Source organism: Myodes glareolus, chromosome 18, assembly GCF_982192425.1.
Source record: "Myodes glareolus chromosome 18, mMyoGla1.1, whole genome shotgun sequence".
NCBI lineage: Eukaryota > Metazoa > Chordata > Mammalia > Rodentia > Cricetidae > Myodes > Myodes glareolus.
Genome location: NC_142043.1, coordinates 48846062 through 48989853, shown reverse-complemented (window position 1 = coordinate 48989853; position 143792 = coordinate 48846062). Strand labels below are relative to the sequence as shown.

The window sequence follows — 143792 nt, the reverse complement described above, 5'->3', positions numbered from 1 at the left end:
CCACCGCGGACATTGGGGGAGCAGCTGCCCACCCCGGGTGTTTGGGCCCTGACCGAGCCAGATGGTAAGTGTTCATCCTAGGCCCGCAATCCCCGGCACACGCCGGAGCCCTAGACTCCGAAGTTGTGCGGACGGAGACCAACTGGAAAGTTTGCCCAAGGGCTAGTGCAGGCTGGGAGCAGGGGAGACCCGCGCTGTCCTAGGATCCAGAGGCCGCCTAGGGTGAGCTGGGGCGGCCGCAGAGGGCGTGGGTGCGGGGAGAGGGCGCTAAAACTCTGGCGGGACTGGAGTTTGGGGGGCGGACCTCTTCCAGGCTGGGACTCCGCATCCATTGATGCCGGGTGATGACTCGTGGGCCAGCTCCTCGCCGCGACCTCCTACCCCGGGCCGCTCCGGGTGTTTTGTGGCGGGTAGCTAACAATGCTCCCGGCGGGGGACCTTACAGCGCTCCCCAGAAGCTTAGCCGCGGTTCCAGCGGGTTCTCATGGGGATTCCCCCCCAGTCTCGGGATTAGCCAGAAATCGTGTAGAGGAAGCGCAACTGTGGCCTCCGGGAGGTCCCCGAACTGGTGTTCTCAGAGCCAGGCACTTTGAGAAAGTCCGGGTGTCTCAGCTCGCGGGGAGGCGAGAGTTTTCCCAAGTAGGGACGAGTAGGAGCTGTCGCGTGCAGAAGTGTCCCGCGTTCGAGATCGTTCCCCTTCCGCGGGGGGCGGCGGTGGGAAACACTGGGGATTGGGGATTGGGGACTGTGCAGGGGCGCCACTGTGGGAGTGCTAGGGACCACAAGGTTCGGGGGAGGTTGGCGGGGAGACGGGAGGGTGAGAAGCAAGTACTGGGGAGGGAGGGTGTAATGGCAGGGAGTGAGTGCCAAAGACAGGTCCGTGTTGCACGTGAGAGCTTCGGGTCCTGCCCCCTGGGCTGTAGGACCACCGCCTACTCCGCGGAGTAGGGTAGAAAATCTCCGATTCCCCTGAGTGGTGCTCACGCCTTTGATCTCAGCACTTGAGAGGGAAGGCAAGCGGATGCCCCTGAATTTCAGGCCAGCCTGGTGTATGAGTTCTAGGCAAACCTGGGCTATATAGTAGACCCAGTTTCAAACAAACGATAAGGCAGTTCTTGAGAACTGGGAGGCCATTTCTGACCCAGTAAAAGTTAAATGTGTCTCTGAGAAGACAGATAATGCTGGAATAAGGATTCCCATCACTGGAATAAAACCCCACCACCACCCACCCACCCTAGCGCTCCCAACCGTTCTATCCAAGTGAACCAACTAACCTTAAGCTTCTCGTTATAGCCCCCTGGAGGCTTTAAGTTAGTTACATTTCTTCAATTCCCTGATGACAGGTTAGTAAAGAAATGTTTGCAGCTGAGCGCTCACCCGATGGATGGGGGGCGCTGGAGAGCAGCCCTCACCCCACAATGGCTTTAGTTTCTTTAGGGCCAAAACAAAAGGATGCCTAACCCGATAGAGAGCAAGAATTATAGCTAATTAAGCGGCCTCATAAAGTTTAATGTTGGTAGATCAGCCAATATTATTTAATTAAAACAAACTCAGATACAGATTATGGTGTCGGTTTTAAAGAATTTATTCGAGAGACAGTTTTACTCTACTCCAGGCTGGCTTGAACCTCACTGGCAGAAGCTGGCCTCGAACCTGTGACTTTAGCCTCTTGACTCATCCACCTGGTGTCTCTGTCTTGGCGTTTAGATAGGATTTCAGCCTGCTGCTGCCCCTCCACCTCAACCTCCCAGTGATATAGCTGCCTCACTTATCCTTCTCGCGACTGCAGGTTTTCCCCAATTAAAGGTTTTTAATTAGGGTCTTATTTTCTGTCTTAATTATAATTTCAATTTTAATACATTTGGAGGAATAGGATACAGTCTTTTCAGACTAGTGCTTCAAATTTTAATGAGTGAACTATTGCTCTCAGGCCTGCTTCCCCAGAAGGGGTGGGTCAGAGGTTTGGAGACAACCTCTTTTCCCTTTGTCTCCCTTCCTTCTGCAATCTTCCTTATCTAGTTTGTTTGCCCTCCCCCACCTCTTGGACACATCCTTCCTGTCTCCTTCATTTCTTCTCGCTTGTCTTTTTTTTTTTTTTTTTTTAACCTCTAGGTCATTTGAATCTCCTTGTCTCCTCCTACCCTACCTCCCATTCTCTTCTGCGAACTTCTCACGTTATTCCTGTGAATTCTTGGCATTTGGATTTCTTCGCTTTCTTTGGTAATTCGAGACAGGGTTTCTCTGTGTAGCCCTGACTGTCCTGGAACTCACTCTGCAGATGAGGCTGGCCTCTAACTCACAGAGATTCTCCTGCTTCTGCCGCCCGAGTGCTGGGACTAAAGGCCTGTGCAGTGACCATTTGGATACTTTTTTAGTTTTCTGTCCCTTCATCCTTTATCATAAAATACTGATCCTTGGTTTTTACTCACCATCTTTCTTACTTTTGGATGGGTCTTTCTACCTCCATTTTCCCCCTTCCCTTTTGGCTCTGTTTGCCTCTGTGGGGTGTCAGGGTGTTTTACATATGGAAAGAGGCTGCATCTGCTGGCTTTCTGCTGCGTCCCCCTGAGCAGCGTGTCCGAGTGTGCCATGCTTTCACATTTCCTGTGGTAGTGCACTGCCTGGGAACAGTCAGCAACTACTGGCCCCTCCTTCGATTCTGTGTAGAACTTAGTTGTGGGGAAAACCGAACCCAGTGACAACTTTTTTTCAAAAAAATGTTTTAAGTCTATTCTATTTTGGTTAAGCGAAGATGCCTTTAAGTTCTGGGACAGAAATCAGCTTGCAAGTAGCCCTAGGCATGCAAATGATGCTTTGGACCACTGCTGGTAGCAGGAAGGACTGCAGTGTAATTAATTTCAAATTGACATCTGGGCTCAGTGGTTACATCCGTGCTGCAGCCACTGCCTGCCCAGGGGACTTCCAGAGAATCTGAAGGAGGAGGGATGGACAGCGAGAGGAGCTTTTTTTTTTTTTTTTTTTTTTTTTTTTTGATTCAGAAGGGGTTTCTCTGTGTAACAGTCCTGACAGTCCTGGAACTAGCTCTGTAGACCAGGCTGGTCATAGAGAACTACCAGTGTCTGCCTCCCAAGTGCTGGGATTAAAGGTGTACAACACCACTGACCCTCAAATACTTTTATTAAAAAAAAAAAAAAACCCAAAACAACTGTTAAGGCATGCAGTGCCACCCCTGGCAAATACTTTAATTTTTTAAAAAAGTATTATATTGTGTGTGTGCGTGCACATGCGCATGTGCACACTGAGTGTACTGTGTTTGGACTGTGTGCACAGGTGCTTGTGGAGGACAGGGCAGCCTTTTCTAGAGACTTTACCCTGCTGAACCCTCCTTGCTGCCTGCCCTGATTATTTTAATAATTGCGAAACAAAATTATAAGAGTTCTTAGGGAAAAATTTGGAAAATCCACATCATATTGAGGCAATTTTTTTGTTTTGTTTGTTGAGACGGTGTTTCTCTAACAGCCGTGGCTGTCCTGGAACTAGCTCTTGTAGACCCGGCTGGCCTCAAACTCATATCTTCCTGTTGAGGCAATGTTTTAATCTGTTAAGCTATTGACTAATTAGGCTAGATAAATTTATTATGGTGGCATATACCCATAATCCCAGGACTTGAGTGAGGTTTTGAGAGAACGATTTTAAGTTCTTGACCGAGTTTGCCACTTAGTGAGCCCTGTGTTGGGTGGGGAGACTTGGTGGGCATGATTTGCCTAGCGTGTTCCAGATCTTGGATTCTACCCCAGACTCCATGTTTCATGTCTCAGATCTGTTGGTTGGTGACTCCTGGAACTCCCTCTGTAGACCAGGTTAGTCATCAAACTCAGAGATCCACTTGCCTCTGAGTACTGAGATTAAAAGTGAGTGCCACCACCCCCCAGCAGGCTTTTTTTTTTTTAATATGCATTGGTATTTGCCATGGGTGTCAGGTCCCCTGAAACTAGAGTTATAGTTGTGAGCTGCCATGTAGTTGCTGGGAATTGAACCCAGGTCCTGGAAGAACAGCCAGTCAGGGCCATTTCTCCAGCCCAAGGCTGATGGTTTCCTCCCAGGACAATTGGAACTTTTGTCCCATATTAATTGTATTAATGACACATGGCTCTCCCTGGGTCTGCTCTGTATTTTTATTAAAGGTATTACCAGGTGTATTTTCTTAGACATTACTATATTGCATTGATATACTTGGATAAATCTGGAGGTTAGGATAAAACATTCAGAAATACCGAAACTTCTTTTAAGGATTAAACCTAGGACTTTGGACATGATAGGTAAAGCGCTCACCACTGAGCTGTATTCCTAGCTCCTTTTCCTTTCATTGTGAGAGGGTCTTAGTTGGACAGGCCGGTGGAGCTCACTCTGGGTCATGAATTTTCTAACCTGGTTACCCACTCAAGTAGCTGGGATCACAGGCCTATATTACCCAACCTGAATGATACTCAGTATCCTTTATTTTATGTCTGAGGACCCTGCACGTTGTCTGCATCCCAGAGAGGGCATCAGATGTTAGTCATCAAACATGTGGTTGCTAGGAATTGAACTCGGGACCTTTGATCTTAACCACTGAGCCCCTGAAAAAAAAAAAAAACTCACGCCAAGTATCTGAAGACATCCTTGAATTTGAATCTCCATGAGTACTGAGATTGGTGACATACCACCCAACGTGGCATGTTTTTGGTTTTGTACTCTCCTAAAAGTGACTGAACAATTCCACTACTCCCCAGTGTTTGCAGACAGGCTTTCAATGCTCATGAGTCTGGTCTTCTACATCTAGTGTAATATAGGTTGACTTTGTTGATCCTCCTGTCTCTGATTGGCAGAGGGATTATAGACATCCACTTTTGGCTTTTTGTTGTATTTTGTTTGGAGATAGATAGTCCTGCCTGGCCTGGAACTTGCCTTGTAGCCCAAGTTTCTATGGAACTCAACAATCTGTTGGTTTGTACATTTTTTTTTTTCTGAGACAGGGTTTCTCTATGTTGTTTTGGAGTCAGTCCTGGAACTAGCCCTGGTAGACCAGGCTGGCCTTAACCGCACAGAGAGCTCCTGCCTCTGCCTCCCCAGTGCTGGGATTAAAGGCCTGTGCTACCCTCTCCCAGATGAGTTTTTAATGTCCTTGTTAAAAAGGTAATGGTTTGTTGGTGTTACCTTGACTGTCACTTGATTGACTTCACTTTCTCTGTAGACCAGGCTGGCATAGGAGCCTTACTCTGCCTACAAGCACTGGGGTTAATAAAGACCATATGCCACAATACCTGGCATATTTATAAAATTAAAAGTTAAATTTTAGGGCATATCTTGTAATATTATAGTCTTATGGCTTCATTACTTCTTTTTTTTTTTTTCCTCCCTCAGATTTTGCAAAGAATCCTCCCCTAGTTTATCACAAGGTTACATTGCATGAGTGGCTTCATGGTGATCAGGTTCCAGGGGCTCTTGTTGTCTCCTGGTTGTCTCTGAAGCTTTCCTGCCTGGCACTGCTTTCTTCCTCTCTGCTTGGAACTTTAGGGGTCATTGACCTCATCTTTGAATCCTTCGCACCTCGTTTCTTTGGCGTTTCTGTTTTCTTTTTTCTGGATTATTTATTTATTTATTTATTTTTTTAAATATTTAACTTTATTTTATGTGTATTTGGTATGAAGGTGCCAGATCCCCTGGAACTGGAGTTACAGACAGTTGTGAACTGCCTTGTGGGTGCTGGGGGTTGAACCCAGGTCATGTGGGAGAGCAGCCAGTGCTCTTAACTGCTGCTCTCTCCAGCCCCGGATTTTTTTTTTTTTTTGATAAAACTTGAATAGTAATTTAACTACGCTCTGAGTTTCTTAAGTACTTCAATTAAAAATAGAATTGATCAATTTGTAAACGGCTTCCAAAAGCAGATCAGGGACACCCTCTGGAGTATCCAGACTGCTGGCCCACATAAGATAAATTTGAATTTTCTTTTCAGTACCTAGATTATATGCTTCTCTGTTTTTTAGTCCTGCCGTCTTGGTGGGAGATTAAAAACCATACCTTGACCCTGCTAAATTTGAGACTGGAATGGATGTTATTTCATAATGGAAACAGTTCTTAGGATAATTCTTGGCTCACATTGTGTCTGAGGATGTGTGCACATGTGAGTACGGGTGGCCTCGGATCATGGAGGTGTTGTAACTCTGGAGCTATAGCGCCCCCTATGTGTGTAGGTGCACAGGTTACCTGCAGGATAAGCACACTGGAAAGATCGCTTGGCTCCCTATGTTAGCATGCACAGGCAAACACTCATGCACATAAAAATTCAGTAAATTATTTTTTTAAAGAACAAATGATAGAGCTGGGCGATGGTGCAAACCTTTAATTCCTAGCACTAGGGAGGCAGATGCAGGCAGATCTGAGTTAGAGGCCAGCCTGGTATAAAGGACAGATGAGATTATGCGGAGAAACTTTGTCTCGAAAAATAAACAAAATATGAGTGTCCTCTTTATGTACATCAAAGTGACTGCACCTAGGTGCATGCCTAGTACCCAGATGCCAGAAGATGGCATGAGATGCCCTGGGACTGAAGTCACAGACAGTTGTGAGCTTAATGTGGGCCCTGAAAATTGAACCCAGGTCCCGAGCAAGCCATCCTTTTTTTATTTTATTTTTTTTTTCTTGACAAGATCTTGTCATCCAGACTGAACTCAAATTCACTGTAGCTGTGAACGGTCTTAAACTCCTGATCTTCCAGCTGTGCCTCAACTTCTAGTATTGCTGGCGGGAGCCACTGAAACAGGTTTTTGACTCTACCCAGGATATCCCACAATTCAGTCTCCCAAATGCTGGGAATAGAAATTTGAGCCCTTCTGCCCAGTTAAATCTACTATCTGTATATTCTTTGACAGTACACATTCTATTGCTTAATTTTAGCAAATACCTTTCTAGTTGAGTACAAAGGACTAACAACAATGTTTTTGTTTTTAGACCAAAAACCTCACGTGACTGGACGTGGCAACAGCCCAGTTTCTCCCCAGAAGGAAGGCTTCTGTAAAGGACCAATGATTCTGGGCCCTGCATCCTTGTATCTCTTCCCGCTGTGCAGCCATGTCTCGGTCCCGCCATGCGAAGCCTTCCAAAGCAGTCAGGACAGGTCTACAGAAGAAGAAAACGACATCAAAACAGGCTGCCAAACATGGGGAATCAGGGAAGCTGAACCCTGGAAAGCTGAACCAACTAACTCAAAGAGATGGTAAGAAAGAAGCAGAAGACAAACCCCCCACACCACCCAGAAGCCTTCTGACCAGAGCTGGGGCAGCCAGAATGAATCAGGATAGGATTCAAGTTGAGAGTCCAGAGTCCTTAGCTTCCAGTGGGTTTACAATGGCTCTACGAAGAAGCTCTCTGAGCAGGAGACTCTCCCAGAGCCCGGTAGTTACACCCAGACCTAAGAAAGTGTCACCTGCTAAGAGTGCTTCAAAGCAGCAGTGTCATGGTACTCAGGATGGCGATACCCAGGATGGCGACGATACCCAGGATGATGTGGTGACGCAGCACTCAGAAAATGATTGCATCCCCAGCCAAGATCCCACCGTGTCCCCGGATCCAGAGAACCTAATTGGTGAAGAGAGCTTGTGTTTAGTTGAAGGTGAGATCCAAGAGATAACCCAGTCTTGGCCTCAAACAATAGAAGGTTCCCAAAGCTGCCCTGCAACAGATACTCCTTCTGGGCCACTGGAAGGGACACACTGTGAAGGACCACTCGCTCTTCAGACATCAGATGATGTCAGCACATCCCCTCAGGAGTGTGCGCCTTTGTCCCAAAGATCAACTCCCGAAGTCACCTCTCAGAAAGACATTAGCAATCAGTTTGAAGCCTTGGGGTCACAAGTAAACTCTCTTAAGCGATCAGATCCTCCCCTGAATCCTATGGGAAGTGAATCTAATTGCTTTCCCACCTCCAGTTTTAAGATTCTACCTGAATTGGACCTTAAAAACTGCTTGTCTCTTGATGGGTCCATGTATCCCACGGCTCTGATAAGATTCCTCTTGGCAGGCTCACAGCCAGACACACTTGGTGCTAAACTCCAAGAAGAAACTCTCAAAACTAACCCAGACCAAGGTGGATGCTATCCAGGTCAATATATATTTGGTGCTAAACCCCAAGAGGGAATCCTTAAAACTAACCCTAATCAAGGTGGATGCTACCGAAATCAAGATACACTTGGTGCTAAACCCCAAGAAGAAACCCTCAAAACTAACCCAGACCAAGGTGGATGCTATCCAGATCAATATGTATTTGGTGCTAAACCTCAAGAAGGAATCCTCAAAACTAACCCAGACCAAGGTGGATGCTATCCAGGTCAATATATATTTGGTGCTAAACCCCAAGAGGGAATCCTTAAAACTAACCCTAATCAAGGTGGATGCTACCCAAATCAAGATACACTTGGTGCTAAACCCCAAGAAGAAGCCCTCAAAACTAACCCAGACCAAGGTGGATGCTATCCAGATCAATATGTATTTGGTGCTAAACCCCAACAGGGAATCCTCAAAACTAACCCAGATCAAGATACGCTTGGTGCTAAACCCCAAGAAGGAATCCTCAAAGCTAACCCAGATCAAGGTGGTTGCTACACAGATCAAGATACACTTGGTGCTAAACCCCAAGAAGGAATCCTCAAAACTAACCCAGATCAAGGTGGATGCTACACAGATCAAGATACACTTGGTGCTAAACCCCAAGAAGGAATCCTCAAAACTAACCCAGATCAAGGTGGATGTTACCCAGATCAAGATACGCTTGGTGCTAAACCCCAAGAAGGAACCCTCAAAACTGACCCAGATCAAGGAGGTTGCTACCCATATCAGCTTCTGGATGCCATTTCTGTCCTTGGACAGGCTTTCAGTGCGCTCCCACCTCAGTGGGTATTTCCTGGTGCTAACTTAGTTCCTGGGGAGGCCCTGGGCAAGGTTTCAGGCCCACCAGAGGATCTTGGTGCTATAACTATGCTAACCCCACAAGGAACGATGAACATGAATATGGCTGCTTCCCCAGGTCTGCCTGTCTTCCTTCCAAACCCTTCACTCCCATTTGTTACCTACAGCATTCCTCCCGGGCCCGAGCCCCACAGCTATGCCTCCTGTGGGCTTGAGGTCCAAGGTGCTATCCCTTTAACTTTGGACTCAGGACATGCTCCCCAACCTCCAGCAAGCTCTGAGATAAGTTCAATACCTCCAGCAGTAGCTGCAACCAGTGTCCAAGATGAGAAGCAGTTTTGTGCCAACCCTTCTCCAGCGAACACGCAAGGGTTTACCATTGACCCTGAGAGTGGACTCCAGCATGCTCCCCTGGATCTTACCCAGGGCTCTCAGGCTACCTCCAGCAAATTGGAAGGGGGGATTTCTCAGGTCAATACGGCCAGCTCAGCTGATGTCAAAACCACTGGGATGTCGACGCCAGTGTCACAGGCCAGTACCTCTTCTTCACAAAAATCTACCCCGTCAACTGTGGAGAGGAAGAAACGGAAGCCGTGCGGGGTCTGTGAGCCCTGCCGACAGAAGACCAACTGCGGTGAATGTACCTACTGCATGAACAGAAAGAACAGCCACCAGATCTGCAAGAAGAGGAAATGTGAGGTGCTCAAAAAGAAGCCGGATGCCACTTTGGTACAGGTGAGGGAGCAGCCATGTGGGTGGGTGTATCTTCAGGGTTTGGAGACCCTGCCCCCTCATACATAAAATGTTCATCTCCATGAACATCTCCAAGAACTTGTGAGTGATGTCTTATGGAGGAGCCATGCTGGGAATTGAACTGAGGGCTTCCAGCAAGCTCAGCCTTTTCATCTTGATTGGTATAGCCAAGGTTATATGGAGCTAGGCTAGGATTGCCATAGTCTCCAGCCTTGCATCAGGTGGCTCAGGACTGCCTGACACCCGTGCTTCAGGTCCTGAGCATACCTGCATGAATGGCTCAGTAGGGCAATGTACATGCCATGCCCCTCTCCCCTCGGCCCCCAGTCTGGTTACCCGAGTTTGCAACCTGGGACCTGCTTCGTGGAAGGAAAGAACCAACTGCCAACTCCATCATGTGTGTGGCAGCCATGGGGCCACATGCAATGAAGGGTACTGTAAATTTAAGGCCAACCTGGGCTATACTGTGACCCCCACCTTCCAAAAAGAGGTATTGTGTAAATTTTTAATTGCTTTAGTATTTTAACGTAGTTGTTGAGACAGGGTATCTCTGTATAACAGCCCTGACTTGTCTTGGAACTCCATTTATAGACTAGGCTGGCCTTGAACTGAGATCTACCTGAACTCGGTTGCACTGCTGCGCCCAGCTGAGAATTTTTATTTATTTTGAGACAGAATTGTACTGGCTGAACTCCTGGACTTTTATTGTATCAGATGGGCCAGTCGCTTGTTAGTATTATTGAAAACATATCATGGCTGTTAGCATATTAAATGTGGATTCTTCCAATGATTGATGTACCCAGGTACCCTCTATTTGATTTCCAGATTATCTCGAAATTAACTAGTACCTACAACCAGTGTATTTCTGGCACTGTCTGCACTCTGCGGCTCCAGATCCCTGGGGAGTTGCTTTTAGTAGAGAACTGAAGCTGGGCATCACTACCTTGATGATAGAATATTGCAACATTAGAAAGTCCTGGGGACCAAAGAGGGACAGATCAGTGGTTAATGTGCTTGCCTTCAGGTCTGACAACTTAGTAGAGGTAGAGAACAGAGGTCCTGCTCTCGGCGTTGCACCGGGATTTTTTTTTTTTCCCTTTCTCACCAAGATTTTTTCTTTTTGCAACAGTGTTGCCATGTGTTGCCATTGGCAGTCCTGGAACTAACTCTAGACCAGGCAGCCCTATAACTCAGCCCCACCCGCCTCTGCCTTTTCAAGTGCTGGAATGAAAAGCGTGGGCCACAGCACCTCTGGGCTCTAGTAAATGTAAATTTAAAGAAGTTATTTTGAGACAAGAGCTGGCCTCGAAGTTACTATGTAGCTAAAGCTGGCCTTTCTTTAATTGCTGATCTTCCTACATCAGATTTCCAAGTGCTGGGATAGGTCATACCCTCTTGGCTTGGTTTTAGGAGACAATGTACCACGAGGCTGCACAGGTTGGCTTGCAACTGATAGCATTCCCCTTGCCTCAAGGTGTCCTGATGTGGTGGGCACACCTTTTAATCCCAACACTCCCGAGGCAGAGGCAATTCTAGAACAGCCAGGGCTACGCAGAAACACCCTGTCTTGGAAAACCAAGAAAAAGACAACTAGGCCAGTAAGCCGTGTTCCTCCTCCAGGACCTCTGTTTTAGTTCTTGCCTGATGCTCCGACTTTAAGGATGGGTGGTGATTGGAGCATTGCAAACCCAAACCCTTTCCTCCCCTGGTCGGTTTGGTCAGCATGTGGCCAGGCTAGCCAAATGTGTGAACTCCTAGTTCACTGAGACCCTGTTTCAAAAAACAAGGTTGATGGCTCCTGAGGAGCAGGTTAGGTTGACATGACCTCTGGCCTCCATGCATGCTCACATTCACACACAGTAACTGGTCCTCAGGGGCAGCCAGAGCTCACCAGTTCTTCCTGTCTGTGCAGAAGAATTTTTTTTTCCGTGTCAGGGTGTTGTAAATAAGCTGGTTTGTACCCTTGTGAAACAATTCTCTTGGTTTCCGTTGAGATAGCCATGACGCAGCCATTTTCTTGTCCCCCTGTATTAAGAGGCTTTTGCTCTCTGCATTTATCTATTTACACTCTGCAGCTTGTTTTTATATCATTTCCTATGTGAACCTATTTCATGATCAACTTTTCTGTTAAAGAGCAATGGTGGGGTCAAGACAGGAGGAAATGGGAGGGTGGGACAGGGCAAGGCTACAGCTGAGCCAAGCCATGGGATGTTGCCTAGCCTGCATATAGGAGAAATACAGCAAAAAATTGTCTGCCTTTGTATGTGAATCTCTTAGGTAATTTGCAAGCTTTTTTTTTTAACGAAGTGCCAGAAATTAAGACCATTTACAAAACACTTATTTTTTGCATACGAGTGTGGGTGCCCATAATGGAAGCCAGGTCCTCTCTGCAAGTGGAGCAGGTGCTCCGAAATGTCGAGCCATCTCCAGCTCCTTAAATTCAATTTAAAAGAAAAAATAGTTTATTTTTACTTTATGTGCATTGATGTTTTCTGCATATGTCTGAAGGTGTCAGGTCCCCCAGAACTGAACTGCCATGTGGATGTTAGGAATCGAACCTGGGTTCCCTGGAAGAATAGCCAGTATTAGCCACTGAAACATCTCTGTAGCCCCTTTTTAAAATTTTATTTTTGACAGTTTCTCTGTGAAACCCTGGCCTGGAACTCAATTGGTTATATGTCCTTTTGTCAAAACATCAATATTCCATATTGAATCAAGTTGACTTCTCAGGCATAGGCTTTTGTCTCCTTTTATATAATACCAGGCTGGCCTCCATCTAGTTCCGACTGCCTCTGCTTCCCAAGAGCCACACCACCAACGTGTAGGAAGCGGAGGCAGGAGTTCCCTGGCTACAGAAAGCTAGTCTGGGTTATAGGAGTCCCTGCCAAGTCAAGGAAGAACAAAAATGAACCCATACCTGGACTATGTCTTCATTACTAGCTACCCGTACAACTTTTAATTAGATTTTGGCTTGCAGCACTCTAACCTGGAAAAGGGATGAGAGGGGAACAAACTACATGATGAGGTAGGTCACTTTGGGTCAGATACAGGTTCAAGACAGGGTTTCAAAGAGCCCAGGCTGGCCTCAAACTTGCCGTGTAGCTGAGGGCCACGAACTTCACATCCTCCTGTCTCTTCCCCCTCTGTATTATTGGGATTACAGGTGTGTACCAACATGTGTTGCTGCAGCTGGAACCTAAGGATGTGGCAGAGTTAAACGAGCGCCCTGTCGTCTGCTACACCTGCAGCTCACTTCTTGGTAGTGGGGAAAGAAAGTGTCTGGCATTTTTCTAGGGCGAAAGAACTGAAACCAACAAATACTAAATACAGCAAAATACTTACAGAGAGATTTATGAAGAGTTCACAGGATAGACAAGGACGGTTTTAATTTTTTAGTCTTGTTAACGAATGATAATGTTTTTCAAGACAGGGTTTCTATGTGTAACCACTTTGGCTATTCTGGAATCCACTTTGTAGACCAGGCTGGCCTCGAACTCAGTGCTTCCCAAGTGCTGGGATTAAGCCATCACTGGCCTTCAAAAGAAAAAAGTATGCCTGGGGGGAAGGAAGAGACAGATAGACATGAGACAGAGAGACAGACACTGAACATGAACCCGGCAGAGGTTCCATATAGATATTGGGTACTATTACAGATATTGGTTGAATTCTGTGATCACAGTATGGAACTGTACATATATAGTAACATTGGTATCTTCGCTTGATCTTTTTGTATTCATTGTTTTGTTCATCTTAAAAAGGGTCTCACTGTATCCTTGACTGACAGGCAACTTGCTTTCATCTTCTGGGATGATGGGTATGTCCTGTCCAGCAAGGCAACATCGGTATCTTGAAACGGGTTAATTTGTGTATTGAGTGTTGGGTCTTTCCAATGTTGCATTAACTCTTGACACACAAGCTGTCCTGCAAAGACGTTCTGCCTCCAGCTATTGGAAGTAATCGTGGGGGCTCCAAGAGGCCAGATGACTTGCCTGAGGCTGTAATTGGTGTGGAATCAGGATGTGGTGTGGGAGGTCTGTTCATCTCCTTGAGCCTGGAGATAAGTAGAATATGAGGGCTGGAGGGGCAGAGCCCAGCCACAGCCTGGTTGGGAAGAAAATGTGTTGGAATCCTAAATTCCTTTTCAGATATGTCTTCCTCGCTATTCCTTAGAATGGCTGTCAGGCAAGTCTAAGGGATCCTCTTAATGTCTGCCACCCCAGTGCCAAGATTACAGCCACTTGCTTTCTTTAAGAATCCTATATGGGGTGGGGTGATGCTCAGGGTTCACTCTGGAGCCTTGAGCAGACTAAATGGACATTCCATCACCAGACCTCAGCAGTTTGTCTCCACCCCCCCTTTTTTATTGACAAGGTTTCTCAGTGTTGTAGCCTTGACTTTCATGGAACTTGCTCTGTAGACCAGGCTAGCCTCTAACTTGCAGAAATCCACCTGCCTCTGTCTCCCGAGTGCTGGAGTTAAAAAGCGTGTGCCACCACACCCAGCACCTCAACAGGTTTTTTTTTTTATTATTTGTATTTTATGTACAATGGTGTTTAGCCCACATGCATGTCTAGGTGAGGGTGTGAGATCTAGAACAGGAGTTACAGACAGTTGTGAGTTACCATGTGCCTGGGAATTGAACTAGGGTCCTGGAAGAGGAGCCAGCGTTCTTAACCACTGAGCCATCTCTCCAGTCCCGCCTTTTAATTTTTTATTATATTGTTCACTTGTACTTGGTTTTATAAATTTTGGACAGTCATAATTCTCCAATGACATAATTACACTGGCTGCAAGTCGGGAGCACTCAATTTAATCATGGCACCAGTGGGGTGTATATGACTGTATTATACATGAGGAGATCAGGGTGGGGATCAGCAGTGCTGGGAGTTCTCCTTGACCCCTGATGCCAGACCCCAATGCTCTACCAATTATCTTTCAAGGTGACCTGTGGCAAAATAGCCCTGGTTTTCTAGCTGGGGCTAACCCTTTAGCTCCTGACACCTGCAAGCTATCCCTAAAGGGATAATGCAAAATGCTAAACATCACCCTTCCGGGTCCAGAAATGGAGCAAGGAGTAAGAATGTCAAAGGCCTTTTTTCAAAACTGTGTTCAAGCTGTGTAGCCCTGACTGACAACTAGCCTCGGGTTCATGAGTGCTTTTATTTTATTTCAATATATATTACTCGTGTGTGTGTGTGTGTGTGTGTGTGTGTGTGTGTGTGTGTGTGTGTGTAGACCACATGTGTTTGGGTGCCTGGAGGCCAGAAAAGGAGGGAGAGGCCAGATCCCCTGGAGCCGAGTAACAGGCCAGTGATTGAGAGCAGTCTGGAGTAGATACAGGGAACCAAACTCAGGTCCAAGAGCAGCAAGCCTTCTCTCCAGTTGCTATTTGTTTGAGGACTTGGACCATATAGCATTTCTAGACCTGGGGTAAGAGTTGGTGGGGAGGTTCCAATATAAATAGGCTCAACATTCTTAAAGGCATGGGCCACCACTGCCTGCTAAATCTGCAATTCTTTACCTGGATCACACATTATCAAAAAATTCACCAACAGAGATCGGCCAGGTAGCAAGCTAGTTTCAGTGTCCTGCAATTGCGTCTGGGGCAGGCGGGGGCTGTGTGAAGCTCACAAAAGGAGGCTTGGGCAGTGGCTAGACTGTAGAGAGGACTACCAAGGTTTTCCTAGAACCACTGTCAGTGGACAAAATCAATCCCATCTATTGATAAAGATTCTGGGTTTTTCTCTTTCTTCCGGAGACCAGCCTTGCACTCCCGATGTGCTGAACTCACACCAGCACCACCGCACCTGGCTTCTACAGCAAGTGTCGGACCCATTTACCTTTCTGCAGGATGCACTTGATATGGGGGTGGTTCTCCGAAATCTTTGTGTATGTGACTGTGCCGTGGAACTCATACGTGCCATCAGGCTTGGCAGCAAGATGGTCATGGAGCCTTTTCCCCACCCTGGAACGGCTCTCAGGGTTAAACAATTTTTAACTGTGCATGTGTGCTTGCCTGCCTCTGTGTGTGTGTGTGTACAGGTGAGCGCAGAGTTGGAGTTAGATTGTAAGCCCCCTGGCATGGGTACTGGGAACTGAACCCATAGCCTGTAAAGAACATGCACTCCCTAAACACGGAGCCGCGTCTCTTCCCCCTGAACCTTTACTGAACCTTTGAATACCTCCATTGATTGCTGATTTAACCTATTAAACTCCCAGCTCTGAACTGAGCCCCAGATCTTCACGGGGCTGGCAACGGAACAGACTGCTTTGGGGATAGACACACCTGCACCCTCAACTACCCCAGTAGCTGGGAGTGGACTTCGTGTAGCCCTGGGCACTTGTATGAACTACTTATTTGGCTCAGATGAACTTTGCCTTCATTAACTAATTTTTCAGAACAGGTACTGGGATAGCTTTCTTTGAGGTTTTGGTTTTTTGACACAGGGTTTCTCTGTAGCTTTGGAGTCTGTCCTGGAACCAGCTCTGTAGACCAGACTGACCTCAAACTCAAAGAAGAGATCTGTCTGCCTCTCTGGGATTAAAGGCGTGCACCATTACCACCCAGCCCTTTTGGTTTTTTTGTTTGTTTGTTTGTTTTGTTTTTGTTTGGGCGACAATCCTGTTTTATAAAGCTACCACTGGTTTTATAAAAAACCACTGGTGTTTGCTACATTCCAAGCTGACCTTGAATTCAAGGTAGTGCTCCTACCTCAGTTTCCCCAGGGTGCTTCAATTGCAAGTATGATTATTTATTTGAGGGTATGAAAGCTCCCGCCTCAGCCTCCAGAGGGGTAGAGTCAGTCTAAAGTGCTGTCACCTTGTCTAGCTTCTTTTTCTCCCCATTTGAGAATTAGAAACTTTTTGGGTGGCTGGGCATTTTTGGGAATGGTGTAGAGTGGGAAATCTGGGAACAGGGGAGTATCTAGCTCATTAGAACATTTCCTTAGCACGCATGAGTCCCTGGGTTCAAGCCACCGTGCTAATAAATAACTAAATAAATGGGAAATCAATGCACGCTGTACGAGGAAAGTGTGCTTTCGTGGCAGCCTCCGAGCCTCGGAAGGGAGGGTGACGGAACGCAGGCCTTCCGGCCCGCACTCAATTCCGAGTTTCTGGTTGTGGGAATCTGTTCTGAATCCAACTGCAAGTGGAAAACCCATTTTTGGCCTCGCAGGCAGGAAAACCATCCTGCCAATCCTGCAAATGTACTGCAGAAACTTTGGCCCCAGGAGGCAGGAGTGGGCTTGCTTCCCAAGATCTGTGCAGCTGTCAAGGTGGCTGGGATGGGACTGGGATCTGTCACTGTGCAGCTTTTTGGCAATGACCTTGGGACCAGCCCAACTTGACACAGCCACTCTGGTCCTCTGCCACTAGAGTCTTTGCGGCTGTTTGCAGAAGTGCAAGCGAGCTAGCTGAAGAGAGACTGCTCTTCTTGGTCCTGCCTTTTCTGGTGTCTGGCAGGTGTCATGTGGTGCCAGCTCCCAATGGCTACCACCCACTGAGCATGGGTGAAGTCCAGGTGTGTGTGTGTGTCTGTCAGTCGGTTGGTTGCAGAGGGCTGAGGTGGCATGCTTACCCCTGGGTGGTTTGGACTATTAAAAGGTGGTGTGCAGGCAGGCTTGGTTGCATGCATGGGTGGAGAGGAGCCAGAAACACCCCTTTCTCCCAAAGGTTCGGGTTGGAGTCTGCCGCGAATTTCTTGGCACTGAAGGTCACCAGTTTACACACAGCCTCCCATCTCTAGTTACCGAGAGTGGCAAGTGTATTTTGAAAAACCGCCACCCTCCTCTCCTATCCATCCCGTCCTGTTTCTCTTCGGAGTGCCTGATTGCTTTTTATTTATTTATTTTTTTAGTCTGACTTTATCGTTGGACATTTATTGACAGAAATCAAATCGTTGTTATCTGGGCCAAGCGCCGGCTACTCCGCCGGCTGCACCGAGGTGTGGTTCCCAGGAATGAGACAGGCAGCCCCACTACAGCTGAGCCTGTGCTGTCCTCACGTAACCTCCCTTCCTTCAATATCGCCAATATTTAGTCTTGCCTTATAAAGTCAAAATGCACAATACCTTCCCGGATTGCTGTGAGCTCCGATGCCCCCTTAGGCTCAGGGCTATCTGCTGCCGGGTGGTACAGAGCAGCGCGCCCCTCCCTGCGCCAACCTGCCCTGGTGCCACCCAGAGGTTCCTGCTCAGGGAGACTCCGCCATCGATCCGATGGTGACGACCTGGGGGATTTGCGAACATTGTCTCTTGCTGAAGCCTCCTGTGATTTCGGTGGCGGCGACCAGATCCTCTGTAGAGAACTCCATGTCGCAGCTTGTGGCTGCCTGTGTCCTGTGGTGAGAGCCCAGCCTCACAGAGATCCTTTGTCTGGGATAGTGCTAGGCTGCGAAGATCACTTTGGAGTCTCTAAGCTCTGCCTTGCCATTGGCTGCACTCTTTGTGGGGCTGTTTTTGCAAAAGGCATGCCCAGCACGTCTACAGTGCTGGCAGGCCAGGGCTGCCTTTAAACACCATGATAATGATACCAAAAGCAGTTTGCAGAACTGCTCTCTGTGGAGGCTTCCTCTGCAGAAGCAGGCAAGATGGCTACCTCGTGGGCTTCGCCGTGAAGAATGCAGAGTCTAATTAAGAAAGACTTTTAGGGGGAAAGGGGGCATTTCCCTCCATCTTTATTTATGCAAGGTTGTTGATTGTTTTTCTTTCCATTGACTTTTAAAGTACATTTTTACATGAGCTCTTCAGGAACTGACTGACAAATATGTTGGTGGTATTAAAAATTGAGATATAAGTAGTTTTTACAGAGAAGCAGCAAAAAAAATTTGGGGGGGAAGGGTGGGAACTGATATTTATATATATATTATATATATATATATATATCATTTTAATGGAGGCTCATAATTCAATTTTAATTTTTTTAAATTTTAGGTTACAAAAGAGAACAAGAGGCCCCAGAGGGAAAAGAAGCCCAAAGTTTTAAAGGTAATCAGCTGTTGGTTAAATGATATTATCTTTTTCCATTTCATTAGTATTTTTCTGTCACCCGAGGGTGAATTTGCAGTACAGTGGATGCATGGGTTTTCACTCAAGTCTCTCCTCCCTTCCCCCTTATGTCCACATTAGCATCCTTTATTTTCAGCTTTCTAACACATCTTACACGACGGGAAGTTTATATGCAAAGTGTTGAGTAATCTCTTCTCGAGCTCCCTGGGTGCCACCTGCATCTGTCATTGCATCCAGTGGGCTTCAGCTCCATGGCAGAGAAGTTCACAGCTATGATTTATTGTGACATTTTTAAAAAAAAAAAAAAAAAAGCACCCAGAAAATACTATGGTAAAATCTGATCATTTTTTTTCCTCAGAGTGGGGGAAGGGAAATGTTCTTAGGTTGTAGCTGAACTTCAGCTAAACTCTCAAGGCTCAATATGAAGTGTTCAATGTGTCAACCTTAGTTCCAGCTGTCACAGCTTGGAAGGAATCAGTTGCTGTATAGATTGCATGCCGGTGCAGATTGCATGCTGAGAGTTCAGCTGTAACCTGATTTGGACGTTAGCTCAGAATCTGCCGCTTGGTTATTATGGTATTCGCAAGAGTTAATTTAAAAGCCTATGGGCTCACTAAAAGTTCAAAGCTAGGGTAAGCCTAAGCCTAGCAAATTGCTTGCAGGTTTAAGCTTTCAGTACAACACAGCAATGCCATTAATGCTAGCAAGCCTTTTAAATGTGGAGGAAATATTAAGCAGTAAGACCATTGATCTTTAGAATTGTATGTTTAATGTAAAGGGACTTAAGTAATCATAGCTTTGCGTCTGCAAAGTTTTAGGGCTCCAGCATGCTGAACTGAGGCGGATTCTGATCTCACTTGCTGCCCTGTTGTGTCAATTAGAAATGCTGGCACCGAGAGCCAGACATTGCCTTGCTTGCTGGTTTCTTTGACCACCTTGTTGAGGTTTCTGTTTCCTGTGTGCACACAGAAAAGGCATGAACATCAGTCGTCAAGACCTGCTTACTAGAAATTGACCACAGTCAGCAAACTAACCGGTAGGATCTGAGAAAAGAGTGTAACTCATGGCATGCGGCCTGGACATAGCAAGTAGGGAATGTTTGTAGGTACATTAAACCATCTTCTTATGATCTGTCCACCCGCAACCTATTAGACCTACCTCCCAGCTATAGACCAGACTATCACTGATGTTAAATCCCTCTGTTGAATGATATTGGGTTGTGGTGGTGCACCTGTATTCCTAGCCCTTGGAGAAAACAGAAGGGCCAGCCTCACCTGGCTAGTGAGTTTGAGGCTAGCCTGGATTTCTTGATTGTTTTGTTTTTGTTTTCAATACAGAAGGTTTCCTTACCTTTCCTGGAACTTTAGCCAGGCTGACCTCGATCTCAGATCTGCCTGCCTCTGTCTCCTGACAGACCTTTTTCTAAAAACCACAAAGAAGCAAGTTTCGTGTACATAAATGACTCATAAATGATGTGTGTGTGTGTGTGTGTGTGTGTGTGTGTGTGTGTGTGTGTGTGCGTGCACAAGGAGCACACCACGTGCAGCTCATTCTGGCCCCTGAGTTCCATGCTTGGGGTGTGTGTCATTTAATTCTATGTTTTGTTCTTCCGTGCATGTCTGTCACCTGTTACCTGTCAGACGTACATGAAGCCTGTCTGTGAATGTCCCAATTCCTTCTGGCTCAGGGAGGACGGAATTCTTGCTTACTAGCCATCCACAGTTGGTGTCTGAATAGTAGAGGATTGCCATAAATACCGCTTAATTTTTTTTAAAGTCTCGCATGAAAATCTTTGGGGTTGTGGGGACTTATCTCAGACCAGGTTGGCTTCAGATCTGCCTGCCCCTGCCTCCCAAGTGCTGGGACTAAAGGTGTGCACTGTTACCACCTGGCTAAAAATGTTACTTTGAATTTTTTGTATTTCTGTTTTTGTTCTGTGCAAATGAGTGAAGGTAACCATGGAATCCAGAAGAGGGCATCAGATCTCCAAGCACGGAGTGACAGGTGGTTCTGAGTCACTTGGCATGGGTGTAACTAAGTGCCCTGAATTGCTGAACTTCAGTACTTCTACTATTTTTACTGTTGGTTTGTATTTTTCCCTTTATTTTTATTTTATTATTATTATTATTGCTTTAAGCTAGAATCTCACATAGCACAGGAGGCATGGAAGTTGCTATGTTGCCCACCTCAAAACCCAAACCCCTCAAATCACCTCAAACCCCAGATCTTGTCTCAGACTTCTGAATTTCCAACATGAACCAATATTTCTGGCTAACCTGAATGTGCTTAATGTTGGGGTTTAAAAAGTTTTTTTCCTTTGGATTTTCTGTTCTTTCTGGAGAACTTTCTCAGCCCTAGTGGCCCTGTAACCAGTGGCATGTATAGACCAGGATCTTCCTGCCTCTGCTTCCTGAGTGTTGGGACTTTTTTTATATTTTATTTTAAAAATGTCTTATACAGTGAATTTTGATCTTACTCACTTTAGTGTCCTGTCACGTATGCACAAAGATGGAAATAAAATCCTCAACTCACGTGTTCAACTCACATGTTCTTTGCATGAGATGCAGGATTTAGGGGTGGTGTATCTATTCAGGGGCTCAGTGATGGGGCTCTGCAGATGGGATTGGTTGCCCCTCAAAGACCTGTTTCCCTGGGGTTCACTCTGAGCCCTTAGTCCTTCATATGGCCAGGTCACCCACCATAATGGATGGGGCTAATGACTGATTTTCTGATTTTTTTTCCCCACATATGTTTTTTCTATTTCTTTTTTTCTTTTGAGACAAGGCCTCACTATGTAGATTGGATTTCCTGACTCTGTCTCCCCAGTGCTGGGATTAAAGGTGTGCACCACCAATGCCTGGCTATAACTTTTTTTTCCTTTTGGACCAAAACCAGGATTATGGAAGTAGTAACATTGGTGAGTTTGGCTGAAGTCAAGCCTATGCAAGGGTACTCATCTGTAAGTCTAAAGCCATCTCAAACCTTCATTACCAAGGGACATTTTCCTAGTATCTGGTTATAAAATATTATTGAAGTACTCCCATTATTTGAAATGTCAGTGGATATTAAAACCAGAAAATTGTCTGTAGAAGCAGCTTCTAAAGTGATCTTGTACCAACCCTCCTTAGTGTTTCCTTCCTTGATGCTGATAAAGGAGACATGACTGGGGTCTGGGATGGAGGGAACACTGGGCCCGTGTCACACTAGAGTGTATCATGTATCTGTGCATGCATGAAAGCATGGTTTCATGGCCCAATTTTCAGAATATTGCCTCATTTGGATGTTCCATAAAAGTTTCTTTCTGAATAATGAGTATATAGAAGACTGGGGCTATAGTGGTATGTTTGTAGTGTATACACACACACACACACACACACACACACACACACAGTCCAATGTGTTTCCTGCCACATCTTGGAGATGAAAGGCTAACAAGGAATGGCAAGTCAAAAGCTTAAGCAAGTGAGTTATAAGTTGTGCTCACTATTTGGAAGGAAAGGAAAGTGAGGCTTGGTGCTTTTAGGTTTTTGTTACCAGAACATTTAGTTGTAACTGTGAGATACTATTTCCTCCACTTGTCCACTGTCACCATGTATTCTAGGGATATTACATAGATTTGGTACATTTTCATTTTGAAACGGTCTATATATTAATTTTGATACCTTTTAATCTACTATAAATTAGAATAGCAAAGGATTTCCCAAAACTCTTTTTTGCATTTTTTTTTTTTTTTGCATTTTTCCAGACAGGGATTCTTTTGTGTAGCCTTGGCTGTCCTGGAACTAACTCTGTAGACCAGAAAGGCCTTGAGCTTCACAGAGATCTGCCTGCCTCTGCCACCTAAGTACTGGGATTAAAGGTGTGTGCCACCATCGTGAGGTTCTTTTTTTTTTTTTAATTTTAATTTTCTGTTTGTTTTGCCTGCATGTATGTCTGTGGATCCTCTGTTACTGGAGTTACAGTCAGTTGCGAATTCCAATAGGTGCTGGAAATTGAACCTAGTGCTCATAAGCATTGAGCCATCTCTGCAGCCCATTGTTGTTAAACGAGACAGGGTCTCTGAAACAGTTCTAGCTGTCTTGGAATTAGCTCTTGTAGACCAGGCTGACTTCGAACTCACAGAGATCCATCTGCTTCTGGAGTTCTGGGATTAAAAGTGTGTGCCACCACTGCCTGGCTCATTATTTACATTTTCAAAAGAAATAAGGATGGCAGAGTAAAGGGGGTATTGGGAAATGGGGATTTGGAGGTACGGGATGAGGGGTGATGGTTGTTGACACTGTCCTTCAGTCCTAGCACTCAGTGGGTAGAAGCAGGCAGATCACTGTGTGAGGCCAACCTGCTCTATCCAGTTAGTGATAGGACAGCCAGGGCTGCTAAATAGAAATCCTGCCTTAAAAACAAACAAACAAACAAAAACAAAAAACAAAAACCAGTAACAATTAGCCAGCCTGCTCTACATAGTTGAGACCTTAGTGACCTTAGAGTTGCCTAGGGATGTAATTCAGTTTCAAGAATGCTTATTACATTCCCAGTACCTCACAACCTGCAATACTAGCACTTACATCCACCACGCAGAAGGTGGAGGCAGAAGGCAGAAACAGCAGGTTCCAGGTCTAGGCTGGTCTGGATTATAAGAGACTCCTGTGACACACACACACACACACACACACACACACACACACACACACGGTACAAGGCAAGGAGAGAATACTTTCAACACAGAAAGGGCGTGTGTGTGTGTGTGTGTGTGAGAGAGAGAGAGAGAGAGAGAGAGAGAGAGAGAGAGAGAGAGAGATTTCAGTGTGGTCAGCCTGGCGCAGACAAAGCCTTTGCTATGCAGGAAGATTTATTCACAGGTACACACGGGGCTTCTGGTTTGCGTACCTAGAACTGCAGCAAACCATTTTGCCTAGAAATGATCAGACCAGTTTTAGGACTAAATTCTCACTAAGCCTGCCCATGTGTAACCATTTGTTCATTGCTGTGATGTGAGCGTTTCTGACACCTGTAACCCAGCATTGGAGAGGCTAGGAACATGTGGTCGCCCTAAGGTGCAGACCAGCCTGGCAAGCTGAGACTATGGCTAGGCAGGCTCTGAACCACTCTTGTGTCCATCCTGTGATTTCTAGGAATCTTGGCAGATTTGGAGTAGATACAAAGCAAGTGGGGTAAATGAGCTGCGGGAAATCTTCATTCAGACTCTTCCAAAACAACAAAAGAGCTGTCATTTCTTTCTGGTTCACAAAAGTGTGTGTGTGTGTGTGTGTGTGTGTGTGTGTGTGCAAGCAAGCAAGTGTGGTGTGAGTGTGTGCCAGCAAGTGTGGTGTGTGTGTGTGTGCGCGCGCAAGCAAGTGTGGTGTGTGTGTGTGTGTGTGTGTGTGTGTGTGTGTGTAGCCCAGAAGTCAGTTCAGTGCCTTATCCCTCCCCAATCCCCCCCTCCACTTTTTGTGGCATTGAACCTGGAGCTCCCAGATTGGCTAGGCTGGCCAGCCAGTGAGCTCGAAGAGTCAGGCTGTCTCCAAGCCACATGTCTCCTGGAGCTATTGTTTCAGACATGCTTGCACAACAAGCACCTTAGGATCCCAGCCGTCTCCCAGCCGCTGTATGGTTCGGATAATTCATGATACCTGAGGTCACCTTCCTTAGCATACCCCACATATTTATCATAATAATTCAACTGTGAGACATAATTTCATTAAATATTTGCTAAGCACTTACTCTATTGGCTTTAATTCATTTTCAAATGGTAATATCTATAGTATTTAAACTTTTTAAAATTGCATTTATTTGTGGGGATTGGCTGTGTGCCACCTTGTAGGTATCGGTTTCTGAAGCATCCGTGTTGTCTCTTAGGACAGACAGTTTTCTTTATAGTCCAGCCAGGCCTAGTAGCTGAGGCTCCTTTTGCACCCACAATCCTTCTGCCTTGGCCACTCCATTGCTAAGATTAGAAGTATGCACCAACACACACACACATACACACACACACACACACACACACACACACACAGAGCTTGGAATGCTCTTCAGTGATGGAATTATTATTGTCTTTTGGTTTCTCTGTAATAATCCTGGCTGTCCTGGAACTCACTCTGTTGTCCAGGCTGCCTCTGCCTCCCGAGGGTTGGGATTAAAGGTGTGTGCCACCACTGCCTAGCTCAGTGAAATTATTTTCATTGCTGCCACCAGGTGATAAAGGACCAAGGCTACTGTCTTGTCATCCTTGCTAACTGGGACATTCCAGTATTTCTCTCCTCAATCCCAGTAACTCTTGTGCCTGCCCTCTCCGAGACTGAACTTGTGTTCACATGGACACAAGAGGGTTACTTGAGTCCTCTATTATGTAGGGCCCAGGGACTAAACTTTAGCTGACTGTAGCATCAGGAACCCTGATTCACTAAACCATCACACTAGATTTATTTTAATCTTTAATGTCATGTTATTTCTGATTGAAAGTATGCTTGTGGGTAAGGTCTTTCTGAGCTGTAAGGCAATTCCAACAGCCATACCAGGGGGCAGGAGGCAAGATACAAGTCATAAAAATGGCAAAAACCTTCAGTTTTTAAGAGTAGCTCCTGGTATGGTTTTAGCTCAGTGATAGAATGACAGCTAGAAAACTCAAGGCCCTAGGTTTGCACCTTCGCATTATCTGTTTGGGACAAGAACTCAGAACCAGAACCAGAGATCTGCCTGGATTTGGAGGGATGTGCCACCATACCTGGCAACATTTATTTTTGAGACGGGGTCAGAGGCCATGCTGGCCTCCATCTGCTCACACTTCTCCTGCTACATCCTCTAAACCTGGAATTAGCAGGCATGAGTCACCCACTCAGCTTGCGGCTCTAGTTAATTTCCAGATGACTGTAAGGCAAACAGTGAAGCTTCAGTTGGGTCAGCACAGTGACAACCTAGACATTCTTCCTTTATCTGCCTCTGGTAACTGCTCCTTACTCTCACCTTCCTTATCTTACTGGCAATCCCATCTTGGAAAATGGAACTTCAAACCCTCCAGGCTGACCAGCCACTTCTCCAGACCTTCCTGGTGGCAGCTCTGAGTGAGAAAGATTTGCCTCTGGTCAAGATAACAAAGTGTGTCAAGCCTTCCTCAGGCAGACAAAGGAAACAAACACCATGAAATACCTTAGGACCCCTCTGAGAACTGTGTTGGTTTGCTAAGGGGTTGGCTGGCTAATTAGCTTAGTGGTAGCACTGGCAAGGCCTTGGGTTCTACCGAAAAAGGAAAGTTTCCTCAGATAATGGCACTCAGTGTAGTCAACTATATCCAGGGTCTCACTACATAGCTCTGGCTCTTCTGGAACTCACGATGTGCCCAACCGCTGGGAGGGATTAAAGGTGTGCACAAACACACAATTAAATATCTAAATATCTCAGGCCCACACCCCCACATCTGGGCATTGTGTTTTCTTCTTTGGTAAGAATTTGTGCCTTTGGTCTTGGATCTAGAGGAAAAGGTCCTTTTTTCTTTGGTTCCTTTGTGTGTCTTCATGAAATCCACACTGGTCCTGGGGCCTGGAATTTCTGATTCTCCTGTCTCAGCCTCTGAGTCTTGAATTTATGACCATCCTGCTTCCCCTCATTCAGGGATGACATGCCAGGCTAAAGGAACACCTGGCATGGTGTGGTTGCATGTTCTTGTAATTCTAGATTTTTTTCTTCTTTTTTGAGCCTGCCCTGGAGCTCTGTAGAACAGGTTGGCCTTGAACTCAACAGAGTATGGCAATTTTCAAAAAGATGTATCTGTTTTATACATCTGTATGTATGCATTCATTTTAATGCCATTCCTATTTGAATTTTAATTGTCAAAAATTACAGCTGGATATATTCTTTTTTCTTGACCATTATTACATGTAGTCAACACCAGGTTGTAAATAATGTGCAATCAGTTTTAACACCAGGCATCTTCGTCATCCCAACGTGATTTTGTACGCCAAAGCACTGGACCAGTAAATTGACAGAAATAATTTTAGAGGTGTTTTTGATGTTCCAACATGTTCTTTCTAGCCCACACAGCCTAGGCTGTCCCTCAAACTTGGCAATCATCGTGGCCGTCGACTCCCAGGTAGTGAGATTATAGGTCTTAGCCAGGATACCCGAAGTACCAGTGTTCTTGGTTTTGAGGTAGGGTCTCAGGTAACCTAGGTGGACCCCTTTTCCTCGCCTCCTGGTGGCTGACATTACAGGCACGCACAGGCTTTCTTTTTCTTAAGCTCCTCCCACCAGTTGGAAGGATGGGACAGAAGGAAAAATCGACCAGCTTGAGGTATATGGCAAGACTCAAAAAGAAACCACACAGGGGACTAGAAAGATGTGGTTACGAGCACTTCCTGCTGCATTCTCGGTACCTGTAATGTCAGCCGGCTCACAGCCACCTTTAATTCCAGTTCCTGGGGATCCAGTGCCTTCCGAATTCTGAGGGGAATACAGGTGTTCACCCCCACCCCTTACATCTAAATCAGGTTTTTAAATTGCATTTTATGCCATTTACTTTCGGTGTGTGTTTGTGGGGGCGGGGGCAGGACGTTGTTAGACCTGGCTGGTCTCAAACTCAGAGCTGCCTGCCTCTGCCTTCAGTGGGCTGAGACTGAAAACATGTGCCGACATGCCTGGCTGTTGCCTTCAGTCTGTGTGTGCCACATGTGTGTTTGGTGCCTTTAGGGGTCTAAAGGTGATGTCTCTTGGACTGCAGTTACAGATGGCTGTCAGCCATCTCTCCAGCCCTGGGTGTCATATTTTTTTAAAAATTTATTTATTAATTATTCAGTGTTCAGTCTGCATGCCAGAAGAGAGAACCAGATCAAATTACAGATGGTTGTGAGCCACCATATGGTTGCTGGGAATTGAACTCAGGACCTCTGGAAGAGTAGCCAGTGCTCTTAACCTCTGAGCCATCTCTCCAGCCCCCTGGGTGTCATATTTTAAAAAATACTTCTTCTTGACGTCTTTTTCTCATTGAAGTGGGGCCCTTACAGTTTCTGCAATTCACTATGTTACTTTGTTCCTGAGCAGTGTTGCATTGTTCTGTATACTATGTTGTGTTTGTCCATTATGTTCTTTCTGATTGGCATTTGAATTGTCTCTTTCCCTACTATGAAGAAACCCATTGTGAAGATTTTTATTCAAGGTTTTATGTGCAGAGGGATGGAGCAAGTGCTCTCATTTTCCTGGGTAAATGGCAGTAGAGGTGCTGAGTCATGGCACTATTACGACTTTCCCCCAGCTTCAGTTGCTGGGCAGCCTAAGTGGGACCTGGCAGATTTTGCCTTTGGTCATTCTAAGCACAGCTACATCATTTTAATTCTTAACCCAATGTGTGCTTGGATTTCTTGAGGCAGGGTTTTCTGTAACACTCCTGGCCAGATCACAGGCAGACCACAACATCCTGAGTCTTCTAGCTCTTAGCTGTTTTTGAGATGAATTCTTGATGTTTGGTTGGCCTGGGAATAATCTCCATAGACCTGGTGGTCTCTTACTGGAGGCTGCCTTTATCTCTGTCTCCAAACTGTTCTGGCTACAGGTGCAGGCCACCACGCTGGGATTAGGCTACAGAAAGGATTTCAAGTCTGGCACCACCTTTATCCTGGGAAGGGGAGAGATGGTGGGTCTCTGAGTTGAAGGTCAACCCGATGCCAGTTCCAGGACAGCCAGAGGGAGGGGATTTTACCCACAACCTTGATTGCACCAGCCTCCTGCTTCACCTTCCAGAAAGCCAGTATTGGAGGTGAGAGCTGTCACCTCTGCCTCACGGTGTAGTTATAGACTACCACCTTAAGACTTTATGTTCTTGAATCTACTTAGCTATTTTAAAATTCTGAGGTCTGTTTGTAGCTTATAAATGAGGGATAGGATTTTGCATGTTTCTCCCTTGGAATCCCTTCCAATAAAGGGAGTTTTTTTCTCACATTTTTCCACCCTCAGCTTAAATTTTTCTTTTCTTTTCTTTTTTTTTTGTATTATTGTTTGTCTTTTTTAAAATTTTTCTTTATTTTACATTCCAACCATTGTTCTCCCTCCCATCCTTCTCCTTGCCCCCCTCCTCCCCTCCAACCCACCCCATCCTTAAATTTTTCTTAAAGTAAACTGTCACTACGTACCCTAGGTTGGCCTTGAGTTGCCTTCCTCCTGGTACAGACTCCTGGGCTTGCTGATAGAGCCATGCTTTGCTAAGAAAGACAGCTGCATTTGTTTGAATAGAGGTGGAGCCTATATGTGGTTTCAGGTTGGCCTGAAATTCACTAAGTGTGTAGCAGAGCGGTCCCCACCCTCCCCAATGCGTTTATAGGCGGGAACCGCTGCACTAGACCTTAGGAAAGAAACCAGAGAAGGCAGATAATATATCTTCTCTGAAATTAGTTACTCTGCCTGTGGTCTGCACGGAAAGTTCCAGCTCTTAAGGTAGCAACATGATCAGTGGTCTTCATCGCTGGCAGACAAGGGGTTCAGAACAAGTCTGGTCTCTGAAAAAGGCAACTGCTTCTGCTTCTCAGTTACTAATATTCAAGGTCTGGAACACCATACCTGACTGTGCTGTTAATTTTTGATGGAACTAGGAAATAATCCCAAGGTCTCTGTGCTGTACAGAGATTTCATTAACTAAAGAGGTTTGTCATTAGATTGCACAGAAGGTGTGGATCAGAGTACCAGGATGGTGTAGTTTGAGAGCCTTCCTCTGCCTCACGGTTGGAATATATGTGATCTTCTCAGCTGGCTCCCTGCTAACTTACTCAACCTCAAAGCTTGCCAAATAATGCTTCTGCATGTGACATTCTTCTACATGTCACCTAATTAGTAAGGAATAGGATGGGCCACAGGCACACGGTAGTAATAAATGTGGGTTAGACCCGAAGCTTCCCACTGTTTTGGTTTAAGGTGACTTTGTAGATTTATAGATGCACTGGACTTGTTGAACACCTGAAGTGCTGGGGTATGCACCAACACCCCCCTGGATATCTAGTGTGGTTTTGTGTGTGTGTGTGTGTGTGTGTGTGTGTGTGTGTGTGTGTGTGTGTGACTTTGTTGTACACACAGAAGACAGAAGAGGGCATCAGATCTCCCAGAACTGTGAGTTGTAGGCAGTTGGAAGCTTCCAGGTCTGAATGTTAGGAACCAAACCCAGATCAGCAATGAAACGAGCACTGAGCCAGCCCCTGGTGGTATTTTATAAAAGTGCATACTTGGCTTATTTAATTTTTTTAAGTGCTTGCTGTTGTGAGATGTGGGTGAGCAACTATACCAGGGTGATAATCATTTCCGGGCATGTAATTCAGGGCCTGAGAGAGTAGAAGAAAAATTGCCAGGCAATTGCTTCCTATGATATATTGTATGAAGCCATGACTTATTTCTCCCCTTTCGTACTGTGTGTGTATTAGAAGGTAGGTGAGAGAGAAAGAAAAACTTATGCATATGATGACAGTCCCATCTTTCAACAGATTTGGACAAATTGTTCATGCCTGTGATGTGGTTACAGGGAAAATTCAATAAGAATCACAACCCCCGCCCCCATCCTTTGTGATGCTGGATATTGAATTCAACCACACATCCGAAGGAACATATTACTTTTGATTGGCTGAGTCACTCTCTACAGCCCTGGCCAGCCTACAAGTCATAGACCAAACACAGGCTTACGTGCCTCTGCTTCCCCCGGGGTTACAGGAGTGAACTGTTCCGTGTGGTTTACATGGGACAGGGATGGGTGTGTGGAGGCAGACTAGTACGTAATGCACACTATTGAAGCCATGTCTCTAAGCTCATTTTAAGTGCCCTCCCCGGTAGTCCCTGTACTGACACTGAGCCTGCTTGGATGCATAGCAAGAGTCTGAACCAAAGAGTAAAGTAGTTGTCTTATTTCAGCAGGTAATGGGAGAAATGTCTGTGCTTACTTTGCAGAGAGACACTAACAACAAACCAGTAAATGGCCCCAAATCAGAGTCCATGGAAGACAGTCAATGTGGCCATGGGGAAGAGCAGAGATTGGATTTGAATTCACAACCCCTTGACAATGTAGGGAAGAATGCAGAAAGCATGACAGGAATCGAGGTGGAGAATTGGACACCAAACAAGAAATCAAGCCCAGCAAGTCAAGTCAAGGGAGACCTTGATACAAATTTAACTGAGGTTGGAAAGCCCCAGCCCTCTGAAGATGACAAGCAAGAAAGCCAACCTTCCCCGATGTTTCCTCAGGCCATAAGAAACGGCATGAAAAATGTGTACTGTTTACCTATGGACACAAACCTCCCGATCAACAAATTGGATCTTGAAGAAATTAGCAAGGTGCTGGGAAATAGTTCCTCGAAATTGCTACCTGGCCCCTCAAATGGCAATGATGCCATGAACTCCCTCACTTCCGATAGGAGCTGCGATCATCTCAAGGGGACAAGTGACACTTTGCTCTTCCTGAAGCCTGGCTTGAACTGCCAATCTGCTGCAGACTCCACCATCCCTAAGAATCATCCTAATACACACAGTACTGGCTGTCAACCCGAAAGCCCCGAGGAGGTACCTAGTAAAGAGCCAAAAGATGACTCTCCAGTTCAGCCAAGTCTTTTATCACTAATGAAAGACAGGAGACTCACCCTGGAACAAGTGGTAGCCATTGAAGCCCTTACGCAGCTTTCAGAAGCTCCATCTGAGAATTCCTCGCCATCAAAGCCGGAGAAGGGTGAAGACACAGATCAGAGGACAGCTAGTCTGCTTGACAATTGCAAGGCTATCCTTAATTCTGTGAGAAAAGACCTCCAAGACCCAAATGTAAAGTGTCTTCAGCATCAGAACCCAGAGTTCAAGTTGCCGGAGAGTTCAGCGACTAACCAAACACTTGAAGATTTGACCTCACTTACAGCTGGAGACAAACCTACCCTTGATAGTTCATATCCATTGCCAGTAGAAAGTCATAATCCAGAAGACTGCAGTCAGGCACTAAACGGCGACCAAAAGCTGAATTCCCAGCATGAGCCACCATGCCAGGATGTGCCCTACAGTCAAATTGAAGAAGATGTTGCAGCACAATTAACCCAGCTTGCATCCACAATTAATTACAATCACATAAACCCAGACGTCAAGAATGCCGGAAGTATACCAGGGAGCCTTGCTGCAAAGAATTCACAGCAGAAACCTAATCAGGAGAAAGGCATGGCACAAGAGAAACCAGCGTCGAGTATACAAAACAAACCCAGTGTACCACCAGTAAAGCCAAAGAACAAGACCCAGAAGAAAGCAAAACAGACCCCCAAAACAGACAAGCGGAAAAAGGAGCCTCCACTCCCTAGCTCTCAAGAAAACGATCAGAAGCAAGAACAACTTGCAACGCAGTATAGTAAGATGCATGACATTTGGATATCATCCAAATTTCAAAGATTTGGCCAGTCTGGTCCACACAATGTTCCTGACATGTTTGGAAACCTTCCTATCTTTTACCAGAAATTAAAACCAATAGCTCAGAATAACATACCCTTACAACCCAGTATGACGTTTCTTCCTCTCCGTCAGATAAAATTCACAAGACAATCTGAATTGGCAAAGGAGAATGTTAAAGTCGAGCCACCAGATGCTCTACCAACATGCCAAATCAAGACAGAATCCAGCGGGCAGGCGTTTGCAGAGCCGGTAGACAATTCTCAGGTACAACCCTCAGTGAATATCAGTGAGAAAGCTCACCCTCTGCCTCAGCCCTCCCTTCAATCTAACCAGTGTGCTAACACGATGCCTGGTGCTGCTCAAACACAGTTACAACTAGGCGCTCAAGAGAACCTGGTGCACCCGATACCACCGACGTTGCCTGGTACCTCTCCTGAGACACCCTTGCCAGACCCAGCATCCATCCTCAGGAAAGGGAACGTGTCAAGTTCCAACGGAATGGCAGGTGTGAATGCGAAGTCGGAAGCGCAAGCACCAAGCCATGGACCACGGGGTGACTCCGCCACACACAGTGTCCAGACGGAGTTTTTTGAGCGCATCAAGAAATACCTTAGAGACCCTGCAAAATTCCTGCAACCTGAAGCGAATGAGACGGACGAGCCAACCTGTGACTGCAATGGTACGTGTTCATTAGTGTGCATGCTTTCTAATTCATCTTCTGGGTGGGGCATCTTTGTAGTTTAGCTAAGATGCTCTAAGTAATTCTGCTCCTGTTTTTCTATTATTCTTAGAGAAAAGGAAGTTTCAACTGGGAAAAGTAAACTTTTTCAAGTGGAGAACAGGACTAAAGTAGTTCATTCATTTTCATGACAAAGAATGGATTTCAATGTTTAAATATATAAACTTCAACCTGCAAGTATTTAATTTGATAGCTTTTTCTTGTGAAAAACCGAATGTGTATACATAGACTGTAAAAACATGTAAGGTTGTAGATAGCCAAAAATATCCACAGCTTCTGCCTGTGTTGTCTCGGCACCTGCACAAGCCTGGACCCCGAGTTCTGTGCCCAGAAGCCATGATGGATGTTCTCTGACTTCCACACACTTAAATAGTTGGTGCTGAGGAAACTGGCTTTTACATAGGAAGCATTTTTGGGGGCGGGGGTGGTTTCGAATAGGGCTTCTCTCCATTCTATAGACCACGCTCGCTTCAAACTCAGATCTGCCTGCCTCTGCCTCCTGAGTGCTGGTATTAAGGGCCATCACTGCCCTCCAGACAGAAGCCTGGGCTGTCTAATAGGAGGCTGTCACAACAAAACAAAGCAAATAGGGCTAAAGAAATGAGTCAGCCAGGCAGCCAGTGGTTCCCACACCTTCTGTGACTCTGCCTTTAGGAGATCCTGACTGCATCCTCTACTGGGCACTGCAGTCACATGCGCAGACGAAAAGATTTTAAAAGCTGGAAGAGCTGGAAGAAAAGTTTCAGATGTTAAGACCAACATCTGTCTTGCAGACAACCCGGGTTCAGTCCCCAGCGCAGATGTGGTGGGTCACAAACCCACAACTGTTTCCAGGAAGCCCAATGCCCTCTTCTGACCTCCAGGAGTAATTGCCATACACTTACTACATGCATATGCATATATACATACAGGGAAAACATTCACGTACATAAACTTGAAGGGAAAAAGAAAGCTTTTCCTCAAGCTTAGGATACGCAAGCCTCTGCTTCCTGGACGTTTGCAGTTCAAGGTGTTTACTGGCGCAGATGGATTTTTTTTTCCTCTGAAACAAAATGGCTCTACATTTCTAAGACATCAGTCTCTGCTGGTGTCACAATTACTGATCATTCTTTTTTGAAAAATTGTCTCATGTATGAGACATGAAAGTTTAGCTTGTACCTTGGCTAGTCACTGGCCATCCAGGAGGCAGTGTTGGGAGAATCATCTTTGGCTTCTTAGCAAGTTCAAGGCAAGCATCGGACTGCACTAGAGAGTGATAGTGTGAATCAGGACTGTTTGGACGAGAGCATCCACCTGCCATGAAATGCTTTTATGGGTATCTCTGCAAAGGGAAAAAATATTTTTGGACTTGTCTAGGTTTCCTGAGTTCATGGTTATCAGGTCACTGGTGACCACTTGGCAGGCCTGACAGCCCATTGATGAACACTGAGTGCTATGTCAGTGATTCTCAACTTCTCTGCATCAAGACCCCCTTGATGGGGTGACGTCACTCACCACAGCAGCATGTACATGAGGACCTATAAGGGCCTCAGCTTTAGGAATGTTGAGAGGCGCTGTTCTAAGTGATGTCATGTTCTTAAACACACCGTCATCCCAGTAGCGTCATTGTAGGTGAGGATCTGGTTTTCAGGATAGGATTAAACAGTCACAGTAGGCCGTTTTCAGATCAGTGTTTGTCCCCGTTAGCAGTTTTGACATGTTAGACCTAAACAGGGACTGTCCTGACATGCTTGATTTCACATTATTCCAAGTCCCTTTATATTAGATGGAAGCCATAGTGCATACACATGCCACAGATACTGCCAAATGTCACTATGGGCAGAATCACCCCTGCTCTTCCAGAGGACCCAGGTTCAATTCCCAGCACCCACATGGAGGCTCATAACCTTCATTGTTCACGGGCTTTTGCATGCGTGTGCACAAACCCACACGCAAACATGGAGATCCACCCGCCTCTGCCCCGCCTACCCCTCCAGGATAAAGGAGGTGGTGAAGCCAGAAATAGAGTCTGGGTGTATCTTATTTTCTGCCTTACCCTGTTTTCTTATGTTTTTTTTTTTTAATTGCAAATATTCCCTTGCTTGGTATACTGGTTCCCACCCCCACCCCCCATTACCAGCGAATCTACCTACAGTGTTCTATGTGCCACGGAAGCCCCCCCATGGCTGAGATACATCCTCAAACCAGAATAATGACTTGTAAAAATACCATGGCTAGAAAGACAGTTACCAGTCTTTGGAGAGGACTGATAATTGTAACAAGTAACTTTCTTGTACACCTGCATTGTAAATCCCGAAGCTAACCTTCAGATTCTCGCTCTCTGTTAGCAGTGACTACAGATAGGGAGCCAGGTGTAATTGTCAGTAGAGTTCAAGGTCATCCTTGACTGCTTAGTGAGTTGAGGCTCTACTGAGACCCCATCTTAATAACTGCTAATCATTAATAAAAAGGTAGATGAGAAGAATAAATACAGTCCCCTTAAATTTTTTTGGTCTTCTCTCCTTTGACGCCTAGAAGAATTAGGAGCCAGAAGATGGCAACAGGGGCAAGTCCAATGTCAGGACCTGTTGTCTAATCCTTTCAAAAAGAAAGAAAAAGCCCCTGTGCTTTTTATTTTTTGCAAAACTGGGTCTAATAATCTTATTCCTTCCACAGATGGAGGTACACAAAAAGACAAAGGCCCATATTATACACACCTGGGGGCAGGACCAAGTGTTGCTGCTATCAGGGAGCTCATGGAGACTAGGTGAGGAGATGTGTTTCCCTGCTAAAACCATTCTTCCCTGCGACCCTGGGTCAGTGCAGGGGAGTGACCCTGAGGTGAATGAAGACTGGTCCTCCTTAGTCCCTCCTCCCAGGAGCTCGGGGCCCTGGAGACACGCCCCCACACTGCAAAGCCTATTATTACTGTGCAGTGGTAGAAATAGGTCAGATGACCACCACCAATGCTGTAACCCTCACCTCCCGACGCTTGTGTTGAGGTCAGGCTCTCGTTAGAACTGGGTGACGATCTGCCACACAGCCGCTGGCTTTTAGCCAATGGAATTGACAACGGTTTCGTTTGAACTCGTGTTCATTTGGAGCTTCGCTGATTTTAAGAACAGATTGTCATTAATTAGCCCCGCCTCCTCTTGTGTTCTGTACTCAGGTATGGCCAGAAAGGAAAGGCAGTTCGAATTGAGAAGGTAGAGTACACGGGGAAAGAAGGCAAGAGCTCGCAGGGCTGCCCAGTCGCCAAGCGTGTGAGTACCGCTAGCATACTGTTCCTGGTTCTTGGGAGAATAGATTTTTCACATAGGATTTTTCACACAAGGTTTTGTTTTGGCCAGAGTGGAGGCTAGCAAACTAGTGTCCCTAGTGGTCATGCACATCAAGGGGCACCAAGAAATTCCACCTAACACTGCATGGCAATAACCAAATAGGAGACTAAGAGAAAGGTTTAGGAGGAAGGGATTGTGGAGTAGAACTGCGTGTCAACATTTCCCCGGGTTGCTGTTGGAGCTCTGGGTGTTCTTCCAGAGGACCCAGGTCCAACTCCCAGAGTTGCATGCACTCTATAATTGTCATCACTGCGTTCGTGTGTGGCAGAGAAACATGCAGGCAAAACACCCATAGGCATAAGAGTAAAGTTTTTGTTTCACGTGTTTTTGTAGCTCAGACTGTATGTGTGAATCTCCTGTCTTAGCCTCCCAGATACCATAGCTATAAACATGGCCACTGTGAACACATATAAGAAATGGGTTTTGGTGTGGTCTTAATTTTTAAATTAATTTTTCTTTTCTGATGGCCATATTTAATTTAATTGTGTTAGTATGTGTGCACATGTAGACTGCAGAGGAAATTCCCATGGGTTCTAGGGATCCACTGACTTACCCATCTCCCTGACTCTTACTGATGAGTGCCTTCACTAAATTTGAACTTTCTTAGAAACTGTAACTTCTTTATCCACTGTTAATGGGAATGGTTGAACCTACCTGACTCAACATCATCTCAAAGGAAATAGATTTACACAAAGACATGTATGTGGCCATCTAACAGAAGTCAAAGGGTGGAGAATCAATGGCCATCGACAAAGGAATGCAGCAACAAAACTATTAATCATTGAAAATGGATTAGGCTCCCCCAAATTCATACAGATGCCTGTATACAAGCACCCATCACTATCAAGCACAGAGAATTTTAAAATTACCCATTTGTATTTGGTTGTGGTTGAATATTGGATCCAAGACTTGGCACACGCAAGATATGGTATGTTATTGAGTCTCCCCCTCCACCCCACGCATGTTTATTGTGTTGCTAGAGGTAGGGCTTGTGCATCAAGCATGCTTCACTGGGCTGTAGCTGCATCCCTCAGGCTGTAGGCTGGAACAGCTGGGGAAAAGACATGAATATGCTCAGCAGACCCCTTCTGTGTGCAGAGAAACTCTCTGGTACTGATGACTGAGGATATCACTAGGTATGGAGGTCTTGTGCTTACTGTCTTCTCCAAGACAATAACCAGAAGCTCCCTGTTTCCTCCACCCGCTGGTAAGAGGAGTACTAGATCATGTCCAACTTTTTAGTGCTTGGTGGGGCTTTGAACTCCAAGTCCTTGTGCACAGAAAACAGGCTTGCTTGGTAAGCCCTGAGATGCGGGACTCCCTGGGCCCTCACAGCATAGCAAATGAATGACAGAAAGTGCTTATGGAGCAACACAATATTGGTGAAGAGATGAGACTTGGGGGAAACATTTTCTTTTTTCTTCTTTTTTTTAATTAATTAATCTATTATGTATACAGTGTTCTGCCTGCATGTGTGCCTGCACGCCAGAAGAGGGCACTAGATCTCATTATAGATGGGTGTGAGTCACTATGTGGGTGCTGGGAATTGAACTCAGGACCTCTGGAAGAGCAGTCATTGCTCTTAACCACTGAGCCATCTCTCCAGTCCGGGGGAAACATTTTCAAGTGACATTGCGCTTTGACTCCCAAATTTTACAAGCTGACACATCCTGATTTTCATTCATTATTTCTTTAGCTTGTAATATGTATGTACTGAAATGGTCACTCAATTAATAGCGCGTGTTCATACACACACACACACACACACAGAGAGAGAGAGAGAGAGAGAGAGAGAGAGAGAGAGATGAATCTTTATCTGAAGAGATGTCTCAATGACTGAGTGTACGTGCTGTTCTTGAACAGGATTCAAGTTCAGTTCCCAGCACCCATGTCAGGTGTCATGCATGCATGTCATACATATAAATTCATACATACATATGACATACATATGTCATACATAGAAAATCAGGTTCAAAACTTGGGCACTGTCGTAAGAATGTTATTACGAGGAGCTGATTTTTTTCAATGAACCCATTTGTGCAAAAAGCCCCATCTTTATATATGAATGTACAAGTTATTCCTAGAATAATCCTGTCAATGGTTTTGTGAGATAGGTCCCTCTTCACCCTAGATACAATCCCCACTTCTAAGAGAAGGGGAGAGGGGAAAGTGCATGGAACTGGCCTTTGACCTTGAGTTCATGCTAGAGTTTTCCTGGCACTGAAGGCTCAGTTCCACGTTTTAATGTTTTCTATCTGAAGTTGGAATTTGTTTCACCTTTGTAATTGCGGGGGTGGAGTGGTGTATATGGGATGGGGGCTTTTATTCAAACCCGAGGCCTTTTGCATGCCAAGCAAGCATTCTACGGTTGTGATAGGCCTCCATATTTTAATAGCTTTTCTGATTGGCTGGCCAGGAACTATGTAGACCAGGAGTTCTTGGATTAAATGTGTATGCCACATTTAACTATGTTGGTTCTCGGGAATCTAACTCAGGTCACTTAGGTCCGGTACATGTTGAACCTTCGTGCTGGCCCTACCTCCAGGAGCACGCACACACACACACACACACACACACACACACGTGCGTGCGCACACACATGGTTAAAAGTTATATAATGTATGTTTAAAATACACGTGTCATACATATCTATCATTAGTGTGTATTATCAATGGTATTGGCATACATCTTTCATGACACATGTTGGCCGACGAATTTTTTTTTTTTTTTACCATGTGAGTTTCATGCCTCACACTGTCTAATGCTTGCTAGCTCGGGATGCCTGCAAGCACTATGAAGTACAGACTGGCCTCCTGCCTTCCAGAGGCTGTAATTAAAGCACTTCTGTCAGTTCAGAGTGCTCCGTGATTCCCACCTCATGAACACAGCTAATTGGTAGCATTCATTGAAAAGACTATTAATGTTGTTTGTTTGAGACAGGGTCTCATATCCCAGGTTGGTTTCAAATTAGATGTTTAGCCAGGTATCCTCACAAAGTTAGGCTCTTGCCCCCACCCCAGGAATGCTGGGATTGCAGGCATCCTTCACTTTTTGCTGGGTGTATGTGGTGTTGGAACTGCAAGCCAGGCAAACATTCCATCATTTGGAGCTGTATCCCAGCCAAAGAGTCTACTGTTTACATTGCGGGTCGTGTTCTCCTTAGGTAATTTAATTGCTCTATTAACATGGTAGAAATAGGATTTTGTTTGGGATTGCATGAAATTCAGACAAGTGTTCCTCTGCCATGGAAGCTCCATTTCTTGGATCTTCCACAGTCTGGCAACTGGGCAATAGTCAGTTCAGCCAACCAAGGCATTTGAGGGCAGCCCCAGTGACGACGGAGGGCTCTGTCTCAGCGATAGGCAAGAACTCTGTTTCCAGGGCGAAGAGTTGATTATGTTTCCAGGGGGCAAAGAGATTCCTCAGTTAATAGTAATTCCTGCTCTTACAGAGGTCCCAGGTTCAGTTTCCAGCACGCACATGGTCTTGACTACATGTAACTGACACTCTTTTGACGCCCCCATGCACCAAGCTCTTCACATGCCACATATACATAAATCACAGGTAAACACTATACACCTGAAAATTTTTATGGTGATTTTTTTGGCTATATGAAGCTCTTCTCAAAAAGGGTGGGAAAACTGTTGACAGTTTCTGTCTTGCCCGGTTCCAAAGAAACACACAGGCCTACATTAATTATAAACTGGTTGGCCTATTAGCTCAGCCTTCTTATTAAGTAACTCTTACCTCCCAAATTAACCCATAATTCTTGTCTGTGTTAGACACATGACATTCTCATCTCTGGCTGATGACTGACTCTCTGCCTTTCCTCTTCCCAGAGTTCTCCTATTTTGGTTGCCCCGCCTATACTTCCTGCCTAGCTACTGGCCAATCAGCATCTTATTAAACCTATCCAAGCGACAAATCTTTCCAGGGTACAGGATCATTTTCCTACAGTAGGAAACTACTCTGACCGGCGAATGTATGGTGTAGTATGACTCCATTCTGCTTTCCAGATACTTAGAAGATCCGGTTCCGAAGAGAAGATTCTTTGTTTGGCCCGGGTGCGTCCTGGTCACTACTGCACGACGGCGGTGATGGTTGTGGTTATCATGCTCTGGGAAGGCATCCCTCGCCTGATGGCCGACTATCTGTATGATGAGCTTACAGTGAACTTGAGGTCCTACAGCGGGCATCCCACTGACCGCAGATGTACCCTCAACGAAAAGTAATGAGATTTGCTTTTAGCGGTTTTGACACTCCTATCTCTATTAAATAGCAACTGTTAAGAGAGTAGTGGGGGCTTTTAAACAGCCTGTCTCCGGGTGTGGCTGCACACACCTTCTATACCTCGAGGCTGCTGGACCTCCACAGAGTGAAGAGCAGCTAAGACTGCACAGTGAGACCTTGTCTTTTTTCCTTTTCTTCTGTAAATAATTTTGCTTTAGAATTTGTGAGGCTGGGGGACCAGTGATTGAACCTCAGCCTTATTCATCTTGATGTGCACACACCTACCATCCAAAAAACTGAGAATATTAATTTCCCTATTGTATCTTACCCAACCCACTGTATACTGAGGAAATGATCTTCAACGGAACATTCTTTCATTCTTTTTTTTTTTTTTAAGATTTATTTATTAAGTATGCAGTGTTCTGTCTGCATGTTTGCCTGCAGGCCAGAAGAGGGCACCAGATCTCATTACAGAAGGCTGTGAGCCGCCATACGGTTGCTGAGAATTGAACTCAGGACCTTTAGAAGAGCAGGCACTGCTCTTAGCCACTGAGCCATCTCTCCAGCCCCCGGAACATTCTTCATCAGAACCTGAGGCCTCTTCCCAATAAATTTAATGCAGAAATCCCATCAGTGGAGTTATGCTCTGGCTTCCAGTATTTGTGGTCTCCCCCTACCCCATGTGCCCCCCCTTTAGAAGTCTAGCTGATCTGTATGGAACTCTGGCTTTATAATGAGATCTGTGCATGACCGGTCAACCTTCCTGAGTAAATTTTCTAATGGATTACGTTTCCTTTTTCCCTTTTCGAGATCCTTAATAGATTACCAATTCACAATTTTCCTGCCTCTTTTTAACAATGTCTTTTTTAAAAGATGTATGAGCATGTATCTGTAAGCACATTATTCCAGAAGAGGGCATTAGATCCCACTATAGATGGTTGTGAGCCACCATGTGGTTCCTGGGAATTGAACTCAGAATCTCTAGAAGAGAATTCAGTGCTCTTAACCACTGAGCCTTCTCACCTGCCTATAATCACCAGCATATAGCCATTTCTTAAGTATTATGTGCTGTCCATTTGTTTGTTTCCCAGTGGTAGATTTAAACTGAACATATACGTTGGGCAGTAGTGGCGCACCACTTTAATCCCAGCAGAGGCGAATCTCTGAGTTCGAGGCTAGCTTGGTCTACAAGACCTAGTTCCAGGACAGCCAGGGCTACACAGAGAAACCCTGTCTCAAAAAAAAAAATAGTTATTTGTCTACCAAGTTTTTATTCCTTCTGTTTGTTATTTGACCCTTTGGGTCTCACATCCATCCTGTCGTTCCTTTTCCAAGTTTTTGAACCTTGTGCCCAGTCATGTCTGAAAAAGGTTTTTGAGGCATGGTTCATTGTGTAGCTAACATCACAGTTATCTTTTGTAGTCATTGTCTCGCCTTTCACATCTATAAATTTTTGTTTCTTGTTTTGTTTTGTTTTTTGAGACAACATTTCTCAAAATGTTGCTCAAACCATCCTTGCTGTCCTGGAACTAGCTCTTGTAGACAGCCTGCTCACACCCAAATTTGGTAGCATCTTAAATTCAGAGCTGAGGAGTATCTCTTCCCCAGTATCACAGAAGATAAGGAAGTAAATCAATAAAATTCAGATGTATAGAGGTTTCCCGCCCTCTGCTCTCCTCTTACCTTTTTATTTGTTTTTCATTGGGACAGGCCTGGCTATCCTGCAACATACTCTGTAGACCAGGATGGCCTTGCACTCAGGTTAAAGGCATGTGCCCCCACTGCCCAGCTAGCTACCTTTCTATTTTTATGACAGGGGCTAGGTTTGTTAATTTAGAATTATCTAGGCTTGTTGTTTTAGAGTCTAGAAATTTAGTGCTTCAGAGATGCATTGTATTTATCAAGTTCCTCAACAAACACCCTTTCTATATATTATTCATGTCGTAATTCTCATAAAGACTTTCATTAAATTTGCCAGGGATTGTAGAGTTTATTGTGTTCTCAATTCAAGTTCCACGGAAAGGAAATCAAGTTACGTTAGGGAAGATTGAACTCCACCTCATATCTAAGTCAACGAGGACAGCTTGCTGTCTGCTTAGATTTAGAACCTTAGACATGAATTTTAGTTAAATAAGAACCATGAATGGATTCAAAGTGAAGAGGACTGATTGTGAAGTTTAGGCTGGATGTATGTAGCTAGCACGTGTCTTCATGTGATGGTAAATATTATAGCATGTATTACTGTGAGCTCACCTAATCCCCTGTTTGATGTCTTCCAGTCGTACGTGCACCTGTCAAGGTCTCAATCCAATGACGTGTGGCGCATCTTTCTCCTTTGGCTGTTCATGGAGCATGTTTTTAAACGGCTGTAAGTTTGGGAGAAGCCCAAACCCCAGAAAGTTCAGACTTGCTCCAAACTATCCATTAAACGTGAGTTTCCTTTTTAATTTTCGGGCACCATCTACAGTATATAACCATGTATAGTCCCTAAAATTTTTTTGAAAACAAAATTATATATGTACATTTTCTAAATGTGTCGGGTAAAGACTTTATCTATTTAAATTGTCCGTGGGTCTGCCTTCCTGCTCTCCAACACCAGAGGGACCCTAGCCAGAGTAAGAACAAACCATTTGCTAGCCTTTTAAAGACTAAAGAAAGCTTCCTGCCCACAGAGCTACTATAGGAGAATTACTGGATCACGACGTTTTGGCAGAAGAAGACGCATGAAACCCGTAAAACCTAGACAGATGTTTCCAGAACACAGGGCTCAGGTGAGTAGAGAATTTCTTCATCTTCTTAAATTTAACATGAAGGGGCTGGAGAAATGGCTCAGCGGTTAAGAGCACTGACTGCTCTTCCAGAGGACCCGGGTTCAAGTCCCAGCACCCACATGGCAGCTCACAACTGTCTAAAAATCTAGTTCCAGGGGAATCTGACACCTTCACACCGATGCACATAAAATAAAGATAAATAAATCATTAAAAAAAGTTTAAATTTAACATGAACTTGGGTCCATTACCATCACTAAATAGGTGATATATCACAATATTTATTTCTTAAACTGAGTGTGGTGGGGTTGGGTAAGACATCATGAGGGTTGCTGCCTACCAAGGCTTCATATTAAGATCAAATGTCAAAACAATAGATTTCTGCTATTATACTGACTTGATACAACAGTTTGTGAGCTGCTTCCAAGAAAGCACGTTCTGCTTTGTTTTTTGTAAGTATTTATTTATTTTCGAGCGAGATTTTAGAAGCGGGGTTTCTCTGTGTAACAGCCCTGGCTGTACTGGAACTAACTCACTTTTGTAGACCAGGCTGGCCACGAAATCAGATCAATGTGCTGCTGCCTCTGTGTGGTAGGATTAAAGGTGTGTGCCGCCACCACCACCTGAAAAGCATGTTTTAAAAAACATTCATTAGTAAGGAATTATTTAGATTAATACATTCAAAGAAAACCACATAATTCAGCACATTGGAATGAAATCATTTTAATGCAAGGTAAGTATTAAGTATCATAGCTCGTGAGCTCTAAAGGTGTGTCACTTCAGAACAAAACTAATGTAATGAAGTATTTGACCTTTAGATAAGAATAGAAAGAGATACTTTAGATATAACTATAGATAAGTATACATCTAGCCAGGTGTAGTGGCGATGTCACAGTATTAGTGGTTTCTTTATAAGGAAGACAAAAGCCAGGAGCTGTCAGGCCAGTATAGCTGAGTCCCCAGGAGCAGGAGAGAGCGGTGTGTGCATCAGCTATATAAGCTAAAGCCAAATATTGGGGAAAGGTTTGAAAGAATAAAATCAGCACATTTCGCCGGGTGCACCTTTAATTCCAGCAATTGGGAGGCAGAGGCTGGCAGATCTCTGAGTTCAAGGCCAGCCTGGTCTACAAGAGTTGGTTCCAGGACAGGCTTCAAAGTTCAAAGCCATAGAAAAACCCTGTCTCAAAAAAAACAAACAAAAAAACCCTTCTCTTTCTGTGTTCCTTATTGATCATAATAAGTCAAGAGTCTCTTTGCAAATGGACTCACTAAGAACAGCTTAGCATAGGGATAGTAACAATGTTCCAGGGGCCAAATGCTGTGCCAAGGTTGGTTGAAGATATTAGTTTGAAATAGTGAAAGGAGACAGTCCACGTTGGGAATGTTTGGCATTCCCCGAGTGGGTGATGTTATCCTGGAGTGGGCGGGGACGATGTCTGATGGTTACGGGCAGGTTTTTGCTTCCTTTCTTAACTTTACCCCAAACTATCATACGGATGATGAATTATTCATTCTGTGGCGCTGACACTGGTTTGTCCACAATATAACAGGCGCTGCTATAAAATGTGACTTTCTCAGTGTGGACTATTTCTCAATACTCCCTAATCTGTAGCATTTATAAAATAGAAGAGAACTCTCAGTGCAACACACACACACACGCACACACACACACACACAGACACACACACACACACACACAGACACAGACCCACACACACACAGACACACACACACACAGACACACACACACACACACACACACACACACACCCGCTTAGTATACATGGAAACCCATAGCCTTGGCAAGAGCAGTAAGGGTGAACAATCTTCCCAGACTCTCATCTTGGAATCTTTAATGAACAGGCTAGCCTGCCAAGTGTCAAACTTGCAGCCATGCTTATGTGAAAACATTTCTGTGTTTGTGTTTATTTCAAGAGTCCAGGTCTGCTTTTATTCTCTGCATCAAGGGCAGATTTGGAATATATCCTTCATTATATAGGTTTCCATGTTATAACGTCTACTCATTGTGTTATGGGAGGCCCCAATATGAACTGACTGGAGTTGTTGTATACCTGTAGAGTTGTATACCTGTAACACCCTTTACACCTTTTACTGTAGGAAAAGAAACTTGAAGAACTTTTTCAGAAATTGGCTGATGATTTAGCTCCCGTTTATAAGCAGATGGCTCCGGTGGCTTATCAAAATCAGGTAAGTTTTTTGTAGACCTCATTAAGCGTCCATGTAAAATTTCTATGTAAAAAATAGTTATTAATTGGATTATTGGTGTGGGGGCTACTTGATTAGGAGTAGTGGTCTGCCCTCCTTATTAGGCTCTCTGTGTCTGCCAAACATACACAGAATGAAGTGGGTGGCTATCCTGATCTACCTTATTTCAAAAGATACCTTATTTCAAAAGATATCTTATTTCAAAATGGTAGGGATAGAAAAGATGGTTTACCCGCCACTCTGGGAGTGGTGGCCAGCCTGATCTACGTAGAGTGCCATTCATGGATCCATAGAGAGACCCTGTCTCAATCCTCACCACCCCACATAAGTGCTCCCAAGATTCTTCAGAGCACACACATACTGGGTGTGGTGACACTAAGAGACAGGCTGGACCTCTGAGTTCAAGGCTAGCCTGGTCTCAAAAGAGTTCCAGGATACCCAGGGTTATAAGAGAAACCCTGTCAAAAACAAAACAACAACAAAACAAGCATAATAAAATATAGAGGCAGACACAGCTACCTTAATAGTTCACAAAATAGTTCACAAAATGTCTGCTTCGTGGACACTACATTCATTCATTCATTCATTGTTTCAGGGTAGGGGTTCATGCCTGTTGCCAGTTTGTGGCTCAAACCAACAGTCAAAGCACCTTTATCTGCTGAGGATCTTATCTGCCATCCCTTAATACCCTGTCTGGTTCTTGCACACGTGTACACACACCTACACACAAGGTCATACATAGGAATTGATGGAGGAAAAAATATATGGATAGATCCAGTGGTTTAGAATAGAATATTGGCTGCTCTTTTGACTACACAGGGCCAACTCCAGGTACACACATGTGATACTCGTGTGCAGACAAAACCACCCATAAGTCTTTTTTTTTAATTTTTTTTTTAAGGTGAAATATGAAGATGTCGCTGGAGACTGTCGACTTGGTACTAAGAAAGGCCGTCCTTTCTCTGGTGTCACCTGTTGCTTGGATTTCTGTGCCCATTCTCACAGGGACATTCACAACATGATTAATGGAAGCACTGTGGTATGTACTTAAGTGGCTTTGAGTCTTAGTCCTTTTTGTTTTCTGTGTCTAGACATGGTTTCTCTGTGTAGCCCTGGATGTCCTGGGTCTCACTCTGCCTACCAAGTGCTGGGTTAAAGTCATATATTTGTTGGGCACTGGAGAGATGGCTCAGAGGTTATAAGTGTACCTTATAAGCTGTAGCTTGGTGTTCTCGAGGGTTTCCCTACCCTGGGATTGACCCTCCTGGGTTTCTGCATCCAGTCCTGGTAATGTTTATCTCCATGTTCAGTGGGAGAGGGGGGCTGGGGATGGATAGACTGGAAACTTCAGGAATACAAGAGACAAGAATAGGACTGGAATAGGGCTAGAGGGATGGCACTGCTGCTCTTCCAGAGGTCATGATTTCAATTCCCAGCAACCACATGGTGGCTCACAACCATTTGTAATGAGATCTGATGCCCTCTGGCATGGAGATATATATACGGGAGAAACATTATATATATAATAAACCCTAAAATAAAAAGAAAATGTAGAGATATTTTGTTAATAGATTTGAATTTTTTTATATTTTTATTTATTCAATTTAGTATTTTGAGACAGGACTGGCCTGGAACTCTGTAGATCAGGCTGGCCTAGAACTCCACCTTCCTCTGACTTCTGAGTACTGGGATTAAAGGCATGCTCCAGCACTGCCTGGCTTAATTATAATTTTTTGCCTTTGTGTAATAGTTTCGGCTGTGTATGTATGCATACCAGCTGCATACCTGGTGTCCACTGAACTGCCGTCTGAGTGTTGGGTCTTTTGTTTTTGATTTACAAATAAATGCTTTAAGAAATAATGATAGATCTAGCCAGGTGGTGGCGGCACGCGCCTTTTATATCAGCACTTGGGAGGCAGAGGCAGGCAGACTTCTGAGTTTGAGGTCAGTCTGGCCTACAAGAGCTAGTTCCAGGACAGGCTCCAAAGCCACAGAGAAACCCTGTCTCGAAAAACAACATAACACAAAAAGCCCACCTCATATGCATAATGTCAACCCAGTTGTGTTTTCCATCAGTCCTGCGATTGGTAGGGCTTGAGATTGTGCTAGGTATATCTGTGTTTACGTCTATTTTATATTTTCACATCACACAGCTCAGGGTCTTGTCTTAAGGTTTCTATTCCTGTGAAGGGACACCATGACTACAGTGACTCGCATTAATGGTAGGGAGGGATGGCAGGCCACAGGAAGTCTGACACTAAGCTCACCGCCAGGGATACGCTTTCTCCAACAAGGCTACACCTCCCGATGGTGCCACTCCTTAATGCTATTACATGAAAACAGCTCCAGGGCTCTAGAAATGCCTCCACAGTACCTGTTGGCAAGGTTCAGTTCCCAGCAAGCACCAGGGTTAGACTGAACACAACCTGATGGGGTCAAATCCGTCAAATAAAGCTGGAATGCCTTGCTTCATAGTAAGTTGGAAGCCTACCTGGGCTTTAAAAGGAATTGTTCTAAAGAGAAGGAAAGTAAGCAGATATCTCTTTGTTTTACTTTGTGATCGCTTATTTACAATTAATAAAAAGACACTAGAATTGTGTATTTTACTGGTTTGATATTTAGTTTGGATTACTATGCCAGCTGCTACCGATTGAAACAAAACGGTACTGCAGATGGCTTTGTTCTTTGTTACTTGCTATCTGGTCACTCTGTTTTAGAAATACTGACTTATTTATAACAGTGTTCTGCCTCCATGTATTCCTACATGGCAGAAGATGGTACCAGGTCTCATTATAGATGTTTATGTGGCTGCTGAGAATTGAACTCAGGATCTCTGGAAGAGCTGTCATGGCTCTTAACCTCTGAGCCATTTCTCCAGCGCTGTTTTCATGGCAGAGAACTACCTACATCCAGATCAGAGACAGACTTTTATTACAGATGCTCACCTTAATCCTTTCACGTGGTTCCACCCTTATTGATTAAGCATTCAAATACATGAGACTAAGGGGCTGTTCTTATTCAAACCATGTGCCTCAGGTTTGTACTTTGCTTCGTGAAGATGTCCGCGACACGAATAATCCCGAGGACGAGCAGCTCCACGTCCTCCCACTACACCGGCTTGCCGACACCGATGAATTTGGCTCCCGAGAGGGAATGGAAGAAAAGATCCGCTCTGGGGCCATTGAGATCGTTCAGCCATCCAGGAAGAAGCAACTACGTTTCAATGAGCCCATTCCTCGGTGTGGGAAGAGGAGAACGACTATGATGGAGCAGAACAAGAAACCGGCTCCCGCAGCACTGAAAAGGAAGAGGAGCTCGTCCAGTAAGTGTGACCCCCGCCGCCCCCAGTAGCCAGACTGCTGTTCCCTGAACGCCTTTCCTCCCCCGGAAGTCTTGACCTTCAGAGAGGGTTTTCCCTCTTCTTTATATTTTTTTAATTTCCCGAGTACTCTCGCGTGATGGTAGTGTTCTCCCTCCTCCTCTTGCTCCTTTTTGATCCCAGATTTCTCCCTTTTATTCCCCCTGCCCGCAGGCCCCACCTATCCTTTCTATCTACCCAGCTGCTCGACTGTTTAGCTATTTATTAAACAGTGTAGACAGGCAAAGAATCAAATAAAAGCAACATACATGAGCAGATTATAACACATCTCAAAATCACCCCACAACAGAAATGACTCCATTTTGCTTTTCATCCTCACTGAGTCCTCGTTCACATTATTTATTTTTTAAAAGATTTATCTATTTATTATAGATACAATATTCTACCTGCATGTATCCCTGTGGGCCAGAAGAGGGCATCAGATCTCATTACAGATGGTTGTGAGCCACCACATGATTGCTGGGAATTGAACTCAGGACCTCTGGAAGATAGCCAGTGCTCTTATCCTCTGAGCCATCTCTCCAGCGCCCATTCACATTATACATTTGCCTTTCCTTGTTTTTAATCAGCTGTTCTATCAAAGGACCGCAGCCAGTTTTTGATTAATAATAACATTGTAGTAATGTTATCTTGATTTTTTTTTTTCTTCAAAACTGGGTTTCTTCATGTAGCCCCGGTTGTCCTGTATACCAGGCAGGCTTCAAATCTGCAGAGATCTGCCTGCCTCTGGGATTAATGGCAGCCAACACCACCACCCACTACCTGGCTGTTTTTGTTTTTTAGTTTTTCGAGACAGTGTTTCTCAGACCAGGCTAGTGTCCTGGGAAGTTAGTGATGGTGTGTGCCACTACTGCCCGGCTGTCTTTCTAACTAAAATAGCTTTTGTATCAAAGTGTAATTATCTTCATCTTGAGGCTCACAGTGTATAATATCTCTGCTCCCAAGTGCTGGGCATAAAGGTGTGCGCCACCACTGCCCGGCTGCATGATGATTTCATGCTTTTTCATGCTTTATGGATTCCTTGGTAAGAGTGCTTGAAGGGACACTTTCTCCTATTCTCTCTGCCTTCCTAACCAGAAGCTCCCTTTGGCTCACGTAATTAACATTCTCATGCTAACATGGTGGTTCCCCCTTTACCTTAAAAGCCTGTCTTTTGCCTATGTGCTGTATCTGTCTCCTATCCAGAGGACATCCTCTGAGACAAATATCCTTTCCCCCTCTGCCTTGTCCCCTCTCTCTTATCTCCTTTATCCCACCTCCTCGCTCGTTCTAACAGACTTCCCCTTTCTGCAAGGTCCTGAGTCAGAAAGCAGGTCACAGAAGAAGCCCCAACTTCAGGAAGTCCTTCAGTGTTCTCTGCCTAATTCAGTATTTTTTTTTAACCAGATCTTGGTCCATTTCCAAGACTGGAAATCCTTCTCACCAATATCATTGATTTGATAATTCTGGAATTGGGACTGGGTGTGGTGCTACAAATACATGTAAAAGATTTGTTTCCTCTTTGCTTTCCACTTTTTTTCCTATATATAGCTATGGCTGTCCTAGAACTAGCTCTTGTGGACCTGCCTCTGCCTCCCGAGTGCTGGGATTAAAGGCATGTGCCACCAGCACCCGGCTTTTCACTTTATTTTTAAAGGATCTCAATGTTTCGAGCTGAGTCTGAAATCTTAGCTTGTATAACAGTAGGATGTTCAGAGTTTTTAATTTTCAAATGAATATGAAAGACAGGAAAAATGACATACTAGTTCATAGACTATTGACAGGAGAACTCCATACATATTCTAAAGATATAGACTATACCATATTCTAAAGGTGAGATGTTAAAAAAATATATATCCTTTTTTACACGTGCATTTTACCTGCACCACATGCATACCTGATGTTGAGATCAGAAGAGAGTGCTTGCCGACTCAGGAATTAACACCAGGAGGAAGAGAAAACACAAGCAACCGGCAAGTGACAGAGAATTTAGAGGTTTTAGCAGTGCAACGATAGTCAAATTGAAACCAAGCCCCATTTTATTTTCAAAGGTTCAGACAACACTAAAAGCTTCTCATCAGCCTCCTCTACTCATCACCCGGTGAATGAAGAAGCAGCTGCCTGTATGTACAATAACACAGCCTCAGGCGGGTTTCCAGAAACAAGTAGCGGGCTCCCCTGCACAATGCCCTCTGGTGCTAATGTAGCTGCTGGTGCTGGAACTGAACAGCCTGGTGAAGCAGCTCCTCTTCCTCAACCCTCTCTCCCCACAGCAGACACCCCTCTCTCTAGCCCATCCGAGCAGCTACCATTCCTCAACTGTGCTCACGAACTGGATTCCTGTCAGGTGGAAGACGGGCATCACTCTGAAGCAGATGAGCCTCTCTCAGATGGTGCCCTGTCAGATGACCAGTCCTCCGAGGATGACGAACCTCAGATTCAGGAGTATTGGTCAGACAGTGAGGTGGTCCTCCTTAATCCTAGCTATGGCGGAGTGGCCATAGCACCCATTCATGGTTCAGTGTTGATTGAATGTGCCCGGAGAGAGCTTCATGCTACCACCCGTGTGATAAATGCCAACCGAAATGAACCCCTACGTATGTCCCTGGTATTCTACCAGCACAAAGGCCTGATTCTCCCCTGCCATGGTTTTTATTTCAACAGGATTAAGTTTGAGTCTAAAATTTTTAAGAAAAAGGCTGCAGAACGGAAGGGTCCTGATATATCATCATTTGTAGCCAATTTGCTGTGCAATATTCCTTCTCGTATTGCACCAACCTTAACCCGTGACAATGTTGTCACTGTGTCCCCTTATGCGCTCACTCATGTTGCAGGACCCTACAACCATTGGATCTGAAGGCTTTTTTCCCATAATGCCTCTGCTAGCGCAGTGTAGTTCCTACGGTGCTGTTCAAAAGAAAGTCACATTGTTGTTTACTTCCTGTATCTTCATTTCACCCATTTCAACTCCGAGGTCAAAATTATGAAGTGGGTGGGTACTTAACTGTGACTATTTTGATTGAGAACTGAAGGTATACATTCTCAGCAAAGATAATGGTTTTATATCTTGGTTAGGTGTTGACCATGACAGAATCATAGTTTGGTGCTCAAATTAAGTTTCTTTACTACAAAGAGGATTTTAACAGGTTCCTACAATAAGATGTAAAAACCAAGACACACAGTGTTCGCTCTATAGTTCCTGGTGCTTAACCACATAACATGTAGTAATGAGCTGAATGATTGTTTCATGGTGCCGTCCTTCCAGCATCTTCCGGTCATTGCTATATGTCTGCACATTTGAAATAAACCAATGAAATGCTTTCTCTTACAAGATCTCTCCTGTATAAAATAGTTCTTTATTCTAGTGATGATTGGAGGCTATTCGTTAACTGTAAATATATATATTTTTAAAAGCACTTTCTATTTTTAAAAGTAACTTGAAATAGCATAGTAGCAGAATCCTATTGTCTATTATGTATGCATATTTGCATAGCAGAAAAGTCATTTATTGTGTAGAGTTCCATCCTATTAACTGCAGCCTGTATTTAAATCTGTTCTCTAATCATTAAATCCAAAAAAATTGAAAAAATTTGTATTTGAAATACAAATTACCACCAATATCATTTCCCCCCTTTTAACTAGAAAAGTATTGTCTTTAGTGTCCTTATGATTGATGTTTTCATCATGACACATGTTTTTAATGGTAGAAGGGACAAATTGGGATCAATCAAATCCTCCCAGTGTTTCCACAGGAGAATAGTTAAGTAACTTTTTCCTCCCAAATGAGAAATAATTGAGGGGGAAAATTCTATTACCACTATTGCTTCTGGCCCAGAGTCACATAGAAAAATTTATGCTGTAAGCCAATTAAGAGCCTAACTATTCATTAATCTTAACCTTTTAGGTTTAGGTTATCGACAATTTAATTGGCAATTCAAACTTCTTTGGTAATCCCCATTTTGAAGGTCACAGGTAAAACTGGCATTCTGATTATTTTCATGTTCCAAGGGTCTTGCCATATATATATATATATATATATATATATATATATATATATATATATATATATATATACACCAAGAAAGACACCCTAAATAAAACCTAGAACCAAAAGAAATACAAATGCCCAGGTGCTATGACATTCAAAGAATTGGATTTTCCAGAAGTCCAGGAACCCTAATGGTGCTTCTCAGATGCCATACGAAGTCCACGACTATCATCATAATCTTGGTGCAAATGCAAACAGTTCCAGCAAAGCTCTCTAGAGAATAACTTATTAAAATAATATATGGTGCAAAGTTTCTGACTAAGGGAATTGAAGGGGTTGGGATTGTAAATAAAGTGTCCATCAACATTCCATTTGCAAATAGATATGTGAATATATACAGTAGGGTATATACAGTATATGCAGTAGGGTAATTTGTTGACCTGATTATTTTGTGTGCCTTAGATTTCTGTTTAAGAACAAGTCTATTTTCAAAGCCTAGGGTTTCTTACACGTGTAAGTATGTAACTGATTCTTTGTTGCTTCAGCTGCGTCAGTATTTGTTAGTGCGTACTATCAGGAAAGCTCCCTTGTGAAGTTACCTTTGAGGTTTTAGGCCTTAGCTCCCACTAGAAATTGTTTCCTTTCCATGCCATGCTTTTATTCATCCATTCGTCCTCAAATGCACATTTAATTTAACCTTTACGTTTAATTGATCCATTTGATTTTGTTTTTCCTTGAATCACCACCTAGGACGCAATCTAAAAAGGCAATGGTGGTGCACACCTTTAATCCCAGCAGAGGCAGGCGGCTCTCAGTGAGATCTGGACAGCCAGAACGAAAAATCTAAACAAAACAGTAATGATTTCAGACTTGAACCTGCTCTGTAAACCACACTGCCCCGGGACTCACAGATCCATTTGTTTTTGCCTTCTGAGTGCTGGCGATTAAAGGTGTACGCCACCATGCCTGGCTCAACAATGGTCTTATGAAAAAACAAAGTAAATTGCTTTGAGATGACCGAACACTCTTTCTGAGAAGATCGGTCTCATTGTTACATGACCTCCATGGTAACTCAGCTGATGCTCTGAGGACTTTCCTGGTAGACCAGGCTAGCCTACAATTCACAGAAATCTGCCTGCCTCTGCTGAGATTAAAGCTGTACTCCACCCCTCAATAAGCTGTTTTTCCTTCTTGTGCTTGGCAGCCTCATATATCTATCATGTATATGTACCTGGTACCAAATGAACCACGTCATTAGCTTCATTGAAATATATTGTTGGGACATGAGGCTAATAGAGGTGAACTCTTGCAGCGTGTTAGCAGAACTGCAATAGGTGGGAACTGAAGGCCAGTCACCCGTCACTTAGCTGAATGATGTCCTCCTGTAGCTGACTTGATTCACAGGAAGTCAACTACTTTCTAGTACTTTTACTCCTGATCAACATTCCACAATAGCATGTACAAAGCTAACATGTTGAGTGACTTCTATGTGGGATAACGCTGTGACATCACTGACGTCTTCCATCGATCGTGGGCACATTTAGCTGGAATGTGCCAACCGAGGAGGTGGATGCCATCTTTAACAAAGTTGCCTTTAGCTACACCACTCAGTGTATAGTGATGTCGTGATCTCACTGCAATAGGAGTCACAAAGCTCAGGCCCTGTGCCCACAGAACAGGTGGTACCTATCAGCCTGGAATTGCGAGCAGGCCGCTCTGTTCTTAGAACTATAGAAGTTTTCTCACCCCGGGAGTACAGTCTTACTGAGAACTATCCTTATTTTTGCACAAGTCAAAAATAAAACAGCTTTCTGTCCTCCAGGGAGGTTCAGAAAAAGAAAGGTAATGGTAAAATTAGGTCAAGATTCCCTTGACTATCAATGAAAACTAGCCTATTAACTCTTACCTATGAACAAGGCAGTCGGTCCTTGTCTTGGCCATTCTCTCTGGAACCTAGTGTTCAGAGTACTTGAGGACTGAGTGGAAATACGCTGAGGAAAGCGTATTTTCAGTGTATATACTCCCCGGTTGCTCAATTCCTTCCTGCCCCTGCCTAGATAAACGCCAGCAGTTTCTTGTGATGTGGCCATCTTTATAAGTGGGGATGCTGGTTTGTTGTGCATAGCGCTCCCAAGCTTGCTGTGCTTTGTTTTTCCTCCAGTGTGGCATATTTAGCCCTGTGGTATAGTTATTGCTTGGTTGTTTAAGACCTCTAGATTTTTCCAAGTGAAGCAGGTGTTCTCATAGCATGAGAAAATATATAATGCCAATCCTGTTGTCAGGAAGGCCGTTCAGACAGTGAGTCCTCCCACACAATTTGATTCCGTGTGAAAATTCCTGAGCATGCTTTTCTTTTCTCTGTGTAATAGAAACGGGCTTCTGTATTGAGTTGTGGAGCTGGACGTTTAGAGTCTTGTGGGTCTTGTGTAGTCAGTCCTGAACTGTGGCTGAGAAGGTTGAATTTCTTTCTCCTTTTGAAACTGGGTTGCACTATGCAGCCCTGGCTTGCCTGGAGCTTGAGACATAGACCTTGTATGCTGGCCTTGTATGACAGAGGTTCCTCTGCCTCTGACTACACCAAGGCTTGGCGCATGCTCAGAAAGCATTCTTATCCACTTTCCCGCTCTAGACCTTGTTTTTTTTGTTTCTTGTAGTGCTTTTTCTGAAATTCCTACTTTAGATATCTTTATTACTTGTTAGGGTATAGACACAGGGCACCCTGCCCAGATAACTTTTTATTGGTCCCAGTTCTTTTCCCAGATAACCAATAGGCTCAGAATATGTTATTCACAATATCAGTTTGACCCTGAGGCCCTACTGTGTTCAAAATTATCTTGTGGCTGTCTGAAATGCCTCTACAGGGGGTTAATTTTCCTGATTCCTTTTGCACCTTCTGATTTCTTGTGTATTCTGGCTCCACCTCCCAGATCATCCCTTATGCAAATGCGTCTGGTTCATTTAAGTTGCCATTGGTTGGATTCCTCACTCCTGCCTTCCTCTTTGAGACAACATCTCCTGTAGTCCACGCTGGCTTTAAAAGTCTTTTGCCTCAGCATCTTGGCATATCTTTTAAAATGTGTCACAAAGTCCAATCCCTAATTTGGCTCACTCTGTAATCCCAGCTGCTTGAGGGGCTGAGGCAGACAGAGCCCAGTGACACAGTGCTTCCTGACCATGCTGGAATGGGGTCCATCACCCAGGACTGCAGGAAGAATCGAGAGTTAGGAGTAAAGACAATTTAACCCGTGCTCATTCTCTTGTGTGGCTTTCTCAGCCCCATCTGCTATGTTACAACTCAGCCAGGCCATTTTAGTCAATGTTTCTTGTTTCCTAAGGTATATTTATTCCTGAAATTTTTCAGCTATAATAGGGTGATAATAATAATCCTGGTATATATACTCAAAACCCCCAGCTCAGACCTTACAGCCCCGAGGCACTACGCATGATCTAGGTTCCAAAATAAGCTCTGGTGCTTTTCTTTTTAGCACGCCCAGCTTGGAGGCAAGAAGTACCTTTAGCATTTCTTATCTGTTCTCTCCAAAATCTAGGTAATATGTTGAAAACAAATCAGATGTTAAAAAAGTAAGCATTTCTCCCTTGGTATGGTCCACACACTTGTAACACCAGCTCATGGGGAGACTTTAGTAGGATTTGGTAGATTTTAGTATGATTTAGTAGTAGGATTTTAGATTTAAGACCAGCCTCAACTACATGAGATCCTGTCTTAACAACTTTTGATCCCCAATATTGATACCAAACACAGCTCTCTCTCACATATGACTGCTAGTGACAGGAATGGCTAATAGCTTACTCCATGCCACCGAGCAAGTCTAGGAATATAAATAATGTGATTATGGGTGCTTTGCTTCTGTGTGTGTGTGGCCATATTGCAGTGCCCACAGAAGCCAGTAGGGTCCCCTGGAACTGCTGTTCGGTTGTTGTGAGCTGCCATCAAGGCGCTATAAATCTAACCAAGATCCTCTGGAAGAATAACAAGTGCTCTTAACCAGTGAGCCACCCACGAATGAGATGCTCTTAAACTTCAGAGTGCTACATGTAGATATACAGGAAAACCTGAACTAGGGTTTTACTGAATAGAGCTAATAGAAAAATATATAAATTATTTATAAAACATGTTTCTTAGTAGTTTTGTTTCCGTTTGTTTACCTAGCTGCATTCATTCACATTAAAGCTTCAATTCTCATTTGTGCATTAAAGATTAGGTTTTGGGTTTATATTTTATTGTGTGTAGAGCAGGTTCACAATATAGCTCTAACTGACCTGGAAAATCCAACATAGTCCAGGACCAAGTTCTGTGATCCCTAGGTGCAGGGATTGCATGTGTGAACCACCCTATTCAGTGATCAGAAGCATAGAGAATAACCCTTTACTATTCATAGGAAGACAAAATAAATTTTTCACCAAGTAATTTTTTAAATAGGACTTTTAAAGCACCTCACAATCAAAGTTTAATATATTTGTTTAAATTTATTGAGATGAAGGTTTCTTGAAGGCAATGGTGTTTGTTACCTGAACAACTTTAGTTCCTAGCCCTTTATTATAAATACGCAAAATTATCTCTAACAGGTTGTACTGTCTCTAGATTGTATGGTTTGTCTTGTTGGGTTGGGTTTGTGTGTGTGTATGTGTGTGTGTTCCTTCTGCTTCGCTTGTAGCCATATAAATCTTTGGAGCAAATACACATTTACCTAGAGAGTTGGGAATAGTGAGATGTGTTTGTAAAGTTTCTAGTAATCTCCTTAATAGGTTATTTTACCGACCTCTCTATATGGAAGTAGTATATTTTGACTGGTGATTACATTTTTTTGGCACAGAGGGGGAGAGGGAGGGCAAAGTAACCTTGAATATTCAAGAAAGACCCCCTTTTAAGCTGGCCATTACCAGCACCCGTTTGTGCTGGGATCAAATGACTGTATTTGACTTTACAAACACAGCTCATAGAAAAGATTAAATATTTTTATTGCAATGTATGGTCATATTTTTTTTAGCCTTTATGGGGTTAATATTGTGATAAGTGCTTTAAGAGAAATATTTTTCCAGAAATGGTTTTCTAGCTAAAATTATGGGCAGCTTTTGCATTGTGATGGTTATATTTGGTCGATGGTTATATTTGGGTTACTAGGAAATCCTGATGTGTTCCCTAAGGAGAAAGCTGTTCGATTCCATGGCAAACAGAACAACATTAAATTCTAGTTCAATTATTTCTCCACAGTATGAATGAACACGCATGCCATTAGCTTGGTTTGGTTTACAGCTGTATCATTGGTGGGAAGAAAACACTCATTCATGTTCTTTGCCATATGCATACCACAGTGCTGAATTTCCCCTAGGCACATAAGCATTTTCCTAAGTTGAAGCCTTGCCCCCTAACTCTTGGAATACGTTTACTGTTGATTTTCCCCTATTGCCATCCTACTGTTGTATCTCATTAAGTTTTTATTTTAGAAAATGCTGTTAAGATTCCAAAAAAATAATTGTTTTAGTTCTTCACATATGAGGGAAAGCACTTCATCACATTAAAAGGAAAGAGATTCTTATAGCCATGATGGTTTTAATACATGACCGATACTGAGTCCTCTGCACAGAATGGAACACTTTCTAGCAGTACTTGAATACTTGTAAGTTGGAATTGCATGTTACTTGAAAGATCTAATTAAGCTAAATTTTGGTGCACAGCAGTTGTATATGATTTCATGTTTATGTAGCAAAATACATTGAAATGTACTACTAGTATTGAAACATAAATGTAAAAATAGTTGTGGAAATTGTCTTATTTTCCTTATGTCTCATTTGTTTAAAGCATAAATTTTCTTTTATTCTAACTAAGGATAAGTGAATACTGTAATTGAAAATATATTTTAAATCGTTTTGTCATGTGTTTTTTTTTTAAGCTATTGCAAATTGTATCATTCCTGATTATACAGAACTTTGTGGGTGGTATAAAATAAATTTTATACTTCTATTTTGCACCTGGTCGTCTAATTTTTCTTTCATCTTCAAATCTTATTTAAAAATCTACCTACCATTCACAGTTTTATTACAAAAGACTTATTGTTTAATCAAAAGCAGAAAATCAGCCAGGTGGTGGTGGCACACACCTTTAATCCCAACACTTGGAAGGCAGAGGCAGTCGGATCTCTGAGTTTGAGGCCAGCCTAGTCTACAAGAGCTAGTTCTAGAACAGGCTCTAAAGCTACAGAGAAACCCTGTCCTGAAAAACCAAAAAAAAAAAAAAAAAAAAAAAGCAGAAAATCAGTGCTACATGGAACCAAAGAAAGGGTATGTTCTAATATTTTATGTGCCTAAGTGTTTTGCCTTTATATATGTCTATACACCAAGTGCAAGTCCGATGCCTATAGAAGCTGGAAGAGGGCATTCACATCCCTGTTGGAATGACAGAAGAGTAACCATACGGGTACAAGGAAACCTTGGGTGTTGACTGCCCAGTCCTGTAGCCTTTCAGTCCCACACATAGAAACCACACAGAGGTCTACATTAATTATAAGCTGATTGACCTAGTAGCTCAGCCTTTTCTTATTAGCTAATTCTTACATCTTATATTAGCCCATTATTCTTGTCTATGTTAGCCACGTGGCTTGGTAACTTATTTGGCAAGGCATTTATCTTGCTTCCACTGCATCTGCCTCACAACTGCTTCCCTCTTCCCAGCATTCTCATTGCCCTGCCTGGCTACTGGCCAATCAGAATTTTATTAAAGATAACGCAACTGACAGCATAAAAGACCATTGTCCCACAGCACTTGGGAATAGCAGCCAGTCTCTTAAACACTGAGCCATCTCTCTCCAGTCCTCCAAAACATTTTTCCATCACCTCAAATAATCCTACTGTCTTTAGGCATCTGTCATCTCCCATGTGACTGCCCTTGGTAATAAGTGGGTTTTTTGTTTGTTTTGTTTTGTTTCATGTCTGTCTGCATTCCAGAAGAGGGCACCAGATCTCAGTACAAATAGTTTTGAGCCTCCATGTGGTAGCTGGGAATTGAATTTAGGACCTCTGGAAGAGCCATCAATGCTCTTAACCTCGAGCCATCTCTCCAGCCCCAAGAGTAAAGTGTTGTTGGTTGTTTTATTCTATTTGGGAGGCGGGGAGCTATCTGTCACTCAGCTCCCAAATAAATCACACATGGAGGTTAGCTTGGCTCATTTCTAGCCAACTTCTTAAAATTATCCTACCTTTTGCCTCTGGGCTTTATCTTATTTTCTGTAAACCTTACTTTATTTCTTTTTCCATGGCTTTCTGTGTGGCTGGGGGTGCTGGCCCCTGGTGTCATCCTCCTCTTGCTCCTTTCCTAGGTTCTCCTTTTTTTTTTTTTTAAATATTTATTTATTTATTTATTTATTATGTATACAATATTCTGTCTGTGTTTATGCCTGCAGGCCAGAAGAGGGCACCAGACCCCATTACAGATGGTTGTGAGCCACCATGTGGTTGCTGGGAATTGAACTCAGGACCTTTGGAAGAGCAGGCAGTGCTCTTAACCTCTGAACCATCTCTCCAGCCCTAGGTTCTCCTTCTTTTTATAGTCTTTGCCTGCCAGCCCTGTCTACCTTTGCTCCTGCCTCACGATTGGCCATCTATTAGACTGTCAGGTATTTTAGACAGGCAAAGAATCACAGCTGCACAGAGTTAACAAGTGCAGCATCAACAACAGTTACACACCTTAAGATAATTTTCTACAAAACTAAAGTGATTATAATTTGTATAGTTTTTGCCATTTTAAAACACAGGTGGAAAAGAGTGAGCAGTTTATTTCACTTTTCATACTGTTCTCTAGATTAACCCAAAGTCCTTGCTTTGTGTTTTGTTTTGGCTAAGACAAGGTCTTGTGTTACAGTCTGTGTTGGCCTCAAACTGGGTGTCAATTACTCCTGTTTGAACATTCTGAGGTCTGAGATTATAGGTGTTTGTACACCAGTGATATTTTAGATATATGATCATATGTTGCCCGCACTTTTTCCCGGTCTTCTGGCGGTTGATTCATGTACCTGAGCAGAAACACTTTTGTAGCTTACAGTGTGCTAGCACTAGCCCTTTTCCACATATGAATGCACCTAACCCTCAGCTGAAAAGGAGGCATAGAGAAGTTAAATCACACTGGCTGGTTGTTGAAAGGGTGGACACTTGTTTGTTTCTCAGCTGCCTGGCAGCTCAGACCTAAAATAACCAGACACAAACTGTATTGATTAAACCACTGCTTGATCAATTACTTAAGCGAATTGCTAGCTAGTTCTTACATCTAGAATTAACCTATATCCATTATTTTATATTTTACCATGAGGCTCATGGCCTGCCAGCAAGGTTTCAACTTGTCTGTCTATGGCAGTGGCTCCATGGCTTATCACTGACTCCGCCTCCTTTCTCTCAGCATTCAGTTTAGTTTTCCCCCTAGCTAAGTTCTGCTTTCCTATAGGCCCAAAGCAGTTTCTTTATTCATTTATGGTAATCTCAGCATACAGTGGGGAATCCCACATCAGCTGGTGGTGGAGCATTCTTTTAATCCCATCATTCTGGAGGCAAGAGCAGGTGGATCTCTTGAGTTTGAGACCAGTCTGGTCTAGAGTGGACTCCAGAACAGCCAGGTTTATACAAAGAAACCTTGTTTTATAGTGTGCAGTGAGAGAAAAAAGGAGCCAGGAATGTATACCTACACCACTTCCCAATGCATAGGACATGATATCTACCCTTAATTTTGGAATCAATTCCATTCATTGTCCTCAAAACCAGTAACAATGTGCAACTTGCTTTCTCCTTTCTGCTGTTTTGTTTGATGTCAAACTTTGAATCTCCAAGAATTTGAGAAAGAGCACCAATCATTTTGAGTTTGGTTAAGACTCAAACTGGCAAAGAAAGCAAGAACCTGTGAGAATATTCAAACTTCGGATGGGAGAGAAGGAAAAAGGAAAAAAAAAGTCAACTGTGAGTGAGTGCACTCACTTGTTATCAGCCTGCCAGGGGATGGGGCAGGAAGATCACTGGAGCCTGCGACCTTACTACCAGCCTCAGCAGCACAAGAAGACCTTACTAGGAGGCGAGGGAGGAGCAAGAGCACTAGGGATGCAGACCAGCTGATGAAGAGCTTGCCTGTATTTGTAAAGCCCTAGGTTCCACCCCTTATGAGTGGGTAAATGGAGCATGGTGACACACGCCTGCAGTCCTAACACCTAGAAAATAAAGGTCAGTGTCAGCTGTATAGAATGAGTCAAAGTTGCCACAGCAGCATGAGACTTTCTAAAAAACAAAGCAAAGCAAGAACAACCTAGATGGTTCAGTGGGGGTAGAGGCGCTTTCTACCAAGCCTAAGCAAGGTCTAAATTCAGTCCTTGGAACACACACGATAATAGGAGCGAACCAGTTCCTGCCGGTTGTCCTCTCAACCTTACACATATTCTGTATGAATACATGTGCACACAGACACCTCTCATAATACATAAATATTTTTGAAGGATTGTGGATTATTTAAAAAAATAAAGACTGCCAGAGTACCCACTTTAAAAGGCAATTAAAAGTGTCTGGGAATGGTGTGAGCACACACAGTCCAGTCAGTTGAAGAAAACTGAAAGTTCATAATCACTCCCATGTGCACACAGTCTAGTCTTTCAACAATGTGTCGAACAAGGTATATAACAGAAGAAATCACTATTAGATAGTTGGTGCTGAGGAAACTTGGTTTTTACAAAGGAAACAATTGCACTGGATTTTTTTTCTTTTGTTTTGTTTTTTGAGACAGTTTCTCTGTGAAACAGCTTTGGTTGTCCTGGAACTCACTCTGTAGACCAGGCTGGCCTCAAACTCACAGAGATCCGCCTGCCTCTGCCTCCCGAGTGCTGGAATTATAGGTGTGAGCCACCACCACCCGGTTTACATTGGATTCTTAACTCACACACAAAATTAATTTGAAATGAATCAATCGGGTTTATGTTCCTCAGTTGGAGATCAATCTCTTACTTATGTGTACAACAACTTCTTTTACTGTTTTTATCCACAATTCTCAAGAATCAGATATTAAAGTATAAACCTGATAGATTCACAGAGCAACAGAAAAAAACAATCAGCTGGCCCTTCTCTTCAACTGACCAGATTGAAAAAGCCTGAGGATCTTCCCAAGCCCCTCCTCATGATTTCTTGTGACTATCTTCACCCAGATCCTCCAGAAAATTCTATGGCCAGTGGAGCATGGACTCCGCACTCTGAATCAAGGTTTAACTTCATTTCATTGTCGGTCTCCTAGCAACAACACAAACAAATCTGCAACATATGTGAGGTTCAGTACTACAGACTGACTCTAGCTCAGTCTCTGCATTCTCCACTGTGGAAGGAGAGATCTATCTCTGACCTGCTCCAATTCTCTAGGACTCCTTAGTGTTGGCACTCACATGCACACACATCATACACACATGCAACAGTAAAATTGCACACACATGCACTTGGGAGTTAGAGGCAGATGAAACTCCGGCCACCCTGTTCAAGGCCACCCTGGTCTACATGGCAAGTTCAAGGACAGCCAGTTCTACACAGAGAAAGCCTGTATTGGGGAGAGAGGGCAGGGATCCTCAAGATTTTGAAATTAGCTATAGGCCCTTAGACAGCAAAAAGTGTGTGAGAAGGGGGCAATAGATAAATTTAATTTACATAAAGTTAAGATTTGCACATGAACTGGATGGACACGATGTTCCATCCTTTAATTCCAGCACTTGGGAGGCAGAGGCAGGTAGATCTCGAATTTTGAGGTGGGCCTGGTCTATATACATATCATCTGCCGTTTCAATTAGAGCTAGCTATTGTGGTAGTTTGCAAGTAATGGCCCCCACAACCTCACAGGGAGAGGCACTATTAGGAGATGTGCCTTTGTTGGAGAGGGTGAGAGACCCAGGCCCCAGCAGATCCATAGTCCTAGCACAATCTCTGAGCACCCTGGCTCTGAACTCAGAGCCAGCGAAAGAAAACACACCCTGGATCTGGGACCTAAGCCAGCAAAAGAAACACTTTATCCCTGAACCCAGAGTCAGAGGAAAAATACCCTGACCCTGAAACCAGAACCAAAAGAACACATTTTGCCTCTAGAAACAGAGCCTGTTAAAGATATTCACCCTGACCCTAAAATTAGAGCCTAAAAAATAAAAACAACCAGAGAAAGAAACACAGTTGGGCCCTGAAATCAGAGCCATCTCTGCCCCAGACACAAAACCAGCTAATCCTTAAGCAGGAAAAAACCAACCAATCCCCTTTGAGGCAGGTGAATTCCCATGAATTCGAGGCAAGCATGATCTACAAGAACCAGTTCCAGGACAGCTAGGACTGCTACACAGGGAAACCCTGTCTCAAAAAAAAAAAAAAAAAAAAAGAAAAAGAAAGAAAAAGTAATAAAGTAAGAAAATCCACATAAAGATGGATGGACTATACAAAGAGAGTCTGGATTATGTATATTATTGTGTTTTCTTTGAAATTTTGACTGTGAAGGAGGGAAGTAACTAACATATATACTTTAAAGCTATCTTGTCTTGAAAATTTGGGTCTAAGGATTTGTTGCTTTAGAAAAGAGGTTCTTCTTTTGTTTCCACAGAGGATGAGAACCTGTGGAATCTTTCCAGACTAATGTGATTTGATGGACCAAGACCTCCTGAAAGGTCGCCTTGAACACCCCTCAAAAAATTACTTCGTCCAATAAACAGCAGGAAACAGTTTGGAAAGAACTACTACCATATTCCCAAATATTGTTTATACATTTTTTTTTTTACATTTAAAGGGGGATATGCTGTAGAGATGAATACTTTGCACTGGTATGAATCTTGGTTTATTGATACAAATTGAAGGTCAATTTTGTTACATCTATATTTCTGCTCTTGATTAAGGTATTATGTTTGTTCCACTCTTTTAAAAATGTAATGGAGGAGTGGGCGGCGGGTCAGCTGACCCAGGGGCTTCCTTAGTGTGTTGAAGCTGTTGATTTAGGCCGTTCTTTCGGCCGAGGGTCCCCTCAGCGAGGGCGAGTTAGTCGCAGGGCATCCAGCAGCTGCTGCAAGCCGAGAAGCGGGCGGCCGAGAAGGTGTCCGAGGCCCGCAAGCGAAAGAACCGGAGGCTGAAGCAGGCCAAAGAAGAAGCCCAGGCTGAGATTGAACAGTATCGCTTACAGAGGCCAAGGAAGCTGCGGCACTGGGGTCCCACGGCAGTTGTAGCAGTGAGGTGGAGAAGGAGACCCAGGAGAAGATGACCGTCCTCCAGAACTACTTCCAGCAGAACCGGGATGAAGTCCTTGATAACCTCTTGGCCTTCGTGTGTCACATCCGGCCAGAAATCCATGAAAATTACCGCATAAACGGATAGGCGGTGGAGGCACCTGCTCTGTGGTGCATGGGAGATGACCTCACAGAAGAGGAAAATCTCCCCAGAGCTGAGTTCTGTTCTGGAAGGCATTAAATTATTTCTCTATGCTGTTGTAGCTCCCTTCACTTTTTGAGAGTATCAAATCTAGCTTTTTGTACAACTTAGTAAGTACCTGAAGTTACTTGTTTTTATGTGTGTCTTTAAGGAGTATGTGTTTCCTGTGTGTTAGTGCAAGCAGCAGGTATCACTGTTGATTTATCTTTTATTAATCTAGTAGAAAAAAATCAGTTCTTTGAAGAAAGAAAGGGAGTAAATTGTTCCCTTCTACTTTCTTAAAGATCAGGGGCGTTCTCTATGAAAAAGTAGTAAATAGCATTTGTAACTCTCGTGAAGCAGCGGCCAGCCTTACAGCAGTCCGTTCTGGCTAATTTAGGACAGTGAATAGCTTGTTCAGGTTGCTGTTAGTGTAGCTTAACCCAAATTACTAGATGCTAGGACTCAAGAATGTCTTACATGTTATTTGGTTTGCTTGTTTTAAAAGTAAAACTTTGTCTTGTCTTTCAAAAAAAAATGTAATGGAGGGCTGGAGATATGGCTCAATGGTTAAGAGCACTGACTGCTCTTCCAGAGGTCCTGAGTTCAATTCCCAGCAACCACCTGGTGGCTCACAACCATCTGTAAAGAGATCTGGTGCCCTCCTCTGGCGTGTGGATATACATACAGACAGAATGTTGTATACATAATAAATTTTTTAAAAATGTAATGTATAATTAAGAAATATAGGTTAATATATAATCATCTACAATAGTCAAGCTTGTAGTCATGATAGGTTTTCTGGATATGTAGAGACATCTTTCAGTTAGATCGGTATTTTTTAAATCTTTCAGAAATGTTCAGAATATGGCATTTAAAATGTTTTAAGAATTCAGGACTTCATGACAATGAGCCACATCTGCTCCTGGCAACACCAATTACTTTGAGAGGAGGATGGGCATCAAAGAGGCTCCTTATGGAGTTGGTTAGCCATTTGGGTCAGAAACTGCTCTTGCCTGAACTATCTGACAATATGTTATGTGAACTGGACATGCAGGACCCACAGAGAAATGACTGCTGAACTTGCCTAAAGGTGAGATGGTCCTTCAGGGTTCCTGTTTCATGAAAGAGTCTGCCAGACATTCTGCAGGACACAGAAGAAAGTGACTGACAAACTGCCAATATAGGTGGAACTATCTTTAAAATTTCCTGCTTCATGGAAAAGTCTGCCAGATACTATGGGTCTGTACCAAGATGGCTACCTGCAACATTACTGAAGAACTTTGGGTGACTGTTCAGGCAGTGAGATGTCTCTGTCAATTCTAGAGGTTTGGAAGTTGCTTACAATGTACTTCCTGTTTACTTAGTTAATATTATATCCTTCTGTGGTTGATGGAGGAGGGTCATCTGTCTATGTGTTACTTTCATTGGTTAATAACAAAACTACCTTGGCTTTTGATAGGACAGCAGCTTAGATAGGCGGAGTAGACAGAACAGAATGCTGGGAGAAAGAAGCAGAGTCAGGCAGAAGCAGAGAGCTGCCCACCATGAAGCTGCCAGGTCAGACATGCTGAATCTTTCCTGGTAAGCCACGACCTTGTGGTGAGATACAGATTATTAGAGATGGGTTGAATCAATATGAGAGAGTTAGCCAATAAGATGCTACAGATAATGGGCCAGGCAGTGTTTAAATGAATACAGTTTTCATGTAATTATTTTGGGTAAAGCTAGCTGGGTGGCAGGTGGGAATGCAGCCTGCTGCTCCTTCTACAACATGTGGTCTTTGATAAAGTCAAAGAATTGATAGATTTAGTTTTCCTTAGTTATGATAAAAGATAAAGTAGATATAAATATTGTAACTATAATTCTTGCTTGATACCTGTTTTGTTATATGTAATTTTGCTACTATGTTAAAGTTAAAGCCTTCCTTTTTATTTAAACAGAAAAAGGGAGGTGATGTGGGATTCCTTTCTGTATGCTGTGAATACCACTGGTGAATAAAGAAACTGGCTTGGCCTATAACAAGGTAGAACTTAGTGAGGTGGGGAAAACTAAGCTGGATGCTGGGAGAAAGGAGGTGGAGTCAAGGGGAAGCCATGGAGCTGCTGCCAGAGATAGTTATGCCAAAACTTTGCTAGTAAGCCACTGCCATGTGGCAATACACAGATTAATGGAGATGGGCTAAATTAATATGTGAGAGTTAGCCAATAAGAAGCTAGAGCTAATGGGTCAAGCAGTGATTTAATTAATACAGTTTCTGTGTGGTTATTTTGGTAGTCTGGGCAGCCAGGAAACAAACAAGCGGCCTCCCTACAACACATACACATAAATACAAATAAATATGAAAAAAATTAAGTAGAGGCTAGAGAGATGACTCAGAGGCTAAGAACACTGACGGTTCCTCCAGAGGACCTAGGTTTGATTAGAAGCATTAACGTAGCAGCTTACAATAGTCTATAACTTCAGTTTCAAGGGATACTACGCTCTCTTCTGGTTTCCATAGGCACAAGGCACATATGTGGTACAGATATAAATGCAATCAAAACAGCCATACACATAATTTTTTGTTGTTATTGTTTTTGGAGATAGGATTTCTCTGCAGCTTTGGAGTCTGTCCTGGAATTAGCTCTTGTAGACCAGGTTGGCTTTAAACTCACAGAGATCTGCCTGCCTCTGCCTCCCGAGTGCTGGGATTAAAGGCATGCACCACCACTGTCCGGCCAACATAAAATTTTTTTAAGTTGTAAAAAAGAAAAGTTGTGGCTGAACAGCTGTAGCATATACCTTTAACCCAGCATTCTGGAGGCAGAGGCAGGTGGGTCTCTGAATTTGAGGTCAGAGTGGTTTACAAAGTGAGTTCCAGGACAGCCAAGGCTACAGAGAAAACTTGTCTCAAAACAAATAAATGCTATAGGGATGTAGAGATGGTTCAGTGGTTCAGAGAATTGACTGTTCTGCTCTTAAAGATGTCCTGGGTTCAGTTTCAAGAAATCAAACGAGACTATATGGTTTCTAATGAAATCTAACACCCTCTTCCAATGTGCAGAAGAACAGACAGATAACGCACTCAAGTACATAAAATACACAAATAAATCATTGTCTGGTGGTGGTGGCACATGCCTTTACTACCCAGAGGTAGGCAGATATCTGAGTTCCAAGCCACCATGGTCTACAGAGCCAGTTCCAGGACAGCCAGGACTATGCAGAGTAACCCTGTCTTGATAAACAAAACAAACAAACAATAAAAAATTGCAATAGAAGAGATAGTCGGTGTTGACCTCCGACTTTCACACAGTCGTACCCTGGCAAGAACACAAGAAACACAGCCAAATAAATAATGTCAATAAAGAAAACTTTAAAAGAGTGACAGGGTCCAGGAGATTGGCAAGGATGTGCCGCAATCCTTATGGGAATGTAAAATAGTACAGCCACTGTAAAAATAGCTGAACATTATGTCAAAAGATAAATATAGAATTATCATATGACCCAGAACTGCACCCTCTGATACCGTATATCCCCAGAAGGACTGAAAACAGTTCAAAGGAAAGATGGTGAGTGTTATGCAGAGGAGAGAGAGAGAGAAAAAAAAAACATGCTGAAGCAGGGTCCAGTTATGTAATCCTGCCTAAGCTGGTATTCACCATTAACAAGGCTGGTCTTCAACTTGCGGTCATCCTCCTGCCTGGGATTATAGGGAGGTACCATGCAGGCCAGCTGGAAAACTCTTTTCCCTCTGTCACTACAGTTTCTTTGCTGGAGTTCTCTTATAAAAGGCAGATGATAACTCAAAGGCTTGGTTATAGTGTTGGTTTCTAAGGCCTCATAACAGAGGGATAATGAGTTTCGAGTAAGGTGGGCATGACAAAATACCAAAATGTCAACCAAAATTACCCCTTGACCGAAAAAAAGAAAAGAAAAAAAGGAGCAAGAAACACTAAGTGTAGTTGCACAAGTCTGTTTCTCAGCCAGTCAGGAGGCTGGAGGAGAAGGGATACAAGTTCTAGCCTTGCCTGTTATAATGATATTTAAGTCCTGCCCAGGTAACTCTGTGAGCCCCTCAGTATAATGTTGTCCTCTTTTTAAGTTTTTGCTGCCTTTTAATCCACGCTGTCTGAATCAGCAACTGCAACTCCACTGCTGTGAGCAGTGGTTAGGTCCTTTGGGCTGCAGCTTGAGGGAATTCTGTTCCCTTAGGCACTGGCTCTTTCAAAACTAGGAAGGGAATCTAAATCTCTGTTCCTCTAAAGAACTCAAAATTCAGCTGAGCAGTGGTGGCACATACACCGTTAATCCCAGCATTTGGGAGGCAGAGACAGGCAGATTTCTGTGAGTTTGAGGCCAGCGTGGTCTACAGAGTAAGGTCGAGGACTGACTCCATAGCTACTGAGAAACCCTGTCTTGAAAAAAAAAAAAAACCAGAAACAAGAAACAAACAAAACAAAACAAAACCTCAAGGTTTGAGGGGGAATTCTGCTTCTGCTCCTCAGAGAGGCTGAAAAGAAATTAGCCTATCTCTTCTCCTTTCTACATCTCTTCAAACGCCATCCTGCGATAAATAAGCCCTCGTGAGGTTCCCTGCTCCTCCTTAAAACCCCTTCTCCACCTGGCTCCTCCCTACCTCTTCCTACCTGCTAGTTGCTCTTGACTGCAGGTGAATTTTATTTAATCAAACACATCTTTGCATCATTAAACAAATATTCCAGAGCACAAACAAAAGTAACACACCTTAAAATAATGTTCTACAACACCATAAAGTACAAAAAGGGCAAAATACAAAGAAGACTGGGTAGCAGTGTTTTTGCAGAATGTTCAAGACTTGGGTCAGTCTCAGGTAACATTCTCTCTCTCTGAGAGAAAACATCCAGACAAAGCAACATATCTCCAGGCTTCTAAAGACTCTATGGAGCTAACTAATGAAGCTAGATTTTGTGTGTGTAAGACTGGGCCTGGTAGGTCATGGTTGTAATCCCAGAATTTTAAGTCAGGGGCAGAATTGCCACAAGTTTGAGGCCAGCTTTGTCTATAAGTCAGGTTCCAGTCTAGTCAAGAACCAGTCTAGTGATATTTTGTCTCAAAAAATAATCACAAGAAAAAATATTTTTATCTAATGCTTTTAGGTGCATTTCCTGATGAAAGTGTAGGTATATCTTCAGAGAAGTCAGTTTATATTCTGCCAATAGGGAAAAAAAAGAGAAAGGATTGAGAAAGATTTTCTTGCCTAATCGCCTTTGAATAAAAGTAATTTTTTAATTTGTTTTTTGAGACAGGGTTTCTCGGGGTAGCTCTGGCTGTCCTGGAACTCACTCAGAAGACAAGGCTGGTCTCCAACTCACAGAGATCTGCTTCCTCTACCTACTGAATGCTGGGATTAAAGATGTGTGTCAACATTGCCTAGCTAAGAATTATTCTTAAATCAAAGAGGAACCTCTTGGTGAGCCATTCTGGTTTCCTTCAGGATTATTCATAGATGCTTACAAGTAGAAGGAACCCAAAATAACCAATGGCTGAAATAAACAAAACGTATTGTGTTCATATTGTAAACATAAAAAGGAAGTTCTGGAGACAATGTCTCTTTCTGCAGCTCTAGCTATCCTGGAATTTTCTATGTAGACCAGGCTGGCCTTGAACTCATGGAGATCAGACTACCTCTGCCTCCCCAGTGCTGGAATTAAAGGCATAAAAGAAGTATGTCCCCATGCCTGATTTATGCATGCAGTATCACAGAAGCCAGAACGGGGCAACATATTCCCTTCAGGGATACAGTCAAGTCACAGAAGGCTATGATGTTGTATGACACTTTGTTTGTATTCTGACAAATAAAGCTTGCCTGGCTATCAGAGGGCAGAGCTAGCCACTAGTTAACCATAGAGGCCAGGGTTGGCACACATGTTTAATCCCAGCACTTTGGAGGAAGCAGGAAGATCAGGATTTCGAGGCCACCATGGGCTACATGAGGTTGAATCAGTCTAAAAGAGAAACAGAGCCAGGTGGTGGTGGCTCACACTTTTGATCCCAGCACTTGGGATCTCATTTCTTTGATCCCAGCACATAGGAGGCTCATGCCTATAATGTGAACATCAGGAGGAGGAGACAGTAATAAAAAGCGGGTGGAGACAGTATCTCCCCCATTCAGTCTGAAGGTTGGGGAGAGGTGAGCACTCTCTAGTGGGCGCTCTACTTCTCTCATCTTTCAGCTTTCACCCTTGCTATCTGACGTGGGCCTTTTATTATGAAGACTAATTAGGATCACACTTCATTATGAACCACCCTTTCGGTGCTGAGGATAGACTTCACACCATCTAGAAAACCTGGCAGTGCTCTCAACTGCTGAGGCTTCACTTCAGCCCCAAGACTCCATTTTTATTTATGTGTAAGTGTTTGTGTGAGTGTATGTTACATGTATACAATACCCTAGGAGGCTGGGAGAGGGCCTCAGAGTTACAGTTGTAAGAGGCATGGTGCTTATATAGTGGTTGGGGTGGAACTCTAGGCCTGTGGGAGAGCATAATGTGTTCCTCATTGCTGAACCATCTGTCTAGCTTGTTTTTGTTTGTTTTTAAAACAATGTTTTCCTCCATAGCCCTGACTCTCCTCTATCTTAGTATGTAGAGCAGGCTGGTCTATAAGTTACAGAAATATCTGTTGCCAAAGTACAGAGATTAAAAGTATATGGCACCATGCCTGGCCTTCTTTTGGAACTTTTTGATAAGGGATATCAGATTTTACTTTACTTTCTTTCTTCCTTTTACTGTTGGGAAACCTGGCCCAGGGTGTTTTGAATATATACAAATTTCTATAGTGTGAGGACAGTTATATTTGATAGTTTGACTTCAGGATGACATTAGTAAAGATGAAAAGTAATTCTTGAATATTTGTTCACAAAGTTATACTTTACCAAGTTGCTATAAATTATAGCTAGGTGGGGGGGGAAGGCCTCTCAATGCTTGAAAAACAAAGGATGTGCAGCTGTGGTCATGTGATCATAAAATTTAACAGAAAAAATACATGTAACAACACAAAAAGCCACATATTTTCTTACATTTGTTGGTTTTTGTTGAGATTGGATGAATAAAGAAAATAAAAAGGAAAGGAAAGGAAAGAACATGACTGCTCCTGGGAGTGGTGGAAGAGAAGGTTTATTGTAGATATGTGGGAAAGCAGAATCAGAAGCAGGGACACCTGGGAGAATTCATAGTGGACATGACCAGGCTGTGCTGGGCCATTGAGAGTAGGGGTGGAAGAGAGAAGCAAGAGAGGGGAACCAGGCATAGCAGCTGGGAGCCCAAATGTACAAAAGGGATGAGTAACCAAAATGTCTGGATTATATAAAATAAAGAGTATAGATAGTTATAAAAAGAAGTAAATAGTTTTAAAAAATAAAATAAAATCTTTAAAGAGACCAAATACAGACAATCATAAACTAGTAAAGAAAATTAAGCCACATAAAGATGGTAAATACACAGAGAGTCTGGATTATGTATGTATATTATTGTGTTTTCTTTGAAATTTTTGACTGTGAATGGCTAAGTACAGAGAAACCTTTCCTTGTATGGGCTGCTAAACCAAACCAACATATATATTTTAAAGGTATCTTGACTTCAATATTTGGGTCTAAGGATTTGTTGCTTTGGAAAAGAGGTTCTGCTTTTGTTTCCACAGAGGATAGAAAGGTGTGAATTCCTTACTGGCTAATATGGTTTGATCAAATAAGACCCCCTGAAACAATGGCCTAGATGGTCCAACATCCATGACAGCTTCAGGACTTCTGGCTGAGATGGACCTATCACACAGGATACTTTATGAAAGACCTGATTAACAGCACCCCCATCAGCAGGAAGTAGCCCTATGAACAACGCCCAAATTTCCTAAATGATTGTTTATAAAAGTTTGTTTACATTTAAAGGGGGGTATGCTAGAGATTAATACTTTGCATTGGTATGGATCTTGGTTTATTTATACAAATTTAAGGTCAATTTTGTTATATGTATATTTCTGTGCTTGATTAAGGTATTGTATTTGTGCAGTTTATTTAAAAATGTAATGTACAATTATGAAATACAAGTTAATAGATAGCCATCTATAATAGTCAAGCTTGTAATCATGTTAGTTATGTTTTCTAGATGTACAGAGATATATTTCAGATGGATAGGTATTCTTCAAACCTTTCAATGACTAACAGAATATGACATTTAAAATGTTTTAAGAACTTAGGACTTTTCATGGCAATGAGACACATTCGCTCCTGGCAGCACCGATCTACTTCAAGATGATAATGGGCATCAAAGAGGCTCCTTATAGAGTTTGGCCATTTGAGCAAGAAACTGCTCTTAACTGAACTGCTTGATGTTGTGCTGTATGAACTGGACATTCAGGACCCAGGGAAAAATGACTGCTGAACTTGCCTAAAGGTTAGACAGTCCTTCAGGGTTCCTACTTCATGAAAGAGTCTGCAAGACATTTTACAGGACATAGAAGAAAGCAACTGGTGAACTTTGCTAATACGAGGCATAAGAGATCTTCAAATTTCCTGCTTCATGGAAAAGTCTGCCAGATACTATGGGCCTGTTGGCTGAAGATGGATGCCTTAATGTTACAAAAGAACTTTGGTTGACTGTCAAGGTAGTGAGATGTCTCTGTCAATTCTAGAATCTTGGAAGTTTCTTATAGTGCACTTTCTGTTTACTTAGGTAATATTATATCTGTCTGGAGTCTTTGGTGGAGTTGAAGAAAAATAGTTATAACCATAAAAGATAAATTAGATATAAAACTTTTAGACTTCCAGATAGGGTAGAGCATTTTCCTTAATTTGTCAAATATAAACGGACCAAGTATTGTAACTATAATTCTTGGTTGATAACTGTTTTTATATGTAACTTTACTATGTTAAAATTAAAACCTTCCCTTTTATTTAGACAGAAAAGGGGAGATGATGTGGGATTCCCCTCTATATGCTGTGAATATGTTTTATTACCATTGGTTATTGCTTTAGGCCTATGGCAAGGCATATAGAGAGAGTAGGAAGAGTCAGGGAGACTGCCCTGTAGCTGCTGAATGAGACAGCTGCTAGCCACCAGCCAGATCCTTACCAGTAGGCCACAGCCTCATGGTGGTGATTCCCAGAATAATAGAAATGGGTTAATTTAAGATGTTAGAGTTAGCTATAAGTATGCATAAGCTATTGTTCAAATTAATATAATTTCCGTGTGATTATTCAGGTCTCGACAGGAAACAATGAGAGTCTTGTCTACAATAAGCTAATTCATATTGAGAAAGTGGTCACCAGCAGGTACAGGGCAAAGTATAGGGTGACTAAATTAATAGCTATGTGTTTCTTTAGGAGGAGGTGATGAAAATGTTCTTCAAATAGTAGGGGTGATGATGACATGTTGTCAATATACTCAAGTCTACTGAATTGTATAGTTGTAAGCATTCTAGTTCATGCTGAAGAGATGGCACTGTGGTTAAAAGCACTCGTCTCTCCTGTAAAGGACATAGGATAGATTCCCAGCACCCTGTGGTGGTTCACAACCACCATTAATGACAATTACAGGGAATCCTTTGTCTTCTTCTGACCTCCAAGCATACACCTGGTATACATACATAAATGTAGGCAAAACCTCTCTAGAAATAATTTGTAAATATTCTGCCTTGCTCAGTGGTTTGTATCTGTAAGTCACAGGCACTATGAGGCGGAGGCAGAAGGATTTCTTGAGCCCAGAAGATCAAAACCTGAGAGGGTCACATGTTGAAAATATATATACACATATGTATAGCCGGTCTTTCTTTGGACCAACAGCTCTCTAATTACACTGAGACTTTGTGTGTGTGCATTGTTTTTTGCCCATATGTATGTCTGTGTGACAGTGTCAGTAGTTACAGACAGTATTAGCTTCCATATGAGTAGTATTAATTACATTTGGGGGCCTCATCCCAGCCCCTGGCACCCATCTTTGGAGTACTGGGCAGGAAAGTTCCATTTCAAGGCCCTCCTCTGGGAGCTGCCTTAGCCCATTCTCCACCTCTGAGAAAGCCCGCCAAGTGGTGACCCTTTCCCAGGGAGTGTCAAGAAAACCAGCCAATGGTAACCCCTCCCCAGGGAAGGTCAGGACCACTCCCATAGGCTATTTAGGCTGCCCCCCCCCCAGAGAAAGATCATGTGGTCTCCGGGTTTTGCATGGTCTCCCCCTCTCTCTTTCTTTCCCTCACCATGCCACCTGGATCATTGCATTAAATATGGGCATTTTTTATTCGGTCTAATTTGCTCTGATTGGAATTATTTGCGTCAGTGGAGAGGCTCGTTTTAAGAACTATCCCTAACAGGTATTGGAGTTTGAACCAGGTCCTCTGGAAGAGCAGTCAGTGGTATTAACTGGTTACCCCTTCCTCCTGCAACATCATGGAAAGTTTTAATTATGAAATCTTGTTCTTAGGTTAGATTTGTTTCCAACTAGCTCTTATTTATTTATTTATTTATTTGAGACAGATTTTCTCTGTGTAGCTTTGGAGCCTTTCCTATAACTCACTCTGTAGACCAAGCTGCCCTTAAACTCACGGAGATCTATCTGCCTTTGCCTCCCAACTGCCAGAATTAAAGGTGTGCACCACCAATGCCCAGCTCCAATTAGCTCTTAAAACTTAAATTAACCCATATTTATTAATCTACGTATCTCGCCTCAGTACCATTTTCGAGATTTGTAAATAGATTCTGTGTCTCTCCTAAGGAAGCCCTGCCTATCCTCTCTTGCTTAGCTATTGGTCGTTCAACTCTCATTAAATCAATCAGAAGGTGCCTTTGGCAGGTGAGGTAAGACAGAGATACATCTTCAGACAGTATACAAAAAGATTATCCTACCACACATGAATGTATCAGTGTATTTTCCAAATACTGATTTTTTTATGTTAATTATATCTATATTTAAAAAACAAGATCTGACACGTTCATTCTTCCAAACCAATAGCACTAGAATAGAAAAAGGACAACCATAAGATGGCGGCCACCCCGGCCTGCTCACGTGACTCCCATTGGTTCTGTAACTAGGGAGAAAGGCGTTCGCCTCGGAGCCGGTCACAAGGACAACCAACTCATTGTTAAGTGAAGCCAAGGTAACCCGGCCGGGCGCGCTCTCGCTCGGCGTCCTGGCAAACGCGCACGCGGGGAGCGCGCACGCCGAACGTCCCTCCGCAGGCGCCGGTTCCTCCCGGAGCTGGGAGGGAGGAGGTGAGGCGTGGAGAAAGAGGGAGAAGTTGGCGCATGCGCCTGAGCTTGACGGCTTTTGAAATGGCTTCGCTGGTAAACCGGACCCGACTCAGGTGAAGGTCTGGTCAGCGCGTTGCTCGGGAGCGGCGTGAGGCCGAGTTAGGGCCGCTTCCGTCCGCGGCGGGTCGGTGGAGGGGTCGGGGACACCGACTGTGGGAGGCCGCGGGCGGGCGGGCGGGCGATGGCGGCCGCGGCGGGGCAGGCGGGCGACGGACACGGCCCCTTTTGTGCGGGTCGGAGCAGGCCCCGCGCGGCGCGCCCTTCCCCCAGCGCGTCGGCTCCTGGCCCCTCAGGTGCGGCCTGCGTCCCTCAGGCTGGCCCGGGCGGAGGCCGTGCGTGACCGGGCGGGCGCTGCCGCGGCGCCGAGTCCCCGCCGGTCCTCGGGGTGAGAGGCTCGCTCCGACCGGCCGCAGGGGCTGCGACGGCCCGCGGGGTCCCCGTGGGCGCCGTGACCGTGGCCTGGGCCGCTGGCTTCCACCGTTGCGGCCTGCGCGCTAGAGAGGCCGGGGTGGGAGGAAGATGGGCGTCACTGCCCGGCCCTTCGGGTCCCTAGCTGGGGATGCCCGGCCCCTCCTTTCCTTTTCTCTTTGACTTCGGGGAAGGGGGCGTCTTCGCGGCGGTTCTTTTGGAGACTTAAGTTCTCCTAACTGCCTTTCTCTTCCCCGAAGTGGAAGGCAAGGTGACAAAGGCCAGAGTGACTTCCCTAGTCCTTCAAGTAACGTTCGTTATTAAAATGGTAGTCGTATCGATGCCTTTGCCTTTATGGGGGAGGGGGTGTCTCGTTTCCGTTATTGATTTAACCACTGCCTGACCTCCCCATTGCCCGAAGAAAGCACTCAGGCTGTACGTTCGCTGTCCATCATTTCGTCCGTTTCGTTTGTTTATATCCAGCCTCACGGTGTGGCCCTAGCTGTAATGCCAGATAAACCATGCTAGCCTGGAATTTAGAGAGATCCGCCTGCCTCTGCCTCCTGAGTGCTGGGATTAAAGGCGTGCGCCACCAAGCCTGGCCAGACTTTTTTTTTTTTTAAAATATGTCACGGTAGTCCCTGAAAGAAGTCCCTTTAAGTCCACCCCTAAGGATCCCTTTTAAATAGGGTATACCTTGTCGGTAGTGTTTGGTTTTCAGTTTGTACCCATTCTATTTCCTGTTCTCTTTTGGAGCATGTCCTTAGTATCAATCAGTTCTCTAAAATCACCTTGTGTGGTATTTGTAGTTTGGTCGAATTTTGAAACAAGACTCCTTTCTTCATAGATACCTGCTGTAGAGGAGAAACAAGTGAAGGTTTTTTTCCTCCTTGCATCATGGCTCAGTTTGGAGGACAGAAGAATCCACCATGGGCTACTCAGTTCACAGCCACTGCGGTGTCACAACCAGGTCAGGCAATGGAACCCTCGCGCTGTGAATATATATGTGTGTGTGGGTGGGATGGGGGGGGCTGTCTCAGTTGTTTGGAAGGAAGTTAGTGCACGGGAGAGCGAGGTGTTTGAAGATGTATCCTTTATTAAGATACTTTTGAAAATTAAAACAACAATAACAAAAAAAAACCCCTCTTTGTCCAACCTTATGGGCAGTTTTGTAGCTCTTTTTTTCCTTTTTGGTATTTGTATCATAAAAGCTTTTAGATTTATGAAGGTTATACTACTAATGGGTTTGTCATAATATCTTCATGCGTGTGTGTCTCATTCTTCTTCAACTGCGCATCATCATTTTTGGTTTGCATTTGAGATAGGGTCTCCACTAGCAGTAATCCTTCAGGCATTTCTCCACACCTGGCTTATAGTTTTCAAATATGTTAAGTTTATCTTTCCCCTCCCCCCACGGTTTTTGAGACTGGGTTTCTCTGTGTAGTCTGACTGTCCTGGAACTTACTCTGTAGACCAGACTGGGCTTGAATTCACAGAAATCTGTCAACCTCTGCCTCCCTGGAGCTAAACGTGGGCATCACCATGCCAATAATTAAAACTGATTTAGTTATGTGTTATAAAACAGTAATTTATTAGAGTGAACCAACCTCCCTCCTTTTCTCTCTTCTTATTTTCCTTTCTTCTTTGTGGTGCTGGGGATTTAATCTATCTGAGTTTCAAGTTCAAATGGAATAACTTTCATTTAAAATGTTTTCAGTTTTAAGACGTGTTTTGGGCCAGGCGTGGTGGCACCTGCCTCAAAACAGAACAAAACCAAAAACAAGAAACAAAAACACTAAACTTAAAACAACAGCAAAAAAGAAAACATACATTTTAAATATATCTAAATGCCATAATTTATAAAGTATTTATATGATTTTTTTCCTTAAAAATTTGTTTATTTATGCTGGGAATGGTGGTGTATACCTTTAATTCTAGTACTCAGGAGGCAGAGGCAGGTGGATCTCTTTTAGTTTGAGGTCTAAATAGTGAGTTCTATGACAACCAAGACTGTGTAGAGAGATCTTGTTTCAACACCCTCCTCCCCAGATAATTTGTATTTTTTAAAGTTAAACTTCTGTGTTGCTCTGGGAGATGGGGTGGGGAGACACTGCACATTTGGAAGTCATGACAAGTGGTGGAATTTGTTTCTTTGCATTGTGTACAGTAGGTCTCGTGAATTGAATTTAGGTTACCTGCTTTGGTGGCAAGCACATTTACCCAATGAGCCTTCTCACTTTTCTCTCTCTCTCTCTCTCTCTCTCTCTCTCTCTCTCTCTCTCTGTGTGTGTGTGTGTGTGTGTCTGTGTGTCTGTGTGTGTGTAGGACAGCTTTTGGGAGTTGGTTCTCTTCTTCCACAATGGGTTTTGAGGATTGAACCCAGGCTGTCAGACTTGCATGACGAGTGCTTTTAACCACTGAGTCATATTGCTAGTTCAATTATGGTTTTTACTTGTTTTAATTTAATGTAGAAATACTGACTCTGTAAGAATTTAATTGCCAGGAACCTTAGAGGACACAGCTTAGGTAGTAAAATGCTTGCACAGCACCCACAAAGCCTTGGGTTTATTTCTAGCATTTCATAAACTGGATGTGCTACTGCATTCCTGAAATCAAACACTTGTGAGGCAGAGGCAGGAGGATTAGAAAGGAGCTTCAGGCCACCCCTGGCCGCAAGGGGGTGATCTTTTAAAAATAATATATAACTGGTCTTGGTGGGATATTCCTTTTATCCCAGAGTATTTAGGAGGCAGAGACAAGTGGATTTCTATGAATGTCTGGGCAGCTTGGTCTATATAGCAAGTTCCAGGACAGGTAAGGGATGCATAGTGAGACCCTGTCTCAACCAAACCAAACCAAACCAAAAAACAGTTAAAAACCCAATAACTAATAGGCTAAGGAAAAAAAGATAGCTGTAAACATCACAAAGAAACGCTTAAAGTTGCAAAGAAAAATTTAAAGGAAAAAGCCATTTTCCAGAGACATTAAACCAAAAATAAATAAAAGTCCATTTGTTATTTACTGTGGGTTTTTGTTTTGTACTTCCTCACTTCCAGCCACCTGGGGTTTTGTACATGTTAGTTAATCTTCATCAGAATTTTCAGTTGTGTGGTTTTTATTTATTTTTTGTCTTTTTGTTGTCGTTTTGTTTTTGAGACAGGGTTTCTCTGTGTAGCTTTGGAACCTGTCCTGTAACCAGGCTAGTCTCAAACTAGCTTCTGTTCTTGAGTGCTTGAATTAAAGACATGCACCACCACTGTCCAGCCTTTTTTTTAAACATTTATATATTTTTATCTATCTGTATGGGTACATATGTGAAGGTCAAAGGACAGTTTGCAACTGTTGAGTTGGCTCTAGACTTCCACCATGTGTACTCCAGAGTTCAAATTCATGTCTCAGGATTGGTAGCAAGCTCCCTTATCCATTGGGTAGTTAGTAAGATTTCTGTTGCTTTGATAAAGACCATAATTAAAAACAACTTGTGGGGGGAAGGATTTATTTTATTTTACAACTCTCAGGTCATACTCCGTCACTGAGAGAAATTGAGGCAGGAACTAAAACCCCACAGTCTTGTAGACAGGCCAGTCATGGAGGAATTTTCTTAATTGTGGCTCCCTCTTCTTAGATAACTCAGGAAAAATAAACCAGGACAATTTACCGCTTGTCAACTTGAAGAACAAACATGTTTTTCTATTTTAGGGTTATTATTGCTGTGGAAAAAAAAAAAACCAAAAAAAAAAAAAAACCCACTGACCCAAAGCAACTTTAGGAGGAAAGGGTTTGTTTTATTTTAAAACTGTCAGGTCACACCCCATCATTGAGAGAAGTCAGTGCAGTATGTCAAGAGAGGAACCTCGAGGCAGGAACTGAAGCAGAAACCGTGGAGGATATCTATTCCTGGTTGCTTCTTATAGCTGGCTCAGTCTGCTTTCATGTAGCATCTAGGACCACCAGCCCAGGGTGGGTCACAGTGGGCTGGGCCCTTCCACATCAATCTCTAAGAAATGTCCTACAGTTTTGAGTATAGGCCTATGTTGGAGGAATTTTCTCAGTAAAGAGACACCATAACCATGGCAACTTTTATAAAGGAAAACATTTAAGGGGCTGGCTTAAATGTTCAGAAGGTTTAGTCCATTGTCGTCATGGTGGTAGGTAGGCAGACATGGTGCTGGAGAGGTAGCTGAGAGTTCTACATCTGGATCAGCAGGAAGAAAGATTGAGCCTACTGGGGCTGCCTGGCTCCTGCTTCTGAACCCCCCCCCCCAACATACTTCCTTTAACAAGGTAAAAGCTACTCCAACAAGGCCTTCCTAGTACTAATCCTTTTAAGTAATGCCACCCCTTCTGAGCCTATGGGAATAATTTTCATTCAAACCACCAGGATTGTAGGTTCTTTTAGATAACTTCGGGTTGTGTCAGGTTGACAAAAACAGCCAACCATGACAACAGTTTTGCCAGGTTCCTCTCTAGTGTTTTTTAGACAGATCTCTTGGAGCCCAGTCTTGCCTTGATCTCCTGATTTTTCTATCTCTCCTTTGCCACATGATACAGCTGTATCACAGCCCTCACATACCTATATCTATACATGTGCTTGGTGTTGTGTTTTGAGACCAGAACTAAACTTGTATTTACAATGTAACTAAAGGTGACATTGAACTTGTAGTTTTTTGGCCTCTATTCCAGGTGCTGCCTTTACATGTATGCACCACTGCAACTGTTTATGCTGCTGCTTGGGATCAAACCTAGGGCTTTGTATGTGCTAAAGTGCTAAGCAGGCCTTCTACCAGCCAAGTTTCATCCCCAGACCCCACCACTTTTTAAAAAAAGGTTTTTGTTTGTTTTGTTTTGTTTGTTTTATTTTGAGATTAGTCCTCTCAGTGATAACCCTGGCTGTTCTGGAACTTGATTATATAGACCAAGTGGCTTCAAATTCACAGAGAGTTTCCTGTCTCTGTATCCCCTTCATTTTAGTCCTTAGGTTAAATATATATATGTCACCACATATTCATCTCTGAAAAATACTTTTGATTAGACCCTGGATCTAGGTAAAGTTGGTTGGTTACTCCAGTATAGGTCAGTGGAGCCAGTTTTCCTTATATTTGTCATGGAAGGTCATGGGAGATTTCTGTAAAGGAGCCAAATAATCTTGATCCCTCTCCTTTCTTTTAATCTCAATTTAGCTGCACTAGGTGTCCAGCAGCCATCACTTCTGGGAGCGTCTCCTACCATTTATACCCAGCAGACTGCATTGGCAGCGGCAGGCCTTACCACACAAACGCCAGCAAACTATCAGTTAACACAAACTGCAGCATTGCAGCAGCAAGCTGCAGCTGCTGCAGCTGCATTACAGCAGGTGAGTTTCAATGTGATGAATGAGGGTGGTAAAAATGATAATTGAGGGGCTGAAGAGATGGCTCAGAGGTTAAGAGCTCTGACTACTTTTCCAGAGGTCCTGAGTTCAATTTCCAGCAACCACATGGTGGTTCACAACCATCTACAATGAAATCTGGTGCCCTCTTCTGGTGTGCAAGTGTACACCCAGGCAAAACACTGTATACATAATAAATAAATTAAAAAAAAAATAGTCGGTGCCTGGAGTTGTTCTCCTTTGTTTTCTTCTTCATTTGTTCTGTTTTTGAGACAGGCTGTCTGCATTGTTCGTGTTGGTCTTGAACTCATGAGTCTCCCACTTAGCATCTCAAGTATGTGCTAGTATGATTGGCTGCTACCTCTGTATTTTAAACAGTGAAGAACTGTAGATTAAAAGAACTGTGTAGCCAGGTGATATTGGCACACATGTAGTCCCAGCAATCGGGAAGCAGAGGCTAGTGGATCTCTTGAGTTCAAGGCCAGCCTGGTCTACAAAGTGAGTTCCAGGATATCCAGAGCTATACAGAAAAACCATGTCTAAAACAAAACAAAACAAAACAACCAAAAAACTACTACATACACAGGAAGTTTGGTTTTTTCTTGGTATTAAAAATTACACTGTAGTGGGGGCAGTGGTGGCATATGTCTTTAATCCCAGCACTTGGGAGGCAGAGGCAGGTGGATCGTTGCAAGTTCTAGGCCAGCCTGGTCTACAACACAGAGACAGCCAGAGCTGCAACACAGAGAAACCCTGTGTTGAAAAAAACAAATAAAATTACATTGTGTTTTTTCTTGGTGGTACAAACCTGTAATCTCAGCACTTGAGAAAGAAGAGAAGGAGAATATTGAGTTTGAAGCTTTACTGAAGTTCATAGCAGGACTATCTGAAGACAAAACAACAGAATGTTTCTGTGCTCAGCACAAAGTATAGTTGTATAGTCAGAAATTTAAATTTTTTGTTTGTTTTTGTTTTTTCAAGATAGGATTTCTCTTTATAGTCCTGACTATCTGGAACTCACTTTGTATACCAGACTGGCCTCAAACTCAACAGCAATCTGTCTCCCTCTGTCTCCCAAGTGCTGGGATTAAAGACTACACCACCAGAGCTCAGTGAAATCTTCCATTCTTATGTTCCTGAGTTGTTCATTTATACTTAACTATTTTATGAAAATTCTGGCTTCAGTGGCTCTCAGAGTAAAAATTACCACGATTTTGTTAATTTTAGATAAGTATAGCTGGTTTAGAAAGTCTCACCAGTTTTTACATGTATGTACTTTTGAAAATGAATGTGCATAACCTTCTGTTTCCTTTAATAATCTTTTTCAGCAATATTCACAACCTCAGCAGACCTTGTATAGTGTGCAACAACAGGTTAGTCTCAATTTTTTGTTAAAAATTGATTTAAAAACGGCGATTTTCCTGTTCCCTCAAAGTAATACACCATTTAAATTCCTTCTCACTATCCACCCTAAAATGTGAATTTTTTTTTTTTTAAATCTTTGGGTGGGATAGGGAACAGCTAAATCCACATGAAACCCAACACCATTTTCCCCAGCCCCCCAGACAAATCTGCTTTCAAAAATTTAGCTTAATATAATTATTTGTTTACTTTGGTTTTTTGAGACAGGATTTCTCTGTAGCTTTGGAGCCTGTCCTAGAACTCGCTCTGTAGACCAGGCTGGCCTCGAACTCACAGAGATCCGCCTGTCTCTGCCTTGCGAGTGCTGGGATTAACGGCTACCACTACCCGGTATATAATTGTCTTTTGTTTTGTTTTGTTTTTTTATTGAGCTCTACATATTTCTCCGCTCTCCTCCCTCCCTCTTCCTCCCCTTATATCTTGTCTCGTACCATCCATGCTCCCAATTTGCTCAGAAGATTCTGTCTTTTTCTATATAATTGTTTTTTAAAGATTTATTTATTTATTATATATACAATATTCTGCCTGCATGTATCCTTGTGGGCCAGAAGAGGACACCAGATCTAATTATTATAAATGGTTATGAGCCACCATGTGGTTGCTGGGAATTGAACTCAGAACTTCTGGAAGAGAAGACAGTGCTCTCAACCTCTGAGCCATCTTGCCAGCGCCCTATAATTGCTAATTAAGACAGACTCACACTGTGTAGCCATATCCTGGGACTCTTTTTATTTATTTATTTTTTTTATGTTTTTGTTTGTTTTTCGAGACAGGGTTTCTCTGTGTAATAGCCCTAGTTGCTTGGAACTAGCTCTGTAGACCAGGCTGACTTTGAACAGAGATTACGCCTTTACCTCCTGAGTGCTGGGATTAAAGGCGTGTGCCACCACCACTCGGCTGACCTGGGACTCTTAACACAAACCAGACTGTCTTGAAATTCACAGAGATCTCCCTACTTTTGCCTTCAAGTGCTGGGATTAAAGATGTGTACTGTCAAGCCAGGCAGTGGTGGCGCACACCTTTAATCCCAGCACTCAGAAGGCAGAGGCAGGCAGATCTCTGTGAGTTCGAGGCTAGCCTGGTCTACAAGAGCTAGTTCCAGGACAGGCTCCAAAGCTACAGAGAAACCCTGTCTTCGAAAATCAAAAAAAAAAAAAAAAATATGTGTACCATCACTGTGGGCAACTTCTTTATTTTGGTTAAATGTAACTTAGTATTTATTTATTGAATGAGTTTGAAATAGTTATCAGTAACCTTGTAACTAGTTAGGTGTTTTGAATTTGTTGTGAATAAATAAACTGATGTGTAAACCTTTGATTCAGGATCTAGAGAGATGGCTCTGTTTAAGAGAACTTGCTGCGTCTTCTGGAGGATCTGGGTTCAATTCTTGGCAACTGTATGGTGGCTCCTAACTATGACTCCAGTTCCAGAGTTAGATTCCCAGTACACATGTCCAGTAGTTCACAAACACCAGTATCTCTAACTTCTCGGGATCTGATGTCTTCTGTTGGCCTCTGCCACCACAAGGCATGCTTTTGTTGCACAGTTACATATCACAGGCAAAGCACCCATACACATGATAAAATGATAAAGTTTTGAAAAACAAGAATACCGCTGTAAATCATCTCTGAAAGAGCAAACCTGATTGATTTTGTTTGTTTTTTCTTGCTTTCAGTTGCAGCAGCCCCAGCAGACCATTCTAACACAGGTTAGTTTGGTATTCATTCATTCATTCATTCATTCATTAATTCATTTATTTGAGATAGGGTTTCTCTCTGTCCTGTAACTTGCTCTGTAGACCAGGTTGGCCTTGAGCTCACAGAGATCTTCCTGCCTCTTGTCTCTGGAGTGCTGGGATTAAAGGTGTATGCACCCACCACCTGGCTATTTCCTTAGTTATATTTCTGTTATAGTTTTTCAACAGGAGTTTAAAAATACTTGTTGGATTTGTGTAATAACATTTTGATATTTATTGTTAGATAAAGATGGAAAGTGTGGTAGTCTGTTTTGTGTCTGTTGACAGTAGTGTATTGCTTATTATATGCTTCCAATTTTTTTTCTTGTTTTTCAAGACAAGGTTTCTCTGTAGCTTTGGAGCCTGTCCTGGAACTAGCTCTTGTAGACCAGGTTGACCTCAAACTCACAGAGATCTGCCTGCCTCTGCCTCCCGAGTACTGGGATTAAAGGTGTGCGCCACCACTGCCTAGCGCTTCCAGTTATTTTAAAGGAAGGAGTAAAATATGTTTTTGTTTTTATTACAGATTTAGATAAAACTCCAAATACTAACCAATAGCAGGCAGTTTCTTTGGTGGGAAACTGGGTATCTGAAACTGCTCAGATAGCATAGAAGCTTTTCACCTTGTAATTCCTTGTGCAACTTTAAGTTGTTGATGCAGAAATCCTTGCATCATTAAACAAATGTTACACAGCTTAAAATGATATTCTACAACAGTTGAGCCTCATGCCTCTGCTTCCTATATGCTGGAATTTTGGGTTTGGTATGTGTATGTAAATGTGTGCACATACATAAGCTTGCATACATTTACTGGTTTTTCGAGGAGAGCCGGTGACACCCTCAGGTGTTATTCCTTTGGTGCCATCTACTGTTTTGTTTTGTCTGAGTCCAGATCTCTCACTGCCTTGGAACTCAGGTTACAGTCTAGACTGTCTGGTCAGTGAGCTGGAGTAGCTTCCTGTTTCCAACTCTCCAGATTATAAGCAATCACCACCATACCTAGTTTAGCTTTTTTTTTTTAAATTTCTTTTCCAATTTGTTTTAGAAATGGAGCTATTTATTTACTAGTACAGTTCCTGAGTTTACAGTCTTTTTACTCTTTATTTTAGACAACTGCAAGTCTTAATGTGATATTGCTTTTGTTTAATAGCCAGCTGTTGCATTGCCCACAAGTCTTAGCCTATCAACTCCTCAGCCTGCGGCACAGATTACTGTATCATATCCAACACCAAGGTCCAGTCAGCAGCAAACTCAACCTCAGAAGCAGCGTGTTTTCACAGGAGTGGTTACAAAGCTACACGATACATTTGGATTTGTGGATGAAGATGTATTCTTTCAGCTTGGGTAAAAACTTCCATTAGATGTTGATAGATGATACATGGTAGTGATACATTCTCAATGGAAAAAATAGAGTTTTTAATTTTATTTTGGAATTGTAATGTTTGTATATTTATACTTATGCCCTTTTAAAATAAATTTGCATTTTATATTTATGTCTGGGGGGGTGGAGGGATTACACCCTTGTGGATGTTGTAGGTGGGAGTTGGTTTTCTTCTGTCATGGGGATTCCAGGGAACAGGTTCAATCCTCAAACTTGGTAATAAGTGCTAATTGATCCCTTTTGAATTCTTTATAAATGTTTTGTCAGGTGACAGTTCTAGGAACATTCATATTCTGGCTTAGAATAAAATTAGAAATTGAGGCAGATGTGGTAACACAAAACTTAAAACCCATTACCTGAATGGCAGAGACAGATGGATCTGTGATTTCCAGGCCAGTCTGATCTACATAGTGAGTTTCAGAACAGCTGGGACTTAATAGAAAGACCTTTGTCTCTATACAAACAATTAAGATGGAGGTTGAAGCCAATTAATGAATAAAATAAGATGGGGGTTGAAATGGACTTTTAAAATCGAATCTTTGTTTTGTTTGTTTTTACATGTTTAATACAGACTAAGCTTATTTTCTCAATTGTATGTGTGTGTATATTTGTGTGTAAGCACATATGTGCTTTAAAGGAAAGGTACATTCACCTGAGCATATATGTGTGTAGGCAAGAGGTTGACTTTGATCTTCTTTACATCTATGTCTATATCTATGTATGATCCTATCTCAAAACAACCACCCCGCTCATTTTTTTTTTTAGCTTTGGAGCCTCTCCTGGAACTAGCTCTTATAGACCAGTCTGGCCTCGAACTCAGAGATCCGCCTGCCTCTGCCTCCTGAGTGCTGGGTTAAAGGTGTATGCCTTTATATGTATTTACATATATATTATTTAACTTTATGTACATTAGTGTGAGGGTGCCAGATATCCTAGGATCCTAGAACTGGAGTTAAAGGCAGTTGTGAGCTGACATGTGGGTACTGGAATTAAACCTAAGTCCTTTGGAAGGACAGCCAACACTCTTAATTCCGAGCCATCTCTCTCTCTCTCTCTCTTTCTTTTTTGTTTTTTGAGACCAGGTTTCTCTGTGACTTTGGAGCCTGTCCTGGAACTAGCTCTTGTAGATCAGGCTGGCCTTAAACTCAGAGGTCCACCTGCCTCTGCCTCCCAAGTGTTGGGATTATAGGCATGCGCCACCACCACTCGGCTGCTGAGCCATCTCTTAAGCCCCAGCTTTGTTATTCTTATTGTTCTCTATCATATTTTTTATTTTAGTACAAGGTCTCTCACTTGGAACTCACCATCTCTGCTAGACTAGCTGGCCTTCAAGTCCCTGGGATCTCTCTGTCGTTGTCTTCCCAATCCTGTGGTTATGGGTGTGTGCCACCATATCTAGCTTTCATGTGGCTTCTTGGGATCCAGATTTGAGTCCTCATGCTTGTATAGCAAGCATTTTACCCAATGAGCCATCTCCCATACCCCTAAAATTTAGTGGTGAGCCTGGTGGTGATGGTATACGCATTTCATCCCAGCACTCAGGAGGCAGAGTCAGGAGGAGGATCTCTGTGAATTCGAGGCTAGCCTGGTCTACAAGAGCTAGTTCCACGACAGGCACCAAATCTACAGAGAAACCTTGCCTTTAAAAACCAAAACCAAATGAATAAAAAAACAAATATGGGGGAGGTGGTTATTTTGAGATAGGATCTCATTATGTAGCTAGCTTGGAATTAACTGTAGACTGGGATCACAGTGAACTCACCTTTTCTCCCTAAGGGCTGAGATTAAAGGTATTTACCACCCTGTCTGGCCAAAGAACATTAAGGTGTGTGTGTGTGTGTGTGTGTGTGTGTGTGTGTGTGATTGTTTTATTTAGTTGATTTCATGACGCAGGGTTTTACTATGGAGCCTTGGTTGACCTAGAATTTGCTGTGTTGACCAGTCTGGCTTTGAACTCTTAGATTACCACCTGCCTCTGCCTTCTGAGTGTAGGATTAAAGGTGTGCACTTTCCTCTCTGTCAGACATTTGTTTTCAGTTGGAAAAAAAACTTCCCTCTTTAATTAATTATATTGAGTGTTTGATGTTCTTGTTTTGCTTTTTGAGACAGTTTCTCTGTGTATCTTTGTAGCCTGTCCTGGAACTCGCTCTGTAGACCAGGCTAGCTTCGAACTCAGAGAGATCCGCCTGTTTTTGACTCCCGAATGCTGGAATTAAAGAAGTGCACCATCAGTCCTCACTCTGCCTTATTCCTTCGAGACAGGGTTTCTCACTAAACCTGGAGCTAGGCTAGTGGCCAGCAGAGCCCAGTGGTCCTCTGTCTTTGCTCCTCTGTGGTCACAGCAGGCATTTGGAGCCATGGCTGACTTCTCATGTGTAATCTGCACAGCAGCTAGTGTGGCTCACCTATCCAGCTTCCTTAGATGATTTTAATGCACTTCCTTTGAAGTAAGTGCTGTGTTAGGGAAACAATTATTGTTCAAGATTTTTGTGCTGTTGGGCCTCCTTTTTTCCATTCTCTCTAAAGTCTTACCCTTAGGCTATTATAGTGACAGTTCTATACATTGAGAAAACAGAAGGGCAAATTGTTCCTGTGCTTGAAACCTTGTTGTTTACGTACAGCAGAAGGTGAAATGTAATCAATTTAAAAGTGATCTAGGATTGGAGAGATGACTCTGCAGTTAAGGGCACTCCACACTTCGGCAAAAGACAATTCTTCAATTCCCAGCATCAGGTGGCTCATAGCAGCCTATAATTCTAGCTCCAGGGGGATTTGATATCTCTTGACTTCTAGGGTACCAGTTTGTCTAAGCATATCCACAAGAGACCCATAACAGATGATTAATATTAAAAATAAATCTTTAAAGTCTGTAGAAATGGCTCAGTAGTTTAAAGCACTTGTTCTTACAGGAGTCTCATGTCTGGTTCCCATCACCTGTACATCTAGTTCCAGGGAGCAGGCACCCTCATGAGCTCCATGGGCCCTTGCATGCATATGGTCTGCATTTTTATGTACAGGCAAAACATTTATACAATTAAATCTAAAAGCATTTTTCAAAGATAAATAATACTATCCAGGCTTCCATTTTAGTTGTAATATTCTTTATGACTATAGTCTTTGAAAGGCAGCATCAGTCAGATCGCTGTGACACCAGCCTGGTATACATAGGTTGTAGACATGCGAAGGCTCCACAAAAGAGACCCTGTCTCCTAAACAAGAGAAGTAAAACAAACAAAAATATGTAAATTTTTTGTGTGATAAGATCTCTTTAATAGTATATAAATAATTTTGGTATAATCTTTCTTGTGTTTATATTTATGTTTTTTTCCCCAGTGCTGTTAAAGGGAAAACCCCCCAAGTTGGTGATAGAGTATTGGTTGAAGCAACTTACAATCCTAATATGCCTTTTAAATGGAATGCACAAAGAATTCAAACACTACCAAATCAGGTACATAATAATTAAGTCCTTTAGAAACTTGATACTTGACTTTGCTGGTTTACAATGTAATTTCTTTTCAAAGAAATTATTTATTTATTTATTTTGGTTTGTTTTTAGAATCAGTCCCAAACCCAACCTTTACTGAAGACTCCTACTGCTGTAATTCAGCCGATTGTGCCACAGACAACATTTGGTGTTCAGGCACAGCCCCAACCCCAGTCGTTACTGCAGGCCCAGATATCCGCTGCTTCTATTACACCACTATTGCAGACACAACCACAGCCCTTACTACAGCAGCCACAGCAGAAAGGTATTAAATGTAATGTATCATTGCTTCTTGTTTCTTTTTTTGTTTGTTTTTAGATTTTATTTTATGTGCATTAGTGTTTTGTCATGGATTCTGGGTTCCCTGGAGTTACAGACTGTTGCGAGCTGTCATGTGGGTGCTGGGAACTGAACCATTGATTGAGCCTTCGCTCTAGTCCCACTTCTTTGTTTCTAATAAATGTGTAAATGTTTAAATTGCTGAAATAGTAGGAACATGTTGCTAATAAAAAATAGATTAGGGACTTTGAGAAAACATGAAAGGAAGCTTAAGTATCCTGAAGAGAACATTTTCTACATTTTGTTTTATTTTTAAAGACAGGGTTTCTCTGTGTAGCCCTGAGTGTCCTGAAACTTGATTTTTTTTTTCTTTTTTACCTTGTTCCTTTGTCTTAGAAACCAAAGTTTGAGTTCAAATTCTTTGGCAAGCATTGGTTATGACTGATGCTTTGTAACTCCTCATGCTGCCTCTTTTTTTTTTTTTTTTTTTTTTTAAATTCGCAGGGGTTCAAGACGGGGGTTTTTCTGTGTAACTTTGGAGCCTGTTCTGGAACTCAGTCTGTAGATTAGGCTGGCCTTGAATGCACGGAGATCCATCCGCCTGCCTCTGCCTCCCAAGTGCTGGGATTAAAGGCACATACCACTACTGCTAGGCTGTGCTGCATCATTTTCAGTTATCCCAGTGGTGCTAATAGGAATTTGATTGTTTGCAGGTGTCAGTAACCAGAGATTCCTCTGGTTTAAAGGAATTCTTTTCCCCTGCAAATGAATAATCTTCCAACTGGTATTCTAATATTCTCTGGCTATCTTATTCCATAGTATTTATTGATTTAGTGTATATACATCAGGTGTTGGCAAATTTTAGCCCTTGATTTTTAGGTCATAGTTTGAGTACTTCTGATATTGAGCAAATTTTAAAGGAAAAATGTTCCATCCCTTTCCCCCCCCGCCTCCATTTTTTTCTTTTGGTTTTCGAAACAGAGTTTTTTGTGTGTGTGTGTGTGTATTTCTGGCTGTCCTAGAACACATTCTGTAGGCCAGGCTGACCTCAAACTCAGAGATCTGTTTGCCTCTGCCTCCCAAGTGCTGGAATTAAAGGCGTGTGCCACCACCGCCTGGCTGGAAAGTGTCTTTGTAGTTGTTTTTTGTTTCCTTTTGTTTTAAAATATAGTCTAAAATCTTTATAGAATTATGAGATGTTAAAATGGAAATGAGAATTTAAATTTTTCATTGTCTAGAATATGTTCTGACACCAAGGGTATCAGTCACAAAGTTACATACAGGAAAAGAACTTTAACACACATAAGATATTTTCAAAACTGGGTTAATAAAATAAAAATATGCTTGATGAGGCCTGAAATGCAGCTCTGAAGTACAGTGTTTGTTTCAGATAGGCAAAGGCCTGGGTTTAGTATCTAGCACCCCCCCCAACACACACACACACACACACACACACACACACACACACACACACACACAAACTAGTTGTAATAACAGAAGACCAGCCAGCCATGAAAAAGAATCCATTTTTTGATCTGCTTCCCTTTTCCTCTAATTGATTACAGTCAGTATTGATGGTTTTAAACTTGAGCCAAAGAATTCATTAGAATTCTGCTATGTTGTTTTGTTTTGTTTTGTGATAAGGTCTCACCTTGTAGCCCTGGCTGTTTTGTAATTTGTCACATTGACCAGGCTAGATTTGAACTCACAAAGATCTACCTGTTTCTGTCTCCCATATGTGCTAGGATTAAAGGCGTGAATCATCACATGTAGCAAAGAACTTTGATACACATTCTTTTTGTTTGTTTTGCTTTATTTTTCTGGACAGGATTTCTTTGTGTAGCTGTAGTTGTTCTGGAACTCACTCTATAGACCAGGTTGGACTGCCTCTGCTTCCTGAGTGCTGGGATTAAAGGAGTGTGCTGCCAGCACCACTCAGCTACGTTCCACTTTTTAGCATAGATTTATCCCTATTTTGATTCCATTACATCAAAGAAATTGACTTTTATTGTTCTATGTGGAAAAATGGATAACTGCATTATATGATAAAGAAAATTTTTAGTTTTCAGTACCAGGGACAAATCACCAGATACAATCTCTTCCTTAGAAATAACTATATTTTGTTGTTTTGGGAAACAGATAGCTTTGGTGAACCCCACTTATTAGTTATCTTTATCTTACTGAGCCTTGTGATGTATTTTGAGCTTCGTTTAACAATTTTTTAAATTTTTTCTTCTGTATCTTTTAAAGCTGGCTTATTGCAGCCTCCCGTCCGTATAGTGTCACAGCCTCAACCGGCACGGAGATTAGATCCACCATCTAGATTTTCAGGAAGGAATGACAGAGGGGATCAAGTACCTAATAGAAAAGATGACCGAAGGTATGTTTGAAAATAACATTGTGGGCTGGAGAAACAGCTTAAAGGTAAGAGCACTGTCTGCTCTTCCGTGGGCCCAGGGTTGGTTCCTAGCATCCATGTGGTAGCAGTTCAGGAGTTTCTGATTCTCTCTCCTGCCTTTCTCAGGCATGCAGGGGGTTCATACACCTACATGCAGACAAAATACTTATATACATAAAATAAATAAATGAGAAGTTGCTATAAGTTCAAGGCCTGAAGCCATCCTGGACTACATAGTTAGTACCAAGCCAGCCTGGTCCATATAACAAGACTCTGTCAAAAATAAATGAAAAGAAAAGAAAAATATTTCAAAGAACTATTTATTTGTATTTAGCTATATAGCCTTGAGTGGCTTGGAACTTCTAAATTCACTTGCCTTCTGAGTGCTGGGGTTAAAGATGTATATCACCATGCCTGGCAAGAGCCTTTTAATAATACCAATAAATATTCGTGATTTTATTTTTACTACATTTATTTAATTTGCATCTGTTCCTATGCCATAGTATATATTTGAAGGTCAGAGAAAAACTTGGGGGAGTTTGTTCTTCTTTTACCATGTGGATTCTGGGAATGAAACTCAGGTCCTCAGGCCTGATAGCAGAACCTATACCTGCTAGGCCATCCTGTTGACCCCAGAGTGATTTTAGACATCTTTGCTTTAAGTCGTGAAAGGGACAGAGAAAGACGCAGATCCAGAGAAAGATCACCTCAGAGGAAACGTTCCCGGGAGAGGTCACCCCGGAGAGAAAGAGAGCGATCCCCTCGGAGAGTCCGTCGTGTTGTTCCGCGCTACACAGTGCAGTTTTCAAAATTTTCTTTAGATTGGTAAGTTTTCTCTTCTGTGTGTGTGTGTTTAATTTCATTAGTAGTGTCATAGTTTGGTATAGAATATAATTGTGGATATCTTTTTTATAAAATTTATTTAGTAACATTTTGTGCTATTTTTATGTCAGAAATGCAGTTTGAATTTGGAGTGTAGTTCTGTGTAAAGAGAATTAGATTTGAATAGACATTTAGGAAAGCAACTACTTAAGCAGCTATGGTTTGGGAATATAGTCCAGGACTAGAGGATTTACCCAGTATTGAAGGCACGAGGTTCAGCCCTAGTACCAAACCAACCTCAAGCAACCAAGTAAGCAAGTTTCTAGATAATGTTTCTTTATAATGAAATTTTTCTTTAAGGTTAGAATAATTTAGGATCAGGATTTACTGATAACTTCTAATATTGCAGATAATCTATTCTGTGATGAAACAATAATAAAATTGTTAAGCCAGTTTTAAGATATACTGTGTCGGATGGGCAGTGGTGGCACATAGCCAGGACTGTTAAGTAAGCCTGTCTTGGAAAGCATAAAAAAATAAAAAGGATTAACTGTGGTAGTGTATTGTAATATAGAAAATTGACTTAATATATACATATACAAACTTGTATAATTTACATGCTTGTGTCTTTAATGGATTAGCCCTTAGAATCTGAAGTCAGAAGGAGGTTACTAAGTTTCTCAGCTTCATCTATAAAATCTCATAAACTTACAGGATTATTATGAAGTTGCATTAAATATCTGTAGCACTTAACCTAATGTATAACAGTTACAAATTCTCTGTAATTCATGGTGGTAGTGAGCAGTATGGTACCCGTAGATCACAGGTGGAGAAAAGAAAAGATGGATGTGGTGGTGGCACATGCCTTTAATAACAGCACTTGGTAGGCAGAGATGGGTGTATTTCTGTGCTTTGGAGCCAGCCACATCTGTGTATCAGGTTCCAAGACAACCAGTAAGTACTACATAGAGACGCTGTCTTAAAAATCAAAAATCAAAATGAAAAAGTTCCAGCTGACCAGTTGTGGTGCACACCTTTAAACACAGCACTCAGAAAGCAGAGGCAGGCAGATCTCTGTGAATTTGAGACCAGCCTGGTCTATAGAGTGAGTTCCCAGACAGCAAGAGCCACACAGAAAAACCTTGTCTTCAAAAACAAACAAAACAAAATTGTGTTTAAAGCTGTTTAGCATTGATACAAGTAGCTGTCTGTTTCTGTGATCTGAGACTATTTCTACCTTTCAAAATAGGATAACATAAATATTCATGATACTAACTTATCAAATGTTAAAATTTCTGTTTAGTAAGTTCTAGATTTAAGAAACTAGTGTTTGTTGTTTAATGCCTTAGAAAATTTTACCTTGTAATATTATGGCATATAATTGGCATATAATCAAATTAGCAAGTATTCTTAGGTTATATTAGTTTTTTATGTATGTTTACTCTTAACATAGTTAGAATATTTCAGAAAAACTCAAAGAGAATCAAAAGTACTTCCCCAGCCTCTAAAATATTGTTACATGGAACAATTTTTTTATTCTATTTGTTGTCAATATTCAGTGTTTTTCTCTGAAAATTTGGTGATAGAGTATGAAATGTACTAGCCATCTAGTTCTTTCCAAGTTAGACTTTTTTTTTAAATATTTATTTTGTGTACAATATTCTGTCTACATGTATGCCTGCAGGCCAGAAGAGGGCACCAGACCTCATTACAGATGGTTGTGAGCCACCATGTGGTTGCTGGGAATTGAACTCAGGACCTTTGGAAGAGCAGGCAATGCTCTTAACCACTGAGCCATCTCTCCAGCCCCCAAGTTAGTCTTTCACAATTTCATTTTACCACCTTTATGCAAATTTCTAGAACATTAAATGAACCAGTTGCAAATATAAGCTTTAAACCTCTTCATCTGTAGTTGTAGACCTCAGAATTTCCTGATACTTATGTGGTTATGTGGTAGTATAAAGGGAAATGAACTGTTTGTACTTTGTTCTGTTTCTTTATAGGTATTATCCCACCTTTGGGGCAAAATATGACTTGTTAATTTTAGTGTTGAAAAATTTGGACATAATTCTCTTCCTTAAAAATAAAACTAAAGGAAGTGAGTTGTTAAAATGCAGCGAAAAGAGGGTGTAGTGCAGCTTGGTGGTGGTGGCATATGCCTTCAATCCCAGCACTCAGAAGGCAGGGGCAGGCGGATCTGTGAATTTGAGGTCAGCCTAGTCTACAGAATGAGTTCCTGAATAGCCAGGGCTATATGGAGAAACCCTGTCTTGAAAAAAACCAAAAAAATTAAAGGAGTGTGTAGTGCCTTTGCAGAGAACATGAGTTAGATATCCAGCACCACTTCTGCAGCTGACAACTACCTGTGCACATACCCACAAACAGACCTACTCAACACATAATTAAAAATGATAATAAAACAAATTAAGTAAAAATAAAATTGAAGTGGCTGGAGATATTGCTCAGTAGTTAAGAGCACTTGATGATCTTTCAGAGACACTGGACTCAGTTCTCAGCACCCACATGGAGTTGCTTATAAATCCTGTTCATACACGGTTTTCTGGTACCTGAGTGCACATGGTGCACACATGTAAACACAGACATACAGATACACACTTGAAATTAAATAAACCTTAAAACAAAAACAAAACCTTGTGATGTATTTTTTCACACTTCTGTTATTCTGACAGTGGTGTCTTCAAAGCGGTGGTGTTCTGTCATCAGCCATAAACAGTTAGCTGTACATATACCCGCTGTTGAAGAGTCTACCAACATTTACTACTGCGCTACATCCACAATCTATTGTTCTTATTTTAGATTTCAAATAAAGACAGTTTTACTTATAGATTAGTTGGTATTTCATAGTCTTTGTTTTATTTCTATTTGCAATTATTATTATTATTATTGATGTTTTTCGAGACAAGGTTTCTCTGTGTGTCTCTGACTGTCCTGGAACTCGCTCTGTAGACCAGGTTGGCCTCGAACTCACAGAGATCCACCTGCCTCTGTCTCCGTGGGTGCTGGGATTAAAAGCATGTACCACCACCACTTGGCTGTTGATGTTTTTGCTTATTTTTAATTTTTATATTTACTCTTTTAGATTTTTTGAAGCAGTGTCTTTCTGTGTAGCACTGGCTGCCCTGGGACTTGCTTTGTAGACCCGTTGACCTCAAACTTTCAGTGATTCTTCTGCTTCTACCTTCCAAATTCTGGAATTACAAGCTATGTCACTATGCTTGCCTGTCCACTTTAATTCATTATGTATTTAGCAGGCAATACTTTTGCCAGATTGACTTATCTTTGAGTTTACTTTTCTTTTTTTTCCCCCCACTGTCCTGCTAAAGAAAATGAAATTTTTGTTTAAAATATTGTCAAAGTGCTAGAGTGATGGCTCAGTGTTTAAGAATTCTGGCTACTCTTCCAGAGGACTCAGACTTGATTCGCATTATTTAAATGACAACTGATTTAGTTTTTTTGCTATTGCTGTGACGAGATACCATGACAAGGCAACTTATAAAAGAAAGCATTTAATTTGGGGCTTATGGTTCTAGAGGGTACTAGATTCCATGACCATCATACAGATAACATGGCAGCAGGCAGGCAGGCAGGCAGGCAGGCAGGCAGGCAGGCAGGCAGGCAGGCAGGCAGGCATGGCTCTGTAGAATTAACTTATTCATAAGCACAAGGCAGAGATAGAGGTAACTGGGAATCTCATGAAAGCCCACAACCAGTTACACACCTCCTCCAACAAGATCACACCTTCTAATCCTTTCCAAACAGTCCTACCAAGTGCAGACCAGGTATCCAAAATTGAGAGCCAATAAGTACCATTCTTAGTCAAACTACCACAGCTATTTAGTTCCAGGGTATTTGATGTCTTCTGACCTCCTTCCACCAGGTGTTGACCTGGTACACAAGCAGCACATATAGACAAACATTTTAGAAAGGTCATTGTCAGACATAAATAGCCAGAAACATATCTCTCTTTGCATAGTAATATGGAATAGATTTTCATATTGATGTGTATGGTGGATAATCAGAGCTAATTTGGACTTTGATTTCATGTGAATTTGCCTTGAACTCGTAGACTTCTGTCTGCCTCTGCCTGTGGGCTGCTAGGATTAAAGTTGTGTGCCATCACAACATGACTCATGAGAATTTTTCAATTTAAGTATGCTTGATCTAGGCACTTACTACATAGAATAAAAATTGTACTTTTCTGTGTATCATAGATTTGATTGAGAACACTCAGATACTAACTTGATGTCTCTGATCACTTCTTTGTATACATTTTTTGTATGAACCGTAAGATTTTTTCAAGTATATTTGCTTTGACTTGAGGGAAAACTCCTTTTGTTCAGATGTTCTGTTGAATCAGGGTTTTAGTTACTTTAAAATTTTTCTCTAAGAAATTAAATGCTACACACAAAAAATAGAGAAGTAAAAGTAACATTTAGATATCATTTATTCAGCAGTGAATGTATGCAGATTTGAATCTGTTCGTTTTTACACTGTCACTTTTGTAAAGTTTCAGAAGTAAGTGGATATGTGCCTAACTTTGGTCTTAAGGCTGTTTACTCATTATTTATGTCTATTTTTCAGTCCCAGTTGTGACATGATGGAACTAAGGCGCCGTTATCAGAATTTATATATTCCTAGTGACTTTTTTGATGCTCAGTTTACATGGGTGGATGCTTTTCCTTTGTCAAGACCATTTCAACTGGGAAATTACTGCAATTTTTATGTGATGCACAGAGAAGTAGAGTCCTTAGAAAAAAATATGGCTGTTCTTGATCCACCTGATGCTGACCACCTGTACAGTGCAAAGGTTTGTATGTCATTGTGATGAATCTCATAGCTGTTGGAGTTATCCTTTAGAAACTGGTTGTTAAAGGAATCCAAACCCCTGTTTTCTCTGCCTGGTTTTGTCTGAGCTATTTAAAAATGTTATTTTAACCCCTGTCTTAATTCTTAAGTTATAAAACGATGGCTATTGTTGTCAGTTTAAACCAAAAAATGTGAGCCAGTTGATGTTGAGTGCCATATGACCTTCTGTAGGTCTGTTGGATAGATGTGCTACAGACTAGTCTTCAGGGTAGCTTTTTGTACACTGCTAGTCAGTTTGCTTCTGTTTTAAAAGATTGATCTGAAAAAAATTCTTTGAAAATGTAAGGTTGATGAGGTATCTAATACCATTCTTTTTCTGTAGCATTTTACATTCTAATTTTAGGGAAAAAAATCTTACATGTAAGGGTAATTATTAGTACTTCTCATTTTCTTTACATTACTTTAGACTTTTGACAGGATTGAATTATTTGACTATAATAGGTAATGCTGATGGCTAGTCCAAGTATGGAAGATTTGTATCATAAGTCATGTGCTCTTGCTGAAGATCCACAAGAACTTCGTGATGGATTTCAGCATCCTGCTAGACTTGTTAAGGTAAAATGAAATTTATTTTGATTTTATTGTATATTTATTTATCTTAGCTCTTACTGTGTTTACATAAAATTGAAAGTGCACATTTTAAATATTTAATGATATTAAATCTACTTTCATATAGTTACATTTTTTTCTTATTTTAGAATGTGACTATATTATTTGGCTCTAGTTCAGCTTTGAATTTGATGCTCTATACTTGTAGCCTAGTAAAATCTCTTGGATACTCTTAAGGTTTGTATTTGAACATAGCTTGTTTCTTTAAAGGAACTCTTTTTTGTTTGGTTTTGGTTTTGAAGACAGGGTTTCTCTGTGTAGCTTTTGGAGCCTTTCCTGGAATTCACTTTGTAGACCAGGCTTGCCTTGATCTCATAGAGATCCACCTGCCTCTGCCTCCCGAGTGCTGTGATTAAAGACCTGTGCCACCACTGCCGGGCATAAAAGAACTCGTATCTGATGAAATACTTAGAGGATGAGTTATGATGTGTAAATCCTATTCCATTGCTGAAATGCAATGTGGAAAATGATGAACTCTGAACTCTTCCTTGACTGACAGATACCAGAGGTAGTAAAAATATCGGAAAGGTTTGTACCTTTCCTTTCTGAGTATCTATTTGTAATTTGATGGGTTATACTATATATGTAAATGATTATTTCTTTTGAATTAGTTTCTAGTGGGCATGAAAGGGAAGGATGAAGCCATGGCCATTGGAGGCCACTGGTCTCCTTCGTTGGATGGACCAAATCCAGAAAAAGACCCTTCTGTGTTGATTAAGACTGCCATCCGTTGTTGTAAGGCTCTGACAGGCATTGATCTAAGTGTATGCACACAATGGTAAGTACCAATTCATTACTTGATTGATTAGGATGTTTTCTAATAGTTTATGTAGCTGTCCTTGTCAACCAGCCATCCCCCTTTCCTTATTTTATCAGCACTGGTCATGCAGGTAATCTCAAAGGAAAATCCCCACTTGTAGAAAAAATTTATTTGGTGCCAAAAATGTTTTGGGGAAGGGACATTAAGGACTAATCAAAATACACTGAAAATTTAAATGTTTCATCATGCTGTACTTTGGAAATTGGATGAATGTTGAAAAATACTTTTCATTTCATGTATAGCTGGAGAAGATCGTCCAGAGAGAACTTCATTTCATTATAATTCCTTTGTTATAAAATGATGTAGATGCTGATTATTTTTGTTCAGCCATATTTTCTCTTGAGGCTTATTTGTCTTGTGTATTTTAGTGTATTTCTTACAATTTAATTGAGAATATTCTTTTTTTAGCACATGAAATCTGAGCAGCTTTCCAGCTTCTTCAGGTATTTTGTAAAATATGGGTAGCTCTGTAATCAAATCAGAAAATTCTTTGTGGAAATGTATTCTTTTAACCCATAAACTATTATACAAATGTACCAAAAGAGGAACTATGGCTTCTATAATTTTTTTTTTCTTTAGACCAACCTCAAGTTCTTGCAGCAAAATTTCTTTACTTGATGTGCAACAAGTGAACTAGGGTCTTTAAAATGTATTGTAGAATTTTTTTTCCAACATGCTTCTTCCCTTGCAACAGGTACCGTTTTGCAGAGATTCGCTACCATCGCCCTGAGGAGACCCACAAGGGGCGTACAGTTCCAGCTCATGTGGAGACAGTGGTTTTATTTTTCCCGGATGTTTGGCATTGCCTTCCCACCCGCTCAGAGTGGGAAACCCTCTCCCGAGGATACAAGCAGCAGCTGGTCGAGAAGCTTCAGGGTGAACGCAAGAAGGCTGATGGAGAACAGGCACTGAACGCTAATCCCTTTTTCTATTTCCGCTTCTCACAGGCACAGGAACACAGGCACAAATGCACACCACACACTACATAACAGACACACATGGAGGAACATAGCTGGTAACAGCGACTGGTAATCCAGCTTTCAGCAGTATAGTTGTATTTTCTTTTCTCATAAAAATCTGTCTAATATGCCAACTTAAATTTAAGAGTGCTGAGGCCTCAAAGAAAAAGTTGTGCTTATATTGCACAGAATTTTGTTTTTATCATAGGTCTATTTGCTGGAATCTGGGACCAGTTGTTGAGCAAGATTCAGTATTAAGCCATTTTAAACATTTTGCCATTTTCTCAAATTTTAAAAAATTTTCTCTTTCACGGTCATCAGTTCTAGTCATGGATATTTGAAATTGGACAACCACAAGTCTGAGAGATTTGAAATTTCAGGCTTTGTGGCAACGTCTTGGGTACATTTCAAAGGTCTGACTAAATCAGTCTTTGGGTGGCTTGAAAATTGGGGCAAGATCACACACTGTGTGGTTAGTGGAGACCGGCAGTGTCTGTGTATCCCTGATATCCTTTGTGTTGTAATTTATCACCCTTTTGTGTTTCACAGATCTGGCTTTGATTGGCTGATGTCTTTGTGATCAGTTAAAAGTGGTAGAATGTATGTATGTGGACTTGCCTAAATAATAACTTTAGGAGAAGACAATCTGAAACATTGTGACCTTGCACAGATCAGCAACAGACTTTTAAAGAATAAATGACTTACATTTGAAGGTTTCAGAATAGTAATTTTGTTCTCAACTTTGTTATGTTAGGATGAAGAAGAGAAGGATGATGGTGAAGTTAAAGAAATTTCCACTCCTACCCATTGGTCTAAACTTGATCCAAAGGCAATGAAGGTAACAGAAAATGTATACATATTGTGCACACACACATAATAACAATAAGAAAGAATATTTCAGAACAGAAATTAGTAAATTTGTTGAGACTGAGAGAATTGTTTCAGGTAGGAAATATTCAGCCTGGGTGTGGTGGCTCATATCCATTATCCCAGGATTTGGGAGGCAACAGCAGGAAGATTGCTGTGTATTTCAGGAGAGTGAGTTCTAAGATAGCCTATGCTATAGAGTGAGACCCTGTTTTTAGGAGGGGGTAAGGGGTGTGGGAAGGTGGCACACATATCCAGCAGATATAGGCAGATCTCTGAGTTTGAGGTCTGTAGAGCTAGTTCCAAGACAGGGTGACACAGAGAAACCTTGTCTCAAAAGATCAAAAATAAATAAATAATATAAAAGGGTGTATGTCATTAAAAGTGAAGTCCTCTGCTTTTCTATAATTGTGACATCTATAAATTAAAGATGTCATATGTATAGTTCAGATACATATTATCTGTCAATCCTTCCAGTGCTGTTTTCTGGTTTGGGAAGTGACCAGACTTGCAGGATTTCTATGCCTAAATAACCTAAAATTAAAATAGGAGAGGAAAGAGGTAAATCTGACCAGGTAATGGTTACTCACATATTTGATCCCAGCACTCGAAGCAAAAGCAGGCAGATCTCTGAGTCACTGCCCTGGCTGTCCTGGAATTCACTTAGTAGACCAGGTTGGTATCAAACTCAGTGAGAACCCATTAGCCTCAGCCTCCTAAGTGCTGGGATTAAAGGCGTGAGCCACTACAGCAAGTGATAAATCTAATTTTTGTAATAAATTTCAAGGTAAAATGTAGGTAAGTTTACCACTAAACAGGGAGAACATACTTAAAAAAGTCTCTGATTAAGAAAAATGTGCTAGTGTTTTTGTGCAGTGGGGGTTGTCTAGTTATGTGATTCTGTATATGTGGGCCTTTAATTTGATCAGATCAGAAACTTGCTTATTTGTGTGCCAGCTGTATTTTTGAAACTGACAGGGTCTCAAAAATGGAACTTGCTATGTAGACCAGGCTAGCCTCAAACTCAATGAAAACCACCTGCCTAACTCAAATCCACCTGCCTTTGCCTTCTGAGTACTGAGATTAAAGGTTCATGTCAGGACACCTGGCCTCATTGCTTGAATTTAAAGTTTGATTTTTTTTTTTTAAAGCATTTGGGGAGGTGCTGTTAGCTTGCTATGACACATGTGTAGAGGTCAGAGGACAGCTTGTGGAAGCTGCTTCTCTTTTTCTACCATGTGGGTTCTAAGACTCAAACTTGGATCATCAGACATTACATGTTGGTCTTACCAGGCCATTTTATAAAAATTGTTTAGTTTTTATTTTTATTTTTATTTTTTTTATTTTTAGCATAGGGTCTCATGTAACCTAAGTGTTCTTGAACTTGCTCTTTGACTGAGGGTAGTCTTGAACTTCGGATCCTACTGCTTCTACCTCCCAAGTGCTGTAGTTATATAGATGTGCTACCAACACCATGCCCAACAACTTGTGTGCGTATATACCAGGCATGTGTGTATATACAACACAAAATGCCTGGTACCCACAGAGACCAGAAGAGGGTGTTTAGAACTCCTACAACTAGAATTACAGATGGTTGGTTGTGAATTGCCATGTAGGAACTGGACCTAGGTCCTCTACAAGAACAGCAAATGCTCTTGACTGTTGAGCCAGCTCTCTGATGAGGACTTACTACGTTGCTGAGGCTGTAATAAAACTTTGGGGCTCAAATAGACCTTCTCTTTCAGCCTCTGCATATTTGGGTTTACAGGCATGCACCATCATATTTAGCTAAATGAATCTTTGATTTTTGTTTTTTGTTGTCACTACGTAGCGCTGACTGGCTTCATACTCAGAGTTCTGCCTATCTCTGCCTTCAGAGTGCTAAGATTAACGATGCATACCATTGCATCTGACTTGACTCTATAAAGTTTATTATTTGAAAATATGTGCTGGGAAGTGGTGGTACAGGGACTTAATGTCAGCACTGGGGAGGCAGAGGCAGGGAGATCTCTTGAGTTTGAGGCCAGCATGGTCTGCAGGGTGCATTCTAGGCCACTCAGGGCTATACAGAGAAACCCTGTCTTGGAAAACCAAAAGGATAACCGGGCTGTAGTAGCTCACACCTTTAATCCCAGCACTTGGGATGCAGAGGCAGGGGGATCTCTGTAAGTTCGAGGCCAGCCTGGTCTACAAAAGCTAGTTTCATTATGGGTTCCAGAGCTATAGAGAAACCCTGTCTCAAGAAACAAAAAAAAGCGGGACAAACCAAAATACATAACTAAGTCTGGGGGTATTTGCATTCCTAATAACTTGGGCTAAGCCTAGAGAGTCATGAGTTTGAAGGCAACCTGGTGTATATAGGAAGACACTGTCTCCAAAAAACAAAACAAAAAAAAACCCCAACTTGTATTTCTTTTGATTATTAATAACAAGTACTTTTTTCAATTACAATAAAAAATTTGCTCATACCTATCCAATATAATCTTATAAAATTTATAGAAAGATAACCAGTGAAATATCTCAGTGGATAAAAGCTCTTGTTACTAAAGCTGATGATTTGAATTTGATTCCCAGAACCTACATAGTGTAAAGAAGTCAGCTCCCACCAGTTGACCTTTGTTCACTATTCATACACAATAGCACACCATTCCCCTAAATAAATAAATGTAATAAAATGTTTTTTGATTTGTTTCCTTCTTTCTTACTGGTATAAGGTTTTTGATGATTGCTTGGTTATAGTATGTTGCATGTAAAAAGTTTATCTTTTTTCAGTTAGCATTACTATTCTCGGTGTAATTTATCTTTGGTATTGTTTTTCAAGACACAGTTTCTCTGTGTAGTCCTAGCTGTCTGGAATTTGCTCTGTGGACCAGTCTGTCTTAGAAATCAGAGATCTACTTGTCTCTGCCTCACAAGAGCTGACATTAAAGGCATAAGCCACTATACCCAGTCACAGTGTAATTATTTGTAAACATTACATTCTATTCAGTATAGATTCTATGTGTTGTTAAGATGTTTATTCTTGTAGGATGATGGTGGCAGGCGGATCTGTGAGTTTGAGGCCAGCCTGATCTACAGAGTGAGTTTCAGGACAACCAGGGTTACAGAGACTCTGTTTCAAAACAAAACAAAAACCACATTTCTTTGGGACAAATTTTCATGATATGCCAAGGTTGGCCTCATACTGGGATTATTGGCATGTGCCACCTTAACTGCTTTAAAACATTTTTAAGCATCTTAAAACTTGTTTGATGAGTTCAAGAGATGGCTAAGTACTTAAGAGTTGGTATTACCTTTTTTGAGGACTAGAGTTTAATTCCCAAGACTCAACTGGGGCCTCCCAAAACTGTTGACCTGATAGCTATGGGTACAAACACTCATGCACACAGACATATACACATGCCTATAATTGACAATATAACAAAGCCGACAGTGGTGGCACATGATTTTAATCCTAGTACTCAGGAGGCAGAAGTAGGTGGATCTCTTGTGAGTATGAGGCCAGCCTGGTCTACAAAGTGAGTTCCAGGGCAGCTGGGGCTACACAGAGAAACTGTTCTCAAAAACAAAAATAAATAAATAACTCTTTAAAACAAAACATATTCTAGAACTAGGTTTGGTGATACTTATCTTGGGAGGTGAAAACTGGAAGATCTGGAATTCAAGGTCTGCTTCTGCTGTGTAAGCAGTTTTGATCAGCCTGGGCTACATAAAGCTATCTCAGTAAAATCAAAGGTAATGGCTCATTGTTCAAAATGCTGCTGTGCGAGCCTTCTCAAGTAGAGGCTGATTCCAGGAGCACAAATTAAACAGCTGTGGTGGCTTTCAGGAAACAAGCAGAAACAGTTGACCCTGCCACAGCATGGTGGAAGGCAGGAACTGACAACCGGAGGTAATCTTCTGACCATCACAAGTGCCGCAGCCAGTGTGCCATTGTATATATATTCAAGAGCACACTGTAAATTGTTTTCCAAAAGTATTCTATAATTTTGCATTTTCAAAATGCACTGTAGCAGGGCAGTGGTGGCACACACCTTTAATCCCAGCACTTGGGAGGCAGAGGCAGGTGGATCTCTGTGAGTTCAGGGCCAACCTGGTCTACAAGAGCTAGTTGTAGGATAGGCTCCAAAGCTACGGAGAAACCCTATCTCGAAAAACCAAAAAATAAAAAAAAAAACGCTGTATGGTCAGTGTCTCTTCCACTAATTTTGGCTTTTTGAAACAGTATCTCACTGTATATAGCCCTGGCTTGCCTGAAACTCCCTATGTAGACTACATTAGTCTTGAATTTGCAATTTTAAGAATCAGACAAAAAATAATTTGTTTTTTTTCTATCATACTTTTTTCTTATGTGTTTTTATGCTCCATATATTTAGGTAAATGATCTTCGAAAAGAATTAGAAAGTCGAGCTCTTAGTTCCAAAGGACTAAAATCCCAATTAATAGCTCGCTTGACAAAACAGCTTAAAGTAGAAGAACAAAAAGAAGAGCAGAAGGAATTAGAGAAGTCTGAGAAGGAAGAGGAAGATGAGGATGATAGGAAGTCTGAGGATGATAAAGAGGTATGTAGCCCATATTCACGTACTGTAATGTTGTTAATACTGTGTAGAGGGAGCTCTTGGAACATGTAACATGTTGTATATGTATATAGCTTTGAGTTATAATTTAAATATAGTAAAATACAAAAAATTTCTATTTTTTTAAGACTATTTCTTTGTAAGCATAGGCTGGTTTGAACTGAGTACTCAGTACTCATGAGGTAGATATTAAAATTGAGACCAACCTGGGGCTATGGTGAGACCTTTCCTTATCAAAGGGGGGGGGCTGGATGGATGGCTTAGTAGTCAAGAGCTGTTGCTGTGCTAGCAGAGGACCTGGGTTCAGGTCCCAGCACCAACATGATGGTTCACAATCATCCCTAATGCTAGTTCCAGGGGATCCTGCTGCATCCTCTATGGCTTCAGTCTGTGGGACCCTGGCTAGTGGAGGCAAGGGAATGAAGAAAGGACAAACACCTATAGAAATGAAGGTGCAGTCACTTGGCCTTCTCTGACCAGGACCACTGTAACCCGGAACCTTATGTTTATTAGGTACAGAATGGGAGAGGTTGTGTGGTTGGGGTATGAGATCTCTGTAGGTTAGCAGTTTCAGGCTGTAAACACCCAGGAGTGGTTAACTGCAGTTGCTAGTCTTTGCACATACTGACCCATAAATACTCATACATAGACTCCAAGTAAACTTCACCACCCCTCTTACACATGACCCATATGAGTGACAGCTTGTTCATTTACCATGAGTCAAGTGGTCTTAGAGTCCTTGGCAGGGCTTGCCCATGTCAAAATACACATTAAATCAGCCCTTCCGCCACTCCCTGAGATCTAATGCCCTCTTCTGACTTCAGAGGACACTAGGCATGTAGTTAACATAGGTAGAAACAGGCCAAACACCTGTACACATAAAGTAAAAAGAAGAAAAAAGGGATATAGAGTACAAAATGTTTTGAGGTAGCTTGCCAGAATTTTTGTAAAAATAAATAAATAAATAAAAGTCATGTAGTTAATGAAATTCAAAATAATTGTTGATGCTATCTTAGAGTAAAGGAGTTTAGTGAGACATGGCACAGTTTTATTTTCTTTTTGGTTGAGAGGGTGTCACTAAATAGTGTAGACTGGCCTAGAACTCACAGTGAAGCTCTACTTGTGTTGATCTTTGTCTTTGCCTCTTGAGAACTGGGGTTACAGACATGTGCCTGGCCAAGAAATGTCTTAAAGTTTGAGGAACTTGGCATGTAACTATGGAAAATCATTAGTAATGTGCATTTGCATAGATCTCCATTACTGGGAAAGAAAGAGTTCTGGGGATAGTTGGGAAAATGTGCTCATTGAAATGGAGACGTTAGTAATATTAAACATGAAGTAAGATGGACCTGAATTTAGATCCTCAGCGCCCTTCTAAAAGCCAGGCCTGGTAGTTCCTGTGCCTGTTAACACTGGAGCTGCCATGAGTAGTGCATCCAGGAGGCTCTCCCAAGCTCACTGGCCAGCTAGAGAGACCCTGCCAAATCTATGGTGAAGAGAATAGAGGAAAACAACTCACTATTGACCTTAGCCTCTACCTGTATTTGATTACACACACAGATACTGTTGATGCTGAGTTAACTTGTTTATATGATGATGATGTTTGTGACTGCATATTATTACCAGACCTAGGTCTCTTGAAGTTCACTCTATGGGAATAAAACCCATATCTAGTCAGGCAGTGGTGGCACACGCTTTTAATTTCACCACTCAGGAACTTGGGAGGCAGAGGCAAGGTGATCTCTGTGCTTTTGAGGCCAGCCTGGTCTACAAGACCCAGTTCCAGAACAGGTTCCAAAGCAATAGAGAAACCGTGTCTCAAAAAGCAAAACAAAAAAAACAGTATCTAAGAGACAAGTGTTGAGAAACAAAGACTTTGCTCCATTTCCAATGAGTAGGAAAGATGGGGTTTTGTTTACAGATCAGCTTCTCAGTCCCATTGGGGTTTGTTGGTAGCAGACAGATCAGGAGTAGGAGGTGGGAAATTCATGTCTTCCCTAAGAATAGGTAGAGATCTGCCAGGAACTTGGAACTCGGGTGCTACTCTTCAATCCTTTCATGACACCATTTTTCTGGTCATAGTTGTTGCTAGGTGTCTTCAGCCTTAAGCCTAGAACAGGCAGACTAGGCAAGTGTAGGTCAAATTAACTCTTTATTCTACCTTTGGGCTTGCCTTCTCAAATGATCATTTCTTTGTACAGATCTGAATGCAATCTGAACCAAACGTTAAGGGCAGCAGAGGGTACAGGCATGAGATGCCAGGCTTTCCCGTCCCATCCAGACAGCTGCCTAACTAGACAGTCAGTGTTACTATTAAAGTGTCCATGAGGTCTTTTTTCCCCTCAAGGTTTATTTATTTTATTTATATTTGCATGAATATTTTTGCAACATTTATGTATGTGTACCACATGCTTGGTGCCTGCAGAGGTCAGAAGAGGACGCTGCAGCTCCTGGAACTAAAATTTTGGATGGTTGTGAGCCCCCATGTGAGTGGTTGGGAAAACAAACCCGGATCCTCTTCAAGAACAACAAATGCTGTTAACCACTGAGCCATCTCTCCAGCCCAAAGTCTTTTTCTTTTTCTTTTATTTTTTGTTTTTTTTTTCTCCCTATAATTATTATAAGCATGTGTGTAAGTCAAGGAATTTCACAACTTGGTTCTCTTTCACCTTGGGGTAAGGGGTGAGATGTGAGCAGGGGACAACTTACTTGAGTGTTTAGACTCCATAGCAAGCACTATTCCCTGTGGTTCTCTCCCAGGCTTTTGAAGCCCTTAAAAAGTAACATTGAGCCGGGCAGGTGATGACACTTGCCTTTAATTCCAGTACTCAGGAGGCTGAGGCAGGTCTCTGTGAGGCCAACTTGGTCTGAGAGTTCCAGGATAGCCAGGGCTATTATACAGAGAAACCCTGTCTCGAAAAACCAGACAAAAAGAAAAGTAACAGAGGCTGGAGAGATGGCTCAGAGGTTAAGAGCCTTGCCTGCTCTTCCAAAGTTCCTGAGTTCAGTTCCCAGCAACTACATGGTGGCTCGCAACCCTCTGTAATGGGTTCTGGTGCTCTCTTCTGGCCTGCAGGCGTACACACAGACAGAATATTGTATACATAATAAATAAATAATAAAAAAAAGAAAAGTAACATAGATGGTGGTGGTGGCACAGAACTTTAATCTCAGGGAGGCAGAGGCAGGTGGATTTTTTTGACTTCCAAGGCCAGCTTGACCTACAGAATGAATTCCAGAATAGCCAGAGCTATAGAATGAGACCCTGTCTCAAACAAAAAATGCATTTGTATTTATTCTGTGTGGGATTGAACATGCCATTGAAATTGCCCAGAGGTCGGAGGATAATGCTGGAGTTGGCTTTCTTCTTCTATCCTGTGGGTCTGGGAGACCAAATTGAGATCATCAAGGTTGGCAGCAAGGACCTTTCTTTACTCACTGATTCACACACACACACACACACACACACACACACACACACCGTCTTAATTGACTTTGAGGTTTTTTTTTGTTGTTGTTGTTTGTTTTTCGAGACAGGGCTTTCCTGTGTGACAGTTCTAGCTGTCCTGGAACTATCTCTTATAGACCAGGCTGACCAAACAGGGATTCGTCTGCCTCTGCCTCCTGAGTGCTGGGATTAAAGGTGTGTGCCACCACTGCCTGGCCCGACTTTCTGAGTTTTTAAGAAGTTATTACTGATGTGACTCTGGCTGGCCTGGAAGTCTCTATGTAAAGTAGGCTGTCTTTGTGATTCTCCTTCTGTCTCTCTGACTTTCCATGTGCTGGGATTATAAAGCATGTGTTAGCATGATTGCTTAGTGGTTTTTTTGTTTGTTTGGTTGGTTTTTTAGACAGGGTCTCTCTGTGGAGCCCTGACTGTCCTAGAACTCACTCTGAATATAGACCAGTGTGGCCTCGAGTCAGAGATTCACCTGCCTCTGCCTTCTGGGTTCTGGGATTAAAGATGTGCTCCACCAGCCACCATGCCCACTAGCATTGCAGTTTTATTTTAGTACCTCAGCCTAAAGTGAGTAAAGCTAGAGGATTTGTTAGGTTCTTCCTCAGTAACACCAGAGGAGAGAGATTGGCTGAGAAGAGAAGCAGACTCTGCGCTAGCAGACTATCTTCTGTGCCTGATGATCCTGAGACCTTCTTGAGGACATTTCCTTCTCTTGGTGGCAACAGGAAATTTACTTTGTTCCTAGGCAGTTTGTGGTTTCTTGTTTTATTCCATGGGTTATAAATATCTTTGGGATGATGATACTGTCTCAGAGCTGGCCATGGCTTGAGTCCTTTCAGCTTCTGTCACTACTTTATAGCAGGATAAGGTGTGTCCTGTCTGTAGCCTATCTCTGGAACAGACTGTCTTCCCAGAAGGCTCAGTATCCTTTAGTGAAGTTATTTTTAGAAGCCAGTTGTATTCATTGACACTTGATGCTAGGCCTGACCACAGCAATTCAATATTTAGGACTCATGGTGAAAGGAGAAAACCAGCTGCCTGTCCCCTAACCCACACTTTACAAAAACCAATGTAATAAAGGAAATTTAAGAAAGAGAATTAAGAGCCATAAAAGGTCCTATCTCTGTTTTTAACCATTATGACTAATATAATTACTGTAAGAATCAGAAGACTTTGATTTTTGTTTTTTGAAACAAGAATTTATTCTGTAGTGGAGGCTAGTCTGGTACTCGCTGTGTAACTAGGCTGACTAGAACTCAAGGTCATCCCATCTGTCTTTGCACCAAGTGTTGGGATTACAGTCATGAACCACCACACGCAGCTCCTTTATTTTATTTTATTTTGAGTACATTTCAGTACACATGCACTTTGTACAAGGAAGCGTCACCATGACTTAAAATTTCAAATGTCTAGGAGGAGGAAAGAAAACGACAAGAGGAAATGGAACGCCAGCGCCAAGAAAGAAGATACATTTTGCCCGATGAACCAGCCATAATTGTACATCCAAACTGGGCTGCAAAAAGTGGCAAATTTGATTGCAGCATCATGTCTTTGAGTGTCCTTTTGGATTACAGATTGGAAGATAACAAAGAACATTCATTTGAGGTAATATTAAAGTTTAATTAGGATCAAAATAATACCCACAGTTGTGACTGACTCTTTAATGTATTAAATTCCTTGAGTTTTTGTTTGATTGTTCCCATTGTTTGTGTGTTTTTGGTCACCATCATTTATTATGAGAAAGTTAGATTTGTCCTTTAAGGTCTCTTAATAGACACAATAGACTACCTTTTGTTGTTTCATTCCTGTGGTGTGGTTTTGTCCTTTTTTTCTTCCTCCCCTTCCTTTTTTTTTTTTCTGTAAATTAACAAGTTAGATCTAAATTATTCTTTGTTTTGCATTTTGTGTTTTGGAGACTATTTCTAGTAGTCCTAGCTGATCTTGAAGTAGATTTTATCTGTGTGCTTATCTTGTCCTTGTGTCTGAGTGTGGCAGGTGTGCCTGACTCCTTTAGAGGCCAGAGAGGGTGTCATGTTCCCTGCATCTGTAGTTACAGATGTTTATAAAGCACCATGTGGGTGCTGGGAACCAAACCGAACAACAGTGATTAAGAGCCATTGCTCTTAATCACTGATTCACCACTCCTGCCCCTACTTGTCTTTCTTGAGGATGGCATAATATTTTATTGTTTTCTTTAGAATTAAAATAACCATTTAGTGGATTTGAAAATTTTGTGACTGGTTAGATTGCAAGAGAAAATAAGTGGCATTATCTTTCAACTTGAGTTTGTGTTCTGTCTTGTCTGTCTCTGTCTCTCGTTTCGATCTTAACAGGATCTTACTACATAGCTCCATCTGGCCAGGAACTCTTAGAGGTCCACTTGCCTTCCAAGCGTGCACCACCATGCCCAGCTCCTCTCTATTGCTAGTGCTGAGAATTGAACTCGGGCTTATGCATGCTATGGAAACCTCTACCACTAAGCTACATCTGCAGCTTTCTTTTTACTTTTAATAGTTTTGCTGAGATTCCAGGTTGACCCTAAACTCAATTTGTGTCCAGTTAGGCCTTCAACTCATGATTATTCTGCTTCAGTATCCTTTGGGCCTGCAATTACACAAATGCATTACTAAACATAACAGTATTTGCATTGTTTTTTATGTTCTGCTTATATGGTTCTGGTTCTTGTTTGTTTTTGTGAGATAGTATCTCATGCAACCCAGTCTGGTTTCAAACATACTATCGGATCAGGTTGGACTTGAAGTGCTTCTGATCCACCTCTTTTCTGCCTTTGGTATCTGGGATCACAGGTATGTGGCACTATAACCAGCTCTAGTTTTTGAGACAGAGTCTCATATAACCAAGGATGATGGTGAACTGTTGATTTTCTTGCCTTACCTCTCAATTGCTGAGTTTACAGGAAGGTATTACCATGTTTAGCAATAGATTTATATCTTTAAAAAAATCTTTACATAGAATATGATGACATGAGTTTATAGTGCCACCATTCAGCAGTCTGAAGCATGAAGAACATGAGTTGAAAGCCATCCTGGATACATAGAAAGATCTTGGGTTTTTTTTGTTGTTGTTGTTGTTTTAAGATTTATTTATTAATCAGTATATAGTATTCTGTCTGCATGTATGCTGCAGGCCAGAAGAGGGCACCAGATCCCATTACAGATGGCTGTGAGCCACCATATGGTTACTGGGAATTGAACTTAGAACCTCTGGAAGGGCAGTCAGTGTTCTTAACCTCTGAGCCATCTCTCCAGCCCTGAAAGATCTTGTCTTTAAAAAGAAGCCAAATGATGGTGGCACATGCCTTTAATCCCAGTACTTGAGAGGCAGAGGGAAGCGAATATCTGTGAGTTCAAGGCCAGCCTTGTGTACAGAGCGAGTTCCAGTACATCCAAGGTTACACAGGAAACCTTGTCTAGAAATTTAAAAAAAAAAAAATGTTCTTTTGAGGATATTTATTTATTTAAAGGGTCTCCCTGTGTGGCAGTTGCCGGCCTGAAACTCATAAATAGACCAGACTGGCCTGGAAGCCACAGAGTTTTGCCTGCTTCTGCCTTCCAAGAGCTGGGATTAAAGGCGTGTACCACCACAACTAGTTATTTTGAAGATTTTCATGGTCCTCGCATTATTCACATCCATTTTTATAGCTCTTGATTTCTTCTTTATCTCCCTCAGAAAGTATTACAGCTCTCTTATAGGTATAGAAAATAAGTGTGGTAAGATAGTGCTTGATAAATTGATTAACTGCTGGATTTATTCAGTATTTGTATTTAATTTGCCTAGATTAATGTTGGTTTCTTTTTGTAGGTTTCATTATTTGCGGAACTTTTCAATGAAATGCTTCAAAGAGATTTTGGAGTCAGAATATACAAATCATTGCTCTCTCTTCCTGAGAAAGAGGACAAAAAAGAGAAGGAGAAGAAAAGCAAAAAAGATGAGAGAAAAGATAAAAAAGAAGAAAGAGATGATGATACTGATGATCCAAAACCAAAACGGAGAAAATCAGGCGATGATAAAGACAAAAAAGAAGACAGAGAGGAGAGGAAGGTCCGTAATTTCCAGGATAGGCAACAAACTGAGAAATATTCAGTTCCAGCCTCTGTACAAAAGTCAAACTAAAAGTCTTGAATATTGTGTTGGATAGTTGAGTCGGATCATATGAGACTCTGCCTCAAAAACTAGAGCTGGGTATGGGGCCACATATCTATAATCCCATATATCAAAGGGGGAAGAGGAGATCCAGGAGTTCAAGTCCAACCTGAATCATATAGCAAAGCCTAATTTGATATCTGTAACTAATTTTATGATTTGTTTTCATCCTTTCCTCTCTTCTTCTGTCGTCTTCGTATTGTAATGTGTATGTTTTGCCTGTATGTGTATTTATACTCTGTGTGTGTGTGTATGTGTGCGCGTGCGGGCGTGCACGCATGCTGACCTCAGAAGTCAACAGTGAGTGTGGCTTGCCTGAAATTGAAGTTAAGTTATAGATGGTTGTTAGCTGCCATGTGGGTGTCGGAAGGGTTTCCTGTAAGGTCAGTCATTGCTCTGTATGTCCAAGCTGATTCTCTAGCCCTTCTTCCCTTTCTCTGTTTCTCTCTGCCCTTTTGTCTTTCTTGCTGTGAGCTATGACCTCCCTATTCTCCTGCCTTCAACTTCCAGGTGCTCAGATTACTGCCATGCCTCCCATGCCTTCCTTGAAGGTTATTACTGTTGTGAGCAGTTTATAATCGGACTTGTTACAAATACATCCATTTAATGAACTTATGTTTATTTGTCTGTCTTGTCATGATATTGCTTAGTTTTAAGCATCTTAAATTACAGAAAGAAGAAAAAAGAAAGGAAGATTCTAAAGATGACGATGAAACCGAAGAAGATAACAATCAAGATGAGTATGACCCAATGGAGGCAGAAGAAGCTGAGGATGAAGAAGATGGTATGTAGTAAATGACCTTGGGGCTGTAGAATGGACTAAATATTTTATGTTTTTTGAGTTTTTAGAAATTTTCTTTTTGTAAGACCTTCTTACTGCATAACTGATACTGGCCTATGCAGCCAGGTTGACCTTGGGTGATGCTCTTTGCCTGACTGTCCCAGGTGAGAGCTGTGATTTCAGGCTTATTCTACCACACCTGTCTGTTCTTTTGTTTGTTTTTGTTTTTTGAGTCAGAGTTTCTCTGTACTTTTGGAACCTGTCCTGGAACTAGCTCTTGTAGACCAGGCTGGCTTCGAACTCACAGAGATCCGCCTGCTTCTGCCTCCCAAGTGCTGGGATTAAAGGCGTGAGCCACCACTGCTTAGCCTGGCTTTTAATCTTAATTAATAATAAAATACCTAATGGCATATGTCGTTTTTCTTTCATTGGTGTTTGTAGTATTATAGTTACTTTTAGGATATTTACTACTGTGACTCCTGTGGAAACCAGGACAGCTCTTAGGAGTTGGTTCTCTCTTTCCCATGAAATCTGAGCATTGAATTCAGGATATCAGCTTGCAAGGCTCGTGATTTATCCACTGAACCATTGCACAGGCTCTTGCCACTGCTCAGTCACTCTGAGGTCCTTAAACCTGCCACTTAATATTCTTCTGTTAGGAACTTGGCACTGACAGTCTCTCCTGCCAGCAGGTTCAAAAGTCTATCCTCTTGACATCCTCGTATCTGAAATCTGTGCTCAGCTCTTAACTTTCTTGCTGAGGCCTATTCTGAAACAGACATTATGTAAAATTGATTCGTAGAGTTTACAGTGTGGTCTACAATATAGCATTATTTTACTTATGTCTTTCTTCACACTTGTTTAGTACTTTAAAAATTTTTAATTTAATGTGTATGTCTTTCCTGCATGTGTGTCTGAACCTCATGCATGCCTGGTGCCTTTGGGAGTCAGAAGAGGGCGTTGGATCTTCTGTTCCCGGAGTTACAGATGATTGTGAACCACTATGTGGGTGCTGGGAATTAAACCTGGGTCCTCTGCAAAAGCAACAATTGCTTTTTAAAAATGCTGGCCCATTTCTTCAGTCCTAGAAATAATAGTTTTAACAAATAAAAATTTGTGTTTGAAATGGTGATTAATCTTATTAGTAATCAAAAGGGTAGATAACAAAATGATATGTTTTAATTCATCAAGTTGACCAAATTGTCCAGACCTGGTTTAATCCCAGCTGTTTGGGAGGATAAAGGCAGGGATATCATGAGTTCAGGGCCATCTTGAACAAGGTAGTAAGAGCCTATCTCAGAATTAATAGTTTGCTAAGCATAGGAAAAGCTTCAGTTTAATCCTCAGAACTGGAAAAATGAATTTTTTGTCAAACTTAAGATGTTCTTTTGGCCGGGTGGTGGTGGCATACGCCTTTAAATCCCATCACTCAGGAGGCAGAGGCAAGTGGATCTCTGAGTTCGAGGCCAGCCTGGTTTACAAGACCTAGTTACAGGACAGGCTTCAAAGCTACAGTGAAACCCTGTGTTGGAAAACCTTTAAAAAAAAAATATTCTTTTGTATTGCTGGGGATCACATCTGAGACCTTACACATGGTAGGCAAACATATTCCCAACCAGAAAAGTAAGATTTTCTTTTAAAAGGTACAAGTTTTTCAAAGATATATGTGCTGTTACCTCAATAGTTTGTAGACTGGGTAGGAGAATTTCTGTGAATTAAATGCTAGCCTGTGCTATATAATGAGACTTTAATCTCAATTATTAAAAAGTATATTGTAATTTTTTTTTGAGACAGGGTCTCTTTACATAGCCCTGGCTATGTAAAGTCTTAAGAACTCTGCCTGCCCCTGCCTCAGAGAGCTAGAATGAAAGGTGTGTGCCACCACACCCAGCATGTCTTCACCTTAAACTTTGAGATTTTGTATTACATTGTGTGTTATATGTGTGTGCTCATGTTCAGGTGAGAAGATAACTTGGAAAAAGTCAGTTTCCCCGTGTGGGTCATGGGATTGAACTCTGTTACACTCGGTGACAAGTACCTCTGCCTGCTGAACAATCTCTCTGGCCTCTTCTTTTGTTTATTCTTTGTGAACATGCTAATGCGTGAGTGCAGGTGCACACGTGGGGATCAGATGACAGCCTTGGATTCTAGTCTTTACCTGGTTTTGAGACAGTCTTTGTTTATTTGTTTGTTTCTTATGTATACAGTGTTCTGTCTGCATGTCTGCCTGCTGGCCAGAAGAGAACACCAGATCTAATTAATAGATAGTTGGGAGCCACCATGTGGTTGCTGGAAATTGAAATTAGGACCTTTGGAAGTACAGCCAGTGCTCTTAACCTCCAGCCATCTCTCCCACCTGAGACAGTCTTTTTATTTGCCACTGCCTACGCTGGACTGACTGACCCAGGAGCGTTCAGGGATTCCCCTATCCCCAGCTCCACCTCAGCAGAGCAGCTGATGGGATGATAGACTCAGGCTGTCACATCTGGCTTTAGATGGGTCCCAGGGATCCAAACTCAGGTGCTATGCTGCTTCAGCAATGCTTTACTCGCTGAGCCTTCGCTCCACTCCCAAGACTCTCCATTTTTATGTATAAAGTTAATCATATAGTGGTATACACCTTGGATTCCCAGCACTAAAGAAACTGGGACAGGGTGAGAGCTAGTGTGAGGCTAGCTTGTGTTATATAATGATACCAGCTGTTCAAAGAAACAAGAGGAAAATGTTATGTGTATGTTTATAAATGGGCTGAGGAGATGACTCTGTTGCTAAAGTGCTTGGTGTGCAAGCATAAAGACCTAAATTTGAGCCCTTAGTACTCACATGGCATTGTAATGGCTGCCCTGGGAGGGTAAAGACAGGTGGGTTCCTGGAACTCATGAGCAACCTAGCCAAACCAGTAAGAAACACTGTCTCCATAAGATGGAGAAGAGTTGAGGAAGGCACCTGACTTCAGCCTCTGGCCTTCATATGCACAGAATAAATAAATGTACACACACACACACTTATATATAGAAACCGGTGGGTTTCATTTGGTAAAGCAATGTTTTCTTTCCTCTTATGTGTATGAATATTTTGCTCACATATATGTCTGTGTATTGTATACCATGAACTGGGAACTGCCATGTGGGAATTCTTAGTTCCTTATTGCTTTTTTTGTTTTTCTTTTGAGACAGGATTTCTCTGTGTAACCCGAGTTGCCCTGGAACTTTTCTTTGTAAACCAGACTGGCTTCGAACTCAGAGATCCTCTTTGCTCTGCTTCTTGAGTGCTTGGATTAAAGGCCTGTGCCAACACCACCAGGCTGCTTCTTAACGTTTTCTTAACGTTTCCTTACAACACCATTTTTTTTTGTTTTTATAATTTTTATAGACCTGTTATTTCATCTTTTGAAAACTTCTGTATTGGAAAAGTAGTTTGGGTTTCTACAGTAGTTAAAATGTCTGCATGAATAAATTTTTTATTCTTTCACGTTGACTTTACAGAGAGGGAAGAAGAAGAAATGAGCAAACGAGATGACAAAAGAGATGTCAACCGATACTGCAAGGAGAGACCCTCAAAAGAGAAGGTGGTTTTTTTGTTTTGTTTTGTCTTTTTTTTTTTCTCCTTCTTCATTTTCCTTTCTTTTCCCTTTGGATAAGGTATTTATTGAATAGAATATGGCACACGCTTTTAATCTCAGCACTCGGGAGGCAGAGGCAAGTGGATCTCTGTGAGTTCGAGGCCAGCCTGGTCTTCAAGAGCTAGTTCCAGAACAGAAGCCAAAAGCTATGGAGAAACCTTGTCTCAAAATACTAAAAAATAAAAATAATAATAATAATAATAGAAGTAAAAAATTAAAAAAAAAATAGTGATTTCCTTACCCTACATTTACTGATTTGGGGGTATTTGTGTTTGTCACGGTTTCTATTTTTTTATACTGATATATAAAATCCACTCATTTTAGCTAAAATGAACTAGATCTTTTTAAGATCAGTGCTTTCATACAGACAGAGCCTTGATTTCTCATTCTTCCATGGTAATAAACTGTATACCATATCTTCTGTTCATTCTAGGAAAAAGAGAAGACTCAGATGGTCACAGTGAACAGAGATCTACTGATGGCCTTTGTTTATTTCGATCAAAGCCATTGTGGTTACCTCCTTGAAAAGGATTTGGAAGAAATACTATATACTCTTGGATTGCATCTTTCTCGGGCTCAGGTAATCAATCTTGTAAATTTAAAATAAAAGGAATTTTTATAATGTCTTTTTTTTTTTTCTTTTTTGTGGTACTTAGGATAGAAGCTAGGGTCTCAATCATGGCTAGACAGGTTCTTCCACTAAGTTATATCCATAGCTCAGGAACTTTTTATGAGGTTACCCCTCTAAAAGGTAAGACAGTAGAAATAAATTCATTTCATTTATCTAATATCATAAATTCTACCTATCTTTCCTGAAGCAAGAGTCTCCTTTTGTTGCTCAGGCTAACTTCACTTTTGTGGCAATCCTACCTCGGTCTCTTCAATATTGGGTTTACAAGTATAAGCCACTTAGTGGGCCTTTTACCATTCTTTTTAATCTAAATGTTCTAGAATGTTAACTTTTTTAAAGAAACTACTTTTGGGGCCAGCAAGATGTCTCAGTAGGTAATGGCTCTTGTTAGTGAACCTGATCATCTGACTTTGATCCCTGGGACCCAAATGATAGGATAGAACCAGCACCCTGAAAGTTTCCTTCTGACCTCTGTGTGCTTAAATATGCACACACACAATTTGCCTTTTAGAAGTCATCACAGGGCAGTGGTGGTGCATGCCTTTAGTCCCAGCACTTGAGAGGCAGATGTAGGCGGATTTCTGTGAGTTCAAGGCAGAGCAAATTCCAGGAAACAAACAAACAAAAATCCATAATCTTTGGGGATGGAAAGATGAGTCAGTGAATAAGAGCATGTACTGCTCTTACAGAGAACCCACAGTTCCTAGCACCCAGGACAGGTGGCTGAAAACTGCCTGTAACTGTAGTTCCAGGGTATCTAGTACCCTTCTTATGGCCTGTTCAGTTTCCCACATACATGTGTGCACACTAACATACATAGATAAAAAAATTTAGTTGTTGTTTGGTTTTTGTTTTGGGGCAGTGTCTCTCTGTGTATCCCTAGCTGGCCTGAAACTATGTAGACCAGGATGGCCTCAAAACTTTCCTGCCTCTGCCTCCTGAGCTCTGATATTAAAGGCATGTGCCACCACTACTCAGCCTGACCCCATTTTTTAAAGATAATTTTTACAGCGGGGCTGTGGTGGTGCACGCCTTTAATCCCAGCATTTAGGAGGCAGAGAGTGTCAGACTTCTGTGAGCCTGAGACAAGCCTGATCTATAAAGGTAGTTCCAGGACAGCCAGGGGTACAGAGGGAAACCCTGTCTTGGAAAAATACAAAACAAAACAAAAACAAAAACTCAAAACAACAACAAAACACTGGGCTTGTGAAATGACTCATTACGTTGAGGTTCCTGTCCCCAAGTCTGCTTCTGTGAGTTGAATCCTGGGGACCCATGTAGTAGAGGCAGAGAGTTGATTCCTACAAGATGCCCTCTGACTTGTAGATGAGTATCAAAGCACATGTACATGCACACACATATCTAGAAAATAAACACTTAAGTGATTAATTTATAGAGAAAATACTTAAAAGTCTAAATACGGCTCTGGACTGACAGCTGGGGAACCTGCATAGGACTGAACTAGGCTGTCTGAATGTAGGTAACAGTTGTGTGGCTTGGAAAGTTTGTGGAACCAGGATTTAGCCCTAGTACATGAACTGACTTTTTGGAGCCCATTCCCTATGGAGGGATACCTTGTTCAGCATAGATACAGGGTGGGGTGGGGGAGGTGGGAAAGCTTTGTTCTTGCCTCAACTTGATGTGCCAGACTTTGTTGACTCCACATGGAAAGCTTTACCCTCTTCGAGGAGTGGATGGATGGAGGACTAGGAGGAGGGGAGGGAGGGTGAACTGGAATTGGTACGTAAAATGAATAAAGATAGTTTTTATATTTAAAAAAAAACCTAAATACTCTAAACTGAATTATAGTTATAATATATTTAATAATAGATAGCTGAGAAAATGATGACAGTTGATGCCTATTTTTGAAAACTACAACACAGTTCTAGGAGAATTAAGAAATGTGCTTCAGGGCTGGAGAGATGACTCAGTAGTTAAGACCACTTGGATTCCCTTCCCAGTGCCCACATTAGGTGGTGCACAACTGTTAGAACGCCAGTCCAGGAGTTTCTACACCCTCTTCTGGCCTCCTTAGGCAACTGAAACACATGTGCTGCACAAACATGCAGGCAAAAAGATAATCTTTTTAAAAAGAAAAACAAATTTCCTACAGTCAGCATGTATGATGGCACACACTTATAATTCTACCAAGAAAAGAAGAAAGGAAATATGCTTCAAGCTGGAGATCTAACTCGGTAACAGCCATTACCCAAATCTGAATGAGGCTCTAGCTCAGTGTTGCAGTGAATAGAGTGTTTACTTCTTATTTATTTACTTGCTTACATAATAGGTAAAGAAGCTTCTCAATAAAGTAGTACTCCGAGAATCGTGCTTTTATCGGAAGTTAACAGACACCTCCAAAGATGAAGAAAACCAAGAAGAGTCAGAGTCACTGCAGGAAGACACACTAGGTTTGATCCTTTAACATTTGGGGCCTTCTTTTGTTTAAATTGGTTTTGTTTATTCAGATAACCTTTGCTGTATAGCCCGTGCTGGCCTTGAGCTTTTAGGATTCTTCTGCCTTCGCTGTAGACTGAAGTTTCTGTCCTGCTTGGTCCTTCAGTCATTCAGTCCCAAAGAAACACAGACTTATATTAGTTATAAACTGCTTGGCCTATGGCTCAGACTTATTATTAACTAGCTCTTACAACTTAAATTGACTCATAATTCTTGTCTATGTTTACATGAGTGTCTTGGTACCTTTTATCAGTGTGGCATTCTCATCTTGCATCCTCTGTGGCTGGCTTATAGCCGACTCTCTGCCTTTCCTCTTCCCAGAATTCTCCTATTCTGGTTGCCCCTCCTATACTTCCTGCCTGGCTACTGGCCAGTCAGCATTTTACCTAACCAATACGAGTGATGAATCTTTGCAGTGTACGAGAGCATTACCCCACAGCATTAGCCTCTTGCATGCTGAAATCATACTGGACACTGGCCAGGTCTTGCCCTTTGTTGATTTTTTTTTTTTTTTTGTAACTGTATTCTTCATAAGTTGCTAAAGAAAAATGTTTTTATATTCTAGGAAACAGATTATTACTTCCAACACCAACAGTAAAACAGGAATCAAAAGATGGAGAAGAAAATGTAGGACTTATTGTGTACAATGGTGCAATGGTGGATGTTGGAAGTCTCTTACAAAAATTGGAAAAGAGCGAAAAAGTAAGAGCTGAGGTAGAACAGAAGCTCCAGTTACTAGAAGAGAAAACAGGTGAGGATAGTGTTGGCTGTGTTGGTGCTTTTAAATTATTTATATGGCACAGTGCATATGTACAAATAAGCCATACCCTATCAGTTTGTCTAAGCAACATACAGAGCTTTACTCTGTGTGTGTGTGTGTGTGTGTGAGACAGAGAGACAGAGAGACAGAGAGAGAGAATCCGCCAAGGTAGAGGGAGGGAGGGAGGGAGAGAGACAGAGAGAGAGAGAGAGAGACAGAGAGAGAGAGAGAGAGAGAATCCGCCAGGGTAGGGCCATCAGATCCCAATCCCTTGGAGTTACAGGCAGTTGTGAGCCATCCCAGCATGGTCTTTTGCAAAAGCATCAGGTATCTTACATCATGAGCCATCTTATCAGTGCCCTGGCTTTATTTTTCATTATTTTTATTGCTCTGCTTTGTAAGAGTCTTAGCTTTTGTATCAGATTTTGAGACAGGCTCTTACTGTGTAGCCTCCCAGGTACGGGAGTTCTAGGCATGAGACACATACCTAGCTAGCCTGTTTAATCTTTTTTAACTTCTTCTAGATCCATGTAAGTTTTACCATTTTCTGTTTTCTCTAAATAGTCATCAAAAATGAAACCTGAGCCAGGCACTCAGAAGACAGAGGGAGGTGGATTTCTGTGAGTTGGAGAAAGAGTCCACATAACAAATTCCAGGCCAACCAGAACAGCTATACAGTGAGACTTTGTCTCAGAACACAACAAAATATAAAGGAACCTGAAATTAGAAGTAACAGTATTTAAAACTGTTGATAGTTTGTTTCTGTTTTCTTTCTCTTTTTTTGAGACAAGGTCTCACTTTGTAACTTAGTGCTTTACCTGGAGTTGGCCTCAGACTCAGCAGTCCCTCTCTGTCAGCCTTAGAAGGGCTTGATATTACAGCTGTGTGCCAGAGACCTGGTTTGTGTTGTACATTAGAATTATTGAAGTTAATTTAACTTTTATAAACATTTCACAGAATTTTTGGGATTGTGAGGGTTGTTTATTTATTGCAGTGTTGTCTCAGTGCCTCATGCAGTTTAAATAAATTTGCTGCTGTTGGGTTATATTCTTAAGTCTTCATTTGTATTTCAACTTTGAGACATAGTCAAATTAACTTGCCTAAACTGAGCTTAAACTCATTCATTGGCCAAGGCAGATTTTAAACTTAGGATCTTCTTGACGTAGTCTCCCTGAATAGCTAGAATTACAGGCCTTTATCACCAGGTTTAGCTGATTTTGAGTTTTATAGCTCAAATTCTATTTTCTGTTACATGTATGTATGTGTGTATGTATGTGGGCATACGCACCACAGCACACCTGTGGAGGTCAGAGGATAACTTTTGAGAGTGGGGTTTCTCTTTCTAGTATGTGGAGTCAAAATGTTATATTTTGAAATTTTTTTAACAGATGAAGATGGGAAAACTATATTAAACTTGGAGAATTCTAACAAAAACCTCTCTGGTGAACTCAGAGAGGTCAAAAAAGACCTTGGGCAGTTACAAGAAAACTTGAAGGTTTCAGAAAACATGAATTTGCAGTTTGAAAACCAATTGACTAAAACACTCAGAAACTTATCAACAGTAATGGATGATATCCACACTGTCCTCAAAAAGGTTAGATAACTTTGTCTTTTCTGTCTCTAAAACTGCTCACTGGCTTTCAGTGTAATTGAATGCTATAGTCTTCATAGTCTCCTAGAAACAAGTATTCCCAGCATTCTAGTCTTCCAGAAAGTATCCAAAAGTAATTCCAGAGTAACTATTTGCTTACCAAACTTACCTACGGTATGCAAATGATTTTTGTATATATATTTACTGAATAGACCAAATATTTGGCTAGATTATAGTTACCTGGTGGCCAAGATCTGAGTTGACTGTCCCATACCACTAAAAGGAAAGAAAAATTGAGCGGCCATTTATTAAAATTAATTTATTGATATTTACCACTCAGTAACTACTATTTTAAGGTGACTTGAGAGTAACAAGAGACTAATAACATATACTTTGCTCTTATTTTATAGGATAGCATAAAGAATGAAGACAGAGATCAGAAATCCAAGGAGAATGGGTCAAGTGTATGATAAAATGCATTTGGTGATGGAGTGGTGTTATATAATGTACCATATAAAAATCATGATACAGGAATGTGTGAAGGCAATGCATGTTTGATTGTAGTAGTGTAAACATGTTAGCTGAAATGATGTATAAAGTTTTATGACTGTGAGTCTGCTTTTGGAAATTGCCTGTAATTTCTAGCATTCAAATTAAATACTCACTGAGTGGAAGAATTTTGCATTGCAAAATCTTTTAGGAAGAATTTTGTTATAGTTTTGACCCCAATAAAGTTCATCAGTTTAATTGACAGTAACATTTAATTACTAAATGTCATTTATTGAAATATGTAGAAAACTTGCTTTATTTATAGAATTATTGTTAGTTTTATAGTTCATTTTTAGTTTTGGTATAAATCATAAAACAGCATGCTGTTTAATATTTGCAATTTTTTTGAACTTAATATTTTCAGTCTTTAAATGCATTTGCTAAGAAGTTAATTCATAGACTGGGCCTGGTGGCACATCCCAGAAATCCCAAGATTATGAGTTGTTAGGCCAGGCTGAACTACATAATGAGATGTGGTCTCAGAAACAATGCAGTTCCTCCAAAAGACACTGTCTCTAAAACCCACAACTAAGAAAGTAATATAGAGCTAGCAATGTGCTTAGAGTTACATAAATTACTAGTCTTGACGGTACTGTTACTACACTCAGTTGTTTTACTTGCCCTGAATATTTCCTGTTTTAATTTTGAGAGTTAAAACAAAAAGCAGTGGACATCAAATGTACAGTTTAGTAACAAACCGGTAGGTTGTCAGTATGATTGATGCCTTAAGTTAAGTCATTAATTAAAAATATTTTTTTAATTAATCTGTGTACTTTCTTCAGAATTTTGGTGGATGCTTGAGACTTATAAAGACAGGAAATAAGATTTACTGTACGTCGTTGGTTTTAGTGTCGTGAACTTATTGTAGCACATTTGTTAATATTGACAAGTTTCTTTCTATTTGGTCTTTCTATTGGATAGATGCTGCTGACATCTAGTTGGTAGAGCTCAGCATCCTGTGTTTTGTGGGACAGCCCCAACGAGGAGTTATTCAAGGCCAAATGCTGATAGTGTTCAGCTTGAGAAAGAGGGCTAGGTGACATTTTGTGTGTCACATTATACTAGTGAAAGCACGCTTACGTCTAGGTATGGGCACATGCCTTTGATCCCAGCCTTGGGAGCCAGAGTCAGGCAGATCTCTTAATGAGTTCATGGTCAACCTGGTTTATATAGCAACTAAAAGAACAGCTTGGGCTATGTAGAGACCCTGCCTGGGCGGCAGGGGAAGCAGAATTAAATTTGTTTGAGATAGTTACAGTTTTCGAGTTAAAAACTAGAAAAATGCCTATTGTCATAAAAAGAGGTGTTTATATTTTGTTTTGCTTTGTTTGATTTTGATAAAATAACGGTCAGATAATCACTATAGGAGCATATGATAATGTAAGGTGCCATGTTAACCAGTTATCTAAGCTAAGTAGAATCCACTCCACATGGCTCTTACAAGGGATTTCTTAACGGGCCCCAGATTCTTTTAACCACTTTCTGTTTTGAATTGATGTTTCTTTTTGTGTGTGGGGTTGTGTGTTTATATTATATTACAATGTATATAGGTGATTTGCCTGTATGCATGTCTCTGCAACAGATAACATTCCTGGTGTCTACAAAGGCCAAAAGTGGGTGTTGGAGTCCCTGAAACTGGAGTTATATGTGGTTATGAGCTGCCATGTGGGTGCTGGGAATTGAACCCTGCTCCTCTCAAAAAGCAGCAAACTGCTGAACTATCTCTACCACTCTCTTAGAGTTTTTTCCCCCCTAAGACAGAGTTTCTCTGTGTATCCTTGGCTGTTCTCAAACTCCCTCTTGAACTTAGAGAAATCTAGCTGCCGAATGCTGGGGCTAAAGGCATGAGCTACCACCACCCAGCCAAGAGTAATTTTAATTTATCCACAGTCACATTACTGATTGATACATGGTTATACAGATCCACATGAGTTTTTTGTTTGTTTGTTTTTAACTTGAACTTAATAAACATTAGCTGGGAGTGGTGGCATATACCTTTAATCACAGCACTTGGGAAGCAGAATCAGGTGGATCTCGTTGACTGTGAGGCCAGCCTGGTCTACAGAGTGAGTTCCAGGACAGCCAGAGCTACACAGAGAAGCCCTGTCTTGAAAACAAACAACCCAACAGTGCCACATAAAATACAATTATGGTAGCTTATACCTGTACTATCATCAGCTAAGAGGTAGAAGCCAAAGATGAGGAATTCAGGGCAACTCTATTTCAAAAAACAAAAAAATATTCTCAGGACCTTAATTTTGGGGTGTGTATGTGTGTACTGTTATTTCTGTTGTACATAAACACACATATATAGTAGGGTGTGTATGTGTGTACTGTTATTTCTGTTGTACATAAACACACATATATAGTAGGGTGTGTATGTGTGTACTGTTATTTCTGTTGTACATAAACACACATATAGTAGGGTGTACTTTGAGATGGCTCAAGGCACAGGTGCCTGTTGCCAAGCCTGACCTGCATGACATGTCCAGCTATGTAGTGAGGCCTTATCCAAGGGGAAAAGAGTACTGGAGGGCTAGAGAAATGACTCCGCAGTTAAAAGCACTGGCTCATCTTCCAGAGGATACAGGTTCAATTCCCAGCACTCATGGTGTCTAACAGCCATCCATAACTCCAGTTTCAGAAAACCCAGTGCCCTTTTCTGGTCTCCTTAGACACTACATGCAAGAGACATTCATGCAAGTAAAATACCATTTACAAAATAAAAACCTCAAAAGGAGGGCTTTTGCTTGTTTTGTTGTTGTATTTTCTGGCTTTTCGAGACAGGGTTTCTCTGCAACTTTGGAGCCTGTCCTGGAACTAGCTCTTATAAACCAGGTTGGCCTCGAACTCGCAGAGATCCCCTGCCTCTGCCTCCTGAGTGCTGGGATTAAAGGTGTGCACCACCACCGCCCAGCAAAGAGGGGTTTGTGTGAGAGATAGCTCAGCATCTGTTCTTGCCAATAACCTGGGTTCAGTTTCCAGCACCCACATAGTGGCTTACAACCATTTCTAACTCCAGTTCCAGGGGATCTGATGCCCTCTTCTGGCCTCTGCAGGCACCAGGAATGCATACGGTGCACATACATACATGCAGGCAAAACATTAATACATAAATGAAATTTATTAAAAAATTGAAAGTTACTTTTCTGTGATAAAACACTATGACCAAGCTAACTCATGGAAAGAAGCGTTAATTTTGAGCTTACAGTTCTGGAGGGATAAGAGTCCATCACTGTCATAGGTCAGAAATGTGGCAGCAGGCATGACAGAAGGCCTACTGAGAGCTTGCTCACATAGCAAGCTGCACTCAGAATGGCTCCAGTCTCCTTATACGTCAAGACTCCCAGGGACACACTTCATCCAGCAAGGCCACCAACTGGTGTCCACTATTCAAATGCCTGAAGTTCATGGGGATGTCTCATTCAGACTACTACAAAAGGTATTTCCATTATTTTATAGAAAGCCCACAGTTGGGGGCGGAGGAATATCTGTGAGTAAAAGCATCTCAGTACAGCGAGGCATGGTAGCTCAGAGCTGACGTCCCCTTGTGGAGGCAGCACTACAGCCGGGTGCTTTGAAAGGGCTGGCTCTTCTTGAGCATGCGGATGTGGCAGTGGGCAAAGTGCTTTAGCGCTTCAGTTCCAATACTATGTGAAGGGTAAGAACAAAGGGCCATTTTGTTTGTTTGGTGCTCTTTGTTTTGCTTCCTGGAGGGGGTAGTGTTGGAGATTCAACTCAGCCCTGAGAGAAAGTTAAGCAAACACCCCGAAAAATCCTTCTAAATAAGAACTCTAAATTGGAACAAGCCTGTGTTCCCAATACTCAGAGACTGAGGCAAGGAGGATCAAGAGTTCCTAGCAGCCTGGACTATATAGAGAGAGACCCTCCCTATCTGCCCCCAAAAGTCCCAAAAACATTTAGATATTGTGTAGATACACTTCCACTTTTCCTCTGGAAATTTTCGATAATATTCAGTATTCTTTTTTTAACAGGTAATGGTGTCTTTCCTTTCCCCCACCCCCCAAAACACGGATTCTCTGTAGCTTTGGAGTCTGTCCTGGCTCTCGCTCTAGACCAGGCTAGCCTTGAACTCATAGGTCCACCTGCCTCTGCCTGGAGGTCAGTCTGGGCTACACAAAATGCTGTCTCAAAAAGTGAATGACTGGGGGACTGTTCAGTGGTTCAGAGCACTGACTCTTCTTCCAGAGGTCCTGAGTTCAATTCCCAGCAACCACCTGGTAGCTCACAGCCATCTTATAATGAAATCTGGGGCTCTCTTCTGGGGTGCAGGTATACATGCAGGCAGAATACTGTATATATAATAAGTAATCTTTAAAAAAAAGTGAATGACTGTTGGGCAAGGTGTCTCAGCCTGACCACCCAAGTTCAACCCCTGAACCTCTCTTGTGGGAGGAGAGGGCTTATTCCTACAGTTTGTCCTCTGACTTCCATATGTGTGCTGTGGATATCACATGGACACAGGCATGCACACAAAAATACAATTTTTTCAAAACAACTAACTGATATATGAATCAATGATTATTCAGAGACTAGAATTCTTATACATAACTCCTTAAAATTTGATAGTCTTGTAGCTTACATAGGTGGATAGGCTTAATGTGAAGGCCAGGGTTAAACCCCTAGCATCCAAAACAAGAGCTTTAACCTGTTCCCAAGTGCATCCATCATCCTTTAAGTAGCAAAAGAACTGCAGCCTTGTAGGAGAATGTTTTCTTCGATTCTGTGACTAACAACCACCTAAGAACAAATAAACTGCTGAAGACAGGGTCTTGCTGCGGGGCGGTGGTGGCGTACCCACCACCTTTAATCCCAGCATGCAGGAGGCAGAGGCAGGCGGATCTTTGTGAGTTCCAGGCCAGCCTGGTCTACAAGACCTAGTTTCAGGACAGGCTCCAAAGCTACAGAGATACCCTTTCTCAAAAAGTCAAAACAAGAAAATGAAAAAAAAGTATCTTAGCTGGGCATGATAGTGCACACCTTTAATCTCAGCACCCAGGATGGAGAGGCACACAGAACTCTCTTGATTGATCAAGGTCAACTTGGACCACAAAACAAGTTCAACGGCCAGGCAAAGTTCCATATTGAAACCCTATCTCAGGAGGGTGCATCTTCTAAATAAATAAGAGCTTTTAAGCTTACTATTCTTTTTTCTTCTTTATTTTCTTTTTTGTTTTTGTTTTGTTTACTTTTTCAATACAACCCTGGCTTTACTGGAACTCACTTGATATACTAAGCTGGCCTTGAAATCCATGATCTGCCTGAGTCTGCCTCCTGAGTGCTTAAAGCTGTGCCAACATAACCTGCAGTATTTTATTTTTCAAGATTATATGATTTCATTATTTCCCCATTCTTTTTAAGACCCCTTTGCTCTTTCAAATGCATTTCCTCTTTTATTAGTTGTTACACAGCTATGTACATAAAGGCAACCTGCTCAATCTGCATAGTGTTATGTGCATGCATGTTTTCATAGCTGACCTTGAAAAATCTTTAAATAATTGAATAATACTTAAAAATAGTATGGTGAAATAAGAGGAAGGAACATAGAGAAAGAGCTAAGCCGGCAGTGGTGATGCACGCGTTTAATCCCAGCACTCTGGAGGCAGACTCATGTGGATCTCTGAGTTTGAAGCCAAAGTGAGTTCCAGGACAGGCTTGAAAGGTACACAGAGAAAAAAAGAAAAAGCTAAATTGAGCTCTGTCTATCTCACTTTCGTGTGTTTTAATGGAGTAAGATGTCAATAGTATAGTTACGAATTATAACTCCTTGTGTGGTTTCAATGTAATTGATCCCCAGGAGCTCACAGGGAGTGGCACTATTAGGAAGTGTGGCTTTGTTGGAGTAGGTGTGTATGTATGGAGTAGTATGTTACTCTAGGGTGGGCTTTGAGGTCCCATATATGCTCAAGCCACATCCAGTGTCTCAGGCCACTCCTGTTACCTTCTGATCAAGATGTAACCAGCACCATGTCTGCCTGCACACCCCATGTCCTGCCAAAATGAAAATGGACTAAACCTCTGAAACTGTGCACCTAAATGTGTTCCTTTATATGACCGTGGTGTCTCTTCACAGCAGCGGACACCCAAACTGAGATACCTTGAAGGCATTTGTTTTCATAATTAGTAGAAGTGACAAACAAAAGGACCTTAAACATGGAAGGACCTTAAGCTGAATGAGCTAGTGTTGGGGAATATGATTTTAAGGTGTTACTTCTGTTTATGCTGCATTTGTTTAACTCTGTGAAGCTGTGATTCTCTGTCTAAAACACCAGATAGTCTAATAAAGAACTTGAATGACCAATAGCGAGGCAGGAGTAAGGAGAGGTGGATCTCTCAGGCAGAGAGGATGAGTAGAAAAAAACGAGGAAGAGGAGCAATGAGAGAACACGGGGAGGAGGACATGAGGGCCAGCCATGGCGTGGGAATGAAAATAAGACATACAAATAAGAAAAGGAAAACCCAGACGCAAAAGTAGTCAGGATAGTTTCAGAAAAGCTGGCTAGCAACAAGCCAAGCTAAGGCCAGGCATTCATATCTAAGAATAAGCCTCCATGTGTGATTTATTAGGTCATTGGGTGGTGGGCTCCCCAAAAAAGAGCAAGGAGCAAAAAAGAGCCCAAAAAGGGTTTAAAAAAGCAAACAAATTAGCTTAAGATATGTCTGTGTACAGCTTACTGGCTCTTATTGGCCTTTCTGTTTTATTTTAATCAGGAAATGAAGAGAATATACTTCTAACATGTAAGATTAATATTTAATGGCCATTTGTTTTGTTTATTAGATACATAAAACAATTGTAAGCCAGGCTACCCACACACCCTTGCCATTTCTGCCTAAAACATAAATATTTAATTAAAGGAAAATCTACTTGGAACCCTTCTCCCATGAGCCTTGGGTCTCGCCTGTGCCGTGTACTGAAGCCGCCTGTCACCTTATCTGAGGCTTTCTACCAGTTTCCAAACTGCAGGAAATACTCACTTCTCAAAGTGTTTCCAGGAGATGAGCTATTTCTGGAAAAGACCCGGGTGACCATCTGAATTGGGATACAATGAGCTTCCCCCATCCTGACACTAGCCTTCTGCACGTACTTACCTCTGTTATAAGGCTTGCTCAGATTTCACTCTTCAGAGCCTGGGACCCTGAGTGTCTCCAGATAGTTGTATTCCGTACGATTTCAGCAGCACTCCCATTCCAATCTGCTCGCTAACAAATGTAATTATTTGTGGACAGGGTCTCTGAAGCCCGAGTTGACCTCAAGCTTGACTTCTTGCCTCTAAATCCGACCCCCATACAGGGTTTTCCTTTGTTCTGACTGTCCTGGAACTCATAGACCAGGCTGGCCTCAAACTCAAATCTGCCTGCCTCTGCCTCCCGAGTGCTGGGATTAAAGACATGCACCACTTTACCCCATCCCCACTGTCTCTAATTCTTGAGTGCTGAGATTGTAGCAGTGCGTGGCACTGAAGGGCTAAGGAGATGGTTCATCAGTTTAAGAGCCCTGGCTTCTGTTCTAGAGAGCCCGGGTTTGATTCCCAGTACTCACAAGGCAGTTCACAACCATCTCTAACGCCAGTCCCAGGGGATCCAATGCCCTCATTTGCCTTCCCTGGGCACCAGGCATGCACATGGTACACAGACACATATGTAGGCAAAACAGCTTACACATAAAAGTTTATAAAGGAGGAAGGGCTGTAGAGTTGGCTTTCTGTCTAAGAGCAAAAGTATTGCTCTTGCAAAGGACCAGGGTTCAATTCTTAGCACCTATCTTGGTGGTTTGCACATGGTGCTTAGACATGCATGCAAGGCAAAACATTTGTATACAGAAACCCTTTGGAGAATTGTGCTGGAGACCAAATTCAGGTTCTTAGAGGTCTAAAATAGTGCTGAAGTGCTGTGTCACTGACATAGCTAAAAACCTTTGTTCTGCCAGGCAGTGGTGGCACACACCTTTAATCCCAGCACTCGGGAGGCAGAGGCAGACAGATCTCTGTGAGTTCGAGGCCAGCCTGGTCTACAAGAGCTAGTTGCTAGTTCCAGGACAGGGTCCAAAGCTACAGAGAAACTCTGTCTCGAAAAACCAAAAAAAAAAAAAAAAGCAAACAAACAAAAACCAACTTTGTTCCAGACAGAGTGTCACTTATGCAGCCATAATTGGGTTTCTACTTGCTATGTAGGCCACGCTCGTGTCAAACTCATGGAGATCTATCTGCCTCTGCCTCTAAGTGTAGGGATTAAAGGTGTGCCCCCACCATACGGTCATTTGGTTTTGTTTTTTTTGAGACAGGGTCTCAAGTTGAGGGTGACCTAAAAGCAAAACACTTAAAGCTGATCACCCTGCCTCTGTCTCTCAAGTGCCAGCATTGCAGACATTCATCACCGTGCCTGAAAAGATTTCCCCTTTAATAAACAGCAAGCCAGTTTCCTTGGAGACAGTCTTTATCTGCTCGGTTAGGATAAAAATTTATAAAGGTAGCCATTGTTTCCTTGGATGCCCTTGCCTGAGATTATGAAGTCAGATATGCATCTCTATTACAATTAGAAATAGCTGTTGCTCTGTTAATGTACCTAAAAACAGGGCCAAAGACATAAACTGTCCATGTCCACCGGGTGGTGGTCACCCATGCCTGTAATCCCAGCACTTAGGAGGCAGAAGCAGGCAGATCTGACCTACACAGTGAGTTCCAGGACAGCCAGAAGTTCTACACAGAGAAACCCTGTCTCAAAAAACTGTCCCGTTCCCATAAGGGATAGGAATCTAACAAAGGTCCGGTGTATCGGAGTTCAGTGGATGCAAGACAGAGGTGAAGAACTTGGTATGCTAAAATTTCTCCTTCTCTGGCACACCCCATTCCCACTCTGTAGACCAGGCTGTTCCCAAACTCACAGAGAACTCTACCTGCCTCTGCCTACTGAGTGCCAGGATTAAAGGCATGCACTCCAACCTCCCGGTCCTCCTTTATTTTCTTTGCAGGTTTGAACTGAACCAAGATCTTGAACATGCTAGGCAACTGGTTTAATGATGCCTGTGTTGAGAATAGAACTTAAATCATAGCAGAGTTGGAAGTCTGAGCTGCTTGGGTCAAAGCTAGCAATCCCTTTGTGTTGAACTGTTCCTAGCAGTAATCTCCGCGCTATCTTGCCCAGCTGAAAACGCTTCCCATATGCAAAGGAACTGTTCAGGGTGCAGTTTTTAATGTGAATCACTCTCAGCCAATGTACATTATTCCCAAATGATGAAATACCCCAAATGACTACATGCAGGTAGTAGACCCATTGCTTAGCATGCTTGAAAGCCCAAAGTTCAACCCCCACTACCACAGAAAGAAAACACAGCATAGGGCTCAGTGCTTAAGAGCATCGGCTACTCTCCCTGAGGACAAGAATTCGATTCCCAACATCCATGTCAGGCAGCTCAGCTCATGACAGTCCGTAATTTCTGCTCCAGGGGATTTAATGCTTCTGACCTCCGAGAGCACCTCCGTCACATACACACACCTACACGCAGTTAAAATAAACCTTAAGAGAAGGAAAACACAAGCCAGGTGTGACGGCACACACCTTAAATTCAAGCATTTGGGAGGAAGAGGCAGGTGGATCTCTATAGTTGGAGGCTAACCTGGTCTACATAGTGAGTCCCATAGTGGCTTTCTGAAGCATAAACGGCATTGTCCTCCCTCTGACAAGAGCATGAAGAGGGAAAGGGGGCTGAACACCATGCTGCTGTCCTTTAATCGGAGGCAGAGCAAGTGGATCTGTACGGGTCCAAGACCAGCCTGGTCTACAGAGCAAGTTCCAGGACAGCCAGGGCTACACAGAGAAACTGTGTCTTGAAAAACAAAACCCAACCAACCAACAAGCAAGATTTGTTTACTCACGTTTGTGTAGGTAGGTTTGCCTTCCATGAGTTTATGCACGCACGTATACTGGTGACCAGCAGAGGGCGCCAGAGACCCCTCTTATGTGGGGAACTGGAGGTGCAGTCGGTCATCAGCCAGCTAATACGGGTGCTGTGAACAAGCGCAGGCGCAGTAGTACCTGCAGGTGTGGCCCATTAGGTAGAGCTAACACACACCTGGTTACTCCCACCCCTACCCTGTCCTAGCTGCCAGCCCCATCAACCTCCCCACCCTTCCCCACAAGTTTCTTTTACATATTCATACCTTTTCGTTTTGTGGTCCACTGAGTTTAACCACGGTTGTCTGCGTGAACACGGATGTGGGCTGTCAAGTGAAGCCGGGCAGGCTGGGTAGATAGATGACAACACAGTCCCTCCTTCTCCAGCATCGATCAATAATTCATACTGAGTTTTGGGAGGGGAGGGCGCGTGTAGAGTCTCATGTAGCCTAGGCTGGCCTCATAAGTGCTATGTAGCAGAGAATGGCTTTAAACTCATGCATGTAACTCCAGTACCTATAAAAAGCGTGTCCTTAGGGGAAAAAAAAGTTCATCTTCAACTATATGGCAAATTTGAGGCCATTCTGGCTTTCATAAAACCCTGTCACAAAAATGCTCCCCTTTAGCCTGGGCTACATAATGAGTTCTAAAGACAGCAATTGCATACCCTTCAACAAATAACAAATAAATAATCCACCTCCAAATAGTGTGAATAGCTCTTCAGTTTCCAATATTATGTGGGGTTTGTTTGTGTCTATGTCTATTTGAGTGTATGTCACATGCTGTAGCGCACCACGCCCATCTACCACACCCGTCTGTGCTCCATGCGCTACCATACAGTTTACGAACTGGGCAAAGGGCTGGAGATTGAAACACACAAAGACTCAGAGACAGAGACACAGCTCATCCTTGATGTCAGAATGCCCCCTTTATTGTGTACCAGAGCCGCCTATATAGGGATCCTTAACTGATAGCCACGCCCCAGCCAAACGCACCAGAAACCACTCCCCTGCCATCAGGAACTCCTGAGGGTCTCGCCCTCAGAGCAGCTGCAGGCTGTCTCCGAGCAGAGGAAAACAAGTTGTTTACAAGAAATTCAGGATCTGGGGGCTTCACAACTCCCAACAACATGTCTCTGTTGCCCTCTGAGGCTAGGAGGGGACATTGGAGTTACAGGTGGTTGTGAGTCACCTGATGTGGGTTGTGGGATCCAAACTCAGTCCTTAGAGAAGAGTAGCCAGTGCTCTTAACTGCCAAGCCACGTCTCTTCTTCTTAGTCAGTGTTCTATTGCTGTGTAGAGACAGCATGACCACAGCAACTCTAATCAAAGAAAGCATAATTTAACTGGGGCTGCCTTACAGTTTCAGGTGTGTAGTCCAGGGTCATGCCAGGGAGCCTGGCCGCAGGGAGCCTGGCCGCAGGGAGCCTGGCCGCAGGGAGCCTGGCCGCAGGGAGCCTGGCCGCAGGGAGCCTGGCCGCAGGGAGCCTGGCCGCAGGGAGCCTGGCCGCAGGGAGCCTGGCCGCAGGGAGCCTGGCAGCAGGCAGGCAGGCCTGTTGCTGGAGAGGTAGCTAAGAGCTATATCCTGATGTACAAGGGGAAGGGGGAGAGAACAGAACTGGCCTGGGCTTTTGAAACCTCAAACCCCCATACCCAGTGGCACACTTCCTCCAACAAGACCACTCCCTGGTGACTAAGCATTCAAATATATGAACCTATAGGGTCTATTCCTTTTTCTTTTCTTTTCTTTCCTTGCCTTCCTTCCTTGCCTTCCTTCCTTCCTTCCTTCCTTCCTTTCTTTTTTCTTTCTTTTTGAGACAGGGTTTCTCTGTGTAGCCCTAGCTGTCCTGGAACTAGCTCTTGTAGACCAGACTGACTTCAAACTCAAGAGATCCACCTGCCTCTGCCTCTTAAGTGTTGGGATTAAAGGTGTCTGCCACCACCACTGGGCAGGGTCAATTCTTATCCAAATCACCAAACCTTCCAATTTTTAATTTTTGTTATCTTTGATCCACCACAGAATTTTAGTAAACTGTTAGGTACGGTGGCGCACACCTTTAATCCCAACACTCTGGCAGGCAGATCTCTGTGCGTTGCAGGCCAACCTGGTCTACATAGCGAGTTTCAGGGCAGCTGGGACTACATAGACCCTGTCTGAAACAAAACAAAACAAACTCACATTTTTTATCTTATTAAAATACTTTAATATGCACATAAAATTGCTTTCAGTATATTTTCAGACAACCTAGCATAAATTTAGGCTGCTTGCAAATACAATATATGTAATAAAAATAAGAAACATGGCAGGGCTGGAGAGTTGGCTCAGAAGTTAAGCACTGGCGCTCTTCCAAAGAGACTGTCGATGGGCAGTAGGGGGGGATGGGGAGCACTGCAGTGGGCAGACAGAGCTGGGCTCTGACTCTCCAGAGAACAAGCCTGGGCAGTGCGGTGGAGGGGTGGTCGTCACACACGGTTAGGGATTTAACGGCTTTCGCAGGACCAAGGACAGGAAGGCCAGCTGCGCTGCCCAGCCTTGTTCTCTGGAGAGCCAGAGCCCTGCCCTGTTTGTCCCATGGCAGCACGGGCCCCCCATCACCTCCCACGGACCGTCTGCCCCTCCCGCTTCAGCGCTGGCTCCTCATCTTCCTTCCTCCACCCTCTCATCAACACAACCCCACATCTCCCTTTGAGGAGCAGAAGTGAGAGGTCTCAGGTTCATTTCATGATGGACAAGCTTGCTGTGAAACAACGTAATGAAGTGTATAATCGGGGAGCTATAATTGGGGAGCCGGGCGCTGGTGGTGCACGCCTTTAATCCCAGCACTCGGGAGGCTAAGGCAGGCAAATCTCTATGAGTTCTGAGACTAGCCTGGTCAGCAGAGAGAGAGTTCCAGGACAGCTAGGTTCTACACAGAGAAACCATGTCTCAGAAATGAAAAAAAAGAAAAGAAAAGAAAAGAAAGGAAAAGAAGAGAGAGAGAGAGAGAGAGAGAGAGAGAGAGAACAAAAACACTTGGTAGAGTGCCTGGCATACCCAAACAATGCCCAGGGCTCAAACCTCAGAGCGGTATAGACCAGACATGGTGGAATGTCCCTGTCACCAAGCTCTTGGGAGAATTTCCCAGCCATCCTGGGTTGCAACTCAAAAACAAAACACTGCAGGCCAAGCATGGTTGTTCACTTCTCTAACGCTGACACTTGAGAGTCGGAGACAAGAGGGTTTGCTGCAAATCGGAGGCTGGTATTCAGAAAAGAGTATTTTCTAAATTTGCTTTAAGCCTTGCTTGGCCACGCCTGTGGTCTCATCCATCGGGTGACAGGGGAGTAAGGAGTTCCGGGCCAGCCTGGGCTACATGAAACCTGTCGGGTGACAGGAGAGTAAGGAGTTCCAGGCCAGCCTGGGCTACATGAAACCTGTCTTAAGAAAGTGTGAAGGTTTCACTTTCTGAACTCAAGGAAGGAGAATTCAGCTAATGAGCTGTGATGTGCTCACAATCTCTCACAACAATCACAACCATCTAGGGGCTGGAGAGATGGGTCCTCCCAAAGAGTTCTGCTCCATCACTCACGCTGGGTAACCCATAGTCACCTGTAACTCCAGCTTCAGAGGACCCAACACCCTCTTCTGGCCTCTGCAGGTACCTGCACTCACACATGCAAAGACCTCTGTATACACACTCACGCGCGCACACACACACACACACACACACAGTTAAAATATCTAAAACATTTTAAAGTCATCAGTACAAATGTCTCCCTGACTATGCCATGTGTGCGGTAAACAGGAGCACAGGCTGCTCCTTGATGCTTGCCTTGGCACCTGACTATTGGGCAGCCAAGCAATTGACTCCCCAACCCGAAGTGCTCCTGTGCATGGTGACAGCGGGGCCATGAGAAGACGACAAAAGCCATTCATCCTACAGGAAGTGGTAATTAGATCCGACTCAGGTCGAGCAAACCTACATGCCAGGCACACGGCAGGGCGCCAGATGCAAGGATGAATCAGGAGCTGAGGAGGACAGGAGCACATTATAGTCTTCCCTGCGCCAGAATCGTAGAAGGGCTGACAGCGTGCCTGGGAGCCGCCAAAACCTTCCTGGATGTGTCAGGGATTTTTCTCAGCCGGGTAGGAAATCTGTAGGCTGTCACCTGGTGGGAAGGTGGAAAGGGATCTGGAGAGATGGCTCAGTGGTTAAGCACTGGCGGTTCCTGCAGGGGACCCAGGTTCAGTTTCCAGCACCCACGCGAGGCAGTTCACAACTGATGCACATACAGGCATGCTTGCGGGTGCACACAATGCTTTAATGCCGGTTCCTAGAAGGACGATGTCTTTTTATTTGAGACAAGAGCCAGGATCTCACATCACTCATGTTGGCAAGCAAATCAGAAGCTCAAGGTCATTTGTGGCTCAAGAGAAGTCTAGCAGGAAACAAAACTGGCCCCTCAAACCCATAGTACACCCTACGTCTTTTTGTTCAAATATGACTTATCGACCAATGTACCTCTTTAAGTAGACAAAGGGACTTCCCTTCTTTTCTAAAGCATTGCTGTGTTTGTTCCTGTCCTGAGGCTTCCTTTACCCACACACCATGTTGTTCATCTTCCAGGTTCTTTGTTGTTTTTAACCGGTTGACTTTTTGTTTGCTTGCTTGCTTTGTTTTGGTTTCTTTTTTGAGACAAGTTCTCATCTATCTCAGCCTGGCCTCAAACTTACTACGTAACCAAGGATGGACCTTGGGCTTCTGACCCCCTGATCCTCCTGCCTCCACTTCTGTTGCTAGGATTGCGGTCATGCGCTACTATACTGGTTTACACAGTGCTGGAGACTGAACCTAGGCCTTGTGAATACAAGGCAAGCATTCTCCCTTCCCTCGGAGTTGGCTCCCCATTTATCTCCTTTAGATTTGTTTTTATTATTTTAATATGTGTATACATGTTTGTGTGTAGTTTGTACATATGAGTGCAGGTATTGGTAAGATGTTGGAAACACTCTACCACCATCCATGATCTCTGTCCTCAGAGAAAAGCTGCCGAAACTTGTTGGTTTTTTTTCCTGTCTGTTAGAGAGATGGTTGATTTTTTTTTTAAATTTATTTCCATATTAAGTAAGGTGAAAGTTTCTGATTCCTTTTTGGTTTTTGTTGGTTTGTTTTAGTTTATTTATTATGTATATAGTGTTCTGGGCGCCAGATCTCATTATAGATGGGTGTGAGCCATCATGTGGTGGCTGGGAATTGAACTCAGAACCTCTGGAACAGCAGTCAGTGCTCTTAACCTCTGAGCCATCTCTCCAGCCCGAGATGGTTGATTTTTGAAGATTAAATTACATTGCACGTTAAAAAAAAAAACAAAAGAAAACAAAAAACAAAAAAACCCAAAAACCTAACATGGTTGTAAGCACAAAGTAAACCGAAAGCAAATAGAAATTGCCATCAGCCAGGTGATGGTGGCACACGCCTTTGACCTCAGCACTTGGGAGGCAGAGGCAGGCGGGATTTCTGAGTTAGAGGCCAGCCTGGTCTACAGAGTGAGTTCCAGAACAGCCACCAAAGCTACACAAAAGAAGAAAAGAAAAAAAAGAAACCAGGTCTCTGTGAGTTCCAAGCTTCCAAACCAGCCTGGTCTACGTAGCGGCTTCCAGGCCAGCCAGGGCTCCATGGTGAGGAGCCGCCCCACCACCACCAAAAACAATTTCTCTTCTGGCTTTATCGTGCATGGCGTTCACCTGCTGGACCAAAGTCGTATTCTTGTGTGCCTAATGTTTGAAAAGGGGGAGCTGTCTGTCTGTGAGACTGACTACTTGGGCTGAGAGCTGACCGCATTTGTCCTCTCTGCAGAAGCCACCCGCCCACCTCAGGACCAGAATGCAGCTGTGAGCCTCACATGTTTGTCTGAACTGAAGATGAAGTCAGATGTCCTTTACAGAAGCCCTGACTCGGCTGGTACAGTATTGAGTCAGGCAATTGCTACGTGACTGGGGCACACTTTTTACTTATTATTTATTTATTTAAACAATGTCATGCCTTCATTTTTGCTCCTTCAGTAGCTCTTGAGAAATGGCAGTGACCTTGGACTAGACTTCAGTTGTTTTTTTTTTTTTTTTTTTTTTTTTTTTCAATGTACCCAATGAATCTTTTCCCAAGGTGAAAGAGAAGGTGGCAGGCCCCAGTGGACGTCATGGGCAGCACACAACAAGGTAGCTTGTTGCATGATCCCTAGCCTGGGGCTAAAGCTTCTGTTCACCTGAGGAAAGATGGGAAGTACTTCTTAATCTAGCTGACAACTGAGAAGAGAGCTCAGTGGGTAAAAGCTGAGTTTGCAGTCCTGAAGCCCATGTAAACCGAGGTAGAATAGCACATAAGTAGTACATGTATAATCTACAAGAGTCTGTACTCCTGGTGGTCCTGTACTTCTGGGGAGCTGGGAGGTGGAGACAGGAGAAATCCTGGGAGCTCACAGGTCAGGAAGCCTGCAGCACAGGGTGGCAAAACAAACAACCCCGCCTCACGCAGGCGATCAGAACTGACACCGATGTCGACACATGCACCAAGGCACACACATACTCACACTCAAACTTGAACATGCAAACACACACACACGTGTATGCAGGAGATATATCCAAGATGCATGCTTGGGGCCAGAATTCAGATTTTTTTTTTCAGACGCTGGCATCTTGCATGCAATTCCCGTGATTTATATTCATTCCCCTTACACACAACCTGAAGGCGATTTTGTACGTGTCAAGTGTGGTATTTTTCACTTTTTAGTCTGCAATAGTTAATAGAATTAACTGGGCATTGTTATTTATACTATCTGTGATTTATGGTGTATTTACAATGGACAGAGCATGGATTAGCTCATGTGGTTATAAGATTAGGCGTGGTGGCATATGCCTGTAATCCCAGAGTTTGGGGGACTGAGGTGAAGGGATTATGAGGGTCTCAATCGGCAGAAGGCGGGTGGGGGGTGCAGGAGGGGGAGAGAGACATTAATGATTGATAGGGAAATGACCCTCAGTACTACAAGGAGGAAGGTGCTTTGGCAAGACCTGAGTTTTGGTGCTGAGGCTAATGCCTACCCTGTCCTTAATCCAAGGTTGTCCTTTTCAATAGATCCTTTTCCTTGGGGCCCAGGACCTAAATTCCAGTAGGGCCTGTTTGTCACGCCCAAAGAGCCCCAAAGGGTAAACTAGGAAACCAGTGATCTGCCCCTGTGGAGCGATAAGGACAGAGTGTCATCTCAGAACCTCCAGATCCTAATCAGGGCCGGGTCCCACGATTTCGCCACTGCCTCTCGCCATTAGGGTGGCACCTCTCCAACCCCGCTTTCCTCAAAATCCTCAAAAGAATGGAACATGTTAGGGGAGGAAACAGACCCTAGAACTTCAGAAAGCTTCGGATGAGAGGGTCTTCAGAGTACTTAGACCTGGACAGTTTCCTCATCTCTCAGCAAAGACCAGAGAAGTAGGAGAGAACTTGCTTGATAGGTCAGGAGCAGAGCAGAGGCTCAAACCTGGGTCACCTCCCACTCTCGACCTGGGTCCTCTCCGCCCTGCGGGTGGAGGATGTTCAGTCTCTTCTAGTTGCTTGTGGGGACCCGGGAGTGACAGCAGCGCCCTGGGAAGCCGCGCCCCGCCCCGGCCCCGCCCCGCAGCCGGCTCCTGGGGCAGCAGGCGCGGGCTCAGTGAGCGCGGGTCCTGCGAGCGGACGGTATGGCGCAGCCGATACAGCTGGCGCCGGGCTCGCTGGCACTGGTGCTGAGCCCCCGGGAGGCCGGCCAGGCAACAGAAAAGCGGGGTGGCCGAGCGCTCTTCCGCGCCTTCCGCCGTGCCAACGCGCGCTGCTTCTGGAACGAACGCCTGGCACACGCTGCCTCGCGGCTCGCCTTCCTCGGCTGGCTGCAGCGCCGGGTGCTGCTGGTGCGAGCGCCCCAACCCTGTGTGCAGGTGCTGCGGGATGCCTGGAGGCGCCGAGCCCTGCGGTCGCCCCGAGGCTTCCGCATCACCGCGGTGGGTGAGTGCGAGCTGGGAGCCGATGTGAGGGACTGAGGGTGGAAAGCCTGAGAGAGGCGGCCCCGGATCACAGCTGACAAGTCCCGGGAGCCCTTGGGTTCCTGGTAGCAGGGGAGAAAGGACATTTTAAAAAATTAGGCTCAAGTTCGAGAAGGGATCCGCTTGCTCCATCCTTCCTTTCTAGCCTTCTTCCTACTTTTAACTCCCTTTCTTCTTCTTCTTTTTTTTTTTTCGTTCGTTCGTTCCGTCCTTCTTTATTCCATTTCAGTATCTGTTCGTGGTTATGGTCTTGGGTCAGCCAACTTTCAGAAGTTTGGGAGCTCGTCATTAACCAAACAGAGAAAATTCCACCTCTCCAATCCTTTCAAACTGACCACTGGCTGGGAAACGGACAACAGCTGTTTGCTTGCAAAATAGAGATTCTCAGCTGATAAACGGAACCACTGCACCAGGGACTGGCCGCTGACACTGGCCACTACACTCAGGCATCTGTGACAGACCCTCGCTGGCTGTGGGTGGCTGTGGGGACGATGGCCGGTGTGGTGGTGACAAGCGGTCAGTTGTTTCAAGCCCCGAGTTTCGACTCCTCCCAAGGGAACTCTCAGACAGTCACAGGTCCTCCTTCTCCTTCCACCTCAGGAGGAGCCCTGCAAACATTGATTTTACTCCTTGGTGCAAGGGAACGGCAATGGAAGGCACTTGATGCTGTGTGTGGTCTAGTCCAGGGATGGAGGCCTCCTCTATGTGGTTTTGTAATCTTCTCTTTTTCTTTCTCTTAAGCAAAGAAATGTAGGGGTAGACTGGGCAAGAGGGGGCAGACATCGTGAAGCTGGAACACCTTCCACATAGACAGGTTTCACCTTTTCCACGCAGGAGGGAGTCGAAAGATTAGGTCTCTGGCTTTGAAACAGGGAGCCAAGTAGCCAAGTCAGAATCCTCACCAGGGAAGGGGACTTGCAGATAGATGGACGAAAAAGGCTTTTCAGTCTGTGTCCTGGACTTCTCTGGTTTGAATTAGCAGTTACATTCTCCCGTTCCCCGCCTCCTTCCGAGGGGTGAGCAGTGTGTATTTCAGAGAGGGAATTGGATGCAGTAGGGGGCTAGACCCCAGGGGTGAAATAAGAGATGATTTATGTGAAGTCTGAGGCAGCCATGATACCAGCACTGGGGCCCAGGGAGCTACGGTGCCTAGTGGGGTAGAAAGGTGAATTGACTGCCGTTCCTTCCCAACATGGTGCACCTGACTAGCGTCCAGTAACAAGACTCATTGGATTTTTTTGACTTATTTATTTTTGTGTGTATATGTGTATGCATGCCTTAGTATATATTTGGAGGTCAGCTGAAATTCTTGTTCGATTCTCAGGGATTGAACTCAGGTTTTCAGGACTGCCAACACGTGCCTTTAATCACCGAGCCATCTTCCTAGCTCACAAAAGACTCATTACTAACAAGGGAAGAGCATAACCGGTTTATTTAAAGGTTTTTTTCATTTTTTTTTTTTAAATTGAGGTCTGTACCT

At 42.7% G+C, this 143792-nt stretch overlaps 2 protein-coding genes, 1 long non-coding RNA gene, 1 other non-coding gene and 1 pseudogene across 11 annotated transcripts; 4 read left to right on the top strand and 1 right to left on the bottom strand.

Moving 5' to 3' along the window:
- Positions 1–6563: 6563 nt before the first annotated feature.
- LOC146890829 (uncharacterized) lies at positions 6564–18073 on the bottom strand. The gene is made up of 4 exons (XR_015735475.1): positions 17729–18073; positions 13000–13212; positions 7427–7578; positions 6564–7119 (listed from the first exon to the last, which is right to left on the bottom strand). It is a non-coding gene; the product is annotated as an uncharacterized LOC146890829 (long non-coding RNA).
- On the top strand, positions 7072–52723 carry Tet1 (tet methylcytosine dioxygenase 1). 2 transcript variants are annotated; one of them, XM_048451626.3, is made up of 12 exons: positions 7072–9639; positions 18590–18643; positions 30572–32717; positions 35433–35523; positions 35926–36019; positions 40114–40325; positions 42607–42757; positions 43000–43098; positions 45214–45303; positions 46223–46360; positions 48358–48643; positions 50731–52723. In XM_048451626.3, the coding sequence occupies exons 1-12, from the start codon at positions 7072–7074 to the stop codon at positions 51534–51536; spliced, it is 6735 nt and encodes a 2244-aa protein (XP_048307583.3). In that variant the 3' UTR covers positions 51537–52723. The 2 variants fall into 2 exon arrangements, with proteins under 2 accessions (XP_048307583.3, XP_048307581.3); XM_048451624.3 differs by lacking the exon at positions 7072–9639 and adding an exon at positions 18012–18346.
- An 8941-nt stretch (positions 52724–61664) lies between these two features.
- LOC148119150 (V-type proton ATPase subunit G 1 pseudogene) lies at positions 61665–65194 on the top strand (annotated as a pseudogene).
- An 11042-nt stretch (positions 65195–76236) lies between these two features.
- Positions 76237–125115, top strand: Ccar1 (cell division cycle and apoptosis regulator 1). 7 transcript variants are annotated; one of them, XM_085679705.2, is made up of 25 exons: positions 76237–76373; positions 77576–77698; positions 81909–82081; positions 83425–83469; positions 85194–85226; positions 86404–86597; positions 89968–90082; positions 90191–90392; positions 92648–92777; positions 93459–93620; positions 98220–98445; positions 98946–99059; positions 99725–99891; positions 100628–100838; positions 101647–101730; positions 106136–106321; positions 111210–111401; positions 113619–113858; positions 114633–114744; positions 118227–118309; positions 118797–118943; positions 121285–121405; positions 122017–122202; positions 123600–123805; positions 124213–125115. In XM_085679705.2, exons 2-25 carry the CDS (start codon positions 77626–77628, stop codon positions 124270–124272), a joined length of 3462 nt encoding a protein of 1153 aa, XP_085535831.1. In that variant the 5' UTR covers positions 76237–76373; positions 77576–77625; the 3' UTR covers positions 124273–125115. The 7 variants fall into 7 exon arrangements, with proteins under 7 accessions (XP_085535831.1, XP_085535833.1, XP_085535830.1 ...); XM_085679707.2 differs by having other exon boundaries at positions 76243–76379; positions 90191–90383; XM_085679704.2 differs by having other exon boundaries at positions 76243–76379.
- LOC125411601 (small nucleolar RNA SNORD98) lies at positions 99531–99597 on the top strand. Its single transcript, XR_007235362.1, has one exon. It is a non-coding gene; the product is annotated as a small nucleolar RNA SNORD98 (small nucleolar RNA).
- Positions 125116–143792: the final 18677 nt, after the last annotated feature.

What these genes read in the sequence shown, in the direction of transcription:
- Ccar1 (XM_085679705.2), top strand. Translation starts at nt 77,626, where the DNA reads ATGGCTCAGTTTGGAGGACAGAAGAATCCACCATGGGCTACTCAGTTC. An exon ending in CACTGCGGTGTCACAACCAG is followed by an intron (nt 77,699 to 81,908) that starts GTCAGGCAATGG and finishes ATCTCAATTTAG; the next exon opens with CTGCACTAGGTGTCCAGCAG. An exon ending in TTCAAACACTACCAAATCAG is followed by an intron (nt 90,083 to 90,190) that starts GTACATAATAAT and finishes GTTTGTTTTTAG; the next exon opens with AATCAGTCCCAAACCCAACC.
- Tet1 (XM_048451626.3), top strand. Translation starts at nt 7,072, where the DNA reads ATGTCTCGGTCCCGCCATGCGAAGCCTTCCAAAGCAGTCAGGACAGGT. An exon ending in TGATTAATGGAAGCACTGTG is followed by an intron (nt 46,361 to 48,357) that starts GTATGTACTTAA and finishes CATGTGCCTCAG; the next exon opens with GTTTGTACTTTGCTTCGTGA. An exon ending in AAGGAAGAGGAGCTCGTCCA is followed by an intron (nt 48,644 to 50,730) that starts GTAAGTGTGACC and finishes TTATTTTCAAAG; the next exon opens with GTTCAGACAACACTAAAAGC.